We start from the raw sequence: 120,781 nt of genomic DNA, 5'->3' as shown, positions 1-120,781 counted from the left end.
ATTTTAAGTAAATATATGCGCACAGAGGAAAGTAAAGAAAAGAAAGAGAAGCTCTAAAAATATAATTTTTAGTTTTCACTTTTCAATTTGGGAGCTTTCACTTTAAGGACAGCAGAAATGGAAGGTGAAAAGCTGCTGAGTAACAGCTACGATTAAACAGCGTTCTCCCTCATTCAAAGGCTTCCAATTTTTTCAATTGCCCTGATTTCCTTCAAAAGGTGGGGAAAAAAGTGTCTCCTCCAGTGGAGCAATATCCTCAAGTTCCCAGGGATTGTTTGAATAAATTGTGTCTTTTTAGTTAAGTTTGATACTTTGATACTTTGTTGCAGTCACCTCCGTGTTCTAAAATGCTGCCTATGACACCGCTCTGTCTTTTTTCCCTTCCTCGATCAGCTTCGTTCTGCTTTCTGGCTCTGGTTGTAAAAGGATCTGCTCACATGCAAATGGTAACTAGATCTTTTCAGTCACTTCGTAATGCTGAATTCCTCTTTAAATCTTTGTTATTCCACCTCTCTTCTGTCTGCTGACCCCCTTCACTTTCACTTGCAAATTTGCTTTTGGCCGCTTTCTCTTAGGGCTCCCCACAGTATATCACAGCCTAAAGTCAATCTGTGATCTTCCAAATTTCTTCTCAGCCACTAACTTTAATCATCACTCACTTTCCCAATGAACTTGCAAACTGTCACTCACTCTTTCCTTCACATCGGTGGCAGTCAGGACTTCGGAGCCTCCATTAACATGGGGCTATTCTTGATCATTGGGCTCTGGAGGGTTTTCTCTTCGTTGCAGGGGGGGTTGCCTTCCCCACCTTACGATCTGAGTTTCCCCCACACTGGCACGGGTCTCTCCAGGACTCGAGCACCCCGAAAGATCGCACCAAACTCAAGAAAAGGTTAGCTGAAACCGCAGGGATTTCTGTCCCTCTGCTCGTCCTTGCCACCGGAAGTGATCCTCAGGCTGCCAGTTTGACAGGCTTGCTCTTTTATTTTAAGGTCAACTTTTGTTTCTTTACTGTTTTTTTCCCCCTTTTGGGTGCGAACTATTTTCACTTTCCATATTGCAGCCCAGGGCATTATATATAACCAGATAACAACTGATAAGAAATTTTGTATTTTAATTTATAGAGAAACTGTCTCAACCATGGATGTGGTGGAGATATTTGCAACAGAGGTTTAGGATTTTGGAAGATGTGGTAACGTTGAGAAAGGCCCCGATAAAAAATTTAAAGGAAAGTTTTATTATTAAGAACCAAAGAAGATATTTGATCCTGGATGGATCAGAGATCATGACTATGGTAATTTGATAACAGATAAGCTGTTGTAGACTTTCTATGAGCTAAATACAATAACAGATTGTTAACAAAGGGCTTTGAAGTTTAACTTTGCTAGTGACTTACCTGTTAACTAGTTTTGTTTTCTCATATAGTATATAGAGGACAGACCAAGTTGATTGTAAATAGATGTAGACGTTTATAAATTGTTGGCCTGCTTTGCAAGGGGTAGAAACCAACATTGTTGCATTATATTTATCAGTAATCAACTGGGGCAATAATATATGTATACGTGTTTCTGTTTTTTGTCCTTTTTAATGCAAATTTTGCAAAGGTGTTAGGCAGTTGTGCAAAAATGCTGTAAATTAAGAATGCTTTCAGAAATAGAAGTCTTAATAGGCTATTTTTATCAATTAACAAAATTGATACTTATCCATCATGCCATACCATCAGGGAATTTTAATTATTCTGCAGCAGGACAACAGCCCTAAACATACAATCAATCAGAACTATCTTCAGTGTAAAGAATTTCTGTATGATGGATTCTATTGATTAATCCAAGAACAATCAGTGTTCAGGAAAATACTACTTTTCACTCCTTAAAGTAGATTGCTGAATGACAGCAGCAGCTTGAGAAGACAAGCTGAGGCATAAAAAACTGTTGAAGAAGAAGTTGGATATGGCGGCTAAAATAAGTTCAGTAGTTAGTGAATTAAGAAGAAATTGAAGGAAACACAAATTAGAAACAATGCTTGAGGGAAATGGCATAAAGGAAATTATCTAGAAGAGACTTCTGACAAAATTTTATTAATGAAGAGCTATATACAGGAAGAAATGTTGAAAAGTTTGCCAAGACAAAATGGTTCAAAGAAGTAGGATATAACCAGATTTTGGCACTTTATTAGATCATGATTTTTAATTGTGATTTATAAGTAAGCCCATAGTTTACAAGGTATGGTTGCAAATATGCTAATCCCAAATTACATTGTGAATAATACTATATGGGACTTCTGGCTATGCTTCTGGTGGTGTCGGAGGTGAGGACCACAAGCTCTGCGGCCCCACTCAGCTTTCCCTGTCGAAGGGCTCCAAAAGGAGTCATAGCCACCCTGTAGGGGTGGTGAAGTAAAGAGGGCACCTTGCAGGTTGAGGAGAGCCACATCTCCCTGGTTTGGAAAATCTCATGACTGTGGGGATGCTGCAACAGTCATAAGTGTGAAAAACAGTCATATGTCACTTTTTTCAGTGCCACTGTAATTTTGAATGGTCACTCCACACAAGCAAGGTACCAGCAAAGAAAGGGGAAAAAACTCCAGAGAAGCTCCGGAGACAGGAAGTCTAGTCCTGCCAAGAATGTAATAAGGATTAACGGAGAGGCAGTTTCTGTAAGCAACACCAGAATGTTTCCTTCCTGCCTTCCTTACAGGATTAGGACAGTAATTTCTCCTAACAACCGGTTCTCCAAATTGCTTAGAATGTTAACAACTGGTTCTAGCGAATAGGTGCAAACTGGTAGAATCCCACCCCTTTGTACGCCGGAACCCAGAAGAGCAACGGGCAATGGCTGGCATGCCTGGAGAGATGGCTCTGTGTGCTACTTCCGATACGCATGCCATAGGTTCACCATCATGTGACTAGGGCTTTTCCAGCTGTGCTCCACAGAATAGATTCTGCAAGAACTTTAAGGGGTTCCATGATTGGCTATTCATTACATTTATATGCCATTGATCTCGCCATCAGGCAACTCTAGGCAACCGAGAAACAGACAAACCAATTCAACGCAGCCAGGGCATCCAGAGTGTTTTTTCTAAGAAACACTGGAAAAGATAACTCTTGTTTCACACAAAAATAGCCAGAGCTGCTATTCTGAGGATCAGAGGTTCTAGGAATTTGTTAACTAACAGGTTTTATGGCCTGAAAAAAGGTTGCCATAAAAACTGTTTTAGACTATAAAATACAAGTGTCATTTTGTCCAATTTTGATTAGAGTGCCAAACTGAGGAATAAATATTAATAATTGCAGCCATGTAAAATGTTAGAATATCTACAAGTATTATCTTTTTTATCCTATGACAAGCTGTCTGAGCCTCGGGAACTTGGTAGAATTCAGTCAGCAAATTTTGGACATGATTTACAAATTCTTTCCTCCAGGAAAAAGAGACTTTCATATTTGCAGAATGCATTAGCTCATTGCAGCATTTTATCACCTAAAGGTATAAATATATAGCAAAATCATGTTGTAAATCTGCTATGAGCAATGGCAAGTGAGATCCAGTTCTTAAATTACAGCTCCAAGTAACACAAATTTTATGCCAGAACAACATAATGCTGTCAATATTACCAGCTAATAAACATTCCATGTGGAAAATATATTCAAAAGTCCATGAAGGAAGATACTATTTTAGTGATCCTTCTCACACAAAAAATCAATCTTACATTTATTATACTATGTGGTATTTGACATCTATACACATATACAAACTACTGAAAAGAAATGTTACATCTTTTCACAAAATATGAATAATTTAGAAAAAAGTTCAATTAAGTATAATTATAAAAAAAGAAGTAAAAACTTTCTAGATTGCATCCATAATCTTTGCCCAAGGAAATATGCATAGCACTCCACAGGAAACATTCCCAACTCAAAGCATGCAAATGAAAATCCTACAGCAAATCAGATTTAAACCTATACCTAGCAAATCAACTTATCTGATTGAAAGTAAAATGTTCATGTTGCGGTCCCTTACTTTTCATTCCATACCATAGTATTACAAAAGAAAAAGATTGGGTTTTTTTATTTCAAAAGGTTCAGATCAAGATTTGATTATATTATATTGTTTATTTTGTTTATTTATATCTAAACATTAGGATGAGGAAGAAACACAGCCACTTCTCACTTTGTGGCTACCTCAGCAATTTTCTAATCAATGTGCACATTTAGGATTAAGTTTCCTACCATTGACAATCGGTGTGAAACTGATTAAGGTCTTGTCAGTTTCAGGCAACAATGCCATCAGGGGAGGGTTCTAATCAACTAATTAACATCACAACTTTAACCACAGTGTAGGTTCTCCTGAAAGACAACCTGAAATGTCCATGTGGGTAAAGCAGGGATAAGAACTCACAACATTGATCTAATTGTCAGCCCTGATCCATCTTGATTCAGATTTGGGGCTGTCACAAGAGGGGATGGGTAACTGTGGGAACGAGGGAGTAGTGAGAAGGGAGGATAGCCACATCATTTTGTCACCAGAGCTCAAGGTCGAGTCGCTGGAGTTTGGAGGGGAGTGACTGGACTTGGCAGGAATTCAGAATTGAGGTAGATTGGAGAGTGTGACTTGAGGATCATCAATAAGAGGCTGGGTGTGAGTTTTAGTGTAGCAGGGGGAAATGTGTGAATTCAGATTCAGGTTTTCCCCAGATGTGCCAATATGACTTCTCTAATAAATTCTTACTTGGATGGATTGATGACTGATTGTTTGGGAAGGGGGGGATTTTATTTTTAATTAGGTGAAAACGGCAGGAACATTTAGAGTGTGTTTTCACCAGATGTTGCCAATATATGTCCAATATAATTAATATTTGAGGAATCTGCTTGCCTCGGAGTCCTGTTTGCTATGGGTGTATTACATTTGTAAGGAATAAGAGAGAGATCAAAAATAAAATGTAGCAGTGTTAGAAATAGTCCTTTGTTCTAGGAATGCTAGCAAAGAGGCCAGGCTGAGGGGAGATTCCGTTACGCCAAGAAGCTAAGAAGCTAAGAAAAAGCCACATAGGCAATTATGTTTATGGGGAGGTGTTGATGGAAATGTAATATGAGAAAATAAAAAAGAACAAAGAAGGAGATACTGTTGTCTCCAAAAGCGACTCCAATTAGCTGTGACCGGCCAATGGATCCGATGTAGGAGGGACAGGGAGGCATCGGGATAGAAATGAATAAATTGTAATGCTTTGAAATCTAAGGTGTTGGCTTGGCTCAAACTTCATATTAAGGTCAGCTGAGATACCACTGCTCTTTGCAAATAGCTTTTTCTTTTATGCTTTGATTTAAGCTTAAAGTAAAAACTCTGTTTTCACTGATCCAAGTTTTTGTTGGCTTAAGTAATTTCCAACACTTGGAACCCTGTCAATTTTATAACTGAGCTTTATATCAGATAATAAAATTAATCAAATGAATGCAGGTAGCAATAACAGGTTGTAATCTTAGGTTTCTTGTTCACAAGAAAAGTGGATTTGCCTCAATTTATTTTCGCAGCTGTCATTTTCCTATTTACAATCTTACTGACAGTCTTTGTGGGTCTTTCATATTGCTGAGAATTATAGGAGGTTGAAATCCAACATAATTATATTCCAAAGGTCAGTAGGCAGAGCAGGCGAACATATTTGGGCTTTATCTTTCTCTCTCTGCACTTAAACACACAGGGTATCAGTGTAGCAATATCCAGGAAGATTGGAGACTTTCTAGTGTATACTAAATTGTGCAGCCCTCTGGATTCACTTCAAAGGAGTACTTTAAAACAAATGGACTGTTCTAATGAGGGGCACATAGATGTTACAATGCACTCCTACACATTTTGAAATACCTTCTGAACTAAATCTGGAGCACTACATCAACCTATCTTTACTACAAATTGTACTGTATGACACCCAGATGCTGTTACATCTTCTAATAGAAAGAAGCTCCAAAGCATGATGTGGCAATGCACATACTATCCATAGCTAAGAATGTAATTGTATAACAATCTTACATCAATGCCCGTGTATTTTAATCTCTCCTTGGGAGTATCAGAAAAGAATCACACACACCCCCAATTGCTCCATTTTTGAAATTTATATTATGTGGTGATAACTATCTTGTATTACCTTTGCCAGCTCCCATGAATTAGAAAGCCAGAGCCAAGATCTGCAGTTCCCCCAATAAAACTCCCCCATTTTATTTGTGTGATGGTTCAAAAATTTCATTTTTCCATTCTTTACATAAGAAGCAGATAGGTTGAAACTGCAAAGCAAAATAAACACCAATATAAACAACTCTCCAATCTCAGATGCTTACAATCCTTTACCCAAGGAAATCACGAAGACTATTTTAGATTTTTTTTTCAATTGAAAGGACAAAAAATATTTCCAAAAGAAAAAGAAAGGCAAAGGTGCTGAGGCAACAAACATCTGTAATTTTAATGGGTTACTCATAAGTGTTCCACACTGGCATCCAATAGGGTCCTCTATATATTTCTGTGGAAAATGTCTCTAAAACTTTATGACAAACTACCAGTTGAAAATTGTTTCGTTTTACCAAAAATGAGTTGGATTTTAAAAATTGCCATTAAATGTCTTTCAATCTTTCAATCTTAACTCAGTGCATCCAGTCTTATATCTTAAAATGTCCATCGATTCATCACACTGTGATAAAAATCTTCAGCAAATCATGTTTAATCTCTGCATACTTCAATGCACTTGCAAACTCACCTTTGAATGCAAATCATAACCTGCATTTGGATGTGTAAAAAAACTTGTGTGATTCTGCTGAATAAAGAAGAGTAGATGTGAAGGCTTTCACATTGATGATAGTTAAGAACACTTTGAAAAACTGCCATGGAATACAAATTGGTATATAACAACTTAATCTTTTCAATGGTCCTTAAAAAAACCAATAGCTAAAAGAATAGTAAGTATTCTTACTATTACTGTTGTGCATGTTTTGTTGTGTCAATTCTGACTTAAAAATATGATTACATAATTTTTCTAGATATTTTCACATATCTAGAGATATTCATGTCTTTATTATGTCTTTTGCACTAATTTTGGAATTGCTGAAATATAATTTGCTAAGCTAAATATTTATTATGAGAGCTAGGAATTAAAATGAGTTTCAGTTTTGTAACTTGGAAATCATGTCCAGAAACTAGTGGCCAGTTAGAGAACCTGCCCTCCATTCTAATTAAGTATGGAGAACGTACCACATGCTATGTAAAAGGAAAGGACAAATGGCAAGTATTTAGCGGGAGGAAGCTTTTTACTCCTTTCATAAGAGGCGGCACTGGTTGGTGGGCCAAATTCTTTGTTCCACCCAGACTTCCTCTGGCAAGCCTGCCCCCTCTTCCCATGTGTTTATGTAGGCGGCGCCATGAGAAGGCGGTTAAGAATGAAGCAGAGCAGAGGAGGAGTGGCGAGAGGCGTAAAATCCTCGTCTCGGCGAGAAGAGTATATTCCTAACAATGAAAAAAGGATGAGGAAGAAAGCCGCCGACTAAAAGGCAGAATTGGAATTAAAATGGCTAATGCAGCCTTCCCTCAAGACTCCTCAAGCTCCTGGAGGTTGCTGGACAGGATTTGCATCTTTCCCAGCACCAGATGGAGGAAAGATGCAAGTTTGCGATGGTGGCAAACAAAGATGCAAGTATTCTTCAGGAATGAATTAGCGAACGGGTGTCGATTGTTTCCGAAAGAGTCTACGTCCCAGAAGGATCCAACCCAGGCAAATTCAGTGCAAACTGGGGGCAATCTATTCTGCAGAGGCTACGTAGCGCGATGTCCCACCCGCTCCTGCGACAGCCAGAGCTCTGGGTCCGGAGTGGGAAGCCTCACCTGCTTGCCTCGAGGGATGCAGTGCCCACCACACCGAAAACCTGAAGGACTTTAAGTGAGCTGAGTCGCTGGCGATAATCTGGCGGTGGAAGGTGTGAATTTGCTCATTGGCGAAGCGCTGCAGAGCAACTTTCAACAGGAGGCGGCTGTGTCCGGCCTTCAACTAGTTTTTATATTCGGCACAGTTGAATTGCGAAGCCAGTTCCACCAGAACCAGCCTGTATTCGCGTCGCCAGGGAATAGCCAGATTTAGGCTGTGAAAAAGCGGGGCGGATTTCTGTCCTCATTTCATGAAAAAGGCCGGAAGCCTTCGGCAATCTTTTTAACAATCCGCATTCAGATTCCCTTGTCCTCTTCGAATAGTTACTTCAGTGTTCCTCAAGAAAATAGCCAGTACTCGATTCTCAAGATTTAGCAGTCATCCTTCCGCAATCCAATCTTTCTTTCGCATGAGACCCAATAGGGGAACTGCATTCTACCTTTACGTTTTCAGGATAATTCCCTGTCCAAGTAATTATCTGGAAAATAGTACCCTACAGAACAGAGCACCAAAGTTACTGAAGCACAGCCTTCACTAATTCGATGTCCTCCTTGGATGTTTGCTTTCTCTAACTCTCCAGGCATGTTTCCATTCTGAATGTATGTAGCTTTCATTTACTCTATGTAAAAAGCTGGCTTTTTTTGCATTCTGCACCAGCACTTACTCAGGCTGATGTAGAGATCTTGTCCACTTCCATCTTTTTAGGAAGTAACAGTACTGTTTTAATTTAGTGCTTGAGTTCAACTAGTGTTACCTGGCGTTTAGCAACAGAAGGGTATGTTCTCTTTTTAGTCCTCATGTCCTATATTCAGCAGGCAGCCTTAAAAATAAATATTGTCCAGTGTGTTGAGTATTTTAACAGGTATATTTTTTGTAAGCTTTTCTTGGCAAGGCATGCTTCCCTAGTAAGCAGAAACTGAAAGTTACCAAACACAGCTCTGACTTTTATTGCTTGATTAGTAGTACCCTGTTGCCAGCTAAATCAGTTACTGTGGAAAGCTTTTGCATCCAACTGGCTCTCACCTATTCCTGCAATTCAAAAACCAGGCTTTATGATGCTGGAAAATATTCATATACATGTAGACCTAAATACATTTTGCTTTTGCAGTTTTTCACCATAATTTTTGTAACAGATGGCAAGAAAGTGTGTGCCTTCTTCTCCCATTTGTCCATCTTGCCATTGTTCCTGCGTTTGTGTAGATATATGGTAAACCTAAATTCAATACACATGTGGATTTTCATGCCATTAAGATGGCCAACAGTTGGACACAATAAATGAACTGACAAAATACAGCTGCAATATGGAACAATCACTTTAAGATGCTATTTCAAACAGGTTTCTTATTATTCCCCTTGGATGAATGACCCATACACAGTATATTTTTAGTTTTCATTTAGCAATACTGAATATGATTTTCACCTTTTCCCTCATATCCAATAAAAAAAATTGCTCTATTTAAAAAGGATCTGTTTAAAATTCATCTATCATTTACTGCATAAATTTAAAAAGCTGGACAGAAGGTGCACTGGGTACTAGAACTCAAGATAGCTGACAGCAAGGTACTGTCTGAGACCAATAAAGTTGAGGAAAAGAACAGCCATCCAGATTTTTTTCCTATATAAATGCATTTTAAAAATAACCCTTTATTTTAAAAAAATCTAGTTTATTAAATATTGCTTTTTGGACAAGTTTATAACAAGTCCATTTTAACATTTCAAAGCAGTAATATTAAAATACAGTTTCAATATAAAGTTTTTCATAGTTTTACAGTATTCAAAAAATGACAGCTCTGCTTTAAAAAAAGACTATTACACCAAGACATCAGAAAAAAACATTTAAATAAACAATTTGGCATTTTCATAATCTTTGAAGTATAAAACCAAATATTAACTCTTTACTTGTAAGTGGATACATATTTATTATGAGTCTGAAATGTCTTAAAACATTTTAAGAGTGCTGTACCAAGGAAAAAAAACTGATGAAAGTGCATCCCTGAAAGTAGGCCAATCCATTGTATCAGCTTTTTAAAAATTGTGACATGTGAAAATGTCTCTTCCATTCTAAGTAACCAAAGGCTTTATTTCAGAGTTTTTCCATTTCATCTCATTTTTACCCTTTGTATAAACGCCTATGGGCGCCCACCAGGGGGCAATGTAAGGTTAGCCATTAAATCACGAACAGCTGCAAAGATTGTACACTCACCTAGAACAAGGGAAAGAAAAAGAAGTTAGAGAAGTGGATTACATTATGGCAGTGGTAAATACAAAAGACAAACAACTAACAATAACAAATATACAATTTATGCACCTTAACAGAATTCTAATGGTCTATACTACTGCTTTGTTCTAACTTACTAGAAAGTGTCCAATCGGTATAGAAAACAAGGTATGTCTTTTAAATACCAATAATACACAATATGAACAAATATCATCCTAGCCAAGCTAATGAGATTTTCCATGTGCAGGAAAGATCGTGCATTTAAAAGAGCCAAAAACCAAATTATGTTTGGCTTAAATATTTTTCTCAGTCTCCCAGGTATATCCTGTGCTCCTTAAAGGAAATGTGAACGCTAAACGATATTGCTAAAGAATGACCAATTCATACTAATAATACTGAATCGTACTTTTGATATTAGAAAGTGTGAAACAATTTGACAGCTACTGCTGGTATTGCTGTTAATAGTAGTTACATTAACTATTTAACTCTAATATTTTCAATCTTCAAATGAAAAAGTTATTAAATCTGAGTAAGAAGTCAGTAGTATTTGGAATTAATTATATCAACACCATACAAACCATCAAAAAAACTCTAGGAGAATCCCAACACTTTTCTTGACAAGAGTCTCAAAGACGAAAGAAATCCACAATTTCAAAAGTGATAACTCAAAACAGAATGCTTTTTTTATTTTTAACCAGGCAAAAAATCCACAAACTGTATGTCCACAGCTTTTGAAAGTGATGCTGTGTTTACCCTTTAAGCAATACAATAAATGAAGCCTTTATAACATAGGAAGGTTTCTAGCAGAGAGTATGTATGTTACTTAAATGTACACTGGACTTCAACTTTTTATTTCAAAATGATAAGACAGTGAAAAGTAGCCATGGAGTTGTCTCAGAGCTTCCATTTAGAAGGCATGAATTAATTATTTTGATGCCATTATGTTTTATAACAATGTGAGAAAAGATGCTGCAAGTTTAAAACCATATATGCTAATTTTATTTTTTTCCAGTTTTGGATAAGCTCTAAATGTAGTGTCAGGGGACCAATGCCCCACTAATTGTTCAATTACAAACTATAACCACATTTCCCTTCCCAAAAGCATCATTGCTTAAGTAACTCACAGTTAAGCTGCTCTCTGAAGCATGCATGAATGTTGGATAATTCACCTTGAACCATATACCTTGATGGAAATATATGGCTAACTGTCCCAAAGTCATTTACCTCCATGACGATCAGAGGTTCAGGTGGAGTATTACCAAAAATAAAGGCAAGCATTTGAAGAGGCACTATCCATAACACCTCAATACTATAAACTGCTTGCATATTGTCATGGTGTATATAATGTAATTTTAGAATCAGTGCTCATTAGTATGATAATACTACCCTATAAAGCCAATATAATTATTTGTAATTTCAAACCAAGCCCAAAAGCAGTTAACAAGAAAAGAAGAAATCATCTGAGAGATTATTGTCTTGGGCAGAAACTGCAAACCCAAGAATAAAACTGTTGAAAAAAGTGCATTTCAAAAGTTTCTAACACTTTTATTAAGGGAAAAAGATAAATGGAATACAAAAGCATCTCACAGAAACAAAGAAGGCAGCACAGAAGAGGAAATACAATCAAGGCAAGATGTTAGTTATGAAATACAGAAAATAAAGCTAGTACTATAATATGGTGCTTTATAAATAATTTATAAATCGGTCCATCTTGCTAGTTCCCCAATTTTCCTTGAAAGAGTACGAATGAGAACAAGTTAGGCAACCAGCCTCATAACAAATAAATTCCAATAAATGGGAAGATATATTCCTATAGTGCAGGATGACTAACAAGTGCCATTTTTTACATAAGTATATATAGCAAGTCACATGGTAATGCCTAAAATAGTGTAACTATGACCACAGTAGTATAAGTCAAATCATCAAGTGCATTACACCTCCTTGGTCAATAATATAAAGTCCATGTCATGTCAATAATACAACCCTTCTGACACCACAGAGCAGTATATTCAGACAGTTTATCATGTACATGCATTAACTAAAACCAGGCTTTAATAAAACCAATGAAGGCAAAGCAAGATTTCATGATAAAGTGCAATATTTAAAGTGTGATTGTTGAGACTCTAGCAACTCAAGCATGCAGATGATTTGACCTACTGCACATGTACAGTACCTGGCCGTGGTGAATTCAGTTCTGCAAACCTCTTTAGAATATTGCTAACCATCATGGGAGCAGCAACTGAAGAGTTCTGCTGCCGAGGAATGTCTGCCTGCTGTGTGGTCCCCGAAGCCATATCATAAATGATTGGAACAATTATGCTCATGGCTTCTTGTGGGACTGCAGATTTTTGTGTTAGCTGAAGCTGCCAAACAGAATAATATATACAATGATTACCATAGTAATTCTGCATCCATACAGTGTTTTAAGATCATAAATTTAATTTTGAATATATAACTGAATAATTCTAGTAAAGAATTACCGCAAGTGTTCATGGAAAAGCCAGATGAGCAAATAATGATACATGCACCATAATCTCATACAAATTATGCAATTTATGTATGTAATTGTATCATTTGTATCTGTATCAATTGCATCATGATGCAGGTGCCATTTTATTATTGTTAGAGCTTGTTATAGTTGCTGATAATAGCTACATCTGCATATATGAGGTTAAAAGGCTATATTTCAGAAGAAAATAGGTGCCTTTTAATCGTTTTTTCCCCCCTGCTGCTTGGAATTCTGGAAGTTGCTGTTCATAAGTGTATTAATTTAGGGAAGGCAGTGCTAATCATAACAAATTAAATAGGAACTATTTTTTAAATCTAAGAAACTAGACGAGTTCCAAAAAGGTTTTATGCTTCTTTCAAAAGATGTTATTAATATAGGTTATGCTAGTCATACTTAAGCTCAGATAAAGCAGTGAATTAACTTTATTACATGTGTTCTTAAAGACCACACCAAATAGAACCATCAGCATTAGCACCCATTATTTTACTTACAAAGAACAACATTTTCGATTTCAGCACAACAGCAGGTGTTCCTGGAGGTGCAATTGGTGGAGCACTTGGAGGAATTGTCAAACAAAACTGTACATTCCATTTCAGCTGGCTTGCCTGATCAGGAAACTAATTAATAAAATAAGCCATTGAAATAGATAAATAATCCACTTTCAATTTAAGTAGAGAAAATATTTGCAATAATGATAAAAAACAAAATGGACTTACGAGCTCTAGTTTCATGATGTGTACACAATCCCGAAGAATATGGGTAGGGGCTCCTAATAGCTTGGTAAAGGCTATTAAAGTATTGGCTTTGAATGGTGGCCCTGCAACCTGCAATAAATGCAGTATTTTTATAATGTTTCTTAGGTAAATTTTCCCTGGCTTTATCTCCAGAATAAATTGTAATTTATCTAATTAGTAATATTGTGAAAGTTATAGTTTACTTCAAAGGAACGTCACGAAACTAGGAAAAGCTAGATCGGATGCCCATGGTTGGATACCGCTTTAAAAATCTTTTTTCAATGTTTCTCTGCTCCTGATCATGGAACAGTGGCTTCTGCTCTTTCCATGAAAATTAGTTCAAAGACCTTTTATCTCTTACTGACTGCCCATGAAAAATCACAGCACCCTAACTACTTTATTTATTAAGCCCTAAGTTACATTACAATAACATGGAACAAATACATACCCTGGTTTCAAAAAATTTCTCCAAAACTTGCAATTCTTCTTGCTTCCACTGGCCCGCAGTTTCAGGAGCTACTTTTAGTTGCAAGGTCTGGTTAGTTTTGGGATTAAGGGCAACTCTGCACTTCAGAGCATCTGTTTTGAACATGATCACTCCAGGTTCATTGGAATTGATTAGCTGCAGCTGTTTTTTAAAAAAAGCCAAGATATCTGATTGAAATGAGTTTTCATCCAAGCTTTATTATGGTCTGAACAAGAACAGAAAGTTTTATTTAAACGGAAATGAAAGGCATCATTGCTACTAGCTGATGAAATTTAACAGGTTCTTCTCTACTGTCAATAATTAATAAGTTGCTGGATGATCAATATAGTAGCTTTACAAAAATAACTTATTTGAACATTTAAACTGTGAAGCACTGCATACTGCTTTGTACTCCTACGACAAAAAAATACTTTATAGCATCTTAGCAGTGAGCATTGTCTATTTGATATCTTAACAAAGCAACACATATTTTTTTCCTCAATTCCTCAAATATGAAATGTATCTTCGGTAAGATTTTTATTTTGCTACTAATTAGAACAGACATGGGCAACAAACAAGTTCATGGAGGAGTCAGAATTTGGACCAAATGTTTCCAAATATAGGTAGTCCTCAATTTACGACCACAATTGAGCACAAAATTTATGTTGCCAAGTGAGAAATTTGTTTAAGTGAATTTTGCCCCATTTTATGACATTTTTTTACCACGTTAAAGTGAATCACTGTAGTTAAGTTAATAATACAGTTGTTAGGTGAATCTGGTTTTCCTGCTGACTTTGCTTGGCAGAGAATCACAAAAGGGGATCACATCACCCCAGAACACTGCAACCATCAAAAATGTAAGACAGTTATCAAGAGTCTGAATGTAAATCACGTGACCATGGAGATGCTGCAATGGTCATAAGTGTGAAAAATGGTCATAAGTCTTTTTTTCAGTGCTGTTCTAACTTTGAATGGTCACCAAGTGAACTGATGTAAGTCAAGGACTACCTGTATAAAACACTAAAGAAGATGCTTTCAAATTTGCATACCTAGGAACCTTGGGATTTTTCAATAAAAGGACTGATAATATAGTAATGAATGAGCCACATTTGGGATAAACATATTGTTTCACATGCTTACAAACTATTAAAAACATGTTTTGCAAAAATACAATTTCTACTTCCATGCATACTAAAGCTGTGGTAGAAGAAAAAAATGGGGCTTTGCCTTTCAGCAACTGCTTAATGGAATTAAAAATTTTAATCCTATAGGTACCGTTTCCTGCTGAATAATCCTTTGGAGATGCCTCCTCATAATAACCGATCCAAGAAAACGTTCAAGTGGTGAACAAAGATAACTTCCTGCAAGCCCTGGCATGAGTCCAGGGGTTGGTGAGGGCAGCAATAAAACATTTAAGGCACTGTGAGTGAGAATTGTTGGTATGGATGCAGCCCAGGAACGGTGAGGTAGTTTACGCGGTGGAGGCATATTGGTTGGCACTGCTTGAGAACCTAGTAAAAATAAAGAAGATCTTAGTCCTCCTACTCTTAGATAGAGGAATTGCAGACTCACAGTATTTGGTGAATTTCAATAAGATTTTGCCTAGGGTCCTTATAATACCAGCAATTCTTCAGTTTGATCCCAGTCTTACCCAAACATACTAAAAATCTGGATGACTGTGTAATTATTATTACTATAACAAAGATTTCGTATTTATAACAGCCTGGTATTATTTTGTATATAACCAAAATGATGAAAACCTTATCAACAAATTTTAAACTTTGGAGGCCGAACAGAATGTAAATGTACAATCAAATACTATTTCTGTAAGAGCATTTTCTTGATTTTTTTTAAAAAAATCATACCATTTATTATATTATTTCCTTTACTTATTGTTGCCATTTATGTTATTTTAAATGAATATTCTCATTATCACTGTTGTATTCCTTGTAAGCTACTGAGAGCTTGTTGACTATGGTGGAAATAATCCAGTAACTAAGTGAGTAGAGCCAATTTGGTGTGGTGGCTAGAAACTGGGAAATTATAAGTTCTAATGTCACCTTAGACACTAAGCCAGTTGGGTGACCTTGGGCCAGTGATTCTCTTTTAGCCGAAATAGGCAATGTCAAACCAATTCTGAAATCTTGCCAAGAAAGCTGTAGGGACTTGTTTAAGCAATCACCAGGAGTCAATACTGCTGAATTGACTCCTGGTGATTGTGAAGTCACACTCACAAGTAAATAAGTATTTCTGAAATTCTAAACTGCTTAGCATTTTTCTAACTTCCAAAAGTATAAACATGAACACACAATTTCTCTACTTTTGTGTACATTATTTTTTTCTAGGTGTTTGGAAATTGCACATTTGTTATATTTTGTTGTTGTCACCAGTTCCATTGAGCCTTCTAAATTCACTTCTAAACTGGCAGCTTATCCATCAGAAAAAAATGATTGTTCGGTTAAGTTTGAGAAAACTCCAAATGCAGAGCTGCTGCTGCTGCTGCTGCTGCTGCTGTTGTTATCTCATATTCATTAAACATGAAACTCAGTCAACTGAACATTTTAAAATGTATCACAAATATAACTGATTGGCGCTAATGTTTGCCAACATTCTAGGTATCAATCAAGTATCTTCTTAAGATGTATGAGGTTCTGAGTAGTGCAGTTTTTTGCAGTTTTGCTGGTGTTATTGCAGGAAACTGCAATTTCTTGATGTATTTTATAAAATTCTTGGACAATATAAAATTCTTGCCCCAATGACAGTAGGTATCACTGTTACATGTTTCATCCATAATCGTGTAATTTCAATGGCCAGGTTGCAATATTTTGTGTTTTTTTCCAGTTCTTTTTCTTCAACTCTGGCGTCTTCTGGTACAGCGATATCAATAAATTGTACTCTTCAGTTTTCGACAACTGTGATATCTGGCATGTTATGTTCCAAATGACCATCTGTCTGTATTTGAAAGTGCCATAAGATCTTCACCTTCTCATTTTCGACAACTTTTTCCATTTTATGTTCCCATGACTCTTTGGATACAGGTAAGTCGTATTTTTTATATAATGACCAGTGGATTAATTTAGCAACTTGGTCATATTTAGCTTTGTAATCAGTTTGCACGATTTTGCTGCACTCACATATTAAATGTGAAAAAGTATCAACTTTGTCATTGCAAAGTCGGCAGTTAGATTGTCAGTGTTTTGTATCTTCGCTTTCATGGAATTAGTTTGTAGTGCTTGTTCTTGAGCAGCAAGTATTAAACCTTCCATTTCTTTCTTGATGGTTCCTATCTTAAGCCATGCCCATGTCAAGTTATAACATTTTCCTTCAATGTTGTTCAAGTGCTGTCCATGCAAAACTTTAGTTTTCTGTCCATTTAATCTATCATTCACCCGTTTTTCCTTATATTCTACCTTTTTTCCGTGGTTTTTATAATGTTCTCCGTTTTCACAAGTTTGCGCATTTTCCGGTCCAAGTTTTCCAGTTTACTCAAAGTCCAGTTGATTAGTGTATCACTGGAACTGCCCATGTATTAATGGCTTTAATTATATTTCCAGCATTCAGCTTTGATTTTAATATTTTGCAGACCCTCCTGATGTATTCCTTTTGCGTTGACTCTTTGATTTTTCCATTCAAGATGTTATCTGCTTCCAATATGCCTAGGTATTTGTAACCATCATCCTTTCACTATGCTTCCATTTCCCAGTTCTATTCCTTCTATTTTGTTCCATTTTCCTCGTTGCATGGATAATATAGCACATTTTTCAAGTCCAAAGTTCATTTTGATATCGCTGCTGAACAGTTGAACTGTGTTAAGTATTGATTTAAGTTCAGTGGGGGTTTTTGTATAGATTTTTAAATCATCCATGTATAGTAGATGATTTATCTTGCCACGTTGGCTTGAGATTTGGTATCCCAGTTTTGTGTTTTGTAGGATTATTGTCAGTGGAATTAATGAGATGTTGAACAGTAGTGGTGAAAGTTGAGTCCTCTTGGAAGATTCTTCGTCTGATGTTGACTTCACCAATGTTCTCCCCATTTTCTGTTAGAACTGTTTTCCACTTTTGCATATTTGCTTTCAAAAATGTACAAATATTTTTGTTGATTCCAAAGGTTTCCAGTCAGGCGTTAATCCAGCTGTCAAATGCCTTCTTGTAATCAATCCATGCCATATTTAAATTTGTTTTTCTTCGTTTTGCATTTTTCAGTACCATTTTGTCAATGAGCAGCTGATCTTTTGGTCCTCTTGATTTTTTTATAATTTTGTTTTTGTTCTACCGGATACAAACTGTTTGCTGGAAGAAGATGCCACCTGTAGAACATTTTGTATAAATTGTTTTCCATCAGATGATTGAATACTGAAGTTGCCAGTATTCTTGTGAAAAGTTTGAACATTGTTGGCAGACAAGTAATTGGGCGATAGTTGCTTGGTTCTGTGCCCTTTTCTGGATCTTTCATTATCAAGTATGTTCGGCCAGCTTTGAACTATTCTTCGCTTGTTGCATTTTGTCAAATTGAGTGGTCATGCAGTGATGGAGGCTGGTCAGGTGTTTTAGCCAGTATCCATGCAGTTCATCCAGATCAAGTGCACTCCAGTTCTTGACCTTCTTTACTTGTTTTGCAACCATATCAGTTATTATAACAATATTCACCATTTTTTTTCAGGTTGCCTGTTTTTCTTATATTTTACAACTATAAATATCAAACACAGTGCAATTGTTCTGGCATCATTCTGCCATACATACAAAGATATTACTAAACCATTAACATTCATATTATTAATATAATATTCACAATATACAATATATAATAATCTAAGTGTATTTTGTACTAACAGCAGCTAGAATTGTATTTGCAAAGAATTGGAAAAATGAGAAAATACCAACACAGGAGGAAGTTATTAAGAAAATAGCGGAATGTGCTGAAATGAGTAAATTGACATTTGAAATTAGAGAACAAGAAGAAAATCAATATTATAAGATATGATTTATTTTATCAATGGTTAGAAAAAGAAGTGTGGAAATGATATATTTTATAGATAACTTTACAATATAAAAATAATAGAATTTAAGAGAAAATGATATAAGAATGTATTTTTTATTAGATGAAGTGGCAATGGAAGTTACATTACATATTGGTTTAAAATGTTGACTATCTTATATGAAGTGGTGGAACAAATAGTTATTGTCAAATGAAAGAACCATAATGATAATAATACTTATATATATATATATATACATATGGAAAATATGAGAATTTATGTGACTTGTGAAGGACTATGGACACGTAGCACAAAAGAATTGCAAACAGTCGACACACTGTATGTAATTGAAAGATGGTTTTATGTTTTTATGTATTGTTTTGTCTGTTTGTTTAGAAAAAGAAAAATAAAAAAACTTAAAAAAAATCTAGGTGTATTTGTTCTAACTAATTTTGTTCTGACCTTCCCCTCTTTCATGCAACTATTGATAAAACTTATTCCAAGTATCGTAATATTCTGCTTCCCCCTTATTTTTCAGTTCTAGAGTTAGTCTATCCAGTTCTGTACAAGCCAGCATTTTTCTTATCTTTCTTTCTGGTGGTGTATTTTCATTCTTCCAATATTGTGCATAGACCATTCTCGCCGCTGTCAGTACATGTATTATTAAATATGTTGTGCCTTTGCTATGACCTTCTGTCATTATTCCTAAAAGGAATAGTTCTGGCTTAAATTGGATATGTTCTCCCACCATTTGCTCTACCCATGTCTGAATCTGTCGCCAATATTTCCTTGCTTGACTACATGTCCACCACATGAGGTAGTATGTACCTGGTAAATCCTTACACTTCCAGCATTTTGGTGATAAATTTCTAAACATTTTAGTAAGTCTTGCTGGAGGAAGATGCCACCTGTAGAACATTTTGTATAAATTTTCCTTGTATGATGTAGCCAATGTTAATTTCCTATTTTTCCCCCAGAAATTTTGCCATCTAACCAATTCAATGTTATGTCTGAAATTTTTGGCCCATGCCACCATTATCTCTTTAACGTGCTCTTCTTCCACCTTATCGTCTAATAAGTATCTATGTAACACCTTGATCAATTTATCATCAGTCCATATCAACAGTTTGTCTAATGTTGTTAACTCTCTATTAATGCCCCATGTTTTCACATCCTATGTATACCTCGACTGTATTTGTAAATATGACAACCACTCCAGTTCTACACCTTTGTACTATCAATTTTCATCTGGTTTTCAATTCTCCTTTCTAACTTAATATATCTTTATATACCACAATTTCCCCATATTTATCAAATATCATATTTACTTCTAATGTAGAGAGCCAGATAGAAGTTTCCATGTAATTTTGATACTTAATTTTGTTTCACACTGTCAAGAGTGCCTGTCTCATGTAATGTCTCTGAAAGTATTTATGTGCTATGCCTTTTCCATACCAAAGGAAAGCGTGCCATCCTGCTTGGATATCATGGTCTTCCAGCATTAGTAGCCTCTTGTTTCTTAATGTAATCCATTATTTTATCCAAGTGAGTGCTGCAGCATGATAATATAACTCCCAGTCAGGTAAGCCGAATCCTCCTTTCTCTTTGGCATCTTGCATTAATTTCAGTTTAATTCTCAGTCTCTTTCTTTACCAAATGAATTTTGACATTATTTGATTCAAATTTTTAAAGAAGCTTTTCTCTAATTTTATAGGAATATTTTGGAATATAAAGAGCATCTTTGGTAAAATGTTCATTTTATTTACAGTTATTATACATTAAGGAAATTTGAAGGTTTTTCCAGCTCTCTAAATCCATCTTTATTTGATTTGTTAATTTAGTATAGTTATCTTATTTAAGTGCATTTTGCCTGTTTTTTAATATCTTTGATCCAGGAGGCAGTTTTATTGTGTTCCACTGGATTTTCCCCCAGTTCTTTCCAAAACTTCAAAAAAATTTCTTTACATGGGTGAACATTAGTTTGGACTTTATTTTCATCAAGTAACCAGTAGAAGATGTGTTGGTTGCTTCTGAAATGGACATTTTCACCATATTGTTTTATTCGTTTTTTGTATCTTCTTTCTTTGTTGTTGTTATTACACATTGTTTTAGTTCTTCCATGATTTCTGTTATTGTTTTTTTTCTACAGGTTGTATTTTGCATAAACTGTTTTTCAGCTTTTCATTCTTTAGTTTTCCTTCTTTCAAATATTTCAAATTGCTGACATCTCCTGGTAGTTTTTTTTATTTTCAAGTTGAATTTTCCACTTTGGTGTTTCAGTGGATTTCTTTTTTTGGCATTTGCCAATTCTGCAGTTATAATAGCAGCTGTGCTATACATTAGTTGGTTTGTTTCACATAGTGTGCTGAACGGGATGGAAGTTAAAATGTCGTTCACAGCAGTTAGTAGATATTTCATTGATTTGCTATGCACTTTGCAAATGGCAGGCAGGCATTTTCTTTCTGTGTTTTCTTTGATGTGGTTTTCAATCTTTTCTTTCAGCATTTTCACTAGATCACTTAGCTCTACACTTTTGAGTTGTTGCACAGGAGGATCTTCATCCTGTATGTTCGTTTCTTCTGCTGGTTGGTCAGTTTTTTCAGGTGTTGGAACAATTTCTTCAGTCTGTTTATCATTACTGGTTTTCTTTTTAGCCAATGTTTCTAGATGTTGCATTTCCGCATCTGTAAAAACTTTTTTACGGATGATGAAACGTCTTTGATCCATTAATCATTGTTCAGTTACGTCACTTTCCAGGTGTTTTTCCTTCCACAGTTGCATCATTCTTTTTTGAAATCCCCTGGTTGTTGGTTCTGCCTGGTAGTAACATTTGATTTCTCGATTTTCTTCAGTTGTCCAGGTTTTGCGTTTTTGTTCCAGTCACTTTGCAATTGCATGCTCTGATTCCCCAATAGTAACAACTGAACTCTATAGCCCATTTTTCGAGAGATGTCCAGGAGCCATAGCATCTGATATGGCCCTTATTGATCCGAGTGATGACTGACCTGGTGTGGAATTTTGTTGTTTTCTTCTCATCATTGGTGATAGTAGGTGCGTAGGTTGGTTCATGTTGGCTAAGCCACTGCCAATCTAAAGACAGTAATCCCATAGCCATAGGGACCATGCTGGATAGCTGTCCAGGTCCACGGCAACCCAACTGCCCATTTGATGTCAGGAAGGCAAGATCAGGTATGTGGGGGGGGAAGGGAAGCAGCCCAACTGCTCTGGTGTCAGGAAGACAGGATCAGGTGTAAGTAGTGGGGGGACTATTTTTATTTTATTTTATTTATTTGCCACCTATCTAGCTATAGGACTACTTACCATATAACAAAAGCTCTGGCTTTTATGAAGTGATCTAAATTATTCACTGAAAAACATGGAAACTTGTAACAAATCAAACTTCTCAAATATTTGCAGAGTGTTTTTCAGACATCCCAAATGATGCAGTTTAGGATGAAAATGGTAAGGGAAAGATTTCTTTAAAAAAAACTCTTTCAGCATTCCTTCACTTCATTTTATAGTAATTTATAGTTCTATGTTCAAGGGAAAAAATAATACTATAAAAGGGCCTAAGAAAAATCCAATGAAAAGAAAGCCACAAATCCTATTTATAGAATATTGAAGGACTGCAAGATAGACTGCAAGAAAATAGAAGTAAACCAGGGTGTGATCTATCAATGGAGTGGCTATGTCAGGGGTGTCAAATTTGCATCATCAGTGTGTTGTCACATGATGTGTGATGACTGGGGGGCACAAAGGCAACATAGTCAGATATTCAGTAGGAGTCCCTTTATTAGCTCCAACTGTTTCCCCAATGTCCTGGTTACCTTCTGGCTGGAGAAAAACTCTCCCAGGAACAGCTTTGGGCTGCAGAGAATCAAGTCCAAAATGTGGTCAACAAAAACTGTAACTATAAGTCCAATCAAGGCAAAATAAGGTAATTAGTTCAGCAGGGAAGGAGCAAGAATTCCAGACATGAAGGCATAGCAATAACTCAACATGGTGGCTGGGAAGACGCCAGGAACACAGATAATCAAAGTCAACACAAGATAAACTCACGTTTGGGAACTTCCGGTTGCAAGGCTTCGGCAGCGGCAGGAATCCGCTTCTCTGCGGGTCCCTGCTGCGCTCGCCGCTGAGATACCCCCAATCCAACTAGATTTGGGGGTTGTCACTACCCTGAAGGGGCAGCGGAAGACAGAGGAGATCCGGGCAGGGGTCTGGGGATATCGCACCCCCTTTCCCCAGCCAGCTAGACTCCTTTTTCCTGAGGCGGTGGAGCGGCTGTCAGTAATGGCAGCCACAAAGAAATCTTCAACCGGATAAGATTGTGCAGGAGGAAGAGCCAGAAGGAGAAGTTTTCTTGGCTGAACCGGGACATTAAGTTACTTTCAAAACACCCTGGAAACCTGACTTTGGATTGATACATTTGTTTCCAAAAGAATTTGTTACAACGGCGAAAGTGCTGAAGGAAAGTTCACTCCCCTTCCTTACGGAGAAAGCAAAGGAGCACAGAAAATCCTGCTTTTTAAAAGTAAAAATAAGCTCTTTGTTACAAGTGGGAAGGAGAGGACTAAAAAAAAAAAATATTTAAAACTTTGTTGGAGGAGACGCCTTGAAGATTATAAGACCATCAATCAACTGTAATATGGCTTTTAAAATACATTTGGGATTTTGCCCCTGGAGGAAAAATTGTAAAGAGAAGAGGAAATCATTTTTGTTTGTTTGGATTGTTTGATAACTTTGACATTTGGAAATTACTTTAAGACTGAAAACATCTGGGTTGTTTTTAAAAATTTACAATGGCACCATCTGTGGATGAATTTAAAATGGAATATGAAAAATTAAAAGAAAGACAGCAAAATGGCAAGGATTCCTTGGGAGCTGCCTTCCACTTTTTAGAAATGGTGGTTTTTATGTACCAGCAAATACTTGAGGAAGAAGGAGAAGGAGAAGAAGAAGAAGAAGAAAAGGAAGAAGCCATCTTTAATGGACTAAAAAGTTCGATTAAGAAAGAAAATGGGAAGAGAGGAAGGAAAAATGAGAATTTAAGATTTAATAAAACAACCAAGAAAAAGAAAAATAGGGTGAAAAAAAGGTACAATGTTAGAAATCAATTGAAAAGAGAATTACAACAGAGAGGCGAAGTTAAAAAGGGGGAGGTTAGGAGAGGGGGGGGCAAAAAAAACCAGACTGGAGAAGAAAGGGAGGGAAAAAGAAAAAAAAAGCCACGGGCTAGAACAAGATCTCAAAAAGCAAATTTTTTTTAGAGATAAAGGATAATGGATAGTGCATAATTAAAGAAAGATTCTGCAAGAGTACATAAGATTGCAAGAGTACATAAGATAGTATTGTAGTATTTGCATTTGAAATAGTTTATTGGAATATTTAATAGAATATTAATGTTTAATAATGATAGATTTCAATATTTAATAAAATATTAAGGAGAATGTGTAAAATGATTAATGTTTAGTTATAGTTTAATTCGTTATTGTCTTAATGTTATTATAAACTTAGTATTTTATTTTCTTATTCTAAAATAATGTACTAATCAGAATTAGAATTAGAATGGAAATTATATATTTAACTATACTATAAGTTTATTATTCTTTTATTTTAAGATCTAATATGTAGAATGTACTATGCAGAATCAGGATGGAAATTATGTATTATTTTAAGTTTTACTTTAGGGGAAGGCGTCACACCTTAAAAGTGATTACAGGGGAAATTTTTTGCTAAAGAGAAGAGATAAATAGATGATTGGAAAAGAACGGACAAAAGATATAAGCATAATGATTTTTGAAATAAGATGAAATAAATAAAACATAATTAAGAGAGTGAAAAGATGGGAGAAGTTATATAGAAAATATAAAATGGTTAATAAGATATGAATGGTATATAAGGTGAGCATGAATTTGATTTAGGTCTGTTAAAAAAGATGTAACCCGGAGCAAAGCCACTTTTGAAAAGAAGTTTTATGTTTTGTGTTTTGATTAGTTATGTTTGATTGCGAATTAATAAAACCTTGGAGGAATGAAACTAAAGGGAGAGAAATTTGGAAAAGACATGTATAAATGACAATTAAGGAGGTTTTATTTTTTTATGTCTTGTTTTATGTTATGTATTTTGTGTGCTTATGACTGATTGAGAATTACTAAAACTTTGATAGAAAGAAATATAATTGAACAAAAGTGAAGGGAGAAATAATGAGAAATTTGGAAAAGATATATATGTGTAAATGGAAATGTGATAATGTGGAACTATGTTTTAAAAAATAATGCTTTATTTGCCTTGTTAAAATTTATAAGTAATTCTTAGAAAGGAGGTTTTATATTTTTATGTTTTATGTTTTGTTTGTCTTCAAAAATCAATAAAACTTGTTCTTAAAAAAAAAAGATAAACTCACGTTTGCTCTCAGCAGCTGCCGCACTCAGCATGCATTTCTTTTAAGCTCTCATTCCCAGGTGTGGCTAATGAAGGGAATCAGGGTCCTTTCCTCCCCCATAAGCCATGCAACCCACATTGCTCTCTCCTCCGTTCCTCCCTGCGTGCCCTAGGATGAACATGGGGTGGGCCTGGGTCTTCCTCTGAACTCCCTCTCCCTTGTTCTATCTCTCTATCTCCCTCTCCCCTGTTCTATCTCTATCTGTCACCTGCTCTGCCCAGCCGAACTTTGCCCTTTGGCCTAGGGTCAGGTTATTTGAAAATCACCTATCTCATGATTCTACAAATCTGGTGAACTGATACAGATCAGAGTAGATACACAACAGCTTCCCTTGATTAAACAATGCCATCTAACTGGACCTAACAAATGTGCTTTTGCTGTTGCAGCACGTGCCATCTGATATGAGATCCTTTCTGAAATTAATGTAGATCCCACTCTGTTGGCATTTCATAAGGCCCTATACATCTGACAGTTCTCCCAGGCTGTGAGGTAGAATGAATGAAGCCTTTTGTTGGAGGTATTTTTGTATATGTATTTATATTAAGTGAGCAATTTCCTTGTTTTGTTTCATATTATGTTTAATTGCTTAATATATTGTAAGCCAGCCAGAGTCAGTTTAGAGTTGGACAGTTTCTAAATTGAAGTAAATAAGTGCAAATTATATAATATATATTCGAAGACTGCATCTGCCTAACAACTGAAAGAATGTTACTATTTTCTACTATAATTAGAAAGATAGCAAGAGTGAATGCAAAAACTAAAAAAAGAAATTAATTTGCTAACATGCCTGGGAATGTATTTGGCAGAATTTTAATTCAAAGGACAAGAGGTGATAATGAACAAAATCTGGGAAAAGGAGTAAGGCTTTATATAAGGCACAGAATGTGCATATCAAATTTATGCTCTTTAGCAAATTATTGAAAAATATACATATGTGATAATGGAAGTTCTTTGTATATTTTTTGATTTACAGAAAGTGTATGATAATGTGAATGGGTGTGGATTGGTAAATGATTTGCATTAATATGTAATTCAAGATTGGCTGTTGAATGTGCTAATATAATACAATGGAAATAAAACCTGAGTTAGAATAGATGGAATGTTTAAGCAAATGATTTCACACTAAAAAAAAAGCTTGTGTGATGTTCCCTTAACATGCCTAATATATTTACAGAAAATTGGTGATGTTAGAAGTTAGTTGGGGATATAATGGCATGTGTATTTTATATGCAGATGATGATGATGATAATGATGACATCACTGGAGAATCATTTCCAGAAAATGTTAGGCTTGTACAATGCAACAACAAAAATATGGCTCAAAATGATGAGGACGGAGCTGACACCACGGAGACATAACGGAATCCCTAGGGGTCCTAGGGTGACCCGTCAAAATCCTGATCGCTGGTGGTCCACCCGGATCTAAATTGTCTTGGAGAGATGATCATTGAGGAGGGGATCTACTCTGTAGATTCCAGGGATACTGCAATATCCCTGGTAAATCCAGAAATAGCCTCTCTAGCCGACTGAAAAGGAAAGCAGTCATTGCGAACCGCTACAAGACTGGGGCAGCTTCCGATGGAAAGAAGAAAAGGAAGAGTATGATCGAACTGGGTGAGAAATTTAAACTTTTTAAACATAAAATGAAGAGCCCTTGGAAAGAACAGGGAAAAGAGATAGAGAAAATTAAAAGGTAGTGGTGGGTAAATATCCCCCCCCCCGGAAAAAAAAGCAGTGAAGAAAGTGGTTTCGGGCACAAATAGAAAAAAGAAGCCATTAATTAAGGATTACAGAACAGAAAACCTTTTCAAAAACTGGACTGGATTTTTCAAATCTATTGGACAACTAAGGGGATTAAGAAAATAAATTTGGATTTACTTCTTTTTCTACTTTATTTTTCTTTCCTGACTTTTTTAATTTTTAAACATTTGCATTTAAATATAAATCTTAAAGGATTAAAAACTGTTAAAGTTGAAAGGAAAAACAGTGCAACACTGCCATCTACAGGGAAAAAGAATTTGAAGACAGAGGGAGAATGGAAAAAATGACTTTGATTATTTGGCTGTTTGACCTTGACAGCTGGACAATGAGGAGATAAAGAAACATTGTTGACAGACATAGAGAGCCACGCTGAGAACTTATATTGAAAACAGAGTAATTCTTGGAAACTATAAGAAACAAAGGAGATATAAAGAAACAGAAGATTAAATCCCTTTCTCCTGAACTGTTTTGACTGCATTGGCAAAGATGCACTGTGGAATTTAACACAGGGAAACAACTGAAGGCTGGATGCTGAGACGGATTATAAAGTGGATTACAACTGGATAATTAAACTATGCCTTCTTGATTTTCTTAATTTCTTGGGACATAACACTAGAATAACCTTATGGATATTACTATATTTTTTTCTTTTTTTCTTTCTCATATTTTTCCTTACATTTTTTTTTCTCTTTTTCCTTCTTTTTGGATTTTGTCTTAAGATTGCTGATTTTCACACTGGATTTGTACAGTACAGATTTCCCCCCTTTGGAATTTACTGGATTAGGGAATAGAAGAGCTTGAAGAAAGAAATGTGGAGAAAGTCCACATTGTGGATTATAAATTGACTTTGAATACAAAATGGATTACAAAGATATTATTAAGGGACAACAAATATCAAAAAATGAAAAAAGCAACATCTGCCCCATCTTCAGTCTCCTCATCGGCGGCTTCTAGCCCTGGAAGACAGAGATCCATTGACTTGATGTAACAAGAAGAAAAGGTGGTTATAATGCAGGTGGAAATTAAAACGATTCTACAAGCATTACAAGAGCAAATAGGGAGAATGGATGAAAAAATAGGTAATGTGGAAAGAAAAGTAGATAATGTAGAAGAAAAAGTAGAGAACATTCAACAGCTGTTGATGAAAAATGAAGAGAGGATGGGGAAAATAGAAGAGAGAGCTGATATAACAGAAAAAAGTAGGGGAAATGGTTTACAGATCAACAATAGCAGATCAAAGCAAGGAAAGAAAAATTATGCTGGAGATGGATAAAGCTGACTATTATTTAAGATTCCAAAACACTGAGGAAGAAAAGGAGGAAAACTTAGCTGAAATAATGGCAGAATTACTAGCAGAGGCCCTGGAAGTAACAAAAGAATAAGTGATAACCGATGTAGACAAAATATTTAGGATCCAGACTTGATATGCTGAGAAATAAGTTACCAAGGTAAGTACATGTCAGATTTACAAAGAAAACTACAAGAACAGAAATACTTTAAAAAGTGAGAGATGACACATTAAAATACAAAGGGAAGGAGATAACAGTACTGAAGCAAATACCAAAAAGTGTTAGATGTCTGAGGAGGGAATATCAATTTCTGACAAAATGCTGAATTAAAAAAGAGACTAGTTTTAGATGTCTGATACCAGAGGGAATAATGGTGACATGCCATGATCAGAAATACAGATTAGATACAATTGAGAAAGCAGAGCAATTCAATGACCATTATTTCAGAGAACAAGAGTAAGAAAAAAGGAGGGAAATTAAAGAAATAAAACTGAGATAAGAAGCTGCAGGACGGAGTGAAAGACTACAAAAAGGAGAGAAAGGGGAACAGGAAGAGAGAACAATCAGAGAAGAACAAAAAACCAAAGGAACCAAGGGAGACGACAGTGACAAGAGCAACAAAGCCATATTATAAATAAAGACATGGAAGAAGAAATAAAATTAATGACAATTAACATAAATGAATTAAATTCGTCAATAAAAAGGAACAGGATTTTTAATAAATTAAAGAAACTAAAATTGGATGTAATTTGAAGTACATATTAAAAGACAACATGAGAAAATACTGGACTATCCTAAGAATGGGAAATTACATACCTCCCTGGCACAACGAAGTAACACTATAAAAGTGGAATCAATCTATAATGATAATAACAGCAGAGTGTTAACGGTGGAAATATTGATGAACTGTAAACAGACACTATTAGTGGCAATTTATGCACCAAATGAAAGTCAAGAAGAGTTGTATGATAAATTACATAAGAAATTAATGGAGCTGGAATACGAAAATATATGCATTATAAGATATTTTAATGCAATAGCAGATGCAGAAATGGACTATAAAACACAAAAGATAAAACAAAAAGACAGGAAAACATTACCAAAATCTTTCTTTAAAATGGCAGATGTATTAGCAATTCAAGATGTATGGAGAGAAAGATACCCGCAAAATAAACAATATACATTTTACTCGAACAGACATCTGTCTTGGTCCAGAATAGATATGATGTGGGCAACAACAGAGTTAATTACTAACATACAAAAAATAAGTATTGAAACAAGCACTTGGGCAGATCACAATCCAATCAAAGTAACATGGAAGGGACAAAAGAAGAGGTCAAGATGGATGATGAACAATTTAATATTAAGAGAAAAGGAGTACATTAAATATATGGAAAAAGAATTGAAATTCTTCTGTGAGAGAAATAGAAAAGAGAAAACTTCACTACAAAATGTATGGGATTCAGCAAAAGCTGATATAAGAGGTCTAACAATAACATATACGGGAAAGAGAAACAGAAAGAGAACACAGGCACAAAAGATACTAGAAGACGAATATAAAAAGTTCGAAGGAATTTCAAAAGAACCCACAAAAAAAGGATATACAAAATAAAATGAATTAACAAAGCACAAGATGGAAATAATAAAGAACTATCACAAAAAATAAAAAAATCCAAACAAAAATTCTTTAAAATGCAAATAAACCAGGAAGGTGGTTAGCACATAGATTGAAAAAAGAAAAGGAAAAGGATTTCCCAACTAATGGATGATAAAGGTAACCTCTGCCATAGAAATGAAGAAAAAATAAATAAATAATCCAAAAATACTATGGAGAACTTTATGAAGAAGAACAAGTGGGAAGAGAAGAAATAAAAGAATATCTAAAAAAAAAACAGAACTACCCAAAGTACCAGAAGAAATGAAAACAATGTTAGAGGAAAGAATTACAATGATGGAACTAACAGAAGTGATTAAAAGACAAAATAATGGGAAAGCACCAGGACCGGATGGCCTACCAGCAGAACTGTACAAAACCCTACAGGATTCTTTAAGTAACACACTATTAGAAGTAGTAAATGAAATATTGAAAGAGGCAAATATACCTAATTCATGGATGGAAGCATACATCACTCTTATTCCAAAAGATGATACTGATTTACAACAGAATAAAAACTATAAACCAATATCACTGCTGAATTCTGACTAAAAAATATTTGCTTCAATAACGGCTAAAAGATTAACGAGATATTTAAATCAATGTATACATTCAGACCAAAATAGGTTTTTACCTAAGAGACAAATAAAGGACAATATGAGAATAATTTTAAACATTTTGGAATATTATGAAGCACATTCTGAAAAACAGATAGTGTTGATATTCTTGGATGCACAAAAGGCCTTTGATAATGTGAACTAGCAAATTATGTTGACACAAATGGAAGAAATAGAATTTGGGGAAAGGTTTATTAAAATGATTAAGACAATATATTACAATATATGCAAAGGTGAAGATAAATGGAGAATTGACGGGGAAAAAATCATATTGAGAAAGGAACAAGACAAAGGTGTCCCTTGTCGCCATTATATTTTGTATTAACATTAGAAGTGCTAAATAGAAATATTAGGAAAGATAAGGAGATAAAAGGGATGGAAATAAGAAAAAAAGAGTATAAATTGCAGTCGTTTGCAGATGATTTTGTTTTTATATTAGAAGAAAGTCTAGGAACAGGACCCAAGTTACTAAATAAAATAGAGGAATATGGGAAATGGCAGGATTGAAAATAAATAAAGGGAAAACTAAGATAATGGTAAAAAATATGACAGAGAAACAGAAAAAAACAATTGATGAAGAGTTTAGATATTCAGATAGCAAAGAAAGTTAAATACTTGGGAATTCAGTTAACAACAAGATATGGAACAATTTAAAAAGACAATTATTCCAGTTTCAAAATATAAAATCATATGTAAAAAGTCCAGCAAAGAAAAAAAAATTACTTTGACTTTCTGTTTAAAATCGCCGCTTAATCACGTCTGTCTAAAATTTTACAGATTCTTTCTTTTCCTTAGGGTGTCCTTTCAAATCTTAACCTTTCAAAAAAAAAAAAAAATTCTCACCAAAGCACACTTTCTCTTTCCGTTCCCTTCCGTTTCGGATCTGTCCCAACTTCAGCAGCTTTAATGGCTGCCTCTTTGCTGCTGGCAAAAAGAGCTTCTCCTGGATCTACCAGGGACTTTGCGATATCCCTGGGATCGACAGGATACGCTCTTTACATTCACCTTATCTTCTGGACGGTTTAGATCCGTTTGGACCGTCCAGGAGCAAAGATATCGGCAGCAATCTCAGACCTCCAAGATCGCATGCCCTATCATCGCGACGCCAGCTCCACCCTCCCTCTGGACTGGGTTTTTTCTACCTATTTTTTCTCTCCTTTTTGATTTTATAACATTTTAGGCTAGAGACTCCCTTCTAGTCATCTTTTTAAATATCTTTTTCCCTTTTTAATTAATTTTTATTATATCTTGTTTGGAAAAGGAGGGGGAAAGTGAAAGCAGAAGAAACTTTGTAACACTGCCAACTAGAGGCTTGGAAATATTGTATCTCTTTTTTTTTTTTTTCTCTTGACCAGACAAAGCTGAGAAAGATCTGAGACTTCTTCTCAAGGACTTTGAGCCTGTTTGATAAGATAGAGGGAAAAGCATGGGAGAGTATTATTGAAGGTGTTCTTTTTTTTTTCTTTTAAGGGAGTAGTCTCTTTTCTTTTTTCTCTCTCCCACCCCTGTATTTTTTATTACTTTTCATATTGGTTATTTTTTTGTGGCTTCCTTTTTTTTGTACATCTTTTTATACCTGAGACTTCTTAATTGGATTAAGGTGTTGAAGAACCTGAGGAACTTCTTTTTTTCTTCTTTAGTTTTTTATTTTCTAGTTTTCTGCCTCCTCCAGGATTTAACAATTTTTTCCTTTTTCTGTTTATGGTCTTTTCTTCCTTTTTTGAGCTTTTTCTGCTATCTAACCAATTGATTGGATTAAGGTATACAAGAACCTGAAGAAATTTTCTTTTTATTATTACTATTATTTGGCTTCTTTTTTCCCACTATTTTTACTTGGAATTACAATTGGCTATTTCACTAGTGGATTAAGGTCTAGAAGAACCTGAAGATTTTGAATTGTCTGAAATGAGTAGGAAACTAACAGTGGCTGTTTCTTCAACTTCTACTTCTTCCTCTTCACCATCTGGAGAACAACGCTCAATACAGATGATGTTACAATAAGAAAAAGAACAGGAAAAGGTGATGCTGCAGATGATTATGCAAGGAATTCAAAATATACAAACAAGAACAGAGAATATTGAAAAGAGAACGGAGAACATTGAACAAAGAACAGGAAAAACTGGTGAAAAGGTGGAGAACATTCAACAAATGATGATAAAGTATGATGAGAGATTCCAAAAAATTGAAGAAGATAAACAAAGAGATAAGAAGATTGGAGATATTGATAGCAGGTTAACTGTGGTTGAACAAGATAAAAGTGGGATGCTGAGATGAGAGACAGACAGATCAGAATTTTACCTCCGATTCCAAAACATAGAGGAAGAAAAGGGACAAAACCTAGCTGAGATAATGAAAGAAATCTTGGCTGAAGCTTTGGAAATAACCAAAGGGAAGATGATGGATGGAGTAGACGAGGTTTATCGAATTCACAAGATATGCAATGAGAAATAGCTTACCAAGAGAAGTTCACATTAAATTTACAAAGAAAGCCATTAAAACGCAAATATTACAAGTGGCAAGAGAGAAAACATTGAAGTATAAAGAAAAGGAGATTGTGGTCCTGAAACAAGTACCCAGAAGAGTGAGGGAGATGAGAAAAGAATACCGATTTCTGACTAAAATTCTACTTAAAAAAGAGGTGAATTATAGATGGCTGATTCCAGAAGGTTTAATGTTCACATGGCAAGAACAGAAACATAGAATTGATTCAATTGAGAAAGCTGAATTATTTTACACAGAATATTTTGGAGGGAAAGAGGAGGAGACAGAAAAATGAAGTATCACTAATTGAATTCCAGGAGGACTGCCAAATAGTGACCAAAAAAGAAGACGGTGCAGTAGGCAGAAAGGTGGAGGTTAAAGAACAACATGAACCAAGAGAGCTGCTAAACCTACCTATAAAATATAATCATGGAAGAGAAAAAACTGATTACAATTAACATAAACAGACTTAACTCAGCTGTTAAAAGAAGGAAAACTTTCCATAAATTAGAGAAATTAAAATTTGATATAATCTGCCTACAAAAGGTACATATCAAAAAGCAACATGAACAACTGTTGATACAGCCAAAGTTAGGGAAAATATTTACTTCTTTGACACAATGCAAGAAAAGAGGAGTGGTTTTATATATTAAAGATATTATCCCAGAGAAATTGATCCATACCGATGACAATGGAAGAATACTAATGGTGGAAATAATGAACAATAATATGAAAACACTCCTGATTGCAATCTATGCCCCGAATGACAATCAAGAAGAATTTTATAGAAAACTGCATATGAAAATAATCGAACTGGACTATGCTAATATAGTTATGATGGGAGACTTTAATGGAATTGTAGACAACAAACTGGACTATACAGCACAGAAAACAACAAAACAAAACAGAAAGACTCTCCCTAAATCGTTTTTTAAAATGATAGATGAAATAAATTTAAAAGATACATGGAGAGAAAGAAATGCTGAGACTAAACAATACACCTTCTATTCAAAAAGACATTTATCATGGTCCAGAATAGATATGATATGGATGTCAACAGAATTGTTAGCTAATATCCAAGAAATAAATATTGAAACAAGTACTTGGGCAGACCACAATCCAATGACAATTAAATGGAAAGGACAAAGAAGATCTAGATGGACATTAAATAATACTACACTAAAAGAAAAAGACTTCATACAGAGGATGGAGAAAGAACTGGCGTTTTTCTTTAGAGAAAATAAAAAAGACACATCAACGCAGAATGTATGGGATACAATGAAGGCATATGCCAGAGGCTTGACAATAGACTATACAAGGAAAAGAAATACCACGAAAAGACTAGCCTCTAAGGCATTAGAGTATAATGACTTGAAAAAGAGTTAGAGAAAATGCCACAGAAAAAGGACAGTAAGTTAAAAATGGATATAATTAAACATAAAATGGGACTAATGGAAAAAGAAGAACTAGCACAGAAAATCAGAGGTACGAAGCAGAACTATTTTGAAGATGCAAACAAACCAGGTAGATGGTTAGCATAAAAACTGAGGAGAAAGAATCAAGGAAAATATTGCAATTAATAGATGATCAAGGCCATGTTTGCTATGGAAGTAAAGAGAAGAAGGAAATTATACGAGACTTTTATGGGAAACTATACACACAAGAGAATATTGATGAGGAAAGAGTTAAACAGTACTTACAGAATGCTAATCTACCCCAGATACCTAAAGAGATTGAAACAATGTTAGAAAGCAATATAACGATGATAGAGTTAACTGAAGCACTTAAGAAGCAAAACAATGGAAAGGCACCAGGCCCAGATGGACTTCCGGCAGAATTCTACAAAACACTACAAGAATCATTGAACCTTCCATTACTAGAAGTTATGAATGAAGTTATGTTAAAGAAGAAGATACCTAAATCATGGTCAGAAGCTTACACTTACCCCAAAAGAGGAGGCCGATCCATTACAAATCAAGAACTATAGACCTATTTCCTTACTAAACGCAGATTATAAAATTTTTGCTTCAATATTGGCAGAAAGACTTAAAAAATACCTAAATAATTTTATTCACCCTGATCAAAATGGATTTCTGCCAAAGAGACAAAATAAAGACAATATGAGAGTAATCTTGGACACTTTGGAATACTACGAGGCACACCCTGAAAAACAAATGGCTTTGATATTTTTAGATGCACAGAAGGCCTTTGATAATGTGAATTGGTGATTCATGTTATTACAGCTGGAACAGATGGGCTTTGGTAAAAAAAAATTATTCATGAAATAGAAGCTATATATCATAACCAAACGGCAAAGGTAATGATAGAGGGAGAACTGACAGACTCTATTAATATAAGAAAAGGAACAAGACAAGGGTGTCCACTATCATCTCTGTTGTTTGTGTTAACCTTGGAAGTGTTAAACAGAAATATTAGAGAAGAAAAGGATATAAAAGGGATGAAAATAGAAAAGGAAGAATTTAAGCTGCAAGCATTCGCAGATGATCTGGTTTTCATTTTAGAAGACCCACTAGAAACAGCATTACAATTGATAGAAAAGACAGAGGTATATGGGAAGGTGGCTGGTTTGAAAATAAATAAAGACAAAACAAAGATTTTGACAAAGAATATGTTATCAAGAAAAAAGGAAGAACTGGCGGATGTATTGAAAATCCAGGTCACGAATAAGATCAAGTACTTGGGGATACATTTGACAGCAAGATGTAGTACACTAAAACAGAATAACTATATTAAACTTAAGCAGCAGATGGCGCTAGATTTGGCGAAATGGGAAAATTTACAACTGTCATTAATAGGGAGAATATCAACAATCAAGATGAATACACTACCCAGAATTTTATATTTGTTCCAAACAATTCCAGTTAGGCTTGGAAAAGATTATTTTGAAGATTTAAATAAAATTGTGTTGAAATATATATGACAAGGTAAGAAAGCGAGAATAAAATTAAAACTTTTGCAAGATGCTAGAATAAGAAGAGGATTAGGTTTGCCTAATTGGGAGTTGTATTACCAAGCTACAAATCTGATGTGGGTTAAGGAATGGTAAACATTAAGAAATGCTAGATTGTTGACATTAGAAGGACATGATCTGTTGCTGGGGTGGCATGCTTTTTATGGTATAAAGGAACTAAAACACAAGGGTATTTTAGAAGACATTATATATGGGAGTCTCTGTGGTTAAACTGGGAGAAGACTAAAAGGCAATGTTATTTAAAAATTCCAGTCTGGCTATCGACTATTGAAGCATTTTCCTATCCTATAATATATAAAAAGGCACAAACAGTTAGATATGGTGAAATATTGAATGAAAAGGGTGAACTTAAATCTATGCAAAAATTAGAGGAACAAGGTATAAAGCTGAATTGGTTTTCATATGCGCAAATACATTCAAGGTATGATAAAGATTCTAAAACACAAGGTTTCTATGATAAACTGACTGATTTAGATAAGATTTTGATAGGTACTGATGAAAAGGTGATTAAAAAATTGTATGGATATTTATTAGAAATTAAACTAAAAGAAGAACAAGTCAAAGAAACTATGATTGCTTGAGAGAAGAATTTTGGATATGGGATTGATCTAGAGAAATGGCAAAAATTGTGGTCTCAAAATTATAAAATGACAATGTCAACAGCATATTAAAAAAATTTGTATAAGATGTTTTACAGGTGGCATTTTCCTCCAACAAGAATAGCAAGGATGTTCAAGAACAAATCTGAAAAATGTTGGAAATGTCATCAGATACCTGGCTCATATTACCATATGTGGTGGACTTGTGAGGATGCCAAAAAGTATTGGACTAAAATCCACATGTGGTTGGAAAAAATGACAAAAAAGCATATAGACTTGAAACCAGAGATATTTTTATTGGAAATTTTACCTGAAATATACAGTAAAGAATTGAAATATCTGATTGTAAATGTGTTAACAGTGGCTAGGATTGTATTTGCTAAAAATTGGAAAAATGAGAAAATACCATCACAGGAGGAAATTATTAAGAAAATACTGGAATGTGCTGAAATGAGTAGATTGACATTTGAAATCAGAGAACAAGATGATAAACAATTTTATAAAATTTGGGATCTATTCTATCAATGGTTAGACAATAAAACATGGCAATGAAATATGTAGATCTTTAGAACATAATGAATATATAAAGATGTATTTTTTTCTTTTTATTATATCTACAAAATGATTGTAGGATAGATTTGAGATGATAATATGAACTGTCATAAAACAAATTAAGTAAAATATGGTTTATCTTGTAAATCATGAATAAATAATAGTATCAAATGATTAACAATGATATTAATGTATTTTATTTGACTGACAATATGAGAATATATACAATGTAATTGTAATTGAAGACTACGAAGTGGAAGCACAAAACAATTTGTAAACCAACCGACACGCTCTATGTATATATATGGAAGATGGCTTGATGTTTTTATGTTTTGTTTGTCTATGTTTGTCTTAAAAAACATCAAAAAATTTTTTTAAAAAGACAATTATTATAAACTTAAACAACAAATTAAGATAGACTTGGGAAAATGGGGCAATATGCAGCTATCATTAACAGGAAGAATTGCAGCAATTTAAGATGAATACATTACCAAAAGTGTTGTATTTATTTCAAACAATTCCGATAAAATTGGGGAAAAAATATTTTGAGGACATTAACAAAATAGTACTGAAATATACATGGCATGGGAAGAAAGCAAGAATTAATGTAAAAATACTACAGGATGTGGGAACTAGAGGCGGTTTGGGCTACCTAATTGAGAAATATATTATCAGGCCACGGTACTAACCTGGATGAAAGAATGGATTACATTGAGAAATAGAAGGTTGTTGACATTAGAGGGGCATTGTTTACAATTGGGGTGGCATGCATTTCTATGGTACGGGAGAAGTAAAATGCATGGGTATTTCTAAAGACCTATGGTCAGGAACACATTGTTATTAGCATGGGAAAAAAACAGAGAACAACATTATATGAAGATCCCAGTCTGGCTATTAACAATGGAAGCACTTATACATCCAAATGTTTGTAAAATGGGAATTATTGCTAGATACAAAGATATTTTAAATTTAAAGGGTGAGTTCAAAACAAAACAAGAATTGAATGAAAATGCATTGATATTCATATACGCAAATACAATCAAGATATGAAAAAGATATTAAAGCTGAAGGGATTGACAGAATTGGATAAAATACTAACAGGAACAGAAGATAAGTTGACTGTATTGCTATTTATTAGGTGTTACAATAGAAAAACAAGTTAAGGAAACAATGATAGCATGGGCAAAGAACTTTGGATATGCTGTAGAATTAGATAAGTGGCAGAAGTTATAGGACAGGAATTATAAATTAACAATATTGACAGCATATAAGGAAAACTTGTACAAGATGTTTTATAGATGGCACTTTGCACCGGCAAAATTAGCTAAGATGTTCAAAGATAAATCAGCCAAATGCTGGAAGTGCCACCAGATACCTGGAACATATTACCATATGTAGTGGACTTATACAGAAGCTAAAAGATACTGGACAAAAATACACAGATGGTTGGAAAAAATGATAAAGCAACACATAGATTTGAAACCTGAAATATTTTTATTAGGAATGGTACCTGAAGGTTACAGTAAAGAAAAAACATATTTAATTATACATGTATTAATAGCAGCTAGAATCGTATTTGCTCAGAATTAGAAAAGCGGTAAGATACTGATAGAGGGAAAAGTAATTGAGAAAATATTTGAATGTGCAGAGATGAATAGGTTAACATTGGTAATCAAAGAAAAAGAAGGAACGGAATATTACATGGTTTGGGATTTATTTTATCAATGGTTGGAAAATAGAACAAATTAAAATGGATTAGATGAATATATAGAGAAATGTTAAGATTGTTAAATAATAACAGATATATCAAATATTATCTAGAAATAGAAAATGTGATCATTGTTATATTGGTAAGAAAAGTATTAAATATAATTGTAAGCACAAGTTATATGTACCTAGTCGACACACGGTTTGAAATAAAAGATGGAATTATTGTATGTATAAAATAAAAAACTTTTTCAAAAATAAATATGGCTCAAACATGGATCTGAAAATGACTTATAAAAGTCAAAGGAAATTGTATTTGACAGAGAAAATTGAATAACAAAATACAAGCTATATATAAATGGCAAAAAACTAGAGCAAATAGATAGTGTAATTTGATAGAATCTTTACTGAAGATGGGAAAATGGACAAAGAAATTTCAGGGAAAATGATATAGAAAAGCTTTGGGAATTATGTAGTCTACTGCAATGAATCAATGTTTGTCAAAGGAAGTGAAAATGATTGTAAGAGCATGCTTCTGCCCACTGGAAGTGGGTATATCATGAGAAACACATACCTTGGAACTTACTTATATTTCAATAGAAGATTGATGACTGTACTAGGCTAAGTTATTTGGAATTGGCTAACAAGTCAATAAATAAAATTCCACCAGCCTTTTATTAATTCTATTACTATGGACATCAGCAAGGGAATTGATATGGATTGTAAAGAAATACTGAGTACGATTGAATTGTTACTTCTTTTAATGCAACAGATAGCAGCTTATGCAACCAGCTATTGCTCATACTTACTTGTTCCTGCTCGTGGTGAATGAGATACATCTGGTATTGGAGAATGTAAGGAAGGATTGGCTGGTGACATTCCAGGCATACGTGATGCTGTAGAGGGACCCGAAACCTGAGGTGAACCTGGCCAATTCCCGGCACGTTGACTGGGTGACATCATTGTGTATGATGAACTAGAATCTATTGTGCCTGTGAAAATTCCAACATCTTGAAAACAGTTTTCTCAGAGAGTAATATGGTAAAAGAATTGAGAAGCTACAAGAATATCAGAATGGTACAGCCATAGTCTATCTGAACCTGAACACCAAAATACAATAAAACCTCCTGCCTTACTTGTTTTCACTCTATCATAATCAAGAGGAAGAAATTGGAAGGACCCACTGCAATTTGTCACACATTACATATGAATTAGGAATTCAGGTTTGTTTAAACCATGGTTTACTGAAACAAGCAAGGAGAAAAATAACCTACAACTGGGTGTATTCTGGGCGATGGCAATGTCACCAGCTAATCCTTTCACCCAAGAAACTCCTGGATGCTTCCAACACAACAACAGTACCTGCTGGCTATGCTGTAGACATGAAAAAAATATACAAAAACATGGAACTGTTGTTGAAGCACATCCAGTACACCAAGAACAACTGAAATATTTGGGGAGATATAAAAGTAGTGGTTCTGCTGCTTGGAATGCATTTCAGATATACAAGTACCATTGTTACATATGCAAATGGGACAGCCATGCATGAGACACACATTACATTAAAAAGAAATGGCCACTCCAAAAGAATTTGGTTCCAGGACAGAAAAATATGGCACATGAACCACTTGTTGACCCAGCAAAGTTATTTTTGCTTCTGCTTCACATGAACTCAGACTGATGAAAAATTTTGTGAAAGCAATGATCAAGGAAAGTGAAGGTTTTCATTATTTGAGACCGATGTTTCCAAGAATAATTGATGCTAAGATTAAGGTATTTTTGTTGGCCTACAAATCAAATACATTATCAATGACAAGCAGTTCAAAGATTTATCTCTAAGTGTGGTCAGAGAAAATCACCCGGAAAACATTCCAAGTATGTCATTTGGAATTTTCTTGGCAACTACAGACCACCAAACTAAGTTCAGCTGGTTGAACATTTTACAGCATACAAGGCCATGAAATGCAATATGTCACTGAAGGCAAGCCACAGGAATTGTTTATAGATAGTCCTCAACTTATGACTACACTTGAGCCCAAAATTCCTGTTGCTAAGTGAAACATTTGTTAAGTGAATTTTGCCCCATTTTATTACTTTTTTTGCCACACTGTTAAATGAATCACTGCAGTTGCTAAGTTAGGAACACAGTTATTAAGTGAATCTGACTTCCCCATTGCTTGTCAGAAGGTCACAAAAGTGGATTACATGATGCCAGGACACTGCAACCATCATAAATATGAAACAGTTGCCAAGCACCTGAATTTTGATCGTGTGATCTTAGGGATGCTGCAATGGTTGTTAAGTGTGAAAAACAGTCATAAGTCCCTTTTTTTCAGTGCTGTTGTAACTCTGAACTGTCACTAAATGAACGATTGTAAGTTGAGGACTACCTGTTCTAGTCATAAATGTTGGCTGTAACAATAAACTGCATACAAATGAAAACAGAAGCAGATGCTTTCAATCTTATCTTTGTTGACTAGAAAAAAACAACAGGATTTTGTAGATAACATTTAAAAAGCCAGACAAATTGAACTTAGTATACACTAATCTTCTATCTCCTTGTAACTTTGTCAGAAGATGGGGCAAGGGGAAAGTTTTTACAGGGTCTATTCACATAAGAGGTAGGGGGCATGATGGCTCAGCAGTTAAACACTGAGCTTGTCAGCTGAAAAGCTGACTGACTGACTTCAAGATCTGAGCACCACGCAACAGTGTGAGCTCCTGTTACTTTCCCTAGCTCCTGCCTGCCTAGAAATTCGAAGGCATGAAAATGTGAGTAGATAAATAGGTACTACTTCAATGGGAAGGTAACAGCATTATGTACACCTCAGCATAGTCATGCTGGCCACATGATCACAGCAATGTCTTCGGATAACACTGGCTGCCTTGGCTAAAAAATGGAGATAAACACTACTCCCTAGAATATGACACAACTGGACAGAGGAAACCTTTACCTTTATTCCTGTAAAAACCATAGGTGTTCTTTTATTACTGGCACAGCCTGTCCACTCCAGCAAATTGCTGTTGTATTCTGAGGGAGGGGTAGTTCCCCTTTCAAAGGTATTCACATGCAATGTGTTGGAAGCAATATAATCATGAATAATATAAGTAGTAAGTGTTCTTTAGTTTGATAGGAACACATATTAAATCAAGAGATTTGGAAACTCACTCCTTCAAAAGTCTACTTCTGGAATTTTTGCCTTGCTTATGTTTACAGTTGGGTAAAACCTTTTTTTTACTCAGGGCAACCTGGGCAAATATGATGGAGAATACATTGGTATATTTTCAAGTTCTGAATTCCAGCCAACAAAGAATAATGTAGTTCATTTGGTGACATCTGAAGTGTCAACTTTTGATCAATATATATCCAAAGAGATAATGGGCTTACCGTGGGGGCTAGCAAAGTTTGCATTTTGTCCCATTGTGATTCCAAGAGATGAAGGAGAAGGAGTTGGGCCAAATGATGCTGGTGATGGTGCTCTTAATGCGCCACTTGGAGAATTTGCAGCATGTAAAGTTCCTAAATATAATATACAAATAACAAGCAATTATTTTTTTTATAAACATTCCTTTTAAACTTTAAGGATACAAATATATGAAGAGATAATAATTTATATAAGAACAGAATATGGCATTTTGCATTAACTAAGACTGTTAAGAAGGGAAATAGTCACTCAATACTGTTGCCAAAAGCTGTGATAGGATAATCTCTGTCTAATAAGTTAAAATATATTGAACAAACAACTAAAACATTTTTAGTAACTACAATTTCTTTGTTCACTGATCCTGTTTAAATTTACAAAGCTGCAACCACACCAATCCAGCCAACCCAAAAAGCCATTTTACCTGGCGACTGGGTAAGCATCATTGAAGGTGAAGGAGTAACAGTGTTGTGATAGGATGTGGGAGGAGAGGTCAAAGGATAAGCTGCTGGTGCTCCTGTCTGTTTTGAAGACTGCTGATATAAACATATTATTAGATATATAATAAAATACAGATTAAATATTTTCTTCCTCAACATCTAATATTTGAAACAATTTGTTCCTCGCAATTATTCTTTCTCAAGGAAAGATAATTATTGTCAGTAATCCTGAAAGGAAACACAATTAGATGAACTAAATCTGCTTTACTGTAACATTAACAGGCTCTTCCAAACCTCCCATTGAAAAAATTAACTATCTGATCAGTTCGGGTGAGTTGTTTTCTCTGACTATTAAGCAACTGTGAGCTCTTGTCTAATTGTTCTCTAGACTGCATTTCTTTCCCTAGTCCCCCATAATCATCCATACTTTTTATTACAATTAACTAACATGTTTGGATAAGGTGGTTTCTTTCAATTTAATTTGTATTTGTTTTTAGTAGTGTAACCAACATCTTTAATAAAAATTATTCAAAAGAGAAAATGGGAGTTTTTCAACTGCTCATAGTCTCAAGGAAACAGATTATCTTATTTCAAAGTAGGGTGTACCATGGTATTGGCTGGTCCTATGGATGACATCTGGGGACTGCTAGAGAGAGTGTGACTCCACTGTTATTTTTTTCACCTCCTGGCAGCTTTCAATACCATCAACCATGCTCTTTCCAGATTGCTTGAGAGATTTGGGAAAAGGGAGAATGCTTTTGTAATCTTCTATTTCTATTGTTTGGATAGTATGGCCTCCAGAACAGGGACCCTCAAAACAGAAATTATTATACATGTATTTCAGGGTTTCATTCTGTCTCCAGTGCTTTTTATATGTAGGAAATCATCAGGAGATTTGAACCTGGGTGTTACCAGTAAGTTGTCAATAATGGAAGTTCTCCTGAATACATTTCTGCAGTTATTCATTGGCTAATCTTCATCCTAATAAACTTGGAACAGAATTCAGATGAAATGATGGTTTTTATTATGAGGAACCATAATCCCAGAAAGTTGGTAAATCTGCCTAATCTGAATGGAATTGCACCATTCTATAAAGAAGAGTTTGGGGATGTATCTGAACATAAATTTTACTCTGATTGTGCAATATTAATGCAATATCAGGTTTTCAATTCAATTGTATAGAATGTGAAAGATGTGTGTTTATGTTTTATGTTGATAGTTATATAATGTACACTGAAGGTGGCATTTAATTTCATTGTACAAGGTGCAATGACAGTAAAGTAAAGGTAAAGGTAAAAGTAAAATGACTTCCGGTGGTGATGTCACAACGGTACCGAGAAAGGAGAATGGAATTCTGGTCCCTTGATCCATTTTCTCACATCTGGAGGCCCTCCGAGGGCACATTGATCCTGGAGGGATTCACAGACAAATGGGGAAGCTCAGGGAGCAGTGAGGCGGAAGGCAACCACTCGCAGTGACGAAGAGAATACCCCACAAACCCAATGTGGAATAGTACAGTCATCCCGAAGATGGCTGACTCATGGTTGTGATAACCAGACACAGACAAGGAAAGAAGAATTGAGACAACAGATTAAGACATCAACAAAAGCAGAGGAACCTAGTGCCTTAGAAAGAAGAAATTATTCAGTGGAGGAGAGAAGGTCCTGATATACTTTTGGTTTAAAAGTGGCTCTCTAACTGAAGGTGGTGGAAACCTCAGTGCTAGCAGTGATTTGGCAGTGAGAGGAGCATTTTGAGACAGTAAAAAGATTGTAACCAAACGAGAGAAGTGGAAGAAGGGAAGATGATAAAATAAACATCTAGGACAAAATCTAAAGATAAGGAAGACATGCATGGCTGCTGAATCAGGATTAGAGCTGCACTGAATTGATATTGGATACAGGAATTCGGACGTTTAAACATCTTTGTGAGAGAAAATTATTCAGTGTGAAGACAGGACTTTGTTACAGGACTATAGTGAATAGCAGGAGGAAATAAAAGAAAAAGGAAGTAAAAAAATATTTATTAAGGAGTTGATTACTGATTATATACTCTGAAATTAATTTATAATATCTCATATGAAATTGAATTATAGTTAAAATATATCTGTTATTTATTCTTTAATTATTAATCTGAATTGCTGCTTCCTATTAGAGCTTGTTTTCTTCTCTTTTGCTTGTTCCTTTTACCTTAAAGTATATAGTTTATTAGTTGTGCCAAGTAATACTTTATAGATAATACCATATTATTATAATACGTTATTACCCTAACTTGTCTCACTGGTCTAGTATTTGGTAATAGAAATGAGTTATTAGATATTTATTTATTATACATTTATTATACTGACAATTATCATATAGACTATATTTAGGATAGATAATAACAGTGGAAGGAAGAGGTGATTATGTAAATTGATTTGGGAGACAAACTGATTTAGAGTAGAATTTGATATTTATAAAATTTTAAAGATGGCAAGTACGACATCAATCATAAGAGTGGGGGAAAAAACACCATCCAATCCATCACTGACAATAGCATCACTACCAGGCCAACAATCAATAGAAGGCATGCTTAGCGCCAAAAAATCAAATAACACATCGAATATGCAGATGAGAAACAATGATGAGGATGCAAGAAACAATGTCAACAAACCCTGAAGAAATAAAAAATGAGAATGGGGGAGATGAAAGGCGATATACACAAATTTGACGATAAAATAGGAATGATACAACGGGCGATCAAAAAAATGAACAAAAAATAAAAATGGTAGAAACCAGAATAGAGCAAATGGAAAAGAAATTGGAATTGGTGGACCAAAAACTAATAGCGGTAAACAAAGATTTAGAGGAATCAATTGTGTATCTATCTGGAAATGGAAGGAGCTGCATTTTACCTGAGATTTCAAAATGTGGTAGAAAATAAAGAAGAGGACTTGGGAAATATCATGTCAGAATTGATAGTGGAAGCCCTACAAAGAGATAGATAGGAAATCCAGAATGAAATAGACGAGGTATACAGAGTTCACACTAAAAACACCAGTTAGTCAACTATCAAAAGAGGTGTATGTCCGATTTGCAAGAAAAAGAACAAGAGACAATATTTACAAACTAACCAGAGATGAACCAATGATATATAAGGGTAAAGAAATACAAGCATTAAAGCAAGTGCAAAGAAGAGTTAGAGAGCAGAGGAGAGATTATCGTTTCTTGGCAACACAACTGGTTAAACACAATATATTATTTAGATGGCTTATATCTGAAGGAATGTTGATCACCTGGCAGGATAAGAAGATAAAAATTGATAATCTAGACAAGGCACAAGAATTTTACGATCACTTCATGGCAACTATTATGCCAAATACATGGGCGGACCATAATCCCTTGAGACTAATTTGGAAAGGCCACAAGAAAAAAAAAGATGGACACTAAACCCACAGATTCTAAAGGAAAAAGAATATGCCCAACTGATTAAAAAAGAACTGGAGTTATTCCTTAAAGAAAATATGAATCAATATACAACGTTACAGAATCTATGGGATGCCACCAAAGAATATTTACGTGGAATAATGATAGTGTACATTGCCTGAAGAAATAAAGAAAAACGGAAACAGCATAATATATTATAGGAAGATCTTAAAAAATCAGAATCTGCACTACAAAAAGATCCACAAAACAATAAAATTAAAAGTGAAAGGGATTTAATCAGACATAAACTAAATTTGTTGACACAGAAAGAAAGGGTACAAAATTTAAAATTAATAAAACAAAATTTCTTCAAACAGGCTAACAAACCAGGAAGAAGGTTGTCATATAAATTTTAAAAAGAGAATGAAAAAAGACTAATACAGCAACCATAAGATGAAAACGGAGCTCTTCAATACCATATGGAAGGGGGAAAAATATTGCATAAAAATATTTTGAAGGGCTGTATAAACAGGAAGAAATCATAAATGACAGTATATACTAATATTTAAAAGAGAAAGGCCTACCCCCAATATCAGATGAAAAAAAAGAGAAATGCTAAATAGAGAAGTAACTCAGACAGAACTGAAAAGGCAGTGTATAAACAGAAAAGTAATAAAACCCCAGGACCAGACTGAATTCCAGGGGAATTTTATAAGACTATGTATGAATCAATGGAATCATTAATATTGGAAGTATACAATGGGGCATTGATAGAGGCTAAAATGCTGGAATCGTGGGCTGAGGCCTATATTATCTTAATACCAAAGGAGGGTATAGACCATCAACAAATTAAAAATTATAGACCTCTCGTTGTTGAATGCAGATTATAAAATATTTACTACGATAATAGCTGAAAGAATGAAAAAGTTATTAAACAAAATTATTCATTTGGCCAAAATGGATTTTTACGCAAAAGGCAGATTAAAAACAATACTAGGATAATAATAAATGTGTTAGAATACTATGAAGCCCACTCGGAGAGACAAAGTGCATTGATCTTTCTGGATGCAAAAAAGGCCTTTGATAATTTAAATTGGGAATTCTTTATTCAACAAATAAAGGATATAAACTTTGGACCAAACTTTGAGAGAATGATATCTGCAATATATTCCACAAAAAAGGCTAGTGTGACACTAAATGGAGACATAACAGGGAGATTCAATATAACTAAAGGAGTGAGACAGGGATGTCCGATGTCACCTCTACTTTTCATCCTTTCAATAGAAATTTTATTATTGCAGATCAGACAAAAAAACTAACAATGTCCACTGCTTATAAAGAAAATATTTACAAAATGTTTTATCGCTGGCATTTAGCGCCAGCAAGATTGGCAAAGATATATCCAAACATGAGTCCAGATTGCTGGAAGTGTAAACAAAAACATGGTACCTTCTTTCTTATGTGGTGGTTGTGTCCCGAAGCAAGGAAATATTGGGTAAAAATTAAAAATTGGCTACAGAAAATTATAGGTCTTAAAATTGAACTCAAACCTGAAATGTTTTTATTAGGAATAATTAGAGGAGAATTTACTAAAAAAAGCCAAATACAGTACATATAGTGACAACAGCAAGAATTGCCTATGCACAACATTGGAAATTGGACAGTACCTCTTCCAAAGGTATGGTAATAAAGAAAGTGTTGGACTGTGCAGAGATGGTTAAATTTACACTGGAACTGCAAGATAGGGAGGAATCAGAATATTATGGGATAAGTGGTATAATTGGTTAGATAAAAGAAATAAGAATTAAAAGTATATATGTATGTATGTATATAGATATAAGTGAAAATGTCGATATCATAGTGTTGTATGAATGTAGAAAGACTTATAATTGTGGAAAAGTACAATAAAAATTATTTTTTTAAAAAAAGTAAAGTAACAGAATGCTTTTCTTCAGTTTTGGTTGATAGGCAAACATTTTTGAACCCAATGACAAAATTGTTACACACAAGTAATGGCTTGATATGAAATTTATTTTTACATAAACCGCTGACAGACTTTGACAGTCAGCTGAATAAATAAAACATGCATGTCTATTTCTATAGAATAGCACTTTCCTCATTTTTTAATATAAATGATTTTATCATATCCTGTACTTTATCATGTCTACCATTCTTGAAGTCCCATCAGTTTTTGCTTCTAAGAAGCTTTTGCTTCTTAGTCATTTTTTCTTTTAATTTCCAAATTAATATGCCATGTCCTTTTCCATTTCATCCAGTAATAAACATACTGCTTAACATTTAAAATTAACATCCCTTCAAATGTATTCTAAAAACAACTCTTTTTGGATATACCACATAAGTACCAGCTCAGGTGTAAGGCAACTGTCTTATACCAAGCCATCAGACCCAACTGTAATGGTATGTGGGAATGATCTTGGGAGAAAGGAGGAAGAACTCAAACTAGACAATGGTTAGACAAGGAATCCACAAAAAGAATGGAGGCATAGTAACATCTCAGAAGGGACCCTCCTTAGGGACTGTAAAAGCAAGATTGCAAAGATTCTGTTAATGTAACTTTACAAAAAAAAATTTACTAGTACTTCTGGGTGTGCTTCATATATGGACTACCTCACAAGTCTGTCATTAATCTTGCAAATATCCTACTCTTTTCCAAGCACTGGCAGAACATCTCCCTAGGAGTTTTGGAAATGGCTTCTGATCCACAAGGAATTCTTCAAACAGCCAGCAGTGTTGTTGCAACACTAGCAGTAAGTTGCTGTACAAGTTATCAATTTGCAGAATACCATGATACAAATAACGTAATAGCTGAGACAAATTTGCATCAACCTAGAGCAGCATAACAAGTAGCTTTTCAGACTTCTAGCTGACATCACGGCGAGATCAGACACGAGGAGGTGGGCTCCAAAAGGTGCCAAAACTGTCCTGTAGGGGCAGTGATGCAAAGAAGGATGCCTTGTGAGGTCATGGAGAGCCGCGACTCTCCTGCCTGACCCAGGGCTAAGACTAATGCTGGAGCGGAGTTTGGTGAACAGTGTTTGGAACTGGGTGAGAGGATTCCTTTTTATTTAAAACCTAACCCCAAAAAGAAGAAACCAGGAAAAGAGAGGCTCACAACTATTTGCTAAAGCAACGACTAAGCACCTTGAGGAAAGAACTGAAAGAAAAGAATCAAGGGGAGAAAAATAAAACAAAAAACTTTAAAAAAAACAGGAAATTGGACTCTTAAATTGAAAAGGCGTTGTATTGGGAAGGCATTTTTAAAATGCTGGAACTATTTACCTAAAAAGTTAACTTTGCTTGTATAACTGAATTACATTTAAAGCAATCAAAGCCAGATTGACTCATGATAACATTGAAATTTAAGCTGAAAGCACCACCTGCTGATGAAAAGAAGATACAATATATTTTTTACAACTTTGGGAATTTCCATTTGAAGGATTGTGACAATACTTATTGTACTATATGCATCTATCCCAGGACTATTGGAGATTTAAACTGAAGAACAAGGAAGATATCTAATTAAAGTGCCCCCTGAATGCTATGATATATGATTGAATTTACAAAGGTGAGTTAAAGAGCCTTTGGGTTACTCCCTGGACTATTTAAATGGAATGGACTGATTAATTATGGGACATAAATAATTATGATCAGTGTATTTTCTGAAGAGCAACTTTAAGCTCGAATACAGGGTTCTTGGACTACTGGATAAGAGTTGGATCTACTAAAACAGGACAAGATGCTCCATAAGGGGGAAATGAATAGAACTTTGAAAGGGATGGCATTGATGTTTCAAAGCATAAAGGACATTATGGAAACAAACCACAAGGAGATTATGGAACTAATGCATGGCATAGAGGAAAAAATTGAAAATATTATACAAGGGATAATGAGAAAAGATCAAGGTGCCCAGAAAAGGGAGGAGCTAACAGAAGGAAGGAAGGGAAAAATAGAACCGAGAAACCAGCAATCAAAAGAAAATAAGGCTACAACAATAAAAATAACAAAGACTGATGAATTAAACCAGAGGGAAAATACTCAAAGAGTTAAAAAGAGAACTGCAGGAAGGTACTTTTGAAAGGGAGATTAGGGGTCTGGGCAGATATTTTGAAGCCTAGGCAGTGGATAAGAGTAGAGATGGGAGATATACCTAGATTGAATAGCCAGGATACAGACGCAGATAGAGATAAAGATCTGAGAGATGAATATGGGAGGCAAGTTTAAAAAAAATAAGAATCAAAGCACTGAAGTGGACAAGACACAATGGATGCAAAGGAAAGGTTTTTTTAAAAAATATATAAAGGTGGCATGGTTAAAAACTAGAATAGAGGTAGAAATAAGAGAATAAAAGAATATTAGTATATACACTTTTATATAATAAAATAAAAGCAATAATAAAAGAGAAAAATGAGAGATTGAATTATGGTATTATTATGTATGTTTAAATAATGGTGTTCATATAGGTTTAATGAACGTTACAAATACGATTAATATTATTATGTCTGTTTAAAAGAATATTATGACTGGCATTAGAATTGTATATTGAAACATTGAATAATTAAATAATGAATAATTGCATCTCAATACAAATAGATGTAAGAGAGAAATATGAGAGATAAGTTAAAAATCGAACAAGTATTAAAGTGGATAAGAGACAGTGGATAGAAAAGAAATGTCTTTTAATATAATGATGGCATGAATAAAAGTCAGAATAGAGACAGAAATAAGAGAAAGGGGCAATATTAGTATACACATTTCTATATCTCTCTCTATAAAAGTGAAATACCACTCATGCATCATCACAAAATCTCCAGAACCGTAAAGCTTACAAACTTGAAATTTGGCACGTATGTTCCTCTTGGCTTCTAGGTGCTCACTAAGAAAGGATTTTTCAAAATGACCATCAGAGCATTAGTATTTCTTATATTATTATTAACATGCTCTGATGCTAAGGAGTTCCCCTCCCCAACCGAAAACAAATCTGCTGCAAATGCAAAACACAAGTTTTAGTTTCACAGCACCAAGAAGCTTTAGTTGAGAACACTTGAGGTAAGCCACGCCCAGGCTCCTTTCTGTCTCCTTCTTGCTCACATAGCAAATACTGTTTCAGTTTCCAAAAAGCCCTCAACTCTCACACACTGACAGGAAGCTAGCCAGATGAATACCAATGGATACTGGTAGGCAGAGGCAGAATTTTCCCCCCCTTATTTTCCTCCCCAAAAACTAAGACCAACCACATAGTTTTAGAGTGAAGTACGGGTATTGAGCTAGTAACAAGATAAAAGTAACAAGAGGAAAGCTTAGAAATTAAATGATGGTATTATTAGGTATGTTTAAATAGCATTGTGACTGGCATTAAAATAATACATCAAAACATGGAATAATTAAATAGTGTAAGACTATAGCTTAATATAAACCTCTATCACCATTAGAATCATATAGAATAGAAAAAAATAGAATAGAATTCTTTATTGGCCAAGTGTGATTGGGCACACAAGGAATTTGTCTTATTCAAATGCTCTCAGTGTACATAAAAGAAAAGATGCAATATAAGCTTGATGAATGTAACAAATATGATTAATATTACTATTTCTATTTGTACTAAAATGTATGATACCCAGGTGCCACACTGTTCACTCACTGATATGTATATGTAAAATAAAAAATTAAAAACTTGGAAAAAAACAAGTAGCTTTTCCTCCTGTCTCATTGCAGCAATGATCCATCACCAATTCTGTTATCTAAACTGAATGTCATCTTTCGAGGATTTTAGACAGAAATCTAATATATCCTCTTCTTGAGAATGGTATTAATGGTATCTGATAGTTACCAAGTTAAGATTTTCCTCTTATTGTTTCTCCATTTTATTATCTTACCAGATTAGAGTAAGAATAGACATTTGTCCTAAATGATCAATTTAACAATATTTTGTCTGAAATACTAAATTTGTGCATGCATATTTGCTACCTGCTGCTGTGGCTGCAGTTGTGATATCAATGAATCCATCATGTCCCCTCCAATAGGAGATGGTGGATTATCATCTTCATTGACTGATCGTCTTCGTGCATCTTGATTGCTGTCAACGAACATGTTCAGGAAGGTCTGTGAATTCAAAGTTTTTGAATTTATGAGAAGACATGTATAAGAGGCTGAAGTTACAAACATGGAAGGTGGAGACCCTGAGACAAGTAAAAACTCTCAAAACAAAGAAAGAAGTACACTCTTTCCTGAGGTTGGCAGGATATTATGAACTCTTTATCCCGCCCCCCCTTTCTCCACAATTACCAGTCCTTAATGAACCTAATCAGGAAAACAGAGCCCTCTAAGATAAGATGAACAGAAAAATGCCAGGGGTCATTTGAAAGGATAAAGGATAGTCTATGTGGAAAATCGGTGCTGAGAGGACTGAATTTTACCCAACCTCTTGTTGTACAAATAGACACATCCAATGTCGGTTTAGGTGCAGCACTGATGCAAAATCACGAAGGTACAGACATTCTGTAATTTATTTATCGAAAAAACTCATTCCATGAGAACAGAACTATAGTATCATAAAGAAAGAGGTGTATGCATTGAAATGGGTGATCAATGCTCTGTGTGGGTACATCTGGGTTTGGGAATTCATAGTAATTGCCAACGACCAGCCCCTCACATGGTTACAGAAGATGAGGGACACAAACACATGTCTGATTTATGTATGTATGTATGTATGTATGTACGTATGTATGTATATGGGGGGGGGGCTCAGTGGCTAAGACGCTGAGCTTGTCGATCAGAAAGGTTGGCAGTTTGGTTGTTCAAATCCCTAGCAATGCGTAACCGAGTGAGCTCCCGTTACTTGTCCCAGCTTCTGCCAACCTAGCTGTTCGAAAGCATGTAAAAATGCAAGTAGAAAAATAGGGACCACCTCGGTGGGAAGGTAACAGCGTTCCGTGCGCCTTCAGCATTTAGTCATGCCAGCCACATGACCACAGAGACATCTTCGGACAGCGCTGGCTCTTCAGCTTTGACACGAAGATGAGCACCACCCCCTAGAGCCGGAAATGACTAACACATATGTGTGAGGGGAACCTTTACCTTTACCTTATAAAAAGGGGTGATGTATGTGGGACAGGCTGCCTGAGATTAGCTAGCTCCATGGGGCTGATGGTGCCCTGCCTCTTTAAGACCTCCCCAGCCAGTCCAGCTACTTAGCAGAGAGCAGTTATAGAAGATCAGCAGCAAAGCAGCTGGGTGTGGTAGTAGTGTGATGGTATTTGTAGTTGCTATGGTGGAGTAGTTGGTGTTGAAGAGTTTTGGGAGTGAGAAGGGTTGTGGGTTTCACTGTTCTATATAGGAAACTTCAGATAAGGAGAACTGTAGCTTACTCCTGATAGTAAAGTGCAGTGGTAGATCTGAGAAGGGTGTGAAAACAAACTAGGATTATTAGACAAGGATCTGCTTGTGTGTAGATTGCCTAAAGGCAAGGGAGGCTGGAGTGGGCCTTCTGGGATGTGGGAGCCCACTGAATGGGGTATAGACAAAAGGACCCTGTGACAACATTTATTTAATTATTTATTAAATTTCTGCACTGCCCATCTCATGAGTGACTCTGAGAGGTTTACAATATCATAATAAAACAATGTATATTGTCATTAAAACTTTCAAGATACATTAACCTCAATAGCAATATGCTACAGTTTTAAATTATTAATATTTCACATATCTACAGCAGTGCCTTGCCAGGTTTCCAAAGGTTAATATGTGAATCGTATGTTACAAATAATCAGAAAAGACGTATTACTGTAATTGTTGATTTTCACCACGAGCATCAATAATCTTTTTCATTTATGAAGATCCATTGAAATAAACCATTCTACCATTTCAAAAGTATGAGTTAACCCAGGTTACTGAAAATATTGTGATGTTAGCTGCACTATCAGAACTCACATTTGTTTGAAGTTTTTAAAAACAAAGTTTTAATAAAATGATTAATAAAAATTCTAATCACAGATTCATTCAACCTTGTGCTGTGCCTGAAAACATTTCTTCAAAATTTCTGGCAGCTGTCATTACCAGAATGTTTAAATTGTGAAACCAGAAACTACTGAACTATAATCTACTCAGGCAAAAGTTCTAGAAAGCCAGAACACAATTCTGAACCACCAAAGACCAACAGATAATAAGTGAATATTATCTTTATTTCCTTACCACTGAATGTGTTAGAAGCTTCAACATTAAACATGTATTTGAAAGCAAATAATTTCACCACTTATAGAAGCTATCTGAAATATTAATGAGCCCAGTCAATATTCTAATTGAACTACAAAATAAATACATAAAGAACAGTCACCTTCAATCCTGGTGCAGGATAAAAGCCTTCAACAATTTTACTGTTGTCAAAAAGACTATATGCTCCATCACGAATTGCCACCACTCCACGGCTCTGGCAATAAATGTCTATGCAATACATATTCCTAAAGGCCAGCCTGATGTGTGTGGGCGACTGAGGCAGAATTGAGAAGCACTGGTAAGCAGTGTTAGTACGCTGTGTCAGTCCTAGCATTGGCACAGTGGGAAGTTTATTGATAGCATTTAATGGAGCCTGAGTATCATACAAAACCTGCAAGTAAAAGCAACAGTTGTTTAGTTATAACTGTATGACAGGTAGGCACATGTATTGACCCTCCAGAAATAAAGAATATTATTGGTTGCTTTTATGCTTCTATTCATACCAACCAAATGAAGAAATGGCATTACAGGTAGTCCTCAACTTACAGCAATTCATTTAATGACCATTCAAAGTTACAACAGCACTGAAAATAATGACTTATGACCATTTTTCACACTTATGATTGTAGCATCCTCATGATCACACGATTTACATTTGAATGTTTGAAACTGATTCACATTTATGACAGTTGCTATGTCCTGGAGTCATGTGATTCCCTTTAGTGACCTTCCGACAAGCAAAGTCAATGGGGAAACAAGATTCACTTAACCATGTTACTAATTTAAGAACTGTAGTGATTCACTTAATAAATGTGGGGAAAAAAGTTTTAAAATGAGGCAAAACTCACTTAACAAATTTCTCACTTAGTAACATAAATTTTGGGCTCTACTGTAATCGTAAGTTGAAGGCTACCTATATTATAGTAGTAACAATGTAGAACTAAACAGAAGTATAATTGCTAGTAAGGTTCTTCCTACTGCATTTCCCATATAAAGTATTATGATATCATATGCAAAAGTATCATCCTTTCAATGCTTTCCTTATTTCGAACCTCTCTTTTGACAAAAGAAGTTACCTGTAATAGTTGGACAACATTTGGTGATTTATTGAACATCTCTTGTAGCTGATGCAGAATAGTATTGTGACAATTACTGCAACCTGAGCTTGGTCCAACGGTTCCAAGAGATATGTGGAATTTTTGGTGCACAGAGTTCCATTGAATGCTGATCTATAAATACAAAAAGCTTCAGAAAATTATGTAATGATAGCAAGGAACATTGTTTTTAAGTAAGTGTGTATGTGTGTATATGTGTAGAGACAGAGAGAAGATACAGAGATGTATCTATTTTCTATATTCCAAGCAAATTATTTTCTAGCTAGTAAATATTTAACTTCATGTAATCAGCTCAGTGCCGCACTACAGATTTTGTAGTGAGCTCAATCTCTGTTACAAAAAGGATCTTGCTTAATAAAGCTCCTTATTAGAGGATCCTGGAGAACTACATTAATCAAAATGGACAAGACTGGACTAGACAAAACAGTTTGAATCAGTCAATACTGTGTGTTTCTACTCATGGGGCTAGTGATCCTAGCCTTTACATGCTGCACACTCCAGGAAAACCAAAGTTGCAGAAAGGAAAACACACTTCTTCCATTCAAGGTGAACGAATTGCAGTTGGGAAAAATTTGGACACCATAGTTCTAATGTTTTCCTCTTTACAGAGAGATAGGGAGGACATAGGAGATAAAACAGTATCTTATAGACACCATGTCTTTCTCTAGCTTAAGTTTGAGAATTGAACGAAATATTAAAATTTAAGAAATGAATATTTCCATGTTTATTTAAAGCTGAATATAACCAAGGTAAGGAAATATGTGTATTTTTATTCTTTGCAAGGCTACCTCTAATTTGTTATAATATTTGCTACCCGAGTACTAAGAATTCACTGGGCTGGTGAATGTATCAATGTATCAATGACTAGTTCTTATACTTCAGTGAAAATCTAACTATTTTAACACAAAAAAGGTTTTAAGAAAATCATGACATATTTTTGGAAAGTGCCAGAAAAATAAAACTCCTAATGTATCAGAGGTTCTTAAGTAGTACAGAAGTTATGGAACATCATTATGGAACTATAGCAGCGGTTTCAAATTCAAGGCCCGCGGGCAGTTGGATGCGGCCCATGGGGCCGTCATGGTCTACCCAATGTGAAGAGGAAAGTTCAGGCCACTGTAGCTTCGGCCTGGTCTAATCAAAGCGAAGAGGAAATCTGCCAGCAGTTTGGGGAGTGGTATCAAGCTAGCCACGCCCACCCAGTTGGCCACACCCAGCCAGTCAGCCATGCCCACCCAGCCTCCCGAGGTCAACCACAGCCCTGATGTGTCCCTCAATGAAATTGAATTTGACACCCCTGAACTATAGAAATGAGCTCTAAACTCCTTTCCTCCCATGCTTTGCATGGTAACCTATATCTGGTCTGTTGCACAGCAGTTTTCTGCTTTGATTAAAAGATAACCTGTGGCATAAACTTAATAGAGAAGAATATGTAAAATGAGGTTAGAAACTGAAGTTTATTCATAAACACACAAACTATTATCAACTTCTGTCCTTTCTTTTCTGACTAGTCATGTTCATAACTCACACCTTTTCTTTACAACCCCCTGACCTTAATAATATTATTAAAGGAAATACAGTAGTAAAGATTTGGGATTCTAATTCAGGGGTGTCAAACTCAAGGCCTGCGGGCTGCATTCGGCCCATAGGGTGCTTAAATCTGGCTCGCAGGGCTGGCATGGAAATATCAAAGGATCGGCCTGCGGTGCCTTTGCCATCCAAAACAGGGACGGTGAAGCCACACGTGGCCCCCCGCAGCCCATTTTTGGCCTCCCTGGCCTCCAGTAGCACTCTGCCAGCCAAAAATGGGCCACGCGGGGCCTCACTAACCCAAAATGTAGTCACTGTGGCCGCATCCGGCTCTTTGAGGTTCTATTCGGGCTTCTACAGGCCTCCCCTGGTCTGTTACAGGCCGAAATGGAATCTCCATGAGCCACATGGCAGCCAATCAACAAAGAACTTACAGTTCAGCCCGATGAGACAAAGGAAGAAAACTCCTCATTGACTGGCTGCTACTGTTGCCTCAATCCTGAAGCAGGAGGCTGTTGTGGCACAGTCCAGGCCTCTTCAACTACCAGAGGCCACATGGCCCCAAATCAAACACAACCCTGATGCACCAGCAGAAGCTGGTGAAAATGGTTTTCTTAGATTTCATGTCCTTACAACTTCTTCAAAAATTTCCATGGGAAATGGGGTGGGGAGGAGTAAGTGGAATCCTGGATGCTAGCAAAGCAGGCCCAGTCTGTGGAGAGTCAGCGAGGCAGGATGGGGGGGAGAAATTCTGGGGACTCCAGGGGAGCATGAGGTATCTCAGTCGATTGCGGGAGGCCTTGGATGGCCTGTTCCAGCACTAGTCCTGCATGCTCTTTCCTACTGTGAGATATATCATGTGCATTTAATGACCTGCACATTCGATTAACAAATGCATTGGGGAAAGCAGGGAGTGATTACATTCATTTAACATGATTCAATCAAATGAATCCTCAGGATACGAATGTAATTGGCAGGTTCTATTACATTTGTTACTCAACTACCTGTATAATGAGAGTGAGGGAGGGTCTCAGGGAAGTCCTGCCTTAGCACTTGGCCACCACAGGTGGTTCCCCCACAAGCTCTGTGCCACACCCACCCCAATCACACCCATGCACCCAGACATGCCCCACCCCCAGCTCTCCGAGGCCAAACACAACCCTGCCTGATGCAGCCCTCAATGTAATCAAGTTTGACAGAATACCCCTGTTCGAATTGAACATACATAGTTAGCTATCATCAAACATTAATATGGGAAAACATCTAACACTAAGCTAAAGGAGGAAAAAAAGAAAATTACTACTACAATATAGACAAGATCACAGTTAGCATGGACGGTAGCCACTTAATAACTGTGTTTAAAATAAGAGACACTATACTTAAAGAGAATAAGTATACAGTATTAACATACCTTTAAGAGAAAGATCAAAGATACTTACAGAACTTCCCTTGGTAGTCCCATAACAAAGAATTAGTTTCCTATAATTATAGAGCCGAACTTCTGAGAAAACATTTAGATGGCTTGGTATTTCTTAATATAAAGGGGGAGGAGAGACAATATATATATATATTTAAATATATATATTTAAAAGAGAAAAAGTATTAAACTTAGTAAAGTTTCTATCACTCCTGGAAAGTAATATTTCTAAGAACATTTCTTCGGCATCCAAAAACTTTTTCCTTATTTTCTAATCTGGTAATCATTTAAGGATACTAACTTTTTTTTAAACTAAATCAAATTAAATTAATTAAAAATGCAGGTTAAAAGTAATAAACAAATAGGCCCCTAAACTATTTAGCAATAATTAAAATTCTGGTGAAAATGATATATGTATACAGATTTTCTAAACAGTGAAAGAGTTAAATGCATGTCCTAAGTGATCAGTAGCAAAGAAGAAAACAGTCTTCTTCAACATGCCAGAAGAAGAGCTTCTGACAGAAGGAACATCTTCATAAGGGATTGTTAAAGAATTGAATAGTTTCATAAAGGAAGAGAAGGGCCCTTAAATGGTTAGGTTTCTATGCCATTTATGGATTTAAGTCAATACCAACTTCTTAAATTGTGCCTGGTAAGCAATTTTAAAATGGAGCAGATCTTTCAGCTCAGTTTTGGCTGCTGCATTTTGCATCAATTACAACTCCAGGCACTTCTCATGTGGAGTGCACTGCAGTGACCACAGTGTGGGTAGCCATTGCTATATTGGATCTGTTCTGATCAAGTCAGGATGTGTTGCAGCTGGGATAATTATTCAAAGGTGTTCTTTACCAGAACTGTCGCATGTAATTTCACTGAGACCTGAAGGTCGAAAGTACTTCCAGGCTGTACATCTGGCTTCTGAAATGCATAATGGACTGAGGTATCACTAATATGATGATGATACTCAGCTGTATGTCTCGGCCCGTGGTGAGTTAAGTGTTGCTGTGTTCTCCATCTCGCAGTGCATGGAGGCTGTTAGGGGCTGGATGGGGAGCAACGGGTTGAAACTAAACCCTTGCAAGACCAAGTGGCTCTGGGTTTGGGGTTCGTTGGCTCAGGGAGAATTACCACCTTTAGTCTTGGATGGGGTGGCACTATCGCAAATAGACCCTGTGCATAATCTAGGGGTTCTCCTGGACTCACAACTCCTGTTCGAAGGACAGGTGGCAGTCATGGCCAGGAGGGCCTTTGCGCAACTGCGGGTTGTGCAACAGTTATGCCCTTTCCTGGGTCAACGGTCCCTACTCACAGTCACTCATGCCCTGGTCATTTCCTATCTTGATTATTGCAACACACTCTACATGGGGCTTCCCTTGAAGAGCTTCCGGAAGCTCCAGTTGGTGCAAAATGCAGTGGCCACATGGTTTTGTACAGACCCTGGTGTGCACATGTGACACCTCTCCTACAGGAGCTGCATTGGTTGCCAATTTGCTTCCAGGTGCAATTCAAGGTGCTGGTTGTCACCTTTAAAGCCCTTCATGGCTTGGGTCTGGGTTATCTGAAGGAACGACTCTTGCCAGTCACATCTACCTGACCCATTAGAGCGAGGAGGCAGGGAATGTTGCAGGTCCCATCACTGAGGGAGATACACCTGGTGGGACCCAGAACAAGAGCCTTCTCCATGGTGTCTCTCTCTGGAATATTATTCCCCCAGAGATTAGAATGGCCCCCACTCTAGCACTCTTCCAAAGGCACTGAAGACCTGGATTTGTCAGCGGGCCTAGGGAACCCAGAGAGGGATGGAGCCCATTAAATGGCTAGTGTGATCCGCTGTCATCGGGGTGGGGGATGGAGTTGGTCCCCCCCCAAAAAATTTTTATTCTATTATACTTTACTAATTTATTTGATTCTTTTTGTTAGTTTTTATTGTTTTTTATTTTTGTTTTTTGTTTTAAATATGGTTTTACATTGTGTAAGTCACCTCGAGTTGCCATGGGCAAATAGGCAGCAATATAAATTAAACAAACAAATAAATAATCCTATCTGAAACAATGAACTCTAAGCATATAAAACAATGATCCAAGTTTTTAACAGTAGTGATCAATTAACTATCTGAAAACCTGAATGGAATGATTCCTGAAAAATAATAAAATGTAGATGCCCTTTAAATGATATTTAGTTTCTTTTAATTTAAAACGAAACAGTAGTTCCTAGAGGTTATAATCCCCTTCCTGTACAGTAAAATTCCCAATGACTCAAAGGCACATTGATTAAGTTTTCTAGGCAGCAGGACAATGAAATAAGTTGTTTAGCTTTTCACTTTCTTAGTCTAGCCCAAGGATGTCAAACTGGAGGCCTGCAGGCTGGATGCGTCACGCACAGGCCCCACCCAACCCGTGACAGCAATGTGACACCACAAGCTTGACACCTGTGGTCTAGCCTATACCTCAGACATGTCCCTTTTGAGTATTAGCCAGGTCTGATTACGCTTAGCTTCCAAATTCAGAAAAGAAATGGTGTTACCTCCTGCTACAACTAACAGCTTCTAAACATTTTTTTATTTTCAAGGACACCTTCAAGATTCACGAGGACCTCAAATGCATTTTCAGAAAATAAAAGAAGTTAATCATTATAGTGTGGTGTTTTGTTTGGAAGTCTGCCCATACAGTATCTGCTTCTCATAAAAACAACCAAGATAACTAAAATTGTTAAAGAAATTTTCACTGGGCTAAAAATGGACTGGGCTGTCTTTGAAAAATCAAGTATTGCTAACTGACCATATCTTCTATTGGCAGTCATTTTATGAATACATTAGTTGCTTCATGGCTGTGTGACTGCTCACAGGACACTCTCCTTCTAAATATGCTAATAGGTCAACAGAAAGTGGCCTGCTTCTTTTTTATATCAATACAAGAATGAACAAGAATATAATGTATACAAGACATTATATACCTGGTAAAGATCGAGCAAACTCCAACATACATTCATATAATTGGGCAATGCTATTCCAGTCATTCAGAAACATCTCAACCACTTTTCGGCCACCAACTGGTTCAGACAACTGGTTTTCATATGTCAGATAAACATGACGAGTTGGTCCTGCAAAATGAAAGGAAGAGGCCAATTTGATACTCAGAAAGTATAAGAGGAATGGCAATATGCAGAACAATTGAGAAATTAACCTTGTTCCCTGGAAGAAGTGCTGATAAGCGGGCAGTTTGCAAACACCAATTCAGCCACCCATGTACGGTTATTTCTACCTTGCAATCGGAAAGTACAATCAAGAAGAGAACGATCCAGAGCCTTCTGGGTCTCTTCACAAATACCCTTATATGGAGGAATTCTGTGCAAAAGTTCAAGATACAACAATTTATTGAGATTTATTTAATTCTTTCAAACTCTGAAAGAAAGCATGCAATTTAAGAAATGCAAGTATTCAAGTTAGTTTTTTTTCAATCTAAATAATGCATTTATGACTACTAATATATAAGATATGGTAGAATTGGAAGTTTTAATGCAAGCTGGTTGGTTTTTTTAATGCTTACAATATACAGTAGAAGAAATTTACACAGAATTTGCAGCCTACTAAACAAAATTAAATTTTGGGAACCTTTTGAAAAGCTTCAGATTAGCTTTCCTGTGTAGTGTTTATATAAAAATGAAAATCTGTCAAAATGGCCAGCTAAAATTTGAAAGTCATTAAGCTTAATAATACCTTTGAGTAATACCAGGGGTGGGCTGCTGGGAGCTCGCAGGGGCTCTGGGGTTCCCCTAGCTAAGACTCTGTGGGGCTCGGTGAGCCCCTAAATCCTACTCCTGGCTGACCCCACCCACCTCGCCCCGTCCCAGAGCCTTAGTGCAGGAGTGAAGCGGCCCTATTTATGCGTAAGGCAGCCTTCGCTTCCCACCACACAAGGGGGGAGGAGAGAGAGAATTCTCCCCTTCTCTCTCTCTTTTGTACATGCGCACACACACACAAGCAGGATACCCTCCTGGCCCAGGATCGTGGCAGCGGCAATGGTGACTCCTCCTCCCACTGCCACGACTACACGCTCATGTGAGTAGCTGGCTGCGCTCCGCAGGAGAGCCAGAGCTCTTCCTTCATTGCATTCGGCAGCGGCTGCTCTTCCTTCCTGAGCCGACATGAAATTTGCGATTCCGCATCTTTTGTGGGCAGCTCAGTGCCCACTTCGTGGTCCCCTTCGTGTCGGCTCAGGTGAGATAAAGAAAGGAGAAAATGATGGAAGGAGAGAATGAGAGGAAGAGAGAGAAATATGAGAGAGAGAGAAAGAGACAGAGAGAAGGGGGAGAGGGACACAGAAATGAGAGAGAGCTGGAGGGAGAGAATAAGAATATTGTTCTTTTTTCCTGAGGAAAACAGAACATGCATACAAGCTTGGCACTTAGGTATAGGTATTACTCAGGGGTGGGCTTCAAATTTTTTAGTAAGGGGTTCTGTGCCCTAATGACTGCCTGGGTGGGTGTGGCCAACTCAACACCACTCCTACCCAGTCACATGACTCCCCCCAGACATGCCTACCCACGGTTTTGTTGCTCCTGGTATTTTCTGTGGGAAATGGGTCTCTCTCTCTCTCTGTGTCCCCCTTCCTCTCTCCCTCCCATTTGTTTTTCTCTTTTTCCACCCTCTCTCCCTCTCGTTTCTTTTTCTTTCTTCCTTTCTTTCCCCCTTCTCTCCCTCCAGCTCTCTCATTTCTCTCCTTCTCCCCCTTCTCTCTCTTATTTTTCTCTTTTTCCTCTCTTTCATTCTCTCCCTCCATCATTTTCCCATTTCTCTTTTTCTTCCCTTTTCTCTCATTTCTCTCTTTGTCTCCCTCTTTTTCCTTTCCTCTTTCTTTCTTTCTTTCTTTCTTTCTTTCTTTCTTTCTTTCTTTCTTTCTTTCCCTTCTCTCTCTCTCATTTGTTTCCCTTTCTTTTTCCCCTCTTTCATTCTTATGGGGCTTTTTGCTGTACAATTATCATTGGAACAAATTCACAATATAAATACTAATGTGGAAATAATGCCAAAATGATTCTTTGAAATATAATATTTCCTTTTGATCCATATATAATATTCTAAGCATTAATGGAATTTTACATTAATTTTTTTACTTTAATAAACGAATAGCATGACTGAAACCATCTCCTTCAATTTGGACACCTTGATGTGGGATCTCCAAACTGGATAACTGAAATTAAAAAAAAAAACTTAGTATATTTAGGTTTATATTTTCATAGCAAATTAAAATTCAAGCTACACAGTATCACTTGTCACATTATATATGAATCTTTCAGCTTGGTTTATAGTAAGTACAAAAAGAAATAAAACCTAACCAGAGAACGCATAATCGTTTTACACATAAAATGAGTGAAGCAATTGCTTCTGTTACAGCACATTAATTAACCAATACTAAAATCACATAAAACCATAAATAATGCACATAAGGGACAATGTTAAATTTTGTATTTTATTCTCTATAGGATAAAATAGTTACCTAACATTTAACATCTACAATATTTATAATATGAGACAATATTATATCGAAGAAGGCTAATGTAGTCAGATGGGCACCTAAACAAAGGCACAATGAAAAGGAACAGTGGTTATTGAATTGTGATAGGGTATATTCATTGTGTGGAGGGACAAACCACCAAGACAGACTTTAAAAAATAGGCTAGGTCAGACTGGGGGTTAAGAAGAAATCCCTCCCCCTGTTCTCTCAACAGTTCCCTATGGGAGAAGTAATTGGGCAATAGCTTGGAATACTGGTGACTCCTCCACTCGAAGACCCAAAATCTCAATCCTATGACTCAGGGTAGGCTTTCCTGTATGCACACATACACACATGGATGCAGCAATAGGTGAGAACAAAAATACAATAGATGATAGATAGATAGATAGATAGATAGATAGATAGATAGATAGATAGATAGATAGATAGGTGGGTGGGTGGGTGGGTGGGTGGGTGGGTGGGTGGGTGGGTGGGTGGATGGATGGATAGATGGATAGATGATAGATAGATAGATAGATAGATAGATAGATAGATAGATAGATAGATAGATATAGCATGTTACTTCATTACACAGAAAAAAGCACAACTGTTTCCAATGGCAACAGCTGATAAAGGTTGGGCAGAAGTTAGATTCCTTTTTCAATCATGTTGTAATCAATTATCTACTCTTTCTCTCACACACACAAACACATGCCCTTAGTCTGTGTTTAATTACTTCACATTCTTATCAAAACCTAAATCTTTGCTTAAACCAATAGATAGCATATTTAAGAAGTGTAGGTCAAGGGTCTCTTTCATCTCATGTCACAACTGCTGTAACCTTATTGACGTAAAATACTGAACAAAGATTTTTTGTTTATCAAGCCACTATGGCCTGATTTACTGTCAAGTTTGGATTCCATATTATACTATATCCAACAGTTAAATTATATTATGGTTTAATAATAAATGACAGGCCAATCTTATTTCTTCCTATTTTTTAAGTTAGGTACTTCATAGACAATCCCTGTTGTAAATGTTCCAATTCAGCAAAAACTATTTGTTACTTACCTCCATACGGAGTCCTATAAAGGGCATATTTGTATCACACATTGCTACAATATGAGCTAAAACTTTATTGAATGCACATATTTCTCCAGACTGTTTTGGTTTTTTGGATTCTGTAGGACCCAGTTCATTAGACAACTACGAAAGAGCAGAAAAATATTTTAAAAGATACACATTCTTTCAAACACAAAGGAAAAACAAAATCTAAATCATAAGTAGTAGACATCATAGTAGGAAATTCAGCTGTTTCATATAAACTATTCAGAATTCATGCCCACTATATTTCGACTCTACTTCTATATGTGCAGCTACAGTGGAGCCTCGGGTCATAAATGCTTCTGTCCACGACCAAATCAAGTGACAACCAAAATTTTTTAAAAAAATTGCTTCTGATCACGAAGACATCTTCAGGTGGCAACCAAACACAGCCGCAGCGATTTTCCTTATTGTGGCAATTCCCCTTTGGCACCTTTTTTTTGTCTGCGCATACGCAGTCAGTAGTGCTTCCGGTCATGACCAAATCAGGTTGCGATCAAAGTCCTGTAACGGATTACAGTTGTGATCCAAGGTTCCACTGTACTTGGAAACAAATATTAAACATTAATTTAAATGTCAATTCAATTGTGCTCATTTTGAGTTTGAGTATATTAGAAAGAACTTTACAAGTAAGCTTGCAGCACTTAGAGTGTAAACTGTTCTAATCAATTATAAGTTTTTATACATGCATATAGTACTAAAAATAACCCGAAAGTACATTTTTATAAAGAAAGTATTAACTTCTGTTTAAAAAGTGCAAAATGGCAGACACTAGAAATATAGTCAACAATAAATAGAAAATATGTTTGAAGCAGCATCTTAAATATTATCTCATATAATAATAATTACATGAGATGCTACTTCAAACACATTTTCTGTTTTGTCTCAGTACAAGAAATATACAGTTTAGCAGATTTATTCTTTGTCATCGTAAACTATTCATTTATCTAATTAAGCAAAATGTTGCACTATTCAGCCTTTTATTTTCAGCTAAGAGAAATAAATTATCTCTTATCCACTGAAAGTAGTAAAGGCGAGTGATCAAATCCATACCTTGCGTTTTGCGCCACTTTTTGCTTGCTTGCCTCTTTTTGTATCCAAAACCAATTCTTCAATATTTGGCTTATATTGTTGGAGCAAAACTGCAGTAGCAAGGCTATCATCTCCTTCAGCATAACTCACAGAAAGAAAGTAGTATTTGTATTCTACTTGTGTGGGATTATTGGGAACATCAAACATTTCCACTACCTAGAATGTTGAAAAGTCACACTAAGCTTGGAAATATACTCCAAGTTAATATATCATCATAATTAATACAAACCTCAAAGAAATCCAGATTTTCTAAACCAACATCATAGAAATTTGGATTTAATTTACTCAGAGCAAATCATACTGAAATAAATTAGATTTAAGTTAGGTTAAGACTAAGTTGAGTTTTACTGATATCAATGCATCCAAATAAAACTAAATTTAAATTTCAATATATGAATATTATCACAAATACAGCAAACTACATACCATATCAAATGATATATTTACAATGTAGTCAGCAATTATTTTTTGAAATCTTTTTTTACATAACTGAAGAAAAAGCAAATCAATTGTTTTTGCTTCAAATCAATGAAGCAGATTGTATTAAAAATATTTGGGCTTAAGATTGTAAATTCTTCAACAGTACTCAATATGTATTCTATTCCAATGTTTTATGTTACCGTATATACTCAAGTATAAGCCGAGTTTTTCAGCACATTTTTTGTGCTGAAAAAAACCCCTTCGGCTTATACTAGAGTCAGATTCCCTCTGAAAAAAAAAAATGGTGTGGAGCTCCGGAGCTGGGCAGCCGCTTCCCTGCTTCCGTGTTTCCTTTGCAACTTGTAAGCATGGGGGTAATCGGAAGCAGAAAAGTTCTTGCATGAGGATGTATTGTTTTTTCTTTACTTAACTGTTTTTTGGGGGGGGGGAAGTCCCACCGTCATGTGAGAATGCTCAGACACGAAATCTATCCGCCTGAAAATAAGTGTGTGTGGGGGGGATTTTAACAGAGGGAAGACATAGGGAGAAGGCAAAAGCGACGGAAGATCCTTCAGGGGAAACTGAGGGGAAGACTCACCCTTGGTCCAGATGAGCCCCCTTCCCCGCCCCTAAGAAAGCAGAGGCAGCCAGCAAGGGCAGGCAAGCCCCGCTTTGCGGACTCCGTCCGTCCTCGCTCCCACCCACCCACCCAAAGCCACGAAGTCCCCCAATCGCGCAGCCCAGAATCGCCCTCCCCTCAGGGGGCAGCAATGACGCCCAGTGTTTCCTGAAACAAGAAGCTCTGCCGTGCAATGAAAGCGCCCTGGCTCTAGGCTCAGAAAACAACGCGAGCCGAGGTGGCTTCATTTCCTCAGCCCTAGCTGCTTTCAGTCCACTCGGGAGGAGGAGGGGGAGGAGGACGTAGTCGCAGCGGCTCGCGTTGTTTTCTTACATCCTCATGCAAGAACTTTTCTGCTTCCGATTACCCCCATGCTTACAAGTTGCAAAGGAAACACGGAAGCAGGGAAGCGGCTGCCCAGCTCCGGAGCTCCACACCATTTTTTTTTTCAGAGGGAATCTCACGAGTATAAGCCGAGGGGGTTTTTTTCAGCACAAAAAATGTGCTGAAAAACTCGGCTTATACTCGAGTCAATAAGTTTTCCCATTTTTTGTGGCAAAATTAGGTGCCTCGGCTTATATTCGGGTTGACTTATACTCGAGTATATACGGTAATACACTTTGAAACTGACATGAGTGAGCATTCTAAAATGTAAGATTTACTGCTAATTAAAAAAATACAAATTTAAAAATCTAGAATCATACACATAAAAACCAATGTCATAAAAATAACCTTCTTAAGGCTTAGTCAAGATATCATTCACTGAGCATCCTATTTACTTGGCCAGTTAATATCCTTGAAGCAAGTTTAACTTCTGCCAATTCTGGTCCCTAATGATGTTATAAAAAGTAATCAAAGTATTATAAGAATCATGAAAACTCTTACTGAAGTAACTTTTGGCATATTCCACAACTGCATATATTTTCCTTTTTCAGTTTTCACACAAGCATCTTTTAAAATGGTTATGCAATATTTAAATTGTGTAACACTTTGTATTCTACTCAAAATATATATATTTAGGTTTCCATGAAATCCTCCTGTCATTCAACAAAGAACATAGACATCTGCTGGCTCCTGGTCTTATAGACTGCTACCTTTTTTATTGTAGAAATCCAGTGGCTCAAAGACATAATTAATTAAAAGCTGCAAACACCTTTATATTAAAGCAATAAGCATGATGAAACCTGAATTTAACTGGGCAACAATTAGAAAATTTGGGATATAAATATTTTTCAAAATCTCATTTCCACCAAAAGAAGTAAATTAATGACTTATATTGAGATTCAATGTTATATTAATACCTTTGTTATTTGTTATGATACTTTAGTATCTTAGATGTAGAAAAGGATTATGATATACTGTCTCTCATTTATTTACAGAAAGTAATCACTGGCAATTAAGTTTTTATTTAAAATAACACTGCATGAACAGGAAGCATAGGATGTAAGCTGGGTTCTGTCAAATAGATATACCCTCAAAACATCTTATGGTTTTATTACAGAATGATTGTTTAACTCTTTAATGATTGTCACAAAGGGTGTCACGTTATTACCTTTCTTTTGCTTTATACAGGTAGTTCTCAATTTACAAATGCAATGCAGCCTGCCCATTCCATTCATAACCCAAGGATTCATGGAAGTGAATCTTGTACCTTGAATGAGATCACTCCCTCCTTTCGCCTATGCATTTGCTAATCGAATACCACATGCTCCCCACAATTGCTTCCCCCCCAACCTGCCACGCCAGGTCACTTACATTGTGAAGATCTATCAAGCAGTCTCCTCATAGATTGCTGGCCGAAATGAAGCCTTTGGGAGCTGGATTCAGCCCTCTGAGGCTCCGTTTGGCCCTCTGTGGGTCTCCCCCAGGGCTGTTGCAGGCTGAAATGGAGTTTCCAGGTGCTGGATTTGCCCCTCAGAAGCAAGTGGCCGGGGAAGGCCTCTGGATGCCCATAGGGGCTTCTGAGGGATGGGACCGACCCTCAGAAGCTCCATTTGGCCGACAATGTGCAGGACAAATGTTGCAGACACTCTGCGGTTGTTTGTAAGGTCAAACAATTGCTGTGGTGCTGCAAGATTCGTAGTTTTGTGCCTTGTTCGCAAACGGTAGGGGACGCTTATCATGTAAATTCGAAGGTTCACTAAGGGACCCATCATAACCCGGGGGTTACCTGTATTTACTAGATACATCAATGCTTCTGAAACATTTTCCTTCGTTACCCCACAACTGCTTAGCAAAAAAGGTAAAATATTTAAATCAATTTAAATGATCCTATTATGATTGGATAATGGGTTTATATGCCGTTACTCAAAGAAAAATCATTTTTACCCAATTTTGACTAATTTATCCAGGTTTTGGGAAGCACCGTGTTACATCATTTTTCTTTCCTTTTTACCATCTCCATTTGTGCAATCTTTCTCTTTTCACTAAACCTCTCCAAGTTCTCTTTCCTAGCTGCCTTCCTTCCATGTAAGTGGCCAGTTAACTTTCTGTCTGCATTTTAATGGAGCAACTATTTCATCATATTAAGCCATCACACTGATCCTATCCTAATTCATTCTTCACATTACAAAAACTTATGATTTTTTATTCAGAGGACCACATTCTTATGATGAAATCTCATTTACTTACAATGTAATACTGTGGAAGTCGGGTAAGCTTAATGAAAAGTTTGTGGCTGGAAAGATTTCCCACAGGATGAGTAGCATGGTTAACTAGCTGTAATGTTTCACAGCTAACTGTAGGCAAATGTTTTATTGATTGTTTGCAACGCTGCTGCCCAAGCCAAAACCTAAAGTGAACACAACAGAACATGCAAGAATAATAGTATTCATTGGAACAAAGTTTATTTACTGTATAGTGTTGGCTTCAACTATGAGGATAAGAACTTCCAACTAAAAAGCAACGTTTTCAAAGCCACTGTACAAATTCCTGTATTTAGATACACATCCAAGAAAACACTGATAGTGTTTTTATCCCATCTTTTTATATGTAACTCAAGATGGCAAACATACCTGTATACTTGCCTCCCATTTTCCCCACTACAACCCTGTGAGGTAAGTTGGGCTGAGATGGTGTGACCAGATCAAGTCCCCAGCTGGCTTTCATGCCTAAGGGAGGCCTAGAACTCACATTCTCCTGAGTTCTAGGGCGTCACTCTAGCCAGTATATCAAACTGGCCTACATACACACACAGAGTATACATATACTCATGTATGTGGGTATGTGTACACATGTACATAAAAATTCATGTAAGAGTAAATTTATAAGTTAATTTGTTAATGAAGTCTGGCTGCAACTTGTGAGTCATGGTGACCTAAACATATCTCCAGGACAGTGGAGATGGCAACTTGGGCAAAGTTCCAAAGAACCAGTTCTTTTTAACTTCTCTGGACAAAGAGGGGAAAGGAGATCGCTCACATGTACTCCAGGTGGGAGATCTTTGTAAGGATATTGCAGGACAACAATCTTCTATGGATCTGAACACTGAGAGATGAGAGAATCAGTCATCAAGCTCACAACTGCAGCAAAGCCTTTTAAAGAACACTTGAGTTTACTAATCTGGCTTTCTGATCACCTTCAGAAATTATTTATCTAAGTATCTTAAAGTTACTATAGTCTTTGAATCAGCAGTCCTGAAAAGCCACCTGGTGCGTCTATGTTTATTTCTGAACAAAAGAAAAATTAACTGTAAGTTTAAGAACTTAAAGAACTTGAAATAAATGGCAGAAAGTTAAATAAGATTTTGAACTAAGAAAATTATAAACAAATTAAGGGCCGGACAAATTTGGAATATTGAAAAAAAATCTTTTTGGATTTTGGAACTAACTATATAAAATATAGTAGGAACCAGAATTATTTTTTGTAGGTAGGTCATAACAAAGATTAGAGACTTTGTTATTTCAGTTGAATACTAGAGGGAACAAAAGAAAGAAAAAAGAAAAAAAGTGTAAACATGCATTTTATTAGTACTGGAAATTACAAAATGAAACAAAATGCTGTAATATTTGAAATATTAAAGATTGTTGAAAAATGAGGCCAGAATTTAGTAACTACAATATCAACATCAGTAATGATGATTGCTTGTATGGACAGACTGTCCAAAGATGTTAATGAAGAGATAACAGATGTGAAACTGTAAAATCAGAAATAATGGATTTTTAAAAGTGTAGATTACAAGATAGAGAAGGCATTTAAAGTGCAAATAAAAGTGGAAGGTCAAGATAATGATCTGGATAAGGACTTTTTACGGAATATTGAAAAAAAAAGCTAGCTGAGGTTTTAAAAATCAAAGGAAAAATACAAATGATACCAAGACAATGACCAGGATAGTGTCCTGTTACTAGAGTTACAAAAGGGACTTGAAGAAACCCTAGCAATGGATCAAATTCTACAACAATATTTGAATGAATTAAAGATTAAGATTTTCAGAAGTAAAAGGAAGAAATATAAAGTTGGTTTATTTGATCAAGGTTAAAATAAAAATGTAAAATTTTGTAAAGTTCTGGCAATTCTTTATGGACCTTTTGCTGACACCAGGATTGAAAAGTCATATCAATTTGTTTATAGATAAGTGGTGGGTTGTGAGAATAAGATATATATGTCTGTAAGCTTATACAGGGTGAAAAACTACCAAACTTGTTTATACTTGAGATGAAATTTGGAACTCTCTTTTCTACTTTAAGATCAGTTTATTTATTCTTTTGTTTCTTAACGAGTTTTGATCCATAAGCAGAATTATTATTACACTAGTAATTACTAGATTAGCAGCTTGAAACTGGCAAATGAATGTGCATTATTAAATACTCCACGTTATTATTAAATACTCAACTTTGCATTTCAGATACACATGGCAATATTTAACTGATCCCAATAGTGTTCAGGAATCAAGAAGTCTTTAACCAGAATTCATGTTGACCAATCAAGATTACAGGTGAAACTCGAAAAATTAGAATATTGTGCAAAAGTTCATTTATTTCAGTAATGCAACTTAAAAGGTGAAACTAATATATGGGATAGACTCATTACATGCAAAGCTAGTTCAAGCTATGATTTGTCATAATTGTGATGATTATAGCTTATAGCTCATGAAAACCCCAAATCCACAATCTCAGAAAATTAGAACATTACATGCAATCAATAAAATAAGGATTTGTTTTAGAACAATATCGGACCTCTGAAAAGTATAAGCGTGCATATGTACTCAGTACTTGGTTTGGACCCCTTTTGCAGCAATTACTGTCTCAATGCAGTGTGGCATGGAAGCTATCAGCCCATGGCACTGCTGAGGTGTTATGGAAGACCAGGATGCTTCAATAGCGGCCTTCAGCTCTTCTGCATTGTTCGGTCTCATGTCTCTCATCTTTCTCTTGGCAATGCCCCATAGATTCTCTATGAGGTTCAGGTCAGGCGAGTTTGCTGGCCAATCAAGCACAGTAATCCCATGGTCACTGAATCAGGTTTTGCTGCTTTTGGCAGTGTGGGCAGGTGCCAAGTCCTGCTGGAAAATCAAGTCAGCATCCCCATAAAGCTCATCTGCAGAAGGAAGCATGAAGTGCTCCAAAATCTCCTGGTAGAAGGCTGCATTGACCCTGGACTTAATGAAGCAGAGTGGACCAACACCAGCAGATGACATGGCTCCCCAAATCAACATAGACTGGAAACTTCACACTGGACTTCAAGTATCTTGCAGTGTGTGCCTCTCCATTCTTCCTCCAGACTCTGGGTCCTTGGTTTCCAAATGAGATGCCAAAGTTGCTCTCATCAGAAAAGAGGACTTTTGACCACTGAGCAACAGAACAGTTCTGTTTTTCTTTAGCCAAGGTAAGATGCTTCTGACGTTGTTCGTTGTTCAGGAGCAGCTTGACAAGAGGAATATAACATTTGAAGCCCATGTCCAGGATCCGTCTATGTGTGGTGGCTCTTGATGCTCTGACTCCAGCCCCAGTCCACTCCTTGTGAAAGCCCCCAACACTTTTTAATGGCCTTTTCCTGACAATCCTTTCCAGGCTGCAATCATCCCTGCTGCTTGTGCACCTTTTTCTTCCCTACTTTTCCCTTCCACATAACTTTCTATTAATGTGCTTTGATACAGCACTTTGGGAACATTCAACTTCTTTTTGCAATTACCTTTTGAGGCTTTCCCTCCTTATGGAGGGTGCCAATGATGGTTTTCTGCACAACTGTCAGGTCAGCAGTCTTTCCCATGATTGTGATTCCTACTGAACCAGACTGAGAGACCATTTAAAGGCTCAGGAACCCTTTGCAAGTATTATGGCTTAATTAGTTGATTAGAGTGGGACACTTTGAGCCTAGACTATTGAACTTTTTCACAATATTCTAATTTTCTGAGATTGTGGATTTCGGGTTTTCATGAGCTATAAGACATAATAATCTCAATTATGACACATCACGGCTTGAACTATCTTGCTTTGCATGTAATGAGTCTATCTCATATATTAGTTTCACCTTTTAAGTTGCATTACTGAAATAAATGAACTTTTGCATGATATTCTAATTTTTTGAGTTTTACCTGTATATTAAACAAAAGAAAAGTGACTTTTCTAGATCTTTGCTAATAAAAATCTATGCTGTTCAACATGTTAGGAGTTATAGATCTAATCCTTTCAAAAAAACAACAAAGCTCCCCTGTTGCAGTTACTAACAAGCAGCCAAAGTAGAGATCATAGAAAATTATTCTAAAAGTGAGATTGTTTTTACGACAAAGAAGTGCATTTCCTGGTATTGCTTTTTACTAACTTGAGCTGCTGAAGCCAAGGAATAATACGCTTCATATCATCATTGATGGACTTCTCTACATCATCCAGGATCTGCTGATCTACAAAGAAAAGGTATTAGTTATTATTTACAATATAATTTTTACATATATTTAAATAAAATACATGATTTTAAGTCAAAATAGATTTTTGTTGACCCTGTTATTTTAAACAACCCATAAATCAATCTCCATACAGAAGGGATTCCAGAGTAATGCACATATTACAAAAAGACAAATACTTTTTAATCAAACAGTAGTAGTATAAAAACTATACAAATTTATTCAATTCAATCATTACAGTATATTTGTGACAATAATGGGAAATATCATTTGGTAAACTAATAGTGAATTTTTCCTATTGGATTGTACATGGAGAAATCTTATGAATCTTATGAAGATTTAATGAATATAGCATAATGCAAGAAGCAGCACTTCTTCAAATCTATTGAGCATGTTAAAATGCAGAATTTTTCATTGGGCGTGGGAGTAAAGAAGCCTGTATTTGAAGGTCTATAGTAGCCTTGTTTTACCAGGACAAAATGGTCACGAATTGAAAACCTCTAAATTAACAGCATCCTCCTGGAATCCAATCTGAAGGTTACTAAAGAGAGGATTACCATGACACGGTCATCCTATCACAGGAGGCAAAAGTTTGCCATAGAAATCAGTGAAGGCTATTCCTTTGTAAACTTTACTGAAATTCTATAGCATTAGGACTGCGTGGACCTCTTTAAAGCCCGCCCCCGCAATCCCACTCAAGGAGAGTATTTACTCTATGGAAGTAAAAATATCAATTATATCCTATTTTTATTATAATCCAATTAAAACAAAATATGATTCTGTTTCATTTGTATTACATTCAGACTCCTATAATACTACAAAATATAACACAAAGATTCTGTGTGGTTCTTAACCAAATGTTTTGCATTCATCTGTTTTATATGAAATAAATTCAGTGGTGGAATTCAGCAGGTTTTCACCAGTTTGGGAGAACCAGTTGTTAATTTTCTGAGCAATTCGGAGAACCAGCTGTTGGAAGAAATCTCTTTCCAGCAGCCTTTTGTTTTCCCCCACCTTAAGGAGTTAATCCTGTCAGGAAGGAGACATTCTAGTCTGCCTCTGTGCATTGTTTCTAGTCTAATCCTGCTTCTCTTTATTGCTTGTTTTCAGAAACTGCCTCTGCAGTTACAGCTGTTACATTGTAACATCTGTTAATGGTTCTTGGCAATACGCTCAGACTTTCTGTAGCCTGAATGGATTCCCTAGGGTTTTTTTCCCCTTTATTCAGGGGCTTGGCTTTTTTAAAAGGAGATGGGTTTTTTAAAGCTTTTTACACTGCTTTAGTGGTTCCTGGCACTGTCCTTTTGGTATGTACTTCCAACATGGCTGAATCCCCTCCCAAGTGGCATCATGGCTGAAACCGCTCCTTGCTTCCTCCATCCCCAATTAAGGGTGGGAGGGGGCAATCCCACAATTTCTGGAGGCAAGTTGTTACACTGATTGTTCTGTCAGGAAATTTCTCCTTAGTTCTAAGTGGCTTCTCTCCTTGATTAGTTTCCACCCATTGTTTCTTGTCCTAGCCTCATGTGCTTTGGAGAATAGCTTGAATCCCTCCTCTTTGTGGCAGCCCCTGCTAAACTCTTTATGAGCAAGAGTTGGCTACTGATAGTTATCATTGCATTTTAACTATTTTAATTCCTCAAGGTGCTCTGGCACCCAGCTTGATTTGTAACTCCAAGTTGCAGGTATTGCTAATAAAAAGTAAAGTATTCAGACTGAATGGTTTAGGTTTCCATGATGACTGTGACTCATTGAACTTCAGTGTGTATTCCCCCATTTTAATCTAATGATTGGTATTTAGGGCAGCTTTTTGCAAGCAAAGCAGCTTTTTAAATTTTTGTATAGGTAATCCTTGACTTATAACTGTTCATTTAGTGACAATGGCACTGAAAAAGTAACTTATGACCATTTTTCACACTGATGACCATTGCAGCATTCCCATGTCATGCGATAAAAATTAAGATAGTTGACAACTGTCTCACATTTATGATGGTTATAGGGTCATGTGATCCCCTTTTGCAACCTTCTGATGAGCAAAATCAATGGGGAGGCCAGATTCACTTAACAGCTATGTTATGAACTTAAATGCAGTGATTCACTTAACAAATGTGGCAAGAAAAGTCATGAAATGTGCAAAATTCACTTTATAAATTTCTCACTTAACAACATAAATTTTGGGCTCAACTGTAGTTGTAAGTCAGGGAGACCCAAGGCCGGGTGTGACAAGGACTGGCTGGGATTGGAGGTTGAGGCGGGGCCAGGCATGGGAAGGAAAGGCTGGGAGAAGCGATGCGCCCCTCAATGTGAGTGATGTTGAATTGGCCTTGCCCACCCATTCACATGACCACCAAGCCACGCCTGCCCAGTCACATGACCATCAAGCCACACATGACCACCAAGCCATGCCTGCAGAGAAGTAGTTGTTAAATTATTTGAATCCCACCACTGAGTAAATTGATATTCAATTTCTATAGCCACCCATCTCAGTCTATGATTCTGGGCAGCTTACAATCTAAAAAATACGCTACAATTAAGATAGTAAAACATTTTAAAATAAATAACAATGATTAAAAACATCAAAAATATTGCATAGCAGCTGAGATACTTGGCCACTTAGTAATACAGCCAGGAAACAGGACCCTTGATGCAATTCAGCATCCCAGGCTTGGGAACACAGCCAGATTTTTAGGGCCTTACAAAGGCTAACAGGATTGGTGTTCTGATCTCCAAAGGGAGGATGTTTAGTAGAACAGGGGCCACTGCGGAAAAAGACCGTCTTCCAATCTCTTGACAGTGAACTGTTTGGCTGATAAGATCTGCAGCATGCCTATTTTTCTAGATCAAGATGGACATAAAGAAATCCCTCAGGTAATTTGGTCCCAAGCCATCTATTGTCAGAAGTCTAGAATTAGATATTATTATGCTTCAAACTGACACATGGAAAATCAATTATATCTACTTTAATTCTCATTAATGTCAGAAAAAATAATAAGCAAGACTAAATCTGACTCTAATCCAATTCAATGGACTCTATCCAATATCCACTATAATTGACCTTCCATTTTTTTCCATTCTACTTTGTGAGATCCTCAAATGTGCACCAACCTACAAGAGACACATATCCAAAAAGTAGATGAAAACCATTTAGAATGTCCCAACGTAGGGAAATTATATACTGCTCCAGTGGATTTAAACAAAAAGAAAGGAATAGCTGTATACATCAAAGAGGAAACAAAAACGATTGTAATTTTTGCATGGAAGAATTTTCATGGAAGTTGGAAGAATTTTGGAAGAATTTTGATGATGGAAGTATGGATAGCCCTCAAACCAGTATTATTATTAGTAATCTATGCACCTTATGAAAATCAACATGAATTTTATAAAATATTGCATAAGAAAATTATTGAATTAGAACAAAGAAATATTTGTATCATAGGAGACTATAATGCAATAGCAGACCACAAAATAGATTATAGGGGCGAAAAGAAACAAGGGAAAAAAAGAAGAGAGTTACCAAAATCATGTCTTTAAATGATTACAGAATTTAATTTGATAGATGTCGGGAGAAATTTGAATCCAGAAAAAAGACAATTCACTTTCTACTCCAATCCACATCAATCGTGGTCATGCATCGATATGGTCTGGGTGGGCGAAGAAATAGGAGGAGAAGTGGAGGATATAGAAATATTACCAAATTCCTGGGCAGACCACAATCCACTCAAAACAAGTTGGAGAGGTAGGAAAAAAACAAGACAAAGGTGGACATTAAATAACCAAATACTAAAAGATATATAATTTGTCCAGAAACTTAGAGAAGAATTAACATTATTCTTTAAGAAAAATAATAGACAACGTACATCAACACAGGACTTCTGGGACACTATGAAGGCATTTACCTGTGGGATCATAATATCCTATACAGCAAAAAAGAACAAGGAAAGATGGGCTCAACAAAATAATCTGCAGGAAACAATTAAAAAATTAGAGATTCAACCACAAAATATCAAATTAAAAGAACAATTGACTTTAACTAAACATAGACTTAATTCAGTAGAGCAGGAAGAAATGGTGAAAAATTTAAAGACAGTTAAACATTCTTTGAATAAGCAAATAAACTGGGAAGATGGCTCTCCTATAGGCTTAAGAGAGAATAAAAAGAACAATTTATCAACTACAGGTTGAACAATAGAAACACTATCGCACAATAGAAAGAAAGAAAAAGACTGTACATCAATACTTTGCAAATTTGTATAAAAAAGAGGAGGTAGATGAAGAACAGATAAGAGAATATCTGAGAGAGGAAGGAGGCCCATTAATAGCAGATCTGAAGGAAAACTTAACCAAAGATATAACCATAGTAGAATTGAATCAGACAATTAGGAACCAGAAAAGTAATAAAACACCAGGACCAGATGGTCTCCCAGGGGAATTCTATAAGGTGATGGAAGAACAACTAGGGCCACTGATGTTAGATATATATAATGAGGTTTTGATAGAAGCCAGGTTGCCAGAGTCATGGAGGGATGCACTTATTTCGCTGATCCCGAAGGAGCGCACAGATATCAGACTAATCCAAAATTATAGACCAATATCTCTACTGAATGCCGATTATAAAATATTTACTACTATAATAGCGAATAGATTGGAGAGATTCCTGAATGAATATATTCATTCAGACCAAAATGGATTTTTACCAAATAGACAAATTAGGAACAACGTAAGGGTAGTAATGGATATTTTGGAATATTATGATGCCCACCCAGAGAAACAAGTATCCCTTGTCGTTTTGGATGCTCAGAAAGCATTTGACAACTTGAACTAGCAATTTAGGACACAACAAATTTACAATATGAACCTAGGAACTAAATTTGAGAACATAATAACAACAATATACTCTACCCAAAAGGCAAATATTATAGTTAATGGTGGAAATTTCCAGGGCTTAGAAATAAGAAAAGGAGTTAGACGAGGCTGTCCTTTTTCTCCTCTGCTTTTTATATTGTCACTTGAGACCCTATTAAGACAAATTAGGCAAAATCCTGGAATAAAAGGACCAAGAGTTAGAAAGGAAGAATACAAATTGCAAGCTTTCGCGGATGATATGGTGTTTTTTATTGAAGATCCGATAGAGACAGGGAAGGAGATAATTAGCAAACTAGAAAGATATGGATAAGTGGCAGGTCTGAAAATTAATAGACAGAAAATGAAACTTTTAGCCAAAAATGTAACAGAATTACAAAAAATAGAATTAGAAAGGGCTATGGGACTACAAACAATAAAGAAAATTAAATATTTAGGTATATGGCTGACTGCACAATGCAAAACAATAAAGGAGAATAATTACAACAAATTACTACAACAAACAAAAAAAGATTTAGAACTATGGGCCAAATTGCAATTATCATTACTGGGAAGAATAGCAGCCATAAAAATGTCTATTTTACTGAAATTTTTATATTTATTCCAAACAATCCCTATCAGACTAGAGATTTTTTTTTAATGAACTCAATAAAATTATGGTGAAATTTATTTGGTTAGGTAAAAAACCCAGAATAAAGATAAAATCACTACAAGATATAAAAAGCAGTGGAGGATTTGGGCTTCCAAATTGGGAATTATAGTACAGGGTGGCAGCATTAATCTGGACAAAAGAATGGATTAATTTAACCAATAAAAGAATATTAAACTTGGAAGATCATGACCTGCAAAGAGGATAGCATGCCTTTTTGTAGGAAACAGGAACTAAAAAGCAACAGTATTTACATAGGCATTTAATTAGGGACTCTCTATTACAAAATTGAACCAAAATTGAAAATAGACATTATATGAAGATCCCAATCTGGCTATCTACGATGGAAGCCATGATTCACCCAAATAATCTAGATTTAGGTAAGATGACAAAATATAAAGATGTATTAGATGCAGAAGGAAATTTGAAATCAATGCAAGACCTCCAAAGACAAAGATACATATTGACTGGTGGGCATTTCTTCAGTTACAAAATAGATACAAAAAAGACATAAAAGATTTTGGAATATATTTGAAACCACAACAGTTAGATAAAATCTTAATAGGCCCAGACAAAAAAAAATTTTCAAAAATTTATAAGTATCTGTTGGAGATAGAATTGGAAGAAGAGATTGTTAAAGGATCATGAAAGCCTGGGCCCAAAATATTGGTCATAACATAAATTTGACAATGGGAAAGCATGTGGAATTGAAATTATAAATTAACGAAATCAGCTGCTTATAAAGAGAATGCTTACAAGATGTTTTACAGATGGTATCTGCCCCCTTCGAGATTAGCGAAGATGTATCCCAACATGAATCCGGCATGTTGGAAGTGCAAAAAGAAAAAAGGTACATTCTATCACATGTGCTGCCTGGAGACCCAAAAATATTGGTTAAAAATTAAACAATGGTTGCAAGAGATTATTAATGAGCCAATAGAACTAGAACTGGAATTATTTTTATTGGGGATATTCAAAAAGAATTTTGGGAGAAATATAAAATATATAGTATTACATATTCTAACTGTAGCCAGAATTGCTTATGCCCAGTGCTGGAAACATACATGTATACTGCCAGATGAATTGATTATTCAAAAAATAATGACTTGTGATGAGATGGATAAATTAACTCTGATGTTACAAGAGAAAGAGGAGACCGAGCATTATACGACTTGGGAAAATGGTATGACTGCATTAAGCAAAGACAGATAAATGGATGATGAAAAAATTAATGATAAGCAACATATAAACTGATGTTTACATTCACATACATTATATATATTTGTAAATAACCCACAAAATAGTAGTATAAGACGAATGCCACAAACTGTTGAAGTTAAGATATTTGTGCTCTTTATTTTTTTTAAAGTTATAAAAGATTAATAAAGTTTATAAAAAAATGTGCACCAACCATAAAATCTACTAAGAGATTTTAAAACACTCCATGGGAAGAAATAATTATTTTGCTAAGAATTGATGGTCTAGTATTTCAAAACCTTAGTAACTGCAAGGACTTCTCACTGATTGCTGTGCAGACACAGTATTCCCTGTTCTTCAACCTTCCATCTTTCTCCTTCAATAATTTTATAAAATAGGACTTAAGAACCCAGTTAGTTACAATAATTTGTCTAAGCCACCACTTAGCTAATGAAGTTATTCTGTGAATGGGGACCTGTAAGATTCAGATGCTTTACTAACCACTGAGGCTCCAGTAACTTTGAATGCTTTTATAGAGGCTAAATTAACATTATAACAATATCAACCATTTTTAAAGAATATACAAATTTGTAAGAGAATTTAGGTATCCTGTACTGTATTACAAAATGGCAATAGCCCTTAAATTTAGGGTTACCGTAGCAACTGGTCAAGTAAAAAGACACATAACCTAGATTCGAAGTTCTAGTTACTGCCCCCCTCCCCAAGGTTATGTGATTGTATTTTGGGCTCTCTGCAACTGGCCTGCATTTACGACTATATGTAGTATCCTGCAGTCATGTAACCGTGATTTAGAACATTTTTTGCTTGAAATGGGTTTTTACTTCCAGCTTCTGGCAAAGAATAGCTATTGTGGACAATGGATTCATTTTATGACCACTGCATTTAACCACCACCCCAAAAATCATAAAATTAGTGTCAAGACTCCAACTAAAGAACTCAAGTAAATCAGAACTCTGAGACTTGGCTCCTTCTCAAAGGTCTCCTTTAACAAGTATATCATATCGACACAGCTTCAATGGAAAACCAAATCTAAATCTTTCCCACCGTTAAAGTATAATTAAACTAGGAAATAACCCCATCCCTAAATGTCACAGGTCACCTTGGCCAATTGGGCTCTTCAGGCACTCCTTCCCCAACTTTATCTGTTGCCAGTAGAGATAACCCTGGTTTTCATGAGAAAGCGCTTTGTTGTGTCTAGTAATGCATTCCAATCTCCTTTCCCCCTTTTCCCCTCTTTGTGGCAGCTGAGAAACAGAAAGATGGCTGAGGCCAGGTTCAATTAGAAGACAGCCGCTCTCACCCCTAGTTAATGAGGAGTATGTGGAAAATAAATGCAGACATTAGTTTTTCCTTATCCACCCCTGCCACCATCCGGCTGACCTTTTGGCTTCTGGTGAATTTTCTCAGGGAATTTTCTGATCAGCCTGTCTGCTCTTACGTTTTGACACTTCACCCAAGTGGCTTCTGAAAGCCTTTACTAAATACTGTAACCTCCACTTCTACAATCTAGAATTCAGAATTTTGTTTGGGAACTTGTTTGGGAGAGTTTCCAAGGGGTCCTAAGAGCCTTCAGATTTTTGTGACCAGTCCATATTCCACGAGAGCACTTGGGTCCCTTCTAAGAAGTGCCAAGTTAATAGTGTCCAATGGACCACAAAAGCCTCTTTGTCCACATAGCCCACCTTTGTTTAGTGTTGTTGAGTTTTCTGGAGGTGTAGGTGCATGGTTGGAGGTTCTCCTCATTATTCCAGAGGAGGACTCTGGCTACATCACTGGCTTCTGCCCGAATTATGAATGGCTCCTTGGAGTTTGAGTGCTTTAGGAACAGTTTCTCCACAAATAGCCCTTTGAGACAACCCCCCTGTACAGGTGCTCATGCAGCACTTCATTTATGAGATGCATGAAGATCGCAGGGGCCCCTTGGAGTCCGAATGGCATTACTTTGAATTGGAAACTGCCTAGTGGGAAGTTAAAAGCAGTCTTCCACTCATCCCCCTCTTTGATCCTCACCCTGTAGTATGCCTCTCTCAGGTCTAGCTTGGCGAAGATCTTCCTTCTTTGCTAGATCGGCCAGCATGCCTTTCATTAGGTTGAGGGGTCCATGTTTCCCACAAACACACCATTTATCCCTCTAAAATCCATGCAGTCTCATTGTCCTGTCTTTTTCCTCTTTGAATAGCATGGAAGCAGCCACCCAGAATTTTGCCAGCTGGATGAAGCCACTGACTAGGTTTTTATTGCTGTACTCCCTTAGCTCCTTAATTTCCTTTGGGAACATTGAGTGCATTTTTGGTTTAAGGAGCTTTGTACCTGGTAGGATCTCAATTGCACAGTCGATGGGATGATAGGAGGTAGTATGTCATATTCTTTCTCGCTGAACACCTCCACTAGGTCTCACAATTCTTTGGGGATTAGCTGGGTTCCTGGTGGTTGTTCAGAAATGGCTTTAAGGAGCTCATTTCTTCAATTTCTGCCTAGTGCTTGACAGCTCCTCCCTTCTGGCTGCCTTGAGTAAGGGGAGGGCCTCTTCCTAGCCTCATTTTTCTCTCCCCCTTCCCATCAGATTGTCAGGCCGCACTTGTCTAGTCAGGAAAGTCCCAGAATCACTGTTTCTGTCATCTTTGGGACTATTATGAATCAGATGATCTCCCAATGTTAGCCCATCTCTAGCCGCACCAGCTCAGTGAACTGTGTTGCGGGGGAACCTCCTATCAGTGATCCATCGACTTGCTCGAACCTCAGGACTCGGAGCAGTCTCCTCGCTCTGATCCCTAGCTTCAGCACTATTGGTAGGATAATTATGTACCTAGTGCAGCCTGACTCTATTAGGGTGTCCACCTCTCCCTGGATTCCTGACTTTGGCACCATGATTTTTGCAGGATGGCTAAGGGGCCGATGGCTTCACTTACCATTCAGGTTGTTTTCCCCCTCATTGTCACTGTCATAGGGGGCAGATTGTTGGTCAGAGTTCCTCCTGCCTCACTTGAAAGGGGGGAGAGACCTTGATGGCTTGGAGCACCAAGCTCGACTTCTCCCGACCCTTCCACAGCAACTTTTTCGGCGTAGACGATGCAGCCAGGGTCACTTTTGGCTGGGGTGTTGGTGCAAGGCACTCAGCAGCTCGATGACTCTGCTGGTCAATCTGAATCACTTGACAGGGGTTCGGGCTAGTCAGTGGGCAGAGTGGCAACAGGTCAGCAACTGAACTGGTGATTCTCTTGTGCTTCAGTTCAGGTATGCTGTGCTTCTTGCAATGCTTGAGCTCAAGGTCCATTGCTATCGCCATCCAGTACCAGTCATGAATACGCTCAGGGACCCTTTGGCAAATGCAGACCTGTAGTAATTCTCAGTCCAGGCCTTCCTTAAAGTAGTAGACCAATAGTTGGCCTGGCTAATCTCTCGGCATGCCAGAATTCCCGCATATATTCCTTCACCAGTCGGCCCTTCTGCTTTAGATCTCAGATTTTGGCTTCTGCTTACAAGGCTTGGGACTCATCCTCAAAACTGGTTCTCAGCCCCACCATGAAGGCTTTGACGTTCCCCAACTCTGGCGCATCATGGAGTTTCATCACCCATTCTTCAGCTTCCCCCTCTAGGGGTTGACGGTCACGGCATTCACCATCGCCACGTCTGATTGGTAGGCTGGGGCATAGCAGTCCAGGTGGGTCCACACCTGGTTGAGGAAGAACCCCAATTTCTCTGGGTCTCTGTCAAATGTGACGTTCATGGGTGGCAGATCTGCTGGCAGTGGAGGAAGGACTGCCCAAGGGCCAGGGGAATAGCCTGGCCCTAGATAGTAAGGCCACAGTGGATACCCGTACCATCCAGGAGGCTGAGCTTGCCCCACCGAACCTGCTGCAGGTTGCTACCTTGGGAGTTCTGCCTTTGGCTTGGACTTGCTGCCCTGGCTGGTTGGGGAGGTGGGCTGGCCGCTCATGCCACCAGTGTTGGGCTCTGGCCCCGGCAGATGAGCAGCGGCTGAGCTGGCCAAGCTGCTGTCACCACAGATGATCCATTCGGCAGATTGGTTCCACTCCTTGGATCTCCATATAGTTGAACCTCTCCTTCAGCAGTTCTACCAATGGGCTGTGAAGGGCGGTCAGGTACTTCCATTCCTGTGTTCATCTCACTCAACGGTCCTCTTTGCTTCCCAACTCGAGAATGTGACCAGCAACTGAGGGAACCTCAAGGGAAATTCCACTTCAACGCCCTTTGACACACTTGCGCCTGGCACTTGGTAAAGGTCCTCAGTGGCTATGGCTTCCTCCCACATTGCTGGCTTCTCAGTCTTTTCCACATGGACCTTCGGTCTGGCTGCCAGTGAGAGGGGCTTCTCACCAGAGCGACTTGCATGCAACGTGACCCCGGCCAGAGCAGAGCTAGGTGTAGTTGTGACTTCCCCTGTGTTCTCCCTTTCTGAATTTCCCTGAGACTTTTCCACCCCTCTGGTGTTGTCGGAAGGGCGGTCAGGGATCAAGACCCCAGGACAGGTTTATGAGATTTTGGTTTAATGTCAAGGCTCTGACTAATGAACTCAAAGAAATCAGAACTCTGAGACTTGGCTCCTTCTCAAAGGTCATATCGGCACAGCTTCAATGGAAAACCAAATCTAAACCTTTCCCATGGTTAAAGTATAATTAAACTAGGGAAAAATCTCATCCCCCAGTGTCACAGGTCATGTTGGCCAATTAGGTTAATTGACGGACTCTTCAGGCACTTCTTCCCCAACCTTATCTGTTGCCGGTAGAGATGACCTTGGTTTTCATGAGATAGCTCTTTGTTGTGTCTAGTAATACATTCCAACCTCCTTACCCCCACTTTCCCCTCTGTGCGGCAACTGAGGAACAGAAAGATGGCTGAGGCCAGGTTCAATTAGAAGTTGACAATCAGCTTGTTCTTGATGGAAATCCCAAGCTCCATTACATTGTAAGTTGAGGACTATATAAAAAAAATGATGATTGTGCGATCCTGGAAATTTGTGTGCCTGCTAAGTTCTAAAAGTTGAATTGTTAAGAACTGGCATATTTCATGTTTTGAATGATTATTTTTTTGGAGACAGGAAAGACCAGGCAATATACTTCCAAATAACCAAGATTCAGTTTCTTGTTTAAGTTGTAGTAATTTTTCTGCCTGAGGTGAGACAATACTCCACCCTTCTATTTTTCTGGAAAAGTGTTAAGACATGTCTCTTAACCAAGAATATGCAATCATTGGTGTAACAGATGACTTGTGGGCATTCCCTCCATCTTTTTAACTTGTCCTTCTAACTGTGTCTTTTTAATTCTGCCTTTAAATTTTGTCTTTTGTATGAACAGAGCATTGTCTTACCTGAACGCTTCTTCTCATCATGATGATGGAGAATCCATAGCTGGGTTGACACATGCCATTCTGCCTGGAGACCGAGTCCATAATTTTAGCCACACCCCTTGTCAACTGTCACTTTCCCAGTTCACAACAAAGGCGCGGCATCTGAAGGACTCATTGGTGGTGCTGGCTCCTCCGGTGTTACTATGCTGGATGAAGGACTGCCTCCTAGGAAGGGAATGGATTCTCCATCGTCGTGATGCGAAGAAGCATTCAGGTAAGACAACGCTCTTTCTCCAGTATGATGATTGGAGAATCCATAGCTAGGACATACCAAAGCCTGGTGTACCTATGGGCGGGGATTGTGGTCCTGAGTCCCCCCAGCTTCATGTATTCGCTGAAGTACCCTCCTCCCAAAGACAGCCTCAGCAGAGGCAAAGGTGTCCAACTTATAGTGGCGTAGAAAGAGAGATGGTGAGGACCATGTCGCTGTCCTACAGATTTCCTCGATTGAAGCCTGTGTCGCTCATGCAGCTGTGCTGGCAGCACTTCGAGTCGAGTGAGCAGTCAATCATCTGGAGGCTGGAATTGACTGTGTCTCATAGGCCTTTGCAATACATGGCCTTATCCAAGGCCTATGGTCAATGAAGTGACCTTTGAACCCAGAGAGGAAGGTTGAAATGAGACAAACAGCGATTTGGATTTTCGGTGAGGCAAAGTCTGTCTTATGTACCTGCGTAAGGCCCATCCAGAGTGTGCCACCTCCATTCCAGCGGATGTGAAGAAGCTGGACAGAAATTGGGCAACACTATTTCCTGGGCCCGGTGGAACCAGGAGTTGATCATAGGGACGAAGGAGGAGTCCAGACGTAGAACCACCCTGTCTGCGTGGAAGGTGCAGAGTTCCTCTCTTACAGAGAGTGCAGCTAGTTCTGAAATTTGCCTGGCTGATGTGATGGTGACTAAAAGGGTGACTTTAAAGGACGAAAACCGCAGACTTGTAGACCTGAGAGGTTCGAAGGGTGGTAAGGTAAGGGCATGTAAAACCTTAGCTAAGTCCCAGGTTGGATACCTGTGAACAACACGTGGCTTTAAATTAGCCGCCCCCCTAAAAAAGAAGCGCATGATAGGATGGTGCGCTATGGAGTCTAAATCCCCATAAGTCAATACTGAAGAAGGCTGCTACTTGTCTTAGGATAGTATTGGGGCTAACCCTTTATCCAGACCCTCTTGCAAGAAGTCCAGAATCTGAGGGATGGAGACTGCTGTGGGATCCAGACCTGACTTAACACACCAACTATAGAGTGCCTTCCAAGTAGAATTGTAAATTCTGTTGGTGGAACACCTCCTGGAAGCCTGTATCGACTGAATCACCCTTCTTGAGAAGTTGTCCCTTGTCAAGAGCCACCTCTCAAGTGCCAGGTGGTCAGTTGGAGCCACTGAGGCTCCGGATGGACCAAGACACCCTGACTGAGAGATCCTGTCTTGAGGGATTCTCCAAGTCTGGGATACTGAGAGCCTGACAAGTCTGCAAACCATGGCTGTCTGGACCAATGGGGTGACATCAGCAAGAGCTCCGCCTGCTCCACGAGAAGTTTCTGGATTACTCCCTGTATGATGGGAAGAAGAGGGAAGGCATACAAGTCCCTGGGCCAAGGACAGCGGAGGGCGTTGACCCCCTCTGCACCCGGGGTTGGAAATTTCGTGAAGTATCTGGGCAGTTGTGAGTTCGTCGAGGTGGCAAATAAATCCAAGACTGGACAGCCGAACCTCTGACAGAGTTCCTGGAAGATGTTCGGGTGCAGTCGCCACTCGAGTGGTCCACCATGCTCTGGCTGAGAAAGTCTGCCTGCACATTTGCCAACCCCGAGACGTGTTCTGCCTTGATGGAACTCAGGTGAGTCTCTGCCCAGAGAAATAATTGGTCCACCTCGCACATGAGAGACATCGAATGGGTGCCCCCCTGGCGGTTAATATGCGCTTTGCAGCCACATTGTCTGTCAAAATCAATAGGTGTTGTCCCTCTACCATGGCTTTGAAGTGACGAAGGGCAAGGTGGATGGCTTGGAGCTCCAGCCAGTTGATGTTGTTGTTCAGGTCTGCCTGAGACCATTGTCCTTGAGCCAAATGCTGTTGGAGATGGGCCCCCCATCCAAAAAGGCTGGCATCTTCGGTGAAGGTCAGATGGCTGGGCTCCTTGAATAGTGTTCCCCTGACTATTGCTGGGGACATCCACCACCTGAGGGACCTGAGAGTCTCTAATGGGGACCCTGACCTTGGCTCTGGAATTGCTGCTCCCTTTCCTCTGGAATTGTAGGAGAGACCATTGCAGAGTCCTTGGGTGCGATCTGGCCCCTGGAACAATGGCTATGCAAGAGACCATCTTTCTCAGGAGTTGAGGGAGAACTAACAATGGAACCAAGCATTCCGTCCTGATTTGAGTGACCAAGGACTTGATGCTGTCCTGTCACTCCTGGGAAAAATAGACCTTGCACAACCTGGTGCCTATCACTGCTCCTAAAAGGAGCAGTCAAGTGGTTGGAACCAGGAGACTTTTCTGAAAGTTTATGGAGAATCCGTGTTCCTGAAGAACACAGATTGTAGTCTCTCGATCCTGCTGGGCAAGCTGCAATGAGGACGATTGGATGAGAATATTGTCCAGGTAGCACTAGAGACGCACAGGGATAAACCTGAGGTGCGTCGCAGTGCCGCCAGGATCTTTGTGAATGACCTGGGAGCTGAGGCTAAACCGAACAGTAGAGCTCTGTACTGGAAGTGAAGATCCGAGTAACAGAACCTGAGGTACTGTAGGTGCCGGGGATGGATGGGGATGTGGAGATAAGCCTCCATCAAATCGATCGATGACAGGAGGTCACCCTCTCTGATGCCGTCCAAGATTGACTGCAGAGAGTGCATCTTGAACCTCTTGTACATCAAGTGGACCTTTAACCTTTTGAGATCCAGAATTGCTCTCCATCCCCCCAAGGCCTTCAGAACGAGGAAGACAATCGAGTAGAATCCGTGCCCCCGTTGATCTTCTGGGACTAGCTCAATGGCCTGGATCTCCAGGAGGTGTTGGATCATCTTGTCCATGAGAGCTCTCTTGGTGGTGTTTCTGGAGAAGGAATTAGCAACACTGTCTGATTGGCAAAAGGAAGGCCGACCCCATAAGGCGAAGCCTGCCTATCACCTCTCCTAGTAACAGAGGACAAGACTTTATGCCTGTCCTTGTTCTCCGTTAGAAATGGGTTCAAGGCCTCTCCGAAGAGTCTCGAACCCATGTAGGGAGCAGAAGCCAACCTCCATTTGGTCTTTGCATCTGCCTGCCATTGGTGAAGCCACAAGAGCCTACGGGAGGTATTGTTAGAGGCGAGAGCCCTAGAGGAGAAACAGGCAGCATGCAATGAGGAATCAGCTGAAAACTCAGCTACTGCCACCAGTTTGTTAATGTCCTGGTGAATGCGTGTCTCCTCTGGGGAAACTCTCGCCTGTAACTCCTTAAATGAGAGTAAGAAGGTCCTTACAAAAAAAGGTGGCGGCTGTGGCTGCCTTAAGCGCCCAAGCATTGGCCAAGTGTGTACGTTGGAAATTCAATTCCGCCTTTCTATCCTCGGCCTTTAAGGCCTCAGCAATGTCCCCAGAGACCTCTGAGGGGAAACAGGAAAGGCCAGAGGATCATCCACTGAGGGTAACTCCAAGGTATCTGACAAGGAAGGAGCCATATTAAAGTGCCTCCTATCATTACTGCCTAGTTTGGGAAAAGTCGCAGGCTGGCTCCACTGCCTTTGAACAGCCTCAAGAAAAAACCTGGGACAGGGGATGTTCTCCTGTGAAATGACTGGTTCAGAGAACTCAGCCTTGTCTAACACTTGAGGACCCGAAGGTTCCACAGGTGTGGATAAAAAGATCCCAATTTGGGCAGTGGCCTTGGCTTTATGAAGGAGGGACCTGAACAGTGCTGGACGGAAGAGTCCAGTAAAAGGAGGCACATCAAGAACCATCTCAAGCTCATCATCAGAGAAACCTTGACTCAACTCCACCTCCCCTAATACAGAGGCTCTATCCCTGAACAAGTGACTGGGGATGCAGACCTATGTGGTTGCTCAGCCTCTCTAGCATACAAATAATGGTGAGGTTGCTGGGAATGTGTCTCAGAAGAGACAGAAGCAGCCCTGCAGGGTATTGGCCACACCTTGGGAGATAGCACGTGAAATGAGGACCTTAAGTTCCTCAGATAGTCCGGGCTCATGCCTCTCAGCTGGGGGAGACCTGCCAAAGTTGGAGTAAAGTTAGCTTCAGAGGCTAAAGATCTCTGCCTAAACTGGGGATCAGGGCCTACAGTTGCCCTACAGTCTAAGGGAAACTGCTCAATTTGAATCAAACTTTTTGTTGAAAATATAGAAAAATGTTCCCTATCACCCTCTGGTAACCAGCTCATAGGAACTGCAACACTAGTCTGCAAACTGGCTGTGGGGGAGGGGGGAACTGCTTCAGGCAAGGAAACAGCTGGCATACTTTCCTGCTGTTCTCTGGAAATTTGTTTCTCCAGAGCTCTCATTCTCCTGTCTGCATCTTTTTCTTCAGCTCTGGAAGGTTTTCTGGAGTGAAGGGCTTTCGCCTTGAGTTTTCCAACAGCCTCCTGGCTGGCTGATTTGCCTCTTCTGGAACTGGCTCTTTTGCTGGGAGGTGAAGAAGAAGAGGCTTCCTGCCCAGCCATGCTGTTGGCCGTCAGAAACTGATTCTCTTGACAGCACTTTAGCCCCTTCGTTGACTGCTGCTAAATGGGGCTAAAGAAGGCTGGGCTGTGGCAGCAAGCCAGCACACTGTCCCTGTAGCTCTAAGTCCGAAGCTGTCAGGAAAAAGGCAAAACTGACAGCAGAGGATGGCCAAGCCAAAGGAAGCTTCCAGATTAGTCTCCTTAACATAAGCGGTGCTAAAAAGACAAACCGCAAAAATCGTTAAAGCCGCTAAGCCGAAAAAAGAAAAAAACTTTTAAAAGGTGAGAAAACAGCTCATTAGCAGCTCATTAACAAAGCAGCGCCCTCCTGAGAGAAAGCAGCTTAAAGGAAGGAAAGCTACAGGAACTCTAAGGAACAACAAAAAAGGAAAAAAAGCTTTGGCAGCATTTTAAAGCGCTGCAAAAGCTAACCTGACAGCACAGAATGAACGAATTGAAGAATCCACACTTCTGTCTGGAGATTGAGGAGCCAATCAAGCCACAACCTCCTCAGGCAAGACCGAGTTGTGAACTGGGAAAGTGACAGTTGACAAGGGGTGTGGCTAAAATTATGGACTCACGTCTCCAGGCAGAATGGCATGTGTCAACCCAGCTATGGATTCTCCAATCGTTGTAGTGGAGAATATATTTTTAATCTATTTGGAGCCATTTCAAAAGTGAGATGGGCTATGTATAAAATAGGTAGGTAGGTAGGTGGGTGGGTGGATGACAGAGACAGATCTGTATAAAGATTTCATGCTAGTTGCTAATTTGTATTATTTAGACTTTTACAGATAAATTTGTTTGAACTGTATTCATAAGTTTTATGTTTTTTATTTTGAGATGTAACTTTTAAGAAAATTATTTTAAATATTATTAGGAGGAAAAGCTTTGTGTATTATGCCAAACTATGATAATGATCAAGCCATTTCATTTGTTAAACAGAATTTCCCCATTCCTTTTAGTACCAATAATCCTTATTTTCTCTGACAAATATTTTTTTTCAATTTTCACTGCATTGTGTTGCAAGTTACTATATGCTAACTGACAAAGTGACCTATATAGATCTATAAAATATAGATCTATATTTTACACCAGAATACTTTTTTTAATACACTGGCAAATTTTATGATAAAAACCTTTACTTTTAATTTCCAGTCCAAAGAAAAACAGTTGAATTCTGCAAGTTGTAATATAATCATTAGAAGTGAATTTTAAATGAGGAGAGAGCTCTTGTTAACTTACCAATTCCATAAAGCATTAACTGAAACATCCCAGAATGAAGGTCTACAAATATGTGTAAGCATTCAGATCGCCCGCAAGGCTCCAGAATAGGAATAACAAGTGTGGGGAGAGCTGTTTCTATAAAAGCTAAAGAATTGAGAATTCATGAGATGAGATGGAACTTTGACTATAGAAATTTCTAGATTAAATGCAACTTTGGACATCTTCAAGCTTCAATCACAAGAAAATAATCAAAACAAATCCTGTTTCAATAGAACTATTTTAGTAAAATTACATTCAATTTAGAGCATCAATAAAATTGTATTTTCAAAGAATGTTATTTTGCTACCAACATTTCTTTTACTGTTTCTACATATAAAAATTGAATGGAAAATAATGCCTCCATCCATAACTTTAGTCTAAGTGAGGGTATTTTAATAAACAAATCTTAAAAACAATCCTTAAAATGTTACCGATATTTACTTCTCCATATAATTGCAACCATTTGCTATATACTTCTGCCAAAGATTGGCAAGCTTCTTAAACCCATCATGAAAGAACTTTACATCTTCTCTATTCAATCATGTCCTGACACTCCTCTTCTTTGTCATCTGAGTCAGATATAGCTGCAAAGGTATACTTTCACGTTCGGAAAAAGTAGTAATTTCATGATACCAATTATGAACTGTATGGAAGAGGGAGTAAGATGATGAGATTCAACTTTGAAGTTGACTCTTCGGTGGCTTGATAGCTGTAATGCCTATTCTATTGCGCATAATTTCCTTCTTTGCTTCTGAAGTCTGCTGAATCATTGTTTCAAAGTTTTGAGTATTACAATGTACCACTGAATAGTGATATCAGATTCAAAGGAATCATGTGACTAACACAAACTTCATCCCCAACGTACAACCATGAATTTTGCTGCCAAAGCTAGAAAATTGAATCCCACCCACCCAGGCAAAGTCTTGTAATGATATTCCAGGGAATAACAGTTCATTTCTGCATCATAACGATGACCCCATGCTTCACTATCCATCCCAATACTATGAAAAAAAATTACTCACCTTCATTTTTGTAGTGTAACAAGTAGTGCTGGCAAATATCAACTCTAGAAATTTTCACCTTTGCCATTGGCATGTGAGGAACCCACCTTGCATAAACAGTCCTATGAAATGCCAAGCTTGACAGCAATTTATCTTTTAAGATCACCCAACTGTTAATCATTTCCCCAACTGTTCTCACATGAAAGTTGTTACTGTATTACAGGTCATCAACTTTAGTCTTGATCACATAAGCCAGTTCTTACTGCATCAGCATCCTTACATGTTTTGGCCCAGCAATGTACAATATACATTTCAACACAAACTTTACCATAAGCAACATGAATTCCACAGTGAATTTCAACTGCAGCAAGTTCTTTGGCAATTAGAAATTCAATCTGGTGTGCTGCTTAAAGTATTTTCAAGAAACAAGTTTTCATCGTAGGCTACAATTTCATAATCAGTAACACAATCTTCTTCCACAGCAAATTCCCTCAATTGAAGTGAAATATAAGATAATAAAGAAGCTTCTAGTGCATCAATGTTGCCATCTAGTTATTTATTATATCTGAGGCATTATTTTTCATTCAATCCTTCTGGAATATTTTTGTTCATTAACATAGATTAAATGATTAAAACAGTTTAAGCTATATGTTATAGGTCCATAAATGAATATTAGTGACCCAAACCATCTAGATAACTAGATGCAGGAGGGAGCATAGAAGAAACTCAGCTTGTTGTATGAAACAAGTAAGCACAAACCCTGATTCCAGTAATAGATTTTAATCAAAATACTTCATTTTAAAGAAAAAAAGCATTACATGAGTAATAATAATAAAGTAATCTCTCTTATTCTCTATAATCCATCCCAAAACACCTCTGAAAAGGTTAGCAAACTTGCCTAAATGGAAAGGACTTGGATGTATGAGCCTGAAGGGATCACCCAAAATCAGATTTAGGTAACTTTTAGTACAATAATTTAATGTATGCCCTTCATGAATAAGCACATTAAAATAAATATAACAATAGCTAAAAATATTTTAAACCCTGAAAATGTGTGTTAGGTGATAAAAATTTGTAAAGAATTCAAAACCAATTCAAAAAGATATAAGAAATAACCTCTAGCATAAAAATACTAAACAATATTCATATCATTTCATTTTTCTCATTAAAATGCCGACAATTTGTTAAAATATCAAAATCCCAATTTTAAAATTCTTTAATTGCTTCTCTATTATTCAAGGCAAAGGTTGCCAAAAAAAAAAAAAGCTTTCAGACATTTTAAAATTATTTTTAATTAAAATAATTTAATTAAATAATTAAAATTATTATGGTTATTATGATTACTGTATTATCATTTGAGCCAGAAGCAAATTGGCAGAGTAATTTCATTTACTTCAGGATCTAGTCTTTTATCTTGAAGTAAGATAAGAAAGGATTATAGAGATACAGCCACATACAATTGTCACTGGTGTTGTAGTTCTTAAGAATGGCCTTCAATTCCTGGAGTTTCTGGTGTGCTCTTGCATGGACACTGTCTATTAGAAGCTTCTCTACTGACAAATGGTCTATCTACAAAAATCAAAGTAAAATCAGTTATTAAAAAACAAAACTTTCTGAAAAGTTTGCAGTTATAAGGGACTATTGTGCAGCAGTTCAAGCACTGGTATTATGATTTAGTTTCATCTAAATTAAGTAGCAGGTCCATTGTAAATGTCTTTTAAAATCTTAGCTTAAATCAAGCAAGTTTTTTTTTAATTTAATTACTGATACAGTGCAGGTAATGGAACAAGAGTATCTGTCCATGTCAGAACTCTTTTTATATATTTTATATAAATGTTTATATTTCATACTATAAATTTTACAATGTATAAATGTTTCCAGTCCTGCAAATCATTTTGCAAAATAATTTTACATTTCTAAATTGCCACCATTTAAAAGCCTTTAAAGGGGGGGCGGGGTTTGTAACACCTTTTTTGTATTTCAATATTTACTTTTTTCTATTTTCTTTATATCCCAATATTTTAACAATAAACATATGGGTTAAAAAAGATATTTTTAAACTGAGACAACTTAAACTGAAGAGATTTACCTTCATAGCTCTCTCAATTAGTTTAGAATCACATGCTGGCAGGGGAGGTTCATGAAAAATTTGCAAAGGCTTTGATACATCATTCTCATCAATCTTAATGGTAACTTTATGAAGAGATGCTGTTCCAGTTTTTCTCCCAACAATTTGTTGGCTAATAAAGAAATACTATGTTAAATAAAAATCTATTTTTGTAGAACATTCAGATCAATTAGTAAAAATATTATTTCTATATTAAACAAGAATGTAACTGTTTTCTGTATAAAGTTCAAGAAACGCTTTCAAACTTTTCTAAGAGGCACACAATCACAACCTTAAAAATTCTTTGTTGTTTCAAATTCTTGACAATTGTGCTTAATATACCATGTTCAGCTTTGCTGTTCACTTTTGCTCATTGCTTTCCACTAATAGACCCACTGTAACTGTATATAAGGCTCATTTAACTACCTCAGGGATCAATATCACAAAAGCATTGATTAAAGGAATGGTTTGAGTCAAATAAGTTGTAAAAGTCATTTAAAGACCTATGACTGTGTGTTACTGTTTATTACTGTTTAGGTTTGTGGCCTAAAACTCTCATGTATTCTTACTGGCAAGTGAACAAGCAGCCTGAACTCCAAGATTAATCTCAGATCATGAGCTGGCTACATGGGTTTTAAAAAAATGTTATCTGTCCTCTAAGCCCTAAACAAGGGACGAAGCCAATACCAATATTTTACATTCAACACAAAACACGAAGAACAAATATAATGGAAAACATTAATGTCTTTTTTAAATTTCAGATATGTATGCTGCCCTGGAAATACCATACCATATTCATATATCTCTAAAGACAACTTCTCATTGTATATAATACTATTAAATATTCACATTTATATATTCAAGTAGCTGTGATTAGTGGTCCTAACTTCTTAAATAAAAGCCAACCATTAAATAAATGCACAGAAACAGAAACTGCATTTCCATTTCACCAATACAGATAGTTGCAACTTCTCACTTTGATCTACACTGAATATATATACATACATACATACATACACACATACACACACACAAAGACCTCAATGACAAGAAATTTGACTCATAAAATTGCACCAACTGCAAAGATTAGGAAGATTTTGTAGATTTCAAATGTGTGCCTATTTAATTATATAATCTAGCTTTTATTTTTTATATTTTTTATATTTATTTAATTATATAGTCTAGATTTTCTAGGGCATGCATTTCCAAAAGCAATAATACTGTACTGTGAAATCTTTGCCTATGGAAGAGAACTTGACTATTGTAACTACCCTAGCATCTGTTTTAGAAGTTGTGACTCTAAAGTATCCTCATTAATATAACTTAATATATTAATTTCAGGTCAGGATATTTGCTCTCATTTTGTTAACTATTTGTCTTCATTCCAGAAATCAATTGTATATAACTTATTTAAGAAACAGTGTACTTCCCTTGAAGTCCATACAACCTAAATTACAAACTACATACTATATATCAAATTATCGTAATACAAGAGTTCTTGAGTTTTCATTATATTTGTTTCCAACAATATAATATTGTTACATGGAAAGATACAAATTGCTTAACAAATAATAATTATAAGGAGAATTGTGTATGCATTGATTCTAAGAATATCTACAGATAATAGTGATTTTATTTACTTCCAAACAGAGAGGGACAGGCATTTGCCTGCATGGTAGCGTTCCACTTGTACAAGGTCACCCCAGCGTTCTCGGATCAGCATTAGAGTCTGTGAATGTAAAACTTCCAACTGCAGGGATAGGCAGAAGGAATCTAAAGTGGTCTGATTAAGTAAATATTTTGAGCTTCTTAAGAGAGAATATTATCAAAGTAAAAATGCATAAATAAAATGCATTGCTACAAATTTGCTAAAAAATTCAACCTTACATTATAGCTAAAACTTGCTATCCCTTCTAAACCAGTGGTTGCCAACCGATGGGCAGCGTTGATGGTCCGTGAGAAAATTTTGGTGGTCCACAGAGAAATGTCACCCCCAGAGCACCACCCAAAGCAATTAATCCAGGCTGCGCGGGAACACAAGGCTGCACTGCCCATATGGCCCATGGGAATCCTCCCCGCCCACTCACTCCTTACCTGGCAAACTTGCCTGCTAAGTTGCTATTTTTCTTTTTTCTTTTTCCAACCATCAGCTGTTCTGCTGTGCCAGGAGATTTAGATTAGCTAGAAAGCAGGTAATTGTTGGATTTCTTACTTTCTAGCTAATCTTTAGATCTTTGGCTAGGCTTTTAAGCACAGCCAAACCTCCCTTCCTTAGGAATGAAGGTTCTGTTATTCAGTGCAGGTAGCTGATGGCAGAATCAGAGATCTCTAAGTGAATCCGTGATTCTGTGAGCAACTCAATCTGCCTGCCTGCTTTGCCTGATTTGGGGTAAAAGTTGCTCTTTTTTAATAAAAAAATTAATATTTACATACATGGTGTGTTGTGAGTTAATTTTGTGAGTTTGCTTGATAGCAAATTTTATGGGTTTGCTTGCAAGTAAATTTTATGTGACAGACCCAGATAGCCGATTGCAGAATCATAGATCTCTAATGAGCAACTCCATCTGCCTGCCTGCTTTGCCTGATTTTAGATAAAAGTTGCTCTTCTTTAATAAAAAATTCAATATTTTCATAATTTTTTATATTTACATAGAAGCCATGCCCAGCCAGTCACATGACCACCAAGCCACACCCACAAATTAGGCCACACCCACAGAACTGGTTGTTAAGAAATTTGAATTCATATTAGTGGTCCCTGGGATTTAAAATTATGAGTTTGGTGGTCCCTGAGATCCAAAAGGTTGGCAACCCCTGTTCTAAACCATTATACTATTTTTGATCAGCAGAATAGAAAGTTGTTATTAAGAAGAATGTTATAGAATATTAAAAATCTACATGGAGGAATATGCTTCATAATAACTGGTTTAAAATATTTTGAGAATCCCAAATATAACTAAAACTCTGTGAAATAAACATCCTTTTCAGATTATCTTGATTTTTGCAGGTCTTTGCCCATGTGGAAACCTCAATATTTATGGAGTCTAAACAAATGAATAACTAGAAAGAAAGTTGTACTTTCACAGAAATATATTTTCTTTTTACTGAACCATAATTCTGTGGTTTTCATGTCTTTAACTTTCATATAAAGACATTGTACATTAAAATATCTGAATTGCTCTTTTTTCATTTAATTTTACTACCTGTTCTTAACCAATACAATTTTTCACTACAAAATAATAGACAAATCCCTCCATTTTACAGATCTTGATGTAGTGGATTCAGGTGCAATTGGTAAAATCTGCCTACATATTAAGCACGTCTGGTCATTCAGTTTACACACATATAAAATTGCATTCCCATTTTATGAATGACAAAATAAAATATTTGAAATCCCTTTTGGGCTGAATGGACATTTTGTTTTAATGGACACCTTTTTTCTTTGTTTAACATTAAATTGTGTGTTTAAAGTATATTCTTCCACTAAAAATATTTCAGGATCCATATCAATTTGGAACAAGTCTCTTGAAAGGATACGTAGGCAGCTGTACATGTCCTGCAGGGGTTTCTCATCAGCAAACAGCCGGGACTGGACCAACTGATGGATGAAATTGATCTGCATACTATGAACCAAGGCACGGCCATCTATCATTAAAATAAAAAAGATAAATATTCTTAAAATATGACCTTATACTACTTAAAACGTTGGTTTAAGTCCTATATTTTATAGGAATATAAAACAATTTCATTAGTGTTTGAAAAGTGGCTACTAATACAGCACACCCTTCAAGAAAACTAAGAGTGAACTTTCAGAGACAGAAGCATTTGAGATGATTGTGGAATCATCAAATTTTATTTTTATTGAAAAATTAATGAAGGACAAATGTTCAGAAATAAGCTTTTGATCAGGAAATGTCTTCTGGCATTACCTCCAGTTTCTTTATCTTCAACCAGAATTTCCAATTTAAGAAGACGCCATGGGACATCAGGATCATCTCCCATCACAGTTAAGGTGGCCTCAAATTCACCTTCCACACGAAACTTTACACGACCATTAGCTAAAAACAAAATTCAATAAAGTAAATAACAAGATAAAAAGAAAAAAAAGATTAAAAAGTCCCAAGAACAGTTTTCTCTAAATTGAGAAAGGTTAACAGAAGAGGCTGCTAAAAAGCAAGATTGGGGAAGAGGTATAGGTGATTGCCAACATCATACTGCAGGCTGGGGACAATGTAATTCTTTCATAATGTCTAAATAGATCTTGTTTTCCTGTTGAGTTCCCGTCTTTCTTTATCTAACTTCTATCTAATTTTGTTCCCTTTTAATTTCCTTACCACTATAGATATTGCTTCCCTTTAACCCACTTCCAACTTGTTTTGAAATTAAAAGGAAAGTTAACCAAAGCAAAGGTCCTAATAATTAAGAGTGGAATAATGTTGTTCTCCAAGATTATAGTCAATACTTAAGACACATATCCACACCCACTACTTGGTCAAGTTAGACCAAGTTTGGATCCAGAAGCCTGCAGAGGCAGTAAACAGATTCTGCTAGATGAATATATTGCTACTTTTCCAAGACTACAAAGGCCATTCATCCTCAAGCATTATTTATTATATCCAATTTGTCTATTTTTTATTTTCATAAAACTCATCAGTCAGCAATCAATCAACTCAGAAAGAAACAAATTAGTCATGGTTCATTCTCCTGAACCTTCGCATTTTTCAGAGATTGTCCTGTATAGCCATAAATAAGTAACTTCAGTTCTTACCTACTGTAAGATTAGCCAGCTGTGGTGGAAGATCTGTGGTTACTAGTCGGTGCCGGAGAATCTGATTTAACTGATGCAAGGTTGTTTGTTTCTCAATTTTTGTTATTGGATCAGGAGGAATTATTTTATCCTGTTGCAGATAAGTGAATTTAAAACCATATCAATTTAACTTATTCTGCATTTCATTAGAAAACACATATGATAAAACTTCAAGGACAAACCTTGGCATTCATATTATAGGCTACTATTAGCCATGAGTTTAATTATAGGCTTAGCTAAAATATTCACAATTTCATGCAATTTTGAAATGAACAAGAGAAATTCAGTGAACTGTTATTAGACCCAGTAAATACAGAAATTAGGATATACTGAGCCTGAGAGTTTACAGAACTGTAAACCCATCTTAGTACAAAGTACATCATATCATAAAACTGAATCATTTAATTAGAAATTAACTAATCACAATCAACGTAATTAACAACTAAATAATAATAGAATGATTATTTAATAGAATACTAATATGCTCAAAGCAATAATCTTATTCAAATGCTTTCATAATTAGAAATGAAGCTACCTTAAACTATTCATCCACAATAACTAGAATATGTTGTTAAATCTAGCCTAATACAAAGTTCTGGAGAAATTTAAAAACTACTGTTTTATTTATAGGTTAAACAATTTATATGGCTGCCCAACTTATATATAGTAAGTCTGGGCAACTTACAACATTAAAATAGTTTTTAAAAATTAAAAACTTATTTTTAAGTTCGCCTAATAACAATATTAATGTTGTATTTGATAGTGGGCAATTATCATGTATTCCAGCAAGGTGTCTTAAAATCAGTGAGAAATATTTGGCCTACATTTTTCAATTAGTGTACATTCTAATAAAACTAATTCAAAAAGGCTATACCTAAAATGACACAAAGCTATGAAGAAAACTGCATTTGCAATAACATGGGAAGGGCATTTTAAATCATTTAAAACTGAAGAATAATTTACCCGTATACATGTTGGCAATCGTGGATATGACCCAGTTGTCAGCACATCGATAGCATATGGGATAGCAAAGTTTGGCAGACGGGCATGAACCAAAGCATCTCGGGCTAGTGAGGCTAACCGATCAGCTGTGTCCACAAACAGAATAGCTTGTTGATCTAAAAAGCTTGATATCATCTGTGTGTGTGTGTGTGTGTGTGTGTGTAGAGGGGAGGAGGGAGGGAGGAAGGGAGGGAGGGAGGGAGGGAGGGAGGGGGAGAGAGAGAAAGAAATATTTCTCTAATTATTTATTCTTAACTTATCTCTAAAGTTCCTATGAAACACAACTACTTATAAGTCACCTATTCCAAAAGCCAATATTTATGGTGAAATAAATATTGGAATCATTATAAGAAAATACATTACAATTAATGTTAATCTTACATATTATATAAATCATATTAAGAAAGTGCAGTAGTTGGATGCACAAGATCATGCATTTGCAAGACAATTTGGAAATTAGTTATTGAACAACAATGGAAAAAGAAGGAGAAATAACAACTTATTAAACAAATACCTGTATAGTTATCTGGCAGTATAGCTTGTCCAAGCAGTACTACTACTACTATTCATGTATGGGTTGACTTGTCTAAGAAATCAAGGAAGCAGTGGCACAGAATTGTGACAGGTGACAAGCTCACTGCTTAAACTGAGAAGTATAGAGAACTCCATACTGAGAAAACCTTGGCTTCTAGCAAAACAGTCAAACCAGGAATATATGAGTTTGCCAAAGCGTGGAAAGAAAGAAAAAGTGTGTCTAGAAAGTGGGCACTGAAGTCGAAATCAAAAACAAAAGCCTAGATAAACCAATGCTATTGTGGTATCTTTATATATAGTACGGGTAGTCCTCAACTTACAATCACAATTGAGCCCAAAATTTCTGCTGCTACGGCAGATGAAACATTTGTTAAATGAGTTTTGCCCAATTTTATGACCTTTCTTGCCACAATTGTTAAGTGAATCACTGCAGTTATGTTAGTAACTTAACGGTTGTTAAGTGAATCTGGCCTCCCCACTGACTTTGCTTTTCAGAAGGTTAAAAAATCTGATCACATGACCCTGGGACACTGCAATTGTTATATGACTCAGTTGCCAAGCATCTGAAGTTTGATCATGTGACGGTAGGGATGGTACAATGATTGTAAGTGTGAAAAAACAGTCGTAAATTACATTTTCAGTGCTACTGTAACTTTGAATGGTGACTAAATGAATTGTTATAAGTCGAGGACTACCTGTATGTATTATTTTGCAGCTTTAATTATTGCACATAGAATTCTATTACCCTAGAACTTATTTAAAGTGCAATTATAGACAAACATGTATACAGTTTAAGAATAGATACAAACTACAAGATGTGTCTGCAGAATCTGATTATCAGGATAAAACAAACATAACTAAAGTTCCTGGTCTTATGTGCTTGTTTGAAAGCCTGTGACAAACATATCCAAGAGGAAGAGTTTGCATCATAATATTACAATGCTCAGTTCCTCTGCCAACACCTATGTTATTAGTCTAAAACTAGAGGGGAAAATCCTGAGAAAAAAATCACAGAGGCATAGATCACTTGGGAACAATGAATATTTATTTTACAGTCAAAAACCAGTAACTTAAAATAATGTCTAAAACATCCAGACAATATAAGAATAATATATATAGTAGAACAAATAGTTATAAAAAAGCAATGAGAGATTAATTGCTACAAATGCTAAGGGTGATGGATAACCAATTTTGGCAACTGTTCCTTATCTGTTGGCACACTCTATGCTATACAAAATTTTGCCACCTTACAGGTAATAGTAAACACACAAGCAAGAATTCATCATTGGATGGCCTGGAAAGTTTACTAACAGGAAAAAAGAAGTTTATTGTTCAGATGACTACCAAACTCATAAAATAGCAGAACCCACTCCCATGTTTCAACCACCCCTTAAGCACAATTTTAGACACATTCTTTATATATAGGTCATCTTACTAAATCTGCCTTCTAGCAGAAATAATTGGAGGATACTAGTAAGAAATGCCTTGCAATGTTGTAAGCAATATAGTACTAGGGTGGCAACATTTGGCGAGCCACAGATTAGACTAGAAGCTGACAGGAGCCAGATTCAACTCATTCCCCATGTGAAAGCCATGCTTTTCTGTTTAAGCATTCTAATTTAGTCATAATCTACAGAAAGCAAACAGTCTGAAGCAAAACCAGAGATCTGCGATTAACCCAAATAGTCTAGTTACAGGATGAATGAAATTTATCTAAGATTGTTAGAGAAGCCAAACTTACATGGGGACCCAATTTCAGGAAGGTGTTTGATAATTCTTAAGAATCTGAAGCATTGCCCTGGGAAATTTGGATTTGACATTTCCAGAAGGTTTATTTAAATAACTGATTTTGTAACTGATTTTAAAAAATAATCAGGTCAGCCTAAGCATTTCAAGGGTTGGAAATAAGTAGGGATGTGTCAGCATTAGTAGGTAGACCAGACAGGAAACACTACCAAATGAACTAAGGTTACTTTAATAAAATCTTGCAATCCTGAAAGTATTTATCTTCTCCTTCTTTTGCAGCCCAAGAAAATTGGGAGGTTTTCTTAGTTTCTTGCTCCACCCACATTCCTGCTGTGGACTAAGTTGCCTTTTATCTGACCATTCCCTTGGCTACATCTTGTTGCCCTGTCTCCGAAGGTCAATCTCACATACAATTACAGGATATGCAACACTTGGACCTCTGAAAAAGTGTTTGGAATGACAGCATACACCTTTTAAGACCTCCTCAAACATTAGCTGAAATCCAAAACTTCTGTAGGAAATAGTATTTTCCTATCTATCTGTGACACCAGCTAAAATCTTTTTAAATAATGTTCAGAGTATTTTAGCATTTGAAATATTGGTAACCAATATACTACAACTACCTTAAGTAGAAGAATTGTAGAAAATATCTTGCTTCCATTATTTCATTGGCCATTATTCATGGACATTCAAACTTACCGCACATTTTTCAACTTTCCCAGCATTATTTGCCCATTTTACCAAGGCTAATAATCGGACAAACAGCTGCCGTGTACGACTTGCAAACTGCACTATTTCTATTTTCCTGTAAAAAAAAAGACACACAAAAAATTCACTTAGAAGCTATGTAGTTAAATTAGTTTGAAAAACAATAAAGATCAAAAAAGATCAAAATCAGTTACAACAGCTCAAGAAGAACATATTAGAAAATAACTATGACCAGATAAAATTAATGCTCATCACTGGACTGTGAATGTAGTTGGAGTAAAACACAATAAGCATTTTAAGTAAATGCATTATTGGATTAATTCAATTCAAAGACTGAATTATTAATAAACTGTCCCAAAAGATCTATTATATATAGTTAAAAAGATTTCTTTTTTATTTTATCTTCAATCTATCTCTTTATCTACAACTTTATTGTAAAGTTGGGTTTAGTAAACTGCTTTCAAAAGTAATATCAGTTTGTCATGTATTCGTAATAAATCAGACCAGAACTATTTGCCGCTAACATCAAAAAGTTAGCTGCATCATATCGTTTGTTCAAATTTTAACATAAACAATTCTCCTACATAAAAGCACAAGTATCAAGAAAATAAGCACATCAAATCCATTACCACTATTGCGTTAGCTATGCCTGTTTCTCTGAACAGTTTCTGTGTATAACTGGAATTGATGTTTCTCGTTTCTCTGAAGTAAAATCTTCAGGGCTTAAGACAAAGCTTTTTCCATAGTGACACCAAATCTCTTGAACTAGTTCCCCAAGAGAATTGCTGAACATTTCATTATTAGTACTGTAGTAGAAAACAAACATGTTTTCTTTTGCCAAGATATAAATAGTTTAAACTTTAAGCTGCATTTTTCCATTTTCTTGATAATGCTATTGTAAAGTTTAACTCCTCATCTTGATTTTAAATAGAAATAATAAATGTATACTATTTTATAATAATATTTATATTCTAAAGAATTTTTGGCATAAGTGACTAATCAATGCTCCTACAGCATTGTATACACCAAATGACATTTACTATTTAATTAAAATATGCCCCAAAGTACTAAACTGAAATGTACGGACCAACTGAATTTTCTTAACATCAAGTATTCATAGTGACATGTCATTAACAACTTTATCTTTTCAAGAAGTGCATATTAAAAAACAACATGGTAATATCTTAGAATCACAGAAACTACAGTCTACATAAACTACTTATGTGCCCTGTCACATAAAAAGGGGTATAGCAGTATACATTAAGGATTGGCTGAGACCAAAACAGATTTTTGCAGATGAAGAAGGAAGAATCTTAATAGTAGAAATAACGTCAAATTTTAAAAAATGTTGTTGATAGTAATATATGCACCAAATACAGGCCAAACAGAATTTTATTGTAAATTACATCGGAAAATAACAGAATTGGAACAGGAAAATGTATGTATAATAGGTGACTTCAATGCCGTGGTAGATACAGAAAAAGATTATACAAACAGCAAAAAAAAATAAGAGGAAGAAAACACCACCAATTACATTCCACAAAATGGTGCAAGAATTAAATTTAAAAGATATATGGAGAGAATTAAACATGCAGGAGAAACGTATACATTTTTCTCGAATCCACATAGCTCCTGGTCAAGGATTGATATGGCGTGGATGGACCCCGAAATAGGAAAAGACGTAGAGGAAATAGAAATAAAGCTGAATACTTGGGCAGACCATAACCCATTCAAACTGAAATGGAAAGGGGAAAAAAGGAAAGGGAGGTGGACTTTAAATCAGAGAATTTTGAAAGATAAAAATTATGTGCAAATGTTAGAAAAAGAACTTAAATTGTGTTTCAAAGACAACACAAACAAACAAACAATGCTACAAAACTTATGGGATACAACCAAAGCTTATATTTGAGGATTAACAATAACATACAGAGCGAGAAGGAACAAAGATAAGATGAAACAACAAATGGAATTACATCAAAAATTTTAAAATTGGAATTTAGAATGCAAAAAGACCCCCAAAATGAGGAAATCAAAGGAGAGAGGGATGTGGTCAAACATAAAATAAATTTAACTTTACAAGAAGAAATGGTGTGAAACCTTAGAATGGTGAAACAAAATTACTTTGAGCACACAAAAAACCAGGAAGATGGCTGGCGTATAAGTTAAAAAAAGAGAAAGAAAAAAAATTAATACAAAAGTTACAGGATGAGAATGGGATTCCACATCATTTGATAGAAGAAAACCATTCCCCAAATTTTTTTCACATTATATAAACAGGACGATATACCAGAAGAAAATATTAAGCAATAGTTAAATGACAGAGGTGTACGCACAATTCCAGATCTTACAAGGGAAATGCCAAATGCCAAAATTACAATGATAGAGATGAAAAAGGCAATTAAGAAACAAAAAAGCAATAAAACACCCGGACCATACTGCCTAAAATACTGTTTACTCTCCAAACAATTCCAATAAAATTAGGGATTATTTTTTTTTAACAACTAAACAAAACAATAATAAAATTTATTTGACTAAGGAAGAAAGCCCGAATAAAATTGAAACTTTTGTAAGATAGTAGAAGCAAGGGAGGGTTTGGTCTCCTGGGTTGGGAACTTTATTATCAGGCCGCAGCCGTGACTTGACTTAAGGATTGGGTAAATTTAAATAATAAAAGAGTGTTAACAATAGAGGGACACGACTTGCAGATTGGATGGCACTTGTTCATTTGGGAGGAGAAAAACAAATTGCATTCATACTTTCAGAGACACCAAGTTAGGGACACCTTGTTAGCCGTTTGGGACAAAATCAAGAGAATCATTATATGAAAATTCCAACATGGTTATCAACTATGGAGGCAATGGTATATCCTAATGTGTTAGACCTAAATAAAATAGTTAGATATAAATTATTGTTAGATGAGCAAGGAGAATTAAAATCAAACTAAGAATTGAAGGAACAAGGAATAAAGACAGATTGATGGTCATATCTACAAATCCAAACAAGGTATAAGAAAGATATAGAGCAATATGGGATATACAAAGATCAACAGGAATTAGATAAAATATTACAGGGCACAGAGGAAAAAATGATTACTAAAATGTACAACTATCTCTTAAGATTTCAAATGGAAGAAGAAACAGTAAAGGAGACCATGATAATTTGGGTGAAAAACTTTGGCTATAGCGTTGATTTGGAAGATTGGGAAAAATTATGGGAAATAAATTACAAATTAATACTATAAGCAGCCTATAAAGAGAACTTGTATAAAATGTTCTATTGCTCGCACCTACCTCCAGCAAGGCTGTTCCCTAATAGATGGGCAAATTGTTGGAAGTATGATCATGAACAGGGAACTTTTTTCCATAGGTGGTGAACTTGCCCTAAACCTAATAAATATTGGCTCGAAATTAAGAAATGGCTAGAAGAAATTGCAAAACAAAAAATTGAATTGAAACCAGAGATATTTTTATTGGGTATACTAAGAGATAAAATGGGCAAAAAATTTCAATATATCATGCTTCACATAATAACTGCGGCAAGAACTGCCTACACCCAGAATTGGAAATGTGGTAATACTCCTTCCGACACCATGATAATAAAAAATATTTTAGAATGCGCAGAGGTGGAGAGGTTATCGATGGAATTGAAAGAGAGGAAACAAAATACCATGAGATTTGGAACCTATGGTATAACTGGTTAGAAGGTAGACGTAAAGTAGACAGATGAAAGAAAGGTAGGAATTATGGTAAGATGAAATAACACTGTATAACTGTGTAAATAATTATGTAAATAAATATGTGAATATATGCCTTAAATTTAATGTAGAAATAATTGTAATAATACTTAGAAATAATCTACACATCCAGAAATATGTCAATATGAGTGAGCACCATTATGAACACGCTGTAATGAATGGAAATGTGTTTTTAATTATGAAAATATGTTCAATAAAGTTTTTTTTTAAATTAAAAACAACTTTATCTATATACTGATATGGACAACCCTAGTGCAATTTAAGCACTGTGGTAATATATTTTATTAATCATTTTCTGTAAGTCCTTTGTACAGCTATTTTGCATAGATCTAGGGATTTGCAAACGCTCCTGGTGGGGGCAGTAGTGCCTTTGCTATGGGTGTTTCATCCTGTTTGATCTGCGAGCTTAGAGGGACCAGGAATATAGGTTCATGGTACACAGCAGAGACTTTCCCATGGGACTTTCCGCAGCTGTATATTCTCACCCTGTTGAGGTAACATCCTGTTGAGGTCATTGTTTTCTGTATATGCATTCTGTTTCTCAATAAAAGCTGCTACCTGAGTTTACTCGGGGCTGGCATTTGCTCAGACGTTTCCCTGCGTCTCATTTCAAGTGCCAGACCACCACAAGCACAATATAGGTACTGTACATAGAAACTCCTGCTGCTGATGTAAAAAAGTGTCAGGATTCCGACCAGTGCTCTAACTCAATTAAGAGTCTCAAGCCATCTGGCAATAAGTGTTTTATTAGGAGCACCATATCAGCATTACCTAGGTGAAGACAACTTTGACTTCACCCCTTTCGCGCCTTGCCTCTGACCCTGTTTCCCCCCTCTAAAGTGTGTCACCCATCACATTCCCCAATGAGGTAATTTCACTGGTTGTAGAAATCCCTCCCTCCAGCCATTGCTGGTATCCATGGAGATGGCCTTGACTTGCTCAGCTAGACTGCATCTTGTTATGACCGAGAAGTAAATTCCTTGGTGCAGCTACAAGGCATGATTTCCCATCCCCCTGCCTATGGCAACTCGGAAGCAGGTCAGGGAAGCTTCATGAGTTGACAAAAAGCACATTCTAATTATACCCATAAAGGTATTAGCTAAGAACCTATACATTCAAAAAAATAAAAAATGCCACTAACATATATACATTCAAAATACATGGGCTGCTTAAACAAGGATTTCATATTAAATTATAAAAATGTATTATGGAATCAGAAATATCCAATCATGAAAAGCATAAATAAAAGAGAACTTGAAATCGTCAAAGCAGAAATATTAACTTGTCAGGAATGAGTAATGTCAAATGGATTGGAATGAGCTACAATACTTGATCACAAATGATTAAATAAAACACTGTTCAAGGCATGTTACCATTTAGGTAGGCCTTGACTTATGATCATAATGGAGCTCCAAATTTCTACTGTAAGTCATGATGGTTGTAAGATGAGGCACCTGCATGACTGAACCTGGTTTAATGACTTTTTTTGCAGCAGACATTAAGCAAACACTAGGAACATTAAGTGTTAATCAAATGACTGTCTTTCTGTGAATTTTTTTTGTTTGAAACCAGCCAAAAAGGGCAGAAACCAGCAAAAATTGTTTGTAAATTTCATCTCATTACCACAAATTGCAGCAACCAGCCATAAAGATGAATCGGTTGCCAAGTGCCTGAAATGAAGTCATGTGACTGCTACATTCTATAATGTAGATAAATAGAATTCATTGGAGAATTAAATGGAAACTGAGTATTCTCTTAAGGAAGCTAAATAGATATTGACAGCAATTAAAATGTCCACATAAGCTATATAAGCCATCCCATGTAAAAAGCTCTCTGAACCATTAATAAAGAGCAGATGTTGGGTACAGTAGCAACACTGATATGGTTGGCTTAGAAAGAACATCCAGTTGTTGATGTAGCTAAAGATCCAGCTTATTTAGTTATCATAAACTACCAACAACTATTAATAATCTGTCAGTTATGTGCAATGAAAGGGGCAAGGCCTTGCTGAGAATATTTTCCAATGGTTGAAATGTGTTTGACTATTAGTAGCTCGGGTTGTTAGTTAGGCTGTTAGTTTGAACCCTGAGCTTGGCAATTTGGTTGCAAATATTTCATAACTATTCAAGGAGACATCGTCAGTGCACTCTGAATTGTGCTCATCTGTCATAACACTGGCCTTTAAATACCTTTTTATGTGATGCAAATTAGTCTGAATGTTGTTTGTTCAGATATGAGAAAACAGAAAATGACAGGAGGAATTGTTGCTATCCTGACAAAGGGGAGGGAGGAATTAGTCAAATTTGAAATAGTTAAATGGACATCTGGAAAGGAGAAAAGATGGCTAGCAACTTTTAGATGGTGTGTGCAAGTTACGCTGCTGAAGATTAGCCTGTTGCAGGCTGAGTTTTGAAAAAACTGAAACAAGATAGATGGACCAAAAACTCTGATAAACCGAAGCTAAGAATTCCTAATATAGACAGCTTCATGGAAAATGAAAGACACCGAGGAGGAGCACATTATACTAGCTCAAGAGATTGCTGGCATCCAGTTTTGAACTTTCCCGAAGACGGACCGCTGACCGCGATTGTCCGTGGGTTTGGTCCGTCCTTCGTCAGAGAGCCCCGATCGGTTAGATTTGGGGCAGAAGCCGCCTCGTAGGAGCAGCAGAGGAAGGGGAGACCATCAGCCAGATAGACAGGAGTCACAAATCCCCTCCCTAGCTTGGCAATTGCTCCCTTCCGAAGACATCTGAAGCAGTTGGTCTAAACTGGCCACCCTGAAGAGGAAGATTAAGCTGGAATAAGATTGTGCAGGAGAGAGAAAAGAAGCGGACAGCAGGAGGAATGGGACGCTATAATTAAATGGAAAAAACTCCAGGATTAATTTTTAAGAAAGGATTTAAAGTGGTAAAGAGAAAGGAGAAAAAAAAGGTGCGAATTGCTTTTGACAGCAGTGGGGCTTTGAACCATGAAAGGTAGTAGCTGGAAGAAGAAAGCATCTAATTAATTTGGATAAGTATATTCTGATTCTATATAGGCACTAATTAAGATGAACTAGAGATTGTCAAAGGAAATTTAATACCAATTGGATTTGATTTTTTTCTTGGAAGACTATGGAATTGTGGTTTAAAAAGCTCTGAATAGTTGGGGGGAAAAGGGGGGATGAAGATCTGTTATAACACAGAGTGCCATCTAATTGTTAAATCTAACTTGTTTCTTTTCTAAAAGACTGTTTCTTAAAAATTGTAAGGAAAATTGAAACAATAAAACAAGAACTTTGAAAAACTGAAACACTGAAACAAAGAAAGAAACAGGAAGATTCTTGGACTAACTGTTGAATCTGGCATGGATCTGGTATTGGATTAGCTGAGGACTAAAACCCAAGAGGAATAAAACAAAAGCTGACTGTTGGAAAATAATCTATTTGGATTAATTTGTTAGCCAGAAAGGTGTAAAATGGCGATATCTCTTCTGGAATTAAAAACGAAACTTAGAAACATGAAAAAAACATTACAAGAGCGAGATGAATCATTGGGCTTTGTTTTAAAATTTATGGAAAACGTGATTGCAGAATATGAACAACAAAGACAAAAGACAGAAGAGGAAGTAGAGCGGACTACAGAAGAGGCCATTTTTAATTACCACAGAGAACAAAGAATTCTGGAAAGGAGGAGGAAAAGAGTGGGAAATAAGTATAGATGTAAGAAGTTAAATAAAGAGGGGAATATCCGGAAAATTTAAAAAGGTAAAAAGAATCAGCAGAAAGTTGAAGGGCGGAAGGAAGTTATAAACAGAGGGCGGGATAAAAACTGGAGAGAAAGAATAAAGGGGAAAATGGAAGGGGAAAGAAGGGATAAGAAACAGGATTTGGAAACAAAGAAATATGGAAATTGTAAAAAAATGGAAAAAACTGCTTAATTAAAAGACACAGAGTTAATGGCTGATTAATATTTAAAAAGGGGATTCTGCAAGGTGATGGGGCAGCATAAACAAATTTAAAGTTATGAAATAGGGACATATTGACTGACAAGATGGGAAATAGAACTGTTACTCTTTGATGAGAGTCCAAATGTCCAAAGGAAAAAACACGAACAGACAATATCAGAAACAAGAGTTAACTTTCCTCTGACTGAAGTCGTCGTTGGCAGCTTTCCCAGAAGCTGTCTGTAAATCTAGATAACGAGCAGCACTATAAATCAGAGCCGAACATCAAACAGAAAACTTTTTCCGAACTGCGAACGTAATTAACAAAGTTTGACCCGAACGGGGATTCCAAGATAACACGCCTCCTTATATTCCTTAAAGGGGCGTGTCAGTCTCTCTCTATTCAGTCCCTGATTTGACAGTTCCTTTCAATTTGTGCTTGACGTCTCAGCCTACGTCTAGTCCTTACATCAACCCACCATTCATCGGCTTGATCATCCCCCAAGGACTCTGGCACGTTCTGTCAATCATCTGCTGACACCTGAGGCATAATTGACGAGGAAGGTTCTGGAGAGGAAGGTGATTCCGACAGTTCCTCATCCTCCTGGCGCACGTCTGCATCTCCCATTAAAGCAGGCTCAAATCCCAATGCCAAACCCTCCTCATCACTTGAACCTATGTCTTCTGACATATCAGACTCAAAGTGCACAGCAGGCTCAAACCTCCCAGTCACAACACTTTGATAATTGGAATTTAAGCTCTTTTCTTTCATGTATAGAGATAACTGCAATAACTAATGGAATATGTTTATTAAATGTATTGAAATAATTTTAAGAAATATGTGTATTAGATACTAAAATAAATGAAATTATATAGGAGGAGAGTTGAAATGGAATTAACATTAGGGTTCAGGATCAAATGAGTAGATTAATATGTTTTCTTTTTTGAAATTGTAAACAAATCTTATGGAATTAAGATGGGGAAAACCATACAGAATCTGATTTATATGTGCTATGTAGTTTTAAGGGGATTATTAATTTTAATGTTTTAGGCAATAAAAAGTTAAACATTGAATGGGATTTAAAAGGGAAGATAATTAATGAATATGTAGTACTTAGAGGTGGCGCACTTAAATTGATAATTCAGGGGGAAACTATTTCTTAGAAGGACTGTATCTAATTAGAATTTAAGATGGAATATATAAATGTGACAGTTAAAAGTATCAAAGTATAATTATGAAATTAACATAGATGAATTAAATAAGAGGCAAACATTTGGAATAATATAATAAAATAGAAAACGTATAAAAGCATTGTTAAGATAAGAAGTTGAATACAAAAACTGAATATGTAACTATGGTCATATTTGTATGTGAAACTTGTAATCATGCTGTTCACGAAAAGATGTTTTTAAAACGTGGAAAACTGAATAAAAGTTGTTTTAAAAAAAGAGAGATTGCCAATCTGCAGAATTAACCCTGTTATTTAACTCTTAGGTACAAATGGAATTTAGAAAGCACTGCATGCACTTAGTCAACATGATAGACTGAACAAATATCTAGTACAGGTAGTTCTCTACTTACAACCATTTAGTCACTGTTCAAAGTTATAACAGCAATGAAAAAAATGACTTATGACCATTTTTCACAATTATGACTTACTGCAGCATCCACATGATCACAATCAAAATTTGGATGCTTGGCAACTAGTTCATATTTCTGATGGTTGCAGAGTCCCAGGGTCACATGATCACATTTTGTAACCTTCTAGCAACATGGAAGCCAGATTCACTTATCAACCGTGTTATTACCTTAGCAACTGCAGTGATTCACTTAACAGTAGTGACAAGAAAGGTTGTAAAATGGGGCAAAACTGCTTTGCTTAGCAAAATATTTTTTTTGATTTTGGTCTTAAGTCGAAGACTACCTATATAAAGAAATCATTAATTTTCAAATGTTTGGCTAGCCACATAAATAACTGTTTGTTGTTTTTATATTGCTTATGAGAAAAGTTGTAGAGAAGCAAAAGAGTGGGAAAAAGTCTTATTTAATGAAATGCTACTTGAACTTCCTGTAAATAAAACTAGCAACTTATGCTATCAAAAAGAAATTTTGTGCCACCCATCAGATAAATTCTTGTAAATCCACAAAGTCTTCATCAAATGTGATTCTTTTAAAATAGTAATTTATCAGTAAATTTTTACCTCGATAGCCGCAGAAACTTTTTAAACATAATAATCTTTAAATAGAGTATAAGTACAAACCAATGTTATGATCTATAGGCAATACCAAACTGTAGTTTGGATTTGCACTGTAAGCAGATTATTTCCACAGAATCAAGCTGTCATATGTGTAAAGCAGTCAAATGTATTTTGATTTTCAAACTTTGTATTAAAATATTGCTCTATAGCAACATTTCTATAGCTCAACAAAGTTCAACCATTTCTCATTGACTTGTACAACCATCATAACGATCATTACTCACCTTTCCATATCAGTTTTTCTAGGTAATCTGGTTTTAAAAAGAAAAAAAAAACAAGTACTATGTCATAAATGATTATAAGAATATTAAATTTTAGACTATGAAAAGTAGCCTCTCGGTATATTGCCTTACATTCCAGAATATATGAAAATGCCAACGTATTATGAGCCTACATTTGAAGCTTGACATTTAAATCGTTTATAAAAGAAATCTCAAGTATACAAACAATAAATACATATACAATCGGATAAGCATAATTGTTAAAGCTTCAACAATAAATGACTCATTTGCTTATGATAATCTCTATACAGACTATATAAAACTGAAAAGGGTACACTGCACATCTTTAGCTGAATACATGCAGCATCCAATCACATTAGAAAACACATTTATACATGTTTATTGAATCTAAAATGTTTATACTATGCAAAAGGACATTACCAAATTTATACAAACTTAAACTGATTAAATATAATCCCAGTATGGGAGCTGCAATTTAAATGCTTCTAATTCCTATTCCTAGTCTCCCAATAATTGCTTCACATAATATAAACTACATAATATAAACTTTTACTGTCACACTTAAATTTACATTATAGCATAATGGACTGGGTCTGTTAGGCAACTAAACTCATCAGTTTCGTTAGCAGACTCGAAAGCTTACGCATCACTAATTTCTGTTTTTTTCCCCCCAACTTTCAGTTAATATAGATCACCACCCTCCTCCAAAAATAACAAGAACTGTCTTAGCAGCAAGGATTTTCCCAAGCAAAGCCGGAGAATGATACAAGACTCACAGATCGGCCAGGACAGTGAGCTCGGCGTATGTCCGATGCAACAGAAAATCGATGAGAGTGCTGAGTCGGTATCCAGGACTAGCTGCCGCAGTCGCAGTCCCTGGGGGCGGTGGGGCCGGAGCCGAAGCGTGCCCACCGCCCACCGGGACCAGCTGATGGCTCTCCAATTGTACTGGCGCCATTGCTGCAAAACTAGAAGAAACCAACCAATTCCCCTCGCGCTGCCAGAGCCCTTTCGCACCCCAGAGATAGGCACCCGCTGGCAAAGCTTCAAGTGTAGAAAAGTGCTCACAGCGCACTCCGTGGCCCAGCCAGCGCCATAATTGGCGACAGTGACACCGCCATTTGCTAAAAGGGGCGGGGTTGAACACTGCGCCGGAAGTTATCCGGGGAAAGTGACGCACAGGCAATAATCCCGTCTGGGATTCTATTATGTATCATAGATCGTTTCTCTCTTTTTTTTCTTTTGTCTTGTTTCAACAATAATTCCAAGCTTCCGGGTTCAAAATCTTTGGTTTTGATATTCAGGGGCAAGAAGTGGGAGCAAGAACAAAAACAAATCCATTTTAAGGTAGAAAAAAAACTCGTAATGTTGTATTATCATAAGACCGTAGATGTCATAATTCAGTTTTAACTTATTGCATTATATAAGCTGTAAAGACCCCCCTCGACTCGAATTCGATTTCAGACTTCATGAAGGCATCCGTCCGTACGACTAGCAAGCAAGACTTGCAAAACTCCAAACGTTCACTAGAGGACAGCAAAGAACTAGAGTACTGTAACTCTTTGTGGTCAACTGGTGATCGTTTGGAATTTTGCAAGTGGCGTTTTTTGATGTTATAGTAAATTAAACATTACGAGGAGCAATATATTATGTCAGTATCACATTAATTTACTGTAAGAAATAGAGTGTGCTAGAGCTTACTTGTTTTAAAAATGTCTCAAGTGAAATAAAGTTAAGGTAAAATCTTTCAGAAAGTAATCTTGCCTCAGGCTGCTAAATCTAGTCTATCAATAAATAATAGCAGAGATACAGAAAATTCTAAATCTGCTTTACATATTGGTCAGTTCAGTGTCTGCTAGCCAGATGTAGCAGCCTTAAGCAAATGTAACTTCTGGAAATGTCTCTTTCGTTCCATTTACAACAAACTCAGTCTAATTAAACTTATTGGTTTTAGACTTGTTTGTCTAACTGAATTATTTGCTTGTTTAATTTACTAGTTTAATATCCCACCTTTCATCTAGAACTGAAGATGGTATTCATGAAGTTCCTATAATTATTCCCCAAAGCAATTAAACTAAGTAGTAACAACCTAAAAGTTATTGACTTAGTTTACATATCACTCTATATTATGGTTTGTAAAACAAACTATCATGGTGGCCTATGTTATACAGCATACTAAGTGAAGGAAGTAAGAAGTAGATTTACTTCCTTGGCTTGATCAGTACTGTACTGGTAGTACAGTATTGGAAGACTTGGGGCACTTCCACATTGGTAGTTTTCACTCATCTTACTTAATTTGATTGATTGATTGAAGGCTGTATGACTCCAAAAAAACTGAGGATGTAACACCTTTAAAATAATATATATTAAAAGAAAAGCATGAATGCCCACACACTTTTTGTTGTCCCCAGCCACAAAAATACGACTCAGTATAGTCTAGTTGTTCCACATAGGAATCTTAAAAACTCAAGTTTGAACCAGCAAACACTTCTCACAAATAACATGAAAAAAATGCAAAAAATAAAAGATATTACTGCCAGATAGTATCATGCTGTCTCCCTGTCTTTATCTTGTCCCTTTGATGTTTGCTGCTGAAAGAACAACCAAGCAACTGACTATTGCTTGCTAAGCCTGATGGAAGGACACCTATACTGATCATCCCAGGAGCAAAACTGCCTATTCCTGAAGCCTGCAGAAGCCATACAAAATTCATAGTAGAACTTTTGCAACTTGGGGATTTGGGTCAGATATTATTCCAGTAGTAGAATCTTAAGAATGCATGAAAGGCAATACATAATAACTGTGTGGGAAAGGACATGCCAATCACAATCTAAGTAACTAGTTAGAGCAAGACTGATTCCAGCCCCTGGCTATTTCATCAGCAGCATTAGCAGTGATGCATTATAGATCATTTATATGGCATAACCTGCTGAGGTGATATTCAGCAGATTCTGACCAGTTCTTGAGATCTGGTAGCGGAAATTTTGAGTAGTTTGGAGAACCGGCAAATACCACCTCTGACTGGAGATTTTATACTATCCTTCCCTGCCACAGCCATCAAGCAACCCCTACAGAACCAGTAGTAAAAAAAAATTTGAATCCCACCACTGATAACCTCTATAAGAATACCAAAACCTTTACTTAAAACTCAAATAGCTATCTATGATTTTGAGTTACCTCCAGCATGTTGGGGATGCATTGAAGCCAAAATCAACTTTAAATGTCCTCTAAAAATGGTTAAAGGAGCAGATTGTACCATGATCAGCAGCTGCAAGATATGCAGATAAACTCATTAAACTATCTTAAAGTCTCAAATTGATCACAGCCATAACAATGTTAGAAAGTACCACAGAACATTGTGGACATTACATTAATAGGAAGTATAAAAAGATACATGGTGGTATAACAAAGTGGGAAAGGGTGTTTGACAAGCTCCTAAAGTTGCTCACAATAAAGAAAGCTTGATGTCTCAATCAGATTTATTAAAAAGAAAATTGCAGAATCTTGAAAACTGATTATGGATATTTTAGCACCCATTTATCAAATAAACTGCAAAGGTGGAGCTCCTTTGATTCCTCTGACCTAGGTTTGTACCTGTGTCTTCACACAGAAGATTCTGCTATCCATTTATCTGATAAGGAACTTAAATGCTCTGACCCTGAAATGAAGTATTTTGTAAACTGTCATTCCCATTCCCAGGCATAGAAAAAATGCATAGCTAAGAATGATTTCTGCAAAAAATTTGGATCAGAGGAAGCTATTGTTTAATGCACGTAGAGAGAAAAATACAGTTACAAAGAATTGTAACTATATTTTAGATATTATTATGTGTAGAGATATATTGGAAGACTGGAACTCAATGCTATAAATTGTAATGCAAGAAAAATAATGAAAAAGAAGTAATATATTCTGCGAGAATGGTAAGATTGCAATTGTACATAATGTAAATGTTAAAATATGCAAGTGGCTTGCTTTGCAACTTAATGTCTATGTAAAGACGTGTGCTTCACAATTGGAAAAGCGCCATGTGAAATCATTGACACATGAATGGATTTGGTTATTAACTGATTGTTAATAATGTTGTATTGTGGTTTTTATTATTGTTTGTGTCTTTATACTACCTAGAATATTTTTGGATTGCACTGGTAAATAAAACTCATTAATAAGTTCAGTAATTGATCAATACAAAAAATAGCAATAAAAGAAACCAAGAGAGATTAATTTGATAAGTATATCTGTGAAAGTGACAGAATTCTGATTATGATGGATGTCAAGAACAAAATTTGACGTAATATAGGAAGGACAACACAACAAATTGTAACGACTTACTACATATTGACTTTGCAGCAGTTAACGTTGAAACAACACTACATAACCTAAAGCCATCCCTATCTATTGACCCTGATGGATTATGTGCCTACTTTTTGAAAAAGCTTGCCACTGCCCCAGCCAAACCTCTAAGCACAATCTATGAGGTATCTTTCGGAACCAGTATATCTAAGGTATATAAGATGCTTAAAAGTTTCACAAATGGGGGTTGGACTAGATGACCTGCGGGGTCCCTTCCTTCTTTGTTACTCTGTTATTAAATGAAATATATCTCCTTGTATATACATGCTTTGCTTTTATACTTTTGACATGCTCTATTGTTAAGCCTTTTTATATTTTTATCTTATATATAATATCTGTTTTATATTATTATTATGTTTTTTGGGGGTGTTATAATCTCTTTGGGAAAATGGTAGTATATCATGAGCTTTTAAAAATTGTATCTTCAGAAGTTAGAAAGAGGCCCTGATAAGGGGATGCTACATTTCTGAACCCTAAGGAAAGATGCCATGTGGGCAGCCAAAGTAAGAGATATGGAGGGGTATGGATGAGAACGTAATGGAAGGAGATAATTTTCCATGGAGACAACCTAGGATTAGCTGCAACACCTGAGGGAAAATCCAATGAGTTTGAAGTTGGAAGGGAATAAGCCTCAAGGAAGGAACTTGGGTGACGAGATGAAACTTTATATAAAGTATGTTTTGGAATTCAGAGGTGTGGCTTTTGATTTGAATCTGTTTTTTTTTTTTAACAGAACAGAACAGAATGAATGAATGAATTCTTTATTGGCCAAGTGTGATTAGACTAGGGGTCTTCAAACTTAACAGTTTCAAGACCTGTGGACTTCAACTCCCAGAACTCCTCCTCCAGTCATGTTAGCTCAGGAATTCTGGGAGTTGAAGTTCACACGTCCCAAACTTGCCAAGCTTGAAGACCCTTGGATCAGATACATAAGGAATGTTGTTTTGGTGCATAAGCTCTCAGTGTACATAAAAAGAAAAGATACATTCATTAAGAATCATAAGATACATCACTTAATAATAGTCATAGGATACAAATAAGCATTCAAATCATACTAGGAAACAGTCAATATAAATCATGATACAAGAAACAAAGTTACAGTCATACAGAAACAAGATCTGGAAGGGACCTTGGAGTTCTTCTGGTCCAACCCCGTGCTCAAGCAGGATACCCTATACCATTTCTTTTCTTCTTTTTTTTTAATTAAATTTTTATTGGTTTTTAAGACAAACATAGACAAACAAAACATAAAATCATCAAGCCGTCATCCATATATATACATACAGTGTGTCGGTTGGTTTACAAATTGTTTTGTGCTTCCATTTCATAGTCTTCAATTACCATTACATTGTATATATTCTCATATTTTCAATCAAATATTAAATACATTAATATCATTGTTAATAATTTGACTATACCTTTATTCAATCATGTTTTATGAAATAATCCATATTTTACTTAATTTGTTTTATGACAGTTCATATTATCATCTCAAATCTATCCTACAAACATTTTGTAGATATAATAAGAAAAAGAATACATTTTTATATATTTATTATTTTCTAAGAATCTACATATTTCATTACCATGTTTTATTGTCTCACCATTGATAGAATAGATCCCAAATTTTATAAAAAAAATTTTTTTTAATAAAGTTTTATTTGGGTTTTCACACATACAAAATACAAGTAAAACATCTTTTTTGAAAATAGCATGGTCCCGGGTTGAACTTCTTTATACAGACACAAAACTCAATTTCATGCTCCTTTTTGTGTTCTATTCCATATCTTATACTATTCTACATTTTCTATATAGTTTTTCCCCTCTTTTAATTTTCTCAATTTTATTTTGATTATCTCATTTCAATTCAAATCATATTTTTACTTTTGTCTGTTCTGTTTCAATTTCATCTTTTCTCATTAAACAAATTTTCTCCTGTAGTTACTAATTGGAGTATGACACCTTTATATCTTTTAATTACATCCATTCAACTCTTATTTAAACTTGAATATATACCTTAAGGTTATGACCTTCAATATAATACATAATACATAACTTCCAATCGAATTCTGCTTGGTACATTCTTATAATACACACTATATTCTTTAAAAAAAAAGATTATAAATATATGTAATTATAAACCCTCATTCCATTCCAATTCAGTTCTATCATTAGTAATCATTAAAATCTTAACATCTTTAACACTTTTCAGTTAAATATCATACTTCCTTAAAGACACATATAATCTCCATAATTAATTTTTCCCTTATTTCTCTTCACATATGTTTTGTAAATCATTAAATATTCATTTTGTTACATTTG

General features: G+C 36.4%; 2 protein-coding genes across 7 annotated transcripts; both read right to left on the bottom strand.

The window, feature by feature from the left end:
* Positions 1 to 2,267: 2,267 nt before the first annotated feature.
* C7HXorf38 (chromosome 7 CXorf38 homolog) lies at positions 2,268 to 8,692 on the bottom strand. Its single transcript, XM_087937868.1, is given in 7 exon segments — positions 2,268 to 2,468; positions 3,318 to 3,476; positions 6,133 to 6,222; positions 6,224 to 6,268; positions 7,854 to 7,904; positions 7,906 to 8,130; positions 8,648 to 8,692. Coding segments are annotated over 7 exon segments (816 nt in total).
* Positions 8,693 to 9,536: 844 nt separating this feature from the next.
* On the bottom strand, positions 9,537 to 115,257 carry MED14 (mediator complex subunit 14). 6 transcript variants are annotated; one of them, XM_026713682.2, is made up of 31 exons: positions 114,886 to 115,257; positions 114,092 to 114,118; positions 103,920 to 104,025; positions 100,902 to 101,075; positions 99,900 to 100,029; positions 99,061 to 99,189; positions 98,669 to 98,776; positions 96,775 to 96,907; positions 95,117 to 95,267; positions 94,485 to 94,596; positions 92,006 to 92,131; positions 73,935 to 74,013; positions 69,807 to 69,966; positions 66,098 to 66,292; positions 65,012 to 65,146; positions 63,561 to 63,637; positions 61,634 to 61,794; positions 61,404 to 61,550; positions 58,474 to 58,565; positions 55,466 to 55,618; positions 54,511 to 54,780; positions 52,146 to 52,280; positions 42,741 to 42,852; positions 42,283 to 42,414; positions 39,704 to 39,886; positions 15,096 to 15,331; positions 13,803 to 13,982; positions 13,337 to 13,444; positions 13,112 to 13,237; positions 12,285 to 12,474; positions 9,537 to 10,096 (listed from the first exon to the last, which is right to left on the bottom strand). In XM_026713682.2, the coding sequence occupies exons 1-31, from the start codon at positions 115,065 to 115,067 to the stop codon at positions 10,023 to 10,025; spliced, it is 4,323 nt and encodes a 1,440-aa protein (XP_026569467.1). In that variant the 5' UTR covers positions 115,068 to 115,257; the 3' UTR covers positions 9,537 to 10,022. The 6 variants fall into 6 exon arrangements, with proteins under 6 accessions (XP_026569467.1, XP_026569468.1, XP_087793874.1 ...); XM_026713683.2 differs by having other exon boundaries at positions 42,741 to 42,849; positions 114,886 to 115,256; XM_087937748.1 differs by lacking the exon at positions 13,803 to 13,982 and having other exon boundaries at positions 114,886 to 115,256.
* Positions 115,258 to 120,781: the final 5,524 nt, after the last annotated feature.

This window comes from Pseudonaja textilis, chromosome 7 (genome assembly GCF_049901715.1).
Source record: "Pseudonaja textilis isolate UNSWEBS1 chromosome 7, rPseTex1.2, whole genome shotgun sequence".
NCBI lineage: Eukaryota > Metazoa > Chordata > Lepidosauria > Squamata > Elapidae > Pseudonaja > Pseudonaja textilis.
The sequence above is the reverse complement of the archived record's forward strand: the minus strand, read 5'-3'. Positions and strand labels throughout refer to the sequence as shown.

Bases quoted from the DNA above. Each gene is read 5' to 3' on its own strand.
- MED14 (XM_026713682.2), bottom strand. From the start codon at position 115,067: ATGGCGCCAGTACAATTGGAGAGCCATCAGCTGGTCCCGGTGGGCGGT. The intron at 65,147-66,097 runs GTATGGATTTGA...GCTCTTTCGTAG, and splicing joins AAAGTGGCGCAAAACGCAAG to TTGTCTAATGAACTGGGTCC. The intron at 15,332-39,703 runs GTAAGTATGAGC...TATTTTTACTAG, and splicing joins TTCACCACGAGCAGGAACAA to GTTCTCAAGCAGTGCCAACC.